We start from the raw sequence: 144,179 nt of genomic DNA, 5'->3' as shown, positions 1-144,179 counted from the left end.
CGGTTGTCTTCTAGACCTGTCCTTAAAAAACTATTCATTGAGTCACAATGTCTCATGTAAAACACAATAAAGTCAGTCAAATGAGTAGGGAAGTTACTCGATATTCAATAACACTAATTAAAGAAAAAGTAAATAAAAATAATGGTCAGATATACATGTCTGTTAAGAGAAATCTGTTCATACCCGTTCTATCCAGAAAGTTATCTTTTGGAAAAAAATAACAACTTTTCAAAAAATATGTCTATTGGGAAAGTAACGTCTTTTTGAAAAGTAACGACTTTTCTAAAAGAATAATGACTTTTCAGAACATTACCGTTACATGCAAATTAATTCTATTAGCTAACTAATTAGGTAACGTCTTGAATTAATTAATAAAAGATAAGATTAACAAGATTTATTTGATTTACAAGAATCAATTTAAATAAATTTTATCCAAAAAATTTATCAATCAATCACATCATTTGCAAAATACAAATCCGAAGTCGAAGCTGAAGCCGAGCGAGCAATGATGAAAGTGCGAGCGGGAACCTTATTCTTCGACATTTAAGAAGTAAAGTAAGTGTTTGTCAATATAAGGATAACAATTTCTCTTTCTTTTGCCGAAATGGGAGAAATGTCTTTTCATTTGCACTTGGCGAATGACTTTTCATTTTCCCTCCAAATTTGTTCCCTCACTCTTCACATTCTCTCTTTTCTTTTCCCATTCACACTTTGCTAAACCCAACAATCCCACACATGCATGAGGAATGACTATTGATAAAACATATGCATGAAAAACTAGTATGTGTTGTAGGTAAGGGTTAATCACATTTGGATAAGGGATAATGCATAAACGTGTCATTTAACTTGGCTTCAAATCACATTTAGGCCCTTCAACTTTTGATGTGCACAATAGACACTTAAACTTGTATAAAGTTGAACAAATAGACACATATGTCCTACATGTCATCCTATATGTCATTTTTTGTCCTATGTGTTGTCCTACATGTATTGTGCCATATAGGACTCATGTGTTTATTTATTTAAAAGTTAGATAGTTAAAGTGTGTGTTTGTGCATTATAAAAGTTGGAGGTCAAAGTAAATTTTGAAGTTAGGTTTAGGGTCCAATATATGTATTATGCCTTTAAATAAGTAGGTTTCCCTTTAAACTTTTCGTAGTGAACATATATCGGATATACTCAGTCAGTCAGTAGATTTGATATCTTTGAACTGTAGAGATTTTGTGTATACCTAGACAACATAAGTCGCACAATCAACCCTCTTGAACTATTCTTAGTTCTCATTGGTTTGCTCGTTTAAGCCATGAACACATCTCGAATCGTAAGTGCTTAGAGAATTGTCCTTACCAGATTCTGCTTGAAGCAGCTTACACTTCACACTCACATAATTGATTTCTAAATGTTTTATCTTGTAGATACACTATTTGATATACCCTATGTAAAACATAGAAACCATTAAAAAGTTCTTATGCCTTTATCCTAGTTACTAAACATTCTCCCATCATGAGAATGGACCATAAAATAAATTTTTACAATATTGAACCTTCATCAATGACTTTTTTTCTCCTTGAACCAAGACCTTGGGACCTCCTGTCTTCTAGGTAGAGTTCCCACCACAATGACTTGTTCTCGGTGATAGTTCCATTTCCGTCAATGATTTCTCAACTCCCTCGTTAGTTAGACGTTTTGTAACTTGACCCGACACACTATATTTTGACTTCACATAGTCAATTGTCATAGTTCCACTAGAGAGTAGTCGTCTCACAGAGTTATGTCTTCGTCTTATGTGACGAGACTTGCCGTTATACAGAACGTTTTCAGCCCTTACTATTGCAGCTTGACTATCACAATTTATGCATATAGGGGCCATCGATTTGGGCCAAAACGGAATATCTTCTATGAAATTTCAGAGTCATTCACCTTCTTCACCTGCCTTGTCTAAGGTGATGATTTCAGACTCCATTGTAGAGCGAGCTACACTTGTTCGTTTGGATGAGTTCCAATATATTGCTCCTCCACCAATAGTTAAAACGTACCCACTTGTGGATTTTGTTTTAGTTGAGCCAGTAATCCAATTTGCATCACTTTATCCTTCAAGAACCGCTGGATAGCAAACCAATGATTTTGATTGGGATTACTTGTGTATCAATTTAGTTTACTAATCACGCAAGCTTTGTCTGTTCATGTACAATTCATGGCATACATCAAATTTTCCAATACGTTGGCATAGTAATTTTGAGACTGACTTTCACCTTTAATCTTTGCAAGATGAAGGTTCATATCAATTGGAGTCTTTTCCCATTTGAAATTTAAATATTTTAATTTTTCAAGTACCTTTTGAATATAATGAGTTTTAGACAATGCTAGACCATTAGGAGTTTTGGGAATATTAATTCCCAATCTCACATAAAAACTCCTAGATCTTTCATATCAAACATATTAGCGAGCATACGCTTAGTAGCTTTTATATTGGCAATTTCCTTGCTCATTATCAACATGTCATCCACATATCGAATTGATGTAATCCTAGTCATTGGCGAGTATGTGTCAAAATAATAAAGACCTTATTTTTTTCTAAAGCCTTTGACAAGAAGTCTTGCTTTATATTTGTCAATAGATCCATCATCTTTCATCTTCCTTTTAAAGATCCATTTTGAACCCAAGGGTTTGTTTCCTGGAGGAAGATAAACCAACTCGCAAATATGATTGCTTAGGATTGATTCAATTTCACTATTGCCAGCCTCATTCCAATAAATTGAGTCGCAAGACAACATTTCTTCCTTGGATGTTTGAAGCTGGCTTTTAAGATTGGATGTTAAAAAATCAAATCCAAATGAATTATTTGTCCTTTGACCTTTACTACGCCTTGGAATCTATTCATTAGTTTCATTCTTTTTTGGTTCTTCTCGGGGTTGTTTAGGCCCCCCGCTATATGACTCAAGTCTAGTTTTATACGGATAGATATGTTCAAAAAATTTAGCAATATGTGATTCAAATACTATATTGTGATGAATATCCGAATGTTCGGACTTATGAACAAGAAATTTACATGTCTTACTGTTTGTGGCATATCCAATGATTACACAATTCACTGTCTTAGGCTAGACACCCCACACTTTGAAATATTTCAAGTTGGATTTTCTACCTTTTCATTTAGCATATGGAATAACATGTGTCTTTGAGTTAGGTACTATATTGAATATTCGATTTGCTTTAAGGATCGCTTCCCCTCTAAACATATTTCTACAAATGAAGATTCATATTCTCTGCCCCTATCACTTCTGATCATTTTGGTCTTTTTATCCAACTGATTTTCAATTTCAGTTTTATATTGGCTAAATGCATCTATTGCTTCATCCTTACCATTTAGCATATATACATAAAAATATCTAGTGGAATCGTCAATAAAAGTTATGAAATACATTTTCCCACCACGTGATGGTGTTGACTTCATGTAACAAATATTTGTGTGGATCAGTTCTAAAGGATTTGAATTCCTTTCAACAAATTTATAAGGATGCTTAGCATACATAGATTCAACGAAAATTTGACATTTTGATTTATTGCACTTAAATTTTGGCAACACATTTAAGTTAATCAGTTTGCGCAAGATTTTGTTATTAACATGTCCCAAACATTCATTCCATAAACATTTAGACTCAAGCAAGTAAGAAGAAGCAGAGGCTTTATTCATTTCAACTACAATTACATTGAGTTTGAAAAGGTCATCACTAAGGTAGCTTTTTCCTACATACATATCATTCTTACTTACTACTACTTTATTAGAAACAAATACACATTTGAATTCATTCTTAGTCTTATCTTGAATTGAAACTAAATTCTTTCTGAATTCTTGAACATACAAGACTTTGTTCAAAGTTACCACCTTGCATGATGTCATCTTTTATAGGACCTTGTCAGTTCCTTCCACCTTTGCAAAACCGGAGTTGAACATGATAAAAATAATTCTTTTTTGGCACAAACATGGAATGAGACACAAGAATCTATCCACTATTCTCTTAGATTTCCAATCAAGTTACATTCTGAAAGCAGAAATCATTGCACAGAGATAACCCATTTCTCCTTTGGATTCAGCCATGTTTTCTTCATCCTTCATTTTCTTATCCTTCTTAGGACCCCGACATTGAGTAGTCCTATGAAAAGGTTTACCACAATTGAAGCAGCTTCCATTGAATTTCTTCTTAGGAGAATTGCTTTTTGGACCAAATGCTTTCTTTCTTTTCTTTAATTTTGTGGGATCTTCTTCAACAATATTTGCTCCAAATATTGCTAAATTACCACGTGACCTCTTTTCTGCAGCCTTATTATCCTCTTCAATTCTCAACATTACTATGAGATCTTCTACAGTCATCTCCTTCTGTTTATGTTTCAAGTAGTTTTTGAAGTTCTTCCACCACGGAGGTAACTTCTCAATAATAGCAGCCACTTGAAAGACATCATTCACAATCAATCCTACATTAAAGATTATGTGAGTATTAAGGAAAGACATAATATTTCTAACATATTCATTAAATAAAGTTATACCTTCAACAAGGAGTTCATGAATTATGACCTGCAGTTCTTGAACTTGGGTGACGACGGTCTTACTGTCTATCATCTTATAGTCAGTCCAGAAACTTTGCTACAATAAACTTATTCATTCCGGCTTCCTCTTTTTTGTACTTCTTTTCTAAAGGATCCCATAGTTCATTTGAGGTTTTGACATTGTTGTACACATTGTACAGATCATTTTAGAGTCCACTAAGAATATAATTTTTACACAAAAAATTTGAGTGTGTCCATGATTATGTTACCAAAAATCGTTATTCAGGCGGAGTATCATCCGAAATAGAAGGAACATTCTCATTAATGAACCTCTGCAGACTCACCGTATTGAGATAGAAGAACACTTTTGCTTCAAACTCTTGAAGTCGACTCCAGAAAACTTTGCAGGTTTCTCAGCCGGTGCTATGACAACAATCGAACGATTTCGAGCAAACGATGTTGTTGCAGCACTTACTGTTGTAGCACTCACTGTTCGAGCATTCACTCAACTTAAAGTAGTCTTTTTTTTCCTATCACAAATGGTAGATAATTTTAGTACTTCAAATTCTAACGGTAAAGAAAAAATCTTTACACTGATTGTTTCTGATTTAACGATAAAGTTTTTATGTTCTTTTAACCGTTAATCAAATGAATTTTAAAAATTCAAATAGAGGAAAAGACCATAAAGATTTTAATCTCCAGAAACCTCAAATACAGAAACTTATTAAATTTCTTAAGCTTGCTACCAAACTGTACTTACAAGGTTAGAGAAAAAGAAACAAAAATAAGATGAAGTAGATAGAAAACAAAATAATCCGAGACCATAGAAACTATTGTGTCTCCTTAAGAAATTTAATGCCCTTATTGTACCCGAGGTTATGGATTAATTTCTCCCAAGATAAAATGGATTAATCCTATTAAAGAAATAGTGTTACCTCAAATTTGCTTAACTTTAGCAAACTTAAGAATAACAACAAGTCACACAGACTCAATCGATCAACCCTTTGATTTTGAGAGATAAAATATGCAAAGAAAAAAATTCAGTATTTGGAAAAAATGAAAAATGACTTTCTTTTATAGTCATTTTTAGCAATAAATGTGCCTGTTTAGAAAAATCTTTTAAGATCCATTTTATCCAGAAAGTTGTGTCTTTTGGAAAAATAATAACTTTTCGAAAAATGTGTATGTGGGTAAAGTAACGACTTATCAAAAAGAATAATGACTTTCAAAACATTACCGTTATACGCGAATTAATTCTTTTTATTAACTAATTAACTAACATCCTGAATTAATTTATAAGAGGTAAGATTAATAAATAATTTTTTTCTAAAAAATTTGTCAATCAATAACATCATTTGCCAAATCCAAATCTAAATGCAAATCAAAAGCCAAGGCCGAGCGAGCGACGACGACGACGCGAGGGCGCACCTTCTTCTTAGCACTTTAAGAAGTAAAAGAAGTATTTGCCAATATCTGGACAAAAATTTTCCCTTCTTTTGCCGATAATATGGGATACTAACCTTTCATTTGTACTTTGCAAATGACTTTTCATTTTCCCTCCAAATTGGTTCTCTCAGTTTTCATACTCTCTTTTATTTTCCCGTTCACACTTTGCTAAAACCAACATGGTTAAGTAGAGGACACGAGACTCAGAAACAAATGTATTGTATCTATAAGGTTTTTTACGTATTACGACAGTAGTTACATTGCCTGCTGCAGTTTCCTATATAGAATACCAATATATTTGAGTTTATAACCTTTTCCAAGTGTACGTTTCAACTATATTTGCTGAGAGAAATTTCTACACGCATTGTAGTTTTCCACCTTTATCTTGTTAGGGTGGCTGGTGGGGAGATTATTCAAGAAATAATAAGGTTAATATATTTCAAAAATTTTCTATTTAATACTAAGTCATTACCGGTAGTACTAGAGGTCTTCTGAAATGCATCAGAAGAAAAAACATACGACTCGTAGCATCATTACCACTAAAAACCATTTTCTGCATCTGCTATTCAAGATAAGACATGCACCCAACGAGTTAAAAAAAGTAATATTTTTTCAATTATGTATGTTTTGCACATCTGTTATGTTTTCAATATTTTGAAAAATTCTTATTTTCCTTTCAGTGAGTCCAGCAGCTAATAGAAAGGGACTTGAAAAAAGATCTGGAGCTTTGAGCTCATCTTTAGGATATTCTGAATCTGAGGTGGGATCTTATTACGAGAGTGATGTTTGTGCTAATCAACATATGCAAACTCCTTCTAAAAGAACAAAATCTTGTTCTACCTTCTCCTCTAGTCAAGAATTGCAACAAATGAAAAGAATTGTTCTTGATAAAGACGATATGCAGACCAATGTTTCATTGTCTCCATCTATTGATCAAGTTATGAAGAATCTCAAACAATTAAAAAGGTATGACATCTTAAATTCATATATATTACATTTCAAAATTAATTTTAATTTCTATAGTTTTTACTAATTATGCAATGTAGATTCATCTAATCCAACAAAGGTAAGTTCGAGGAAGCAACAAGTTCAAAGAAGTTGCTTCACTTGAAATTGGCCAAAAGTTGAAAGCAACCTTTTACAATAATCAAACGGTTGGAAAAAATAACAATCTATTTTCGAGGCATTTGGAAAAAACTATTTGTGATTGTAACATTTGTCCCTTAGGAGTATCATCGTGGCCTGATATTAAGCAAGAAAAGTTGAATCATATGTGGGCAGCCATTGAGGTAATAAATATACACACGATTCATATTATTTAGTGCTACCTAATATCATGTGTGATTTTCCATAGAGATAATGTTTCTTATTTTAGAAGTCTATCTACAGTAACTAGTATCGATAACAGATTAAGAATCTATAATCAAGTAGCTTAGAGTGTTTCTATAATTTGTGGAAAAAATCTTCATAATCTGAGATCAAGCTTGGAGATAATAACTCTAACTCATGTTTCAATTGTTGTAGCATACATTTGAGAGTGTTGATATGAACGATCGTCGTGATCATATATTGGGATGGATGAATGAGTTACGGAATAAATGAATGGGACACTTGCATGCAAAATATGTGAAGGACAATCCAATCAAACAGTCTCTTAGGAATGTCCAAACGGGAGTAGATAAAAAAGAATGAAAATGGTTAGTAAAGGAGCATTTTTCTTCTGAAAGTTTTCAGGTCTGCCTACTGAACTAATAGTCTACTTTGCTATTTCCTCCTTATTGTAGTTTGCTTTCCCTACTTTGCTCGTGTGCTGAACATTTTAGGAAACCACACCCGTTTTCTATCTTTATCCTGCTAGAATGAAATTATTTGTTGAAAAAATATAGGCAAGAAACTTATTGTTGAACAAATATAGGCAAGAAGCTGCACGAATGCAACAAATTGAGCTAAGTTAAAGATGCTTCATCATATTGATAAAAAGGTAATATCATAAAATTATTTTTTTTGAAATAGATTCTTATAAGAAGTTTTATTTGACATGTTTGACTTTCATATAAAGGGAGGGAAATATGCCAATCCACTAGATCTGGCGGCTATTTTCTTTGAGACTCGTAAGAAAGATAAAAAGCTTATAGAATATGAAATAATTGAAAAACATGTGTGTATAGTAAATTTAATATATTAATTACTTGAAATTGATTTGTTATGATAGAAAATGTTCTTTTATATGTTTGCTCAACTCGAAGAAATGGTTCAAGAAGATCCATCTCTACCTATTATAGAGATTGTTGAGGATACAAGCTTAGAAGATAGACTAGCTAACTCATTCTTACTTTGCTATGAATGTTATGAAAAACCTTGGATGTTATAAGTTTTTTTTGTTGATCAAGCAAAAATACTTAATCTTACATCAAGTGATGCTCACAAATTTATTGTAATCAATCGCACTCTTTATTATTTCTATCACTTTGTAACTCTTTCTATATCATCATTTGTATCCATATTTATAGTTATAATTAATTTGATATTTGTTGGTTTCTTGTGATAATAAATGGTTGTGGGATCAATGGTGATTAGTTAGAGACCATAATTATTGACGGTCTCTAAAGGTCAATCTAGGACAAATATTGTTGCTCGTCACTAAATCATAAATTATGACTAGAATTACATCTGGTCTTTAGAGCAATTTTAGGACCATGTTCTTGTAGTTACCCAAAACTACTCTAAGACCAGATTGAGGTCGCAAAAGATGTTTAACGACCTGAATATCAAGGTATCAATGGTCCCTCTTAGACTAGATATGCAGTCTTTAAAAGTATTATGCGACCAGTATTTTTTGTCGTCTCAAAATCATTCAGGGACCTGTTTTTGTATGGACTAACAAATGGCCGGAAATTGGAACAACAGGATTGATGAGCATTTGGTGCAGGTAGGTTATAGAAAATGCCCTAGTGAAGCTAATCTATACAGAAAAGGTGAAGATATTAATTTTATTGGTATTTCAGTTTATTCAAACGATCTGCTTGTTACCAAAAGCAATGATGAACTTGCTATGAAATTTAAAGAAGACATGCATTAGACTTTTGAGATGATGGATTTGGGTGAATGGTATTTTTCCTGGGAATGAAATCAAACAAGATAAAATGGAAGCGTTCATCTGTGAAAACAAGTATGCAAAGGACATTTTGAAAAGTTCAAAGGAAAAATTTGCAAAGAGACAACTACTCAAAAGTGTCAAAAGAAGAATTTGAGAAAAAAAGATGAAGCTAATGTTGAGGAAGCCGAATGTATAGAGAGTGATGGAATCACAACTACTATATCTAAAAATAGCTAATAAATAGTAAATGAGACAACAATAAAAAGAACACCAGGAATTAACGAGGTTCGGCAAATTTTGTTTTCTTTTGCCCACTCCTCGGACACAATCAACCAATATTTATTTCACTCCAAAAAAGTACAAGTGAAATACTACAAGAGAGAAAGAAGAACAAATGTCTTATGAGATGAGAAGGCAAGTGAGAAATGTGGTACAAATGAATTAGGAGTTACCTATTTATAGGAGTGAATTCTTCCTATTGATGTCATCCATGACATCAGAATACGTCAAAATGTCAAGATTTACCTTGTGAAACAAATTTATTGTTCACCTAAATTTCACCTACAAAGGTTCTACCTTTGACTTTTCTACTAATAAAGAATTATCCTCCACAGTGTTATGAATATACTGTAGAATCCATTTTATAGCCTGCCAATGATCATTTCTAGGATTGTGCATGCACCTGCTTACAACTCCAATAGCGTGTAAAATATTTGTCCTTGTGCAATCTATTGCATACATCAAGTAACCAATAATATTCGCGTGTGGTACTCTTGACATATATTCTCGTTCCACTTCATTCTTAGGTGACATAGCATCACTAAGCTTAAAATGAGGAGCAAGCAGAGTTCTAACCGACTTCGTTTTCTCATTCATACCGAATCGGTTTAGTACCCTCTTCAAGCATTCTTTCTGAGATTAATAGAGTTTCTTTGAACGTCTATCTCTTTTAATCTCCATGTCAAGAATCTTCTTTGCCTCACACAAATACTTCATCTCAAACTCCTTTTTTAGTTGAATCTTTAGCTTCTCAATTTCCTCTTGACTTTTAGAAGCTATCAACATATCATCAACATATAGGAGAAGATATATAAAGGAATTATCTTCAATTTTGCGCAAATACACACAATGATCATATTTGCTTCATATGTACCTTTGCTGCATCATAAACTTGTCAAATTGTTTGTACCATTGTCTAGAAGATTGTTTCAATCTGTACAATGATTTTTTTAGTTCGCACACCATATTTTCTTTCCCATCAACTTTGAATCCTTGTGGCTGAGTCGTGGAGATTTCCTCTTCCAAGTGTCCATGTAAAAATGCAGTTTTTACATCCAACTGAACTAGTCCAAAATTTAATTGTGATACAAAAGCAAACAAAACTCTAATGAAGGAGCATTTCAGAACTGGAGCGAAAAGCTCATTATAATCAATTCCCTCCTTTTAAGCATATCCTTTGCCCACCAATCTTGCTTTGTAGCAAACATCTTCTTGTTTAGGAAACCATTCTTTCTTTGCAAATACTCATTTGCACCGAATTTGTTTCTTGCCCTCCGGGAGATTGGCCAATATCTATGTATGATTTTGATGAAGGGACTGCATTTCTTCATCCATGGCATTCATCAACTTATCTTTTTGGGAACTTTGGATTGCGTCTTTATAAGTGGTAGGAATGTCATCAGCTGCAATTGAGTTAGCACAAGCCACCATATTTGTGAGTCGAGCAGGTTTTCTTATTGCCCTTTTTGGCTTGCTCATTTATATTGATTCAAATTGTGGTTGAGGTTCTTGAGATGGAACCTCCTCTTCGACCGACTCTCCTTCAAGAGAAAAATATTTTTTTGTTTCCTCGTTTGTTCCCTAAGTTGGGAAAATTATTTTTCCCTCAAACTCCACCTGCTTTGAAGCACCATCAATTTGTTTGACTTCTTCAATTGTTACCTTATTTTTCAAGATAGATTCATCAAAGTTAACATCCCTGCTGAAAATAATTTTTCTTGTCTCTTGACACCATAAATGGTATCCTTTGGCTCCAGAAGTAATTACCATAAATAAAGTTTTCTTTGCTCTTGGGTTCAAAGTTGATTCTTTTATATGATAATATGCAATTGATCCAAATACATATAAAGAACCATAATCTTCAGCAGGTTTTCCATAGCATTTTTCAAATGGTGTCTTCCCACCAATAGCAGTAGATGGTAGACGATTGATGAGGTGACATGCATATGTTATTGCCTCAGCCGAAAATTCTTTGCCAACGCCAGCATTGGATAACACATCTTCTCCAGCAAAGTTTGGTTCATGCATTCTGCCACTCCATTTTGTTGTGGTGTATTTTTGACAGTGAAATGTCTGACGATGTCATTTTCCTCACAAATTTTCTGAAAAAGATCATTCTTTTATTCTCCACCATTTTCTGTGCGAAGATACTTGATCTTTCTGCCACTTTGAGTTTCTATCTTCACCTTCCACTTGAGAAAAATTCCCAATACTTCATCTTTTGTTTCATTGTATACACCCAAAATCTTCCAATACTTCATCTTTTGTTTTCATCGTATACACCCAAAATCTTCGAGAAAAGTCATCAACAAAGGTTAAAAAATAGTGTTTCCCACCCAATGAGTGTGTTTTGGAAGTACCCTAAATATCTGAATTAAGATAATCCAAAATACCTTTAGAATTATGAATAGATGTTCCAAATTTAACCGTTGTTTGATTTCCCTTGAAACAGTGCTCGCAAAACTCCAAGTCACAAGTTTTCACTCCTTTTAGCAATCCTTGATTTGATAAAATTTTCAAGGATTTTTCTCCAGCATGTCCCAAGCACATATGCCACAACTTGGTCATTTCTGCCTCCTTCTCGTCATTGGATGTTGTTGTCACTATCCCAATAAATGTACTACCTTAATAGTGGTAAATGTTATTATTTCTTCGAATTGCCTTCATTACCACTAGTGCACCAGATCATATTCTCATCACGCCATTAGCGGCAATGACTTTGAACCCCTTTGCTCTAGGGCTCCAACAAGAATGGGGTTTTTCTTCAAATCTGGCACATATTGAACATCTGTTAATGTTCTGCTTTATCCATCATGGTTCTTTAATCGGATTGAACCAACACCATATGCGGTAAGAGGATTATTGTTTGCAGTGTGCATAACACTACATTCTCCTTCTTGTAAATCAAAAAACCAGTCCCGATTGGGACACACATGATAGATACAAGTTGAGTCCATCAACCATACATTATATGATTTAGATGCATCTGTCGTAATTAGTGAGTAATCGGAGTCATCACAATCAACCACCTTTGAATCCATGACAGCCTTTCGATTATTTGGTTTGGATTTGCTATTCAACTTTGGCTAGTCTTTCTTCCAGTGCCCTTTTTCTCGAAAAAAGACATATTCATCTTTGCTGAGTCTTGATCTTGACTTGGATCTCCCTTTCTTCGTTGTCATATGATTTTGCGAACTACCTCTTGCAATCAATGCTTTTGCTTCTTCACTTTTTTGTTTTTCTCTCGTTCTTTGTTCATAACTATAAAAGGCAGAACAAACTTATTTGGGAGATACTTCATCATTCCCATGTAGTAGAGTCGTTTCAAGATGCTCGAACTCATCGGGAAGTGAACTTAACAACAGTAAGGCCATATCTCCATCCGTAAAATTTACGTCCATATTTCGCAAATCTGTCGCTAACTTATTAAAGCTGGTGATATGATAATTCATTGTGCTACCAGGAATGTGAGTGAAGTGTAACAGTCTTCTTTTTATGTAAAATTCATTTTGATTGTTTTTCTTCAAGAATTTTTCCTCCAATGAATTCCATAATTCATGTGCAGATGTTTCCTTCGTGTATGGAAATTTTTGTTCTCTTGTTATCGAAAGGTACCTCAAGCAACACGGTTGATAATCTTTTAATCTTCTTGTCCTACAACGTCTGCTTTCCTTTCTTCAATTGCAGTATCTAGATCTTTTTGAAAAAGAACATCAAGGACCTCTCCTTGCCACATTCCAATATTTCCTAACCTGTCAAAAATTTCAACTGCAAATTTCGCATTTGACACTATTCTTGTCATAAGAGAAGATGTCAATAATGACGTATTATTGACACTCGATGTGCACTCATCAGTTTTTTTGTTTCCCATTTTACGACAAACACCATTTATTAGCTAACAATGCAGTGACCAAAATAAATCTTATTCTGATGTGAAAGTTCAGACTATATTGCAACCACAAAGCATACTAAGATACTACCTTGGCTCTGATACCGATTGTTGCGGAAGCTGAATATTTAGAGAGTAATGGAATCACAACTAACATATCTAAAGGTAACTAATAAATAGTAAATGAGACAACAATAAAAAGAACACCAGAGATTAACGAGGTTCGGCAAAGTTTTGTTTTCTTTTGCCTACTCCTCGAACACAACCAACCAAAATTTATTTTACTCCAAAAGAGTACAAGTGAAATACTATAAGAGAGAAAGAAGAACAAATGCCTTAGGAGATGAGAAGGCAAGTGAGAGGTGTGTTATAAATGAATTAGGAGCTACCTATTTATAGGAGTGAATTCTTCCTATTGATGTCATCCATGACATGACAATATGTCAAAATATCAAAATTTACCTTGTGAAATCAATTTATTGTTCACCTAAATTTCACCTACAAACGGTGTTATCTTGACTTTTCTACCAATGAAAAATTATCCTCCTAACTACTATATCTTCTCATTAATCAATTTTTCAAACTTGTCAAATTAAACAGCTAAAAGGAAAGAGATTTTGCACGCTCTACGGCTCCAATTGAATTCATTGCAGCAACTGCTTCTTTAAATCGAGCATTATGGCCTTAAAAGGTGCTATTCGATATGAATTAAAAGTAAGGAAAATTCATAGCATTATTTGTAGATAATTAAAAACTACTTCTCTCACAAATAATCCTATTTTTAAGGGAAAGCCAAGCATTACATATCAAAATATTATTTCTTAGAGATGCACAAAAAGAAGGATTTGTTGGGTTAAAGTATTGCTAGAGTAATCTTCACTTGACCGATACTTTTACCCAACCCTTGTCACGGAGAAGAGTAGAACTCTAAGAGAATGAGTTGGAATTTGCAGCAACTGAAACAAGGAGGAGTGTTCGTTAATTGCCTTAGTTAATGTAGTAACTACTCAAACAGAAGTTGTTGGACTTTCTCCATCCTTTTAGCTATCTTTACTAGTTTTATTTTGTTTTTTATGAAGTTAGACGTTAATTTAAGTAGTTTATTTAACTAGGAAAGATGTGCAGAGTCGTTGCTGAAATATATGCTACAACTGTTGCATTTTTCTTGTAAATATAAACACCATTTTAGTTCAATGAAGGATTATCTTTTTGGCATCATATATTTATTTTCTTCTTCTTGATTTATTATGTTTTAGAGTTGAATTTCAGCCTTAAAATCTCCAACAAACTAAAGTAGTCTTTTAACTTCTATTTTGCGACTCCGCTAGAAAGCATGTGTTGGGTTTTTATGGATTGTTGTGCATCTTCTTTTATTGGTAACATAGTTCTGGAGACCAAAAAAAGAATGTGATGTTGTCTTCTCTGGTTACATCACTTTTGTGGGCGGAGGAACACAAATAGCTAGACTAGGTAGTGTATCAAATTCCAATTGAATTGGACTTGTTTTATTTTGGCATAGAAAGAATATAGGCACACTCCACCTCCGTTTAAAAAAGAATGTCCCTATTTCCTTTTTAGTTTGTTTCAAAAAGAATGTCCTCTTTTTTTTTACAATACTTTAACTTTAACTTTCGACGTGACATGTTTAAAACCACAAGATTAAAGGATATTTTGGTATATTTGACATAACTTTATTTTTTAACCACAAGATTAAAAAGCCTTGTTTGTTTTCTTAAACTCCGTTCTAGGTCAAAGTAGGTCATCCTTTTTTAAAGAAGGGAGTATTATATATTGTCGATACCTTTGAACTTTTTTTGTATGTTCGTATGAACTTGAGAATATAAAGGGAAAGAAAAGCAAATAAAAACTAATAAAAGTTATTGAATTCTCGGAATTTAATGAACTTTAACATCCAATCACAAACATTATGTCAGTGTCAATCACTTGAACATATTATACATCATTCAGCTACTAAGTTCTTTTTAAGAACACAAACATATCCAACATTATTTTTATTTATTTGTTCTTTAATTAGTGTTATTGAATATCGAGTAACTTCCCTACTCATTTGACTGATTTTATTGTGCATTACACGAGTGATTGTGACTCAATGAATAGTCTTTTAACGACAGGTCTAGAAGACAACCTACAAAGTCAATCGACTTTGCGAGATTGGAGACCAAACAGAGTATTTGTTCCAACATACTGACATCAAACAGATATATGTATTAGGATGAGAATATATTCCGGTCCTTATTTGCATATTCTTTTGCGAAGCTACTTAATCTGGTCTAAATAACATATTAATTGGTCCGGAATTCTAATTGAAAAGTAGAGCGTCACATCCAGAAAAAAAATTGTACTAAAGTATTAAAAAAACATAATAAAAAAACTTTTGTTTTTTTACCAAAATTTAGGCGCCAATGTTTTTAGCCAAAAAGGTAAAACCCTCTGTTTTCTAAAAGTAAGAACATAAAAAGGAAAAAAAACCTTTAGCTGCTGGTGGCAGCTTCCAATAGCTCCGAACGATCGATCTTTCTTCTTGTTAACTATATACATCGTCCGATCGGGGTAAAACTTAACACCAAAATACTTTCAATCGCATCTTTTTCTTGTTCATCGTATAGTTGCTGCTCAGCTGCTCTTGAAACAGATCGTACAGGTTGTTGCTCAGCTGCTTGTGAAACAGATCGTACATGTAGTTGCTTCTTCTTCTCATCATGTTTCTATTGTTTCAAATTTCATAAACTATATTAATGGATTTTTATTGTTTTATTTAAGTCAATATTCTTCTTTTTATTCCTCTTTTCTAACATTAGATAGGTTAAAAAATTCTTAATCTGACCTGTTTTCTAATGTACAATCAGTGAATCAATTATTGGGTTGAGTTTCTAATAGTGACTCTATTTTGTTACCTGTTGTATGCGCCTGATGAAGATTCATATTTTTTATAGAGTGCGTATTTTTGTAAAGAGTGCATAATATGTCTTAGATGTTGATATTTTGCAAGCGAAAATAAGAACTAGACTTGTTACATGTAACTTTTAAAGTAAGATATGCTTACATATCGGTAATGCCCTGTTTGTTATCAACCTGTACTTATAAGGTTAGAAAAACATAAACAGAAATAAGATAAATTAGACATAAAACAAATAATCCGAGTCCACAGAAACTAGTGTGTCTCCTTAAGAAATTTAATCTCATCACTCTACCCAAGGATATAGATTATATCTCCCAAGATAAAATGGATTAATAATGAAATTTTTTTATAGGGGTCACTGGTTATTTTCGGCATTTCATTCATCACTACGCTAGTGTAGCGGGAACTTTGATTGATTTTCAATGAAAGGAGTTATTCCACTAGATAGAATTAACTCAGGAAGCTTTTGAGACACTTAAGAATAAATTGAGTCGTACACCCGTCTTAACTATTCCGGATTTCACTCAAGAGTTTTAGGTGGAAACGAATGCTTCAGGGTAAGGCATAGAGGCTTTTATGTCCCAATGGGGTCATCCCATTGCGCAATTTAGTCAAAAGTTGAGCGCTAGAATGTAGAGAGTGTCAACTTATGATCAGGAAATGTTTGTTATTATTTAGTGAGCAAATAGAGGCAATACTTTTTAGGGTGAGGATTCACCATACTCACCGATCAGCAGTCACTCAAGAATTTGATCACCCAGAATATCCAAACACATGAGCAGCAAAAATTGCTAACAAAGCTGGTAGGGTATGATTTTCGCATATTATTAAATAGGGAAAGCAAAATGAGGCGGCTAATGCTTTATCTCGCCAGCCAGATGCCAATTTTTTGGCTCTATCTGTTCAAACGTTTGCCTTGAAACATGAGCAAATGTCTTTGAATCATATCGAGACCTCATAACCATTCAACGAGCTCTCACTTCACAGTCATGTGAGTCAGCTGGATATGTTTTTTGTGAAGGACTTTTCTTTTGCCGTGGCAGATTGATTATCATGGGAAACTCTCCTTTACGCTAACGCCTGCTATATGAGTTTCACTCCACTGTTATAGGTGCATATGCTAGGATAGCTCGTACCTACCACCGTTTGGCATCAAATTTTTTTGGAAACACATGCGACAGGATGTTTAGACTTATGTAGCTTCTTGCCAAGTTTGCCAGCAAATGAAGAGCTCTCACCAGCTTCCTCCTAGTCTCATAGAGCCCCTCCCCATTCCTTAATTGGTATTTGAGGGCATCGCCATGGATTTCATCACTTGCTTGCGTAGTTCTAAAAGAAGATCCACAATGATGACAGTTTTGGCTCGTTTATTTAAGTACGGCCATGTCATTCCATTGGCGTCAACTTTTACCGCTAATACTATCGCAGAAGCTTTTGTGACTCTAATTATTTGTTTTCATGGACCTCCTCGCAGTTTTGTAACTGATAGGAATCCTCGATCTTTCCTATGGTATCTTGTATCACACCTAACTCATCTTGTTCTAGGAGTTATGATTGTCTGAAGTTAACCAAAAAGTCATACCTAACGTAACTCTCAAAATTTCAGATTTTTGTCATTTCCAATTTAATCTTTGAGAACTCGCATGCTACATCTGGTGACCTTAACACTCAAGAAAGGTTAAATTTTTTGCAAAAATATCACTCACTACGAAGGATTGTTCGAGTCTTAGTTTGAAAATTTTTCAAAAGTGTTACATTAATATCTCTCCCTTGGGATCATAAGGACTCGAATGACGACTGGATTGGATATAGAGTGAGGAGACTCTTGCTAAGGTACAAGTCTAATGGTGTGCTCTTACTATATTTAGGCTTGACTCAAATCCTTAAGTTCAGACTATATACCTCTCTATAGGGAAACTCATCCCAAGACTATTACTCCTTCCTACCACATTCAAGCTTAGTGTTTTAGCAACTCCATTACTAAAAAGAACCTCTAAAAATATATCGCTCAAACTGTTTGGAACTCATAATTACTATCTCAATCTCAAATACATGACTTGATTCCTGATCATGCCATCTCCCCCTTAGGTCTAAAGCTGCCACTTGAAAGCTATGGACTTATTCCATCATCTCTAAATGGCCTACATCTTATTTTACACAAACACATGGGAGAAGATTATCTCATGGATACTTAACTCTATAATTAGGTACTAAGACCTCTTTCTAAGCGGTTTCTCTTAAACTCTTTTGATTACATACCGTCTTGGTACACGTGTCTATGCTCTTGCTAATCCTGTGACTTAGCCACACTTTGCTATCCTTATCAGGTATAATTAGTAGCCCTTTTGAGCATGTAGTTTTTATTGGTAGCCGTATTTTTGCCTTTACTTTTTGTTGTATCCCTAGTCTTTGGACACTGCTTCCTTGAAAACTGTAGCATAGACTTATTCTAATCTTTAAATCAGAAGAAAATTGATGGTTGAGTGGAAAGTTTGATCAATGAGTGCTACAAAGTTTTTTTAAAATGCCTTTTTGAAACAATGAGATATAGAAACATAAAGAGATAAACAAAAGAAGTTATCTTGATTATGATCGTGGTCCTTCCAATAACATTGTGAACCTTAATGCATGTAAAATACTAAAGTTAAGGGATGGTATTATGATGGAAAACTTAAAAAATAGAGAAAAAAGCATATTGAAATATTCTTGAGATGATGAGAATTACTTGTCAAATAATTGTTGAAATAGAAGGTTGAAAATAAAGAGAAGAAGCGAATAGGTGAAAAAGTCTTAAAGTGCAAGTGCTTAAGGAAGTGTAAGTCACTATTATATAATTTTCCTACTTGTCCCCTAGCCTACATTAAAACCTATTAAAGTCCTACTTGATTCTATTCAAGCACATGTTTAATTAGTGGAGATGTACAAAATGGGCAACAGTGGTTCTTTGTGCATACATATGAATTTTATTGTGAATGTGAGAGTTTTTATTTGATGCTAAGTTCTTAATTTATTTGTTTTTATGAGGGCACTTGTTTCATGATAGATAGGTGATTTTATTAGCTTTCTTTGTTGAGAATAGAGGAGCAAGCTTTAATTTGATGTGTTCAAAGTCTTTCCTTGAGGTTAGGAGGTTAGTGGTTTGGTGTTTATTAGGATGTCTCGCATAATTATTGGGTGGTCTACTTGATGTTTTTAAAAATTAGATATTGCCTAATTTTTTTATTAAACAAAGTGATGACATACCTTGTATGGTTTTTTGAGAAGAGATGTAATTCTTTCTCGAGGACGAGCAAAAGTTTATGTGTGGAGTGTTGATATTAGGAGATTTTTTATATTTTTTATTATTATTATTATTTATATTTCTAAGTATTATTTGACTCCCATTTCCTACTTATTATTTTTTTCCTTTTTAACATTAATTTTATGGATTACGCAAAATAGTGTATTTTATTAGTTTGAGTAAATTGGTGTAAAGTTGAAAATGTTTGGAACTAAAACGAGTTCAAGATAGAAGATTGAATAATGGAATCTAGCAGGAAACTTAGTGGATTAAATTGGATAAATAATATATAAATAATAAGGTGCTTATTGCAAAATGCAAAAGGAAATATTGCCACGTGGAAACAAAGGAAGAAAAGAGTGCAAGTGGCGGCGGCTACGGTGTTTCAATTATAAAGGAATTCTTATTTCTCTTGGTTTTGAATTCCTAACTTTTTTTTGACTTAGTTATTTTATTTAGGGTATTATACATCTATAAATAGAACATAAAGTTAATTATTTTGGGAGATCAACAGAGGGGAAGATCAGTTAGAGGACAAAAAAGTATGAAGTTGTCAAACACTTTTTAGGGTGCTTTTCTTATTAATTTCTTAGACATTAATAGATAAAAATTCTTGTTGTAGGGTTGTAGCTACGGATTCAATGTTGATTATTTGAGGTTTATGAATAGATTCTTGGTTTTCTTCGTAAGTTACTTCTATATTCTTGTTTTAGTATTTTGTGCTTTGTCACCACAAGATAAATCTATTGTCTAATCTTAAAATCGAGAGAGAAGCGGTTAGATAAACTAGAGAATTTAGAGATCTCGATCGATCCATTTAATTGAGGTGATTTTTGTTTAGGAGTGACGCTCGGATGAACAACTTGTTTGGTTACGAAATAAAATCAAATATAAATGCTCGTCGGTTAGTCTATTTATCCCTGCTCAATGATGTGTTAGATAGTTTACTGGAGTAGGCCACCAGAGTTGTAAACCCGACTTATACAATTAACCCTGTAAACCAATAACTTGACGACTAAAATGAGTTCTTTACCTAAAATACGATACATGAGATCCCTTGCTTATTGTAGCACGCTATAATTTTCTAACCATTATTAGTTTTTTCCTCCATTTTTTTCTTTTGGCACTCTTAGTTAAATAATTAGAACTGTATAATTTAGTAAAAATAGTTAATTGACAAGTTCTTTGGATTGATAATATGGTTCTTTTAAGAGCCATTATCTTGCTTGTATGACCACGTACACTTGCGTGTGCAATTAGGAGCAACATCATGCATTACTTGTTTTTAAGACTATCATGATATCATATCTATGTTTATACATATTTAATAATACTTATTACATTTCATGTATTAATGCATAGTTGTGCCTATATTTTATGCAAATATAAGGTCCAACAATCATGTTCTCTCTTGCGTCTAAATTTGGATTTCTATTCTTGATTTGATTGGTGATTCCTCATACTCCAAGGGAAAAACCATAAAGATACTTTATTTCTCTCATTTTTTATTCTTAAGACTTTGTACGTGGTGTATGGTTTACGTCCAAACCACTCTTTTGTTGTTTTAGAATGGCTCGTCAAAACATATTTATGAATCTGTTTGTTGTTCAAATTAGTTTTGTTGAATGCCTCTCAAAGTAAAAGTATTTCCATTATATAGAGAAAAATAAATATTACAAATCCCTAAAGATCAGTCATTCCTATCCATAAAGATCAGCTATTCTATCTCTACAAATCTGCTATCAATCCCACCGAATCCGTTATTCTATCACACTATTTATTCTTTTGATTCTACAACAAATCTGTATGATCATGCTAATTTACATCACTATCTAATTACTTTAATATATACAATTATTTTTATTTTTATTATGCTATCATCCCCCCTCAAAATTGATGTCGGTATATCAAGAAACATCAATTTGCCTACTAGAAACTGATGGCATTGTCGTGCCATATATTTTGTAAATACATCAGCAATTTGAAGATCACTAGACACATGTTGAAGAGTAATGATGTCATGACCCAAGCTACCCCCGAGATGAGTACACAGAACCTAGGACCACAAGTGATCCCAAGTTAACCCTGCTGGCATGTCATGAGCATACTAAAGATAATAAACTATTGCGGAAGCTAAATCATACTTAAAATTAAAAGATGGGTAAATACCCATATGTTAAATCTGAGATATATGAAACTGATGAGTTTAATACAAAGAAAATATTAACTCATTACTAAGATAAAACTAAATATTTCTTAAAATAGCCTCTAAAGTGGACTAGAAATAGTAGGACAAACCCCAACTAATTCTAGCCAAAACTTAAACTAAAAGGCTAAATCCTTAAAGAAACTCATGACTATTGTCCTTGGAGAATGAGGACTCACCACTAAATCTGCTGAACTTAAGATCGGAAATCGATCTATGCATGATCTGGGTGCTGAGAACCTGATCTACATCATGAGAAGATGTAGCGCACGTATGCGTCAGTACTTGAAAGGTACTGGGCATGTAGGATAGAATAAAGCTGAAATAAAAGATAACTGAACAAGCATAAAAGCATGTATAATAATCTGTATATGATATATAGAATTCTGAGCTAACTGAATGCAATGACCAATTTATAACATGCTGAAAGTGAATACTTAGTATACCGACAAATGGTCAATGCAAGAGATTTTGGATGACATGTAGGAGCAACTAATAACTGAAAATAAAACCATATGGGCTAAATGTGATGTCCGATATATACGCTCTATCCAGAGGACCCAATATACCCTTCCAAAAGTATAAAGACATGATGGCGTGATCACTAAAGTGACTGCCCACATAGGAGACATACAACCTACTTGGCTAGTAGTTTTGGGACTAATGGGGTAAGATGAACCCTAGTCCAACTAGTTATTATGCCACTCCCATGGATTTATATGCTTAACTGATTATGTCTGAATTTTTTGTCAATACTGGATAGCTCAAAACTGAACATGCAAACTGAGAATGCAACATTTTATATGATAATGATGCATTGAAAACTAAGGCATGTATAACTGATTAGCCGAAATATCTGACTTAGTATGTGTAATTCAAGAACTAAAGAAATACAAAGGTAGGGTTCTGAAATTCATGCAATAATCTGAGTAATAACATAATAATCTCATTTAGAACATATTACTAATAAATTCATAAAATTCTATCATAGTTCTAGAAACCCCAAGTTTAATCATGACAAGAAAATCAAGAACTAACTGAAAACTAGGAACCCAATGGGTGAAAGGAACCCACTCGTGAAATCTCATATACCTGGTGATTAAATTCATAGAGAAATACTTAGATTTCAAGGCTGGAACAGCTGAAACCTTGTTGCGTTCTTGAACTAGGGTTCTTGACCTTTTTCTCCTTTCTTGCTTCTAATTTTCTATGTTTTGATTAATAATTTGACTTAGGGTAAGTTTTAGTTATTTTTTTAGTCTTAAATTGAATAAATACGATGACTTAGGGTCAAAACGACGTATCATAGGGTTTAAGCAATGTGGAAAAAGAACAAAAGACCCCTGGGTGAATTGTTGTCGGCTTAAATGACGACCAGGAGTAACGGTCTGTCATTCTATAAACAGTCCGTCATTTGGTCCTTCCGTTAGGCCTATTCGAAGTTCTTTACTAAAAAGGGCATAATTTTTTACTCAAGGGTCTTATTTTAGAAAAGTCGGTGGATATGGTAAGCTAATTTAATTATTTATCGGTTTTATGTCATGAGACACTAAATTTATTTTGTGCTATGAGTTATGAACATTTGAAGTTGACCAAACTATATGTCCTCCTTAACTATCTACTAATTCCCACCTACAGCCAGACCAACAGACCGTGATTTCCCCAATGGACCGTGGTAGTTATCCATGGCTCTTGTCAGAGAGTGGGTGAATGGGGTGTCGATCTATGGTTACAGACTACAGAGCGAAGTCTGAGCTATGACCGTAGGTCCGTCTGTTAATCATGAGTTGACCAAATATCCTGGATTGAGATTTTGGGGGTTTTTGATCCCATTGACGGTTGTGCAGGACGGATCGTGGGTCAGTCTACGGTCTTTCGATGGCCCAGTTGGTTGCACCTGCAGATTTTTCTGAAAAAATCTAGTTTTTGGTCTATTTTGGAAAAGAGGTGTTACATTATCTCCCCCTTGGGAACATTCGTCCTCGAATGAAGCCTAAACTAGCTAGAATAGAGGGATAGAACTGCAAATCATACTACTAAACATTGAGGACTGAGTTTCTGACTGAATTGAGTTCTAATAACATGAAAATACACAGAAAATGCAAGTACAGACAAAGGGAACAGGATTCTAAGAATGAATTCATGCATGAATGACTGGAAAACTTAAGAGGAACTATTACCTCAAGTTGGATTAGAAATAGAAGGAAATAGGTACGGATACTTGGCCTTCATGGCTGCTTCTACTTCCCAAGTAGCTCTCTCTATGCACTGACTCCTCCACAAAACCTTGACTGAAGCGGCTTCTTTATTTCTCAACCTTCTATCCTGATGGTCAAGAATCTCAATTGGTACATCCACATAAGAAAGATTATATTTCACCGCCATACCCTCTAATGGCACTATAGAGGTTGAATCACCCATGCATTTCTTCAAGAGTTAGATGTGGAAGATCGGATGAACTGCTGCTAATTCTTCTTTCAAATCTGACTCATATGCCACATTGACAACCCTTTACAAGATCTTGTGAGGGCCTATATATCTCGGACTGAGCTTCCATTTCTTTCAAAATCTCATCACCCCTTTCATAGGTGAGACTTTCAGAAATGCTCAATCATCAACTTGGAACTTTAGTTCCATTCTCCTTACATCTGCATAGAATTTCTGACGAATTTGTGTTGTCTTGAGTCTATTTCAAATGAGTTGCACTTTCTCCATAGCATAAAGGACTGAATCTGGCCCTATCAAAGTTAATTCAGCTAGTTTAAACCAACCAACAGGAGAGGTACATCTACACCCATAAAAAGCCTTATAAGGGGCTATCTGAATGCTTGGATGATAGCTATTGTTGTAGGATAACTCAATAGGAGGAAGGTGATCATTCTAACTACCTTTGAAATCGATCACACAATCCCTCAACATATCCTCTAGGATCTGAATTGTACACTCTGCCTGTTCATCCATCTGTGGATGAAATGGTGTGCTAAGGTTAACTTGAGTACAAGACCCTTCTGAAATGACGTCCAGAAATGAGAGGTAAACTGAGGAGCTCTATCTCAGATGATATGCAAAGGAACCGCACGTAACCTCACTATCTCGTTAATGTAAAGCTTGCCATAGTCCTCTTTTGAATTTGTAGTTTGTTCGCAAAAAAGCAAGAATATTTAGTCATCTTATCAACTATCACCCAAATGGAGTCATGCTCTCTACAAATACGCGTTAACCCTGTGATGAAATCCATATTGATCACTTCCCACTTCCAAGTAGGAATGCCAATCTCTTGAGTCATACCTCCAGGTTTCTGATGTTCTACCTTGACTTCCTAGCAAATGGGGCGCTTACTCACAAAATCTTCTATATCCATCTTCATGACATTCCACCTATAGACTTCCCGCAGATCGCGATACATCCTAGTTACACTTGAATGAATAGAATACCTGTAGTGGGTCTTCTTCTAGAATATGTTGTCTCAACTCGCCCACCTCAAGAACACACAATCTACCCTGGTAGTGAAGTATATAATCCCTCCCTTGTGAGAAAACTTCACTCTCTGATTGTGGACTGCATTCTTAAGCTCAAGCAAAATTGGATCACTGTCTTCTTTTCCTTAGTTTTCCACTACCAATGAAGATTCTGCCCCAGTGTGACTGTTACACCACTATATGATATGCTCATAAGACAAACTCCGAAACGAGAAAGCCTATGAACATCCTTCACTAGCTCCTTCCTTTGTTCCTCAACATGGGCTACACTACCCAGAGATAATCTACTAAGATCATTTTCTACTACATTTGCCTTACCAGGATGCTAATGCACATTAATATCATAATCCTTATGGGACTCAAGCCATCTCCTCTGGCAAAGATTCAACTCTTTCTGGGTGAACACATACTAAGCTTTTATGGTAAGCCAACACATCTACATGAACACCATACAAGTAGTGTCTCCATATCTAAAGTTCAAACACCACCGCTGCAAGCTCAAGGTCATGAGCTAGATAGTTCTTCTTATGCACCTTAAGTTGTCTAGGAGCATAAGCTATAACTTTATCTCGCTGCATAAACACACAACCTAGGCAAACTCTAGATGTATCACAATAGATAACATAACCATCTGAACCCTCTGATAGAGTCAAGACAGGAGTTGTAGTTAATCTACTTTTTAAGTCTGCGAAGCTTTTCTCATAATCATCTTACTATTGGAACTTGACCATCTTCTGAGTCAACCTAGTCAATGATGAGGCTATGGATGAGAATCCCTCCACGAAACTTCTATAATTACAATCTATACCTAAGAAACTTATGATATTTGCAGCAGAGGTAGGTCTGGGCCATTGTTTCACTACTTTTATCTCTCATGAATCAACTCGGATCCCTTTAGTAGATACAATGTGACCAAGGAAAGCAACGTATTGCAACCATAACTCACATTTGTTGATGTTAGCAAATAACTGGCGATTCTTGAGAGTCTTTAAAATAATTCTCAAATGACTATCATGTTCTTCCTCATTCCTATAGTAAAAGAGGATATCATCAATGAAGATGATAACGAACAAATCCAAGTACTGTTGGAACACTTTGTTCATCAACTCCTTGAAAGCTGCACGAGCATTGGTTAGTCCAAAAACATAACAAAAAACTCGTAATGACTATACCGAGTTATTAAGGTTGTTTTCGGAATATCACTATCTCTGACTCTAAGCTGATGATAACCTGATAAGAGGTCTATCATTTAGAAGTTAGTAGCACCCTAAAGTTTGTCATAAAGTCATCAATCCTGGGGATGGGATAATTATTTTTTATTGTGAACTTGTGAAACAATCTATAGTCAATGCACATTCTGAGAGAACCATCTTTGTCCCTTACGAACAACACTGGTGCACTCCATGGAGAAATACTAGGTCTGATGAAGCCCTTATATAGAAGGTCTTTCAACTGCTCTTTCAGTTCCTTAAGCTCTGATAAAGCCATTCTGTAAGGAGGAATAGAAATACGCTGGGTATTTGGAAGGAGATCAATTCCAAAGTCGATTTCCCTTTTAAGAGAGACTCCGAGAAGATCTTCTTGAAATACTTTTGGAACCCCACAGACTACTGGAAGTAGCTCAAGAGTTGGGGTTTCATATATAGAATCCATAACGCGAACTAGATGATAGAGATAACCCTTAGAGATCATCTTTCTTGCCTTAAGGTAAGAAATGAATCGACCCATAAGCGCTAAGCTACTACCCTCCATTTTAGGATTGGTTTGTCTGGAAACTGGAAACGAACAATATTAGGTCTACAATCGACTGAGGCATAAAAGGAATGTAACCAGTCCATGCCAAGAATTACATCAAAGTCTACCATTTATAACTCTACAAGATCTGCTGAGGTGACTTTCTGAGATACTGTGACAGGGCAATTTCTATATACCCGTCTACCTAAAACTGGGTCACCGACTAGCGTAGAGACTGAGAAAAGTTCTGAGAGAGTTTCTGGACTAACACTGAACTGAAATGCTATACTGTGTTATAAACTACAAAGTCATCTCTTTTGTCTTTCCTGTTGGTAAACCATATCTGAGTCATATCCTTAAGCTAGTAGGATGCCAGTTTCACCTATCACTACTAGTTACTTGCATCTTACCAAATATTTTCTTCACCTCATCAATGCACTTCTGTGGGTCCTCACACAACTTGGGACCCTGAAACTCAGGTGAATCTTTCTAAAGAAATGTCAAATACTAGCTGTCACTGATCCCCTATTGTTATTAGTTGGAACTCGAACCTTCTTATTGTTCCAGGTTGTCATACTCTGAGCCAATATAGAATTCATGTACTCAGCATTAGAGACTTCTTGATTTGGGACTGGAAGAGCTGCGTTTACATTCCTGGCGTTCGCATTCCTAGCACTATCTCCACAAGGAGGGATGATCTGAAACGTAGAACGTCCAATTAGAATAGAATAAGATCATATCTCATGCACGATAAGAGTAAAAAGAAAGTGATTTTTTTTCCTAAAACACTTCATAGCCTCCCCCTCATTAGATGTGGTGCATTTCACACCCATGAAAAGGACTCTACTTAGTGCGGCTTTTCAGACATCCGAAGACACTTAAACCTAGAGGTATGGTACCACATTTTGTCAATCCTTAAATACCCCTGAGACGTGGATACGGAACTTAGGACCACAAGTGATCCCAAGTTAACCGTGGTGGCGTAATCATGAGCATACTAAAGATAATAAACTATTACAGAAGCTAAATCATACTTACAATTAAAAGATCGGGGCATACCCAATGCTAAATTGGAGATATATGAAAACTGATGTGTTTAATTCAAGTAAAATATTAATTCACTACTAAGCTGAAACTATGTCAGAATATAGACTCTAAACAAGACTAGAAATACTTGGACATGCCCCAGAAAAATCTAGCAAAAACTGAAACTAAAAGACTAACTACTGAAAAGAAACTCATGACTATTGTCCTTTGGAGAATGAAGAGTCACCACTGAATGTGTTGAACTGAAGATTGGAAATTGATCAATGCATGATCTAGGTTCTGAGAACCTGTACCTACATCACCAGAACTTGTAGCGCACGTATGCGTCAGTACTTGAAAGGTACTAAGAAATGTAGGATAGAATAAAGCTTAAAAAAAATATAACTGAACAAGCACAAAAACGTGTATAATAAAATGAATATGATACATAGAATTCTGAGCTAACTGAATGCAATGACCTATTTATAACATGCTGAAACTGAATACTGAGTATACAGATAAATGGTCAATGCAAGAGAGTCTGACTACATTGTGGGAGCTACTAATAACTTGTAATAAAACCACATGATCTAAATGTGATGTCCAATGTATACGCCCCATTAAGAGGATCCAATATACCCTGCCAAAGGCATAAAGATAAGCTGGCGTGATCACTAAACTGATTGCCCACAGAGGAGACTTACAACCTACTTGGCTAGTAGTTCTGGGACTAATTGTGTATGCTAAACCCTAGTCCAACTCTGTATTATGCTACTCCCATGGATTTATATTGTTAACTGATTATGTCTAAATTTTTGTAAATATTGGATAGCTCAGAACTGAACATGCAAACTGAGAATGCAAGATTTAATCTGATAATGATGCTTTAAAAATTGAGGCATGTATAAATGAATAGTTAAAATATCTAACCTAGCATGTGTAATTCATGAACTAAAGAAAATGCAAAGCTAGGGTTCTGAAATTCATGCAATGATCTTAGTAATAACATGATAATCTTATTTGGAACATATAACTAATAAATTCATGAAAGTTCTAGAAACCCTAGGTTTAATCATGATAAGAGACTCAAGAACTGACTTAAAACTTGGGACCCAATGGGTGAACGGAAGCCACTAGTGAAATCCCACGTACCTGGTGATGAAATTCATAGAGAAATACTTAGGTTTCATGGTTGGAACTGCTAAAACCTTGTTACGTTCTTGAACCAGGGTTCTTGACTTTTTTCTCCTTTATTGGTTCTAATTTTCTTTGTTTTGATTAATTATTTGACTTAGGGTAAGTTTTAGTTATGTTTATAGGCTTAAATTAACTAAAATATGATGATTTAGGGTCAAAACAATGTATCATATGGTTTAAGCAAAGTGGTAAAAGACCAAAATACGCCTGGGTGAATTGCTGTTTGACCAAACGACGAGCAGAATTGACGGTCCGTCGTTCCATCAACGGCCCGTCATTTGGTCCGTAGGTTTGGCCTATTCGAATGTTTTACTGAAATGGGCATAACTTTTTACTCAGAGGTCTTATTTTAGCAAGGTAAGTGGATATGGAAATCTAATTCAATTATTTATCTCTGGGTATGATATGTGACACGTTATTCATTTTGTGCTAAGATTTATGAAAATTTGAAGTTAACCCAACTGCATTTTTCCGTTAATTATCTGCTAATTCCCACCTATGATCAGACCTACGGACCGTGGGTCTACCTATGGACCGTTCTGGTTATCTGCGGGTCCTATAAGAGAGTGGGTGAATGAGATATCGATTGACGATCACGAACTACAAACTGTAGTATGATCTATATATCATAGGTCCGTCCGTCGATCATGACTTAACCAAATTTTCTTGGGCTGAGATTTTGGGTTTTATGACCCCATTGACGGACGTGCAGGGCGAACCGTGGGTCAATCTACGGTTCGTCGATGGCACGTTGGTTGCACCTGCAGATTTTTCTAATAATCTGATTTTTAGTCTATTTTGGATATGGGGTTTTACAAATGACTCCTTTATCTACAGATTCTCCTATATAATGATAGCCTACTTCAATGTGTTTGGTCCTCTCATGAAAAATAGGATTAGTAGCAATCTGTATAGCACTTATATTGTCAACATGGAGAGGAGTAGGATGAGATTGAGTAAATCCAATCTCAACAAGTAATCCATGAGCCATATAACCTTAGAGCAAGCCGTAGACAAGGATCGATATTCAGTCTCAGTTGAAGATTTTGACACACGATCTATCTTTTTACTTTTCCATGATTTCAATGATTGTCCAAAAAACATGCACAAACCAGTGACTGAACAGCGAGTATCAAGACATCCCGCCTAGTCAGAATCACTAAAAGCATTAAGACGAATAGGAGAACCATTTGGAAAGAACAATCCACGAGTAGATGTTCCTATAAAATACAAAATTATGCGACGAACAGCCACCAAGTGGAGATGATGGTGAGCTTGCACAAATTGACTAACTTGTTGCACTACAAAAGAGATATCAATCTGAGTAATAGTAAGGTAATTTAGAATCCCAACTAATTGTCGCAACATAGTTGGATCGGAAGAAGACTGTCTTCCTCACGACGATACTTTACATCATTCACAATGGAGTATCTACGAAGAGGAATCTTGAAGACCAGCCAAAGAAATTTGATCCTGAGTATATTTGTTTTGGTTTAGAAACACACCTAAAGCAACATTATGAACTTCCGAACCCAAACAATATGTAAGAGTAACAAGATCTTTCATATGAAAAGAATCTTTAAGCGGCTATTAGAGGCTAGTGATTAGTGAAAAATAAGTTCTTTGATGAAAGTGTAATCTACATACACCAAAAGAAGAACACAATGTTTAGATGTTTTTTGAAGAAACAAAGATGAGTCATATTTGCTCTGCTCAAAAGAAAATTTTAGCAAAGTAGACCGGAACATATCAATCCAAGCTCTTGGAGCTTGTTTTAATCCATACAAAGACCAGTTCAACATGCATACATGCATATGATGAGAACAAACTAGGTGGAGGTTTCATATAAATCTCTTCTTTGAGATCACCATGGAAACAAGCATTTTTGACATCCATTTAATAAACAGACCAGTTTTGTGAAGCAGCAATGACAATAATAGTTCGTCCACTAGTCTTTTATTCTACTAGTGCAAAAGTCTCCTCATAATCTAACCCATACTCTTTGTTGTACCAAGACCAACCAATCGAGATTTGTACCGATCAAGAGTTCCATCAGGATGAAGTTTAATTGAATAAACCCATTTACATCCAATAGGGCAGACATTTGAAGGACATGAAACAATGTCGCATGTGTAATTTTCTTTAAGATCCAAAAGTTCCTCCTCCATTGCTTTTTGCTAACATTCAAGCTTGAAGGCTTGTGAGTAACCTGTTGGAATAGAGATGATGCATAAATTAAAAGAAAACCCATACTGTTAAGGAGTTTGAAATACTCTAGTAGATCGCCAAGGAGGCTCAAGAGGAGCAGGCCTAGAAAAAATCTCAGATTCTGGTTGTGGAGTCTCAGGTGGCGGATCTGTTTTAGGTTGGGTAAAGTTGGCCGACGTCGTTCATACACAAATCCTAGTTTGAACCTGTTAGAAGATAATGACAAATCCTCAAAAGTAAGAAGAAGAGGAGAAACAGAGATGACTCAATATGAGTAGGAAAGAAATACTGATTCTCAAAAACATTCCTAGAAAGACGAAATTGTTATAACTTGGATCATAAAAAATAAATCCTTTGTGTGAAGTACTATAGCCCATAAAAGCACATTTAGTAGACTGAACAGAGATTTTATTGCTTTGAGAAGGAGGTAGGTGCACAAAACAAACACAACAAAATGTACTAAAACTACGATAGCTAGGATACTTGTGAAAAAGACGACAATATGGAGACTCAAGGTTTAACACTTCAGATAGAAGTCTATTAATCAAATAGAAAACAGTAGACACAACTTCAACCCAATATTTAGATAGAACAGAGGACTCAATCAAATAATAAGTAGAATTCCAAAAAGAAGTCAACATATTAAAGAATTTAAGTAACAAAATATTAAAATAGAGTTACCTCTTCGTCGACTAATATATGTTGCCAACGAATACCTTCACCATTTGCATTTTTATACTCTTTTGCTATACTCCGACAAATGACTAAGACTTTAATAACCCATTCTGCTGCATATTTCTTCAACTTGCTAATTTGTAGGCACTGGTTCTCGAGCTTTTCTAGACTTGTCATTGTATTATTGTAGTATCTAGGATGTACTAATACAATATATATTTGTGACGTAAATGCTATTTAGTTTTATATAATTAGTGTTCTTTTGGTCTAATAATAAAGATGATCAAGAATGTAATAATAAAGAAACTAAACTATTTTTGTTTTTAAATTTTAAAAACGAGCAACTTCAACTAACAATAGTATAAATATTACATCAATTGAAGCAAGTTCCAAGGTGGAGAAATGATACCTATTCTTTTGTTTCCAAAAGCAAGAAACCTGCTAACATTATTAGAACATGAAGAGATGATAAACGTAGATTCAAATAGAAGTAAATCAATAAAAATGTAACAAGTTACTATAACGAAAATATTGCAAACGTATAGAATTCAAAATGGAAAAGCCCTTGGTGGACAATCTGTTTGCATGTTATGATAATAACTTTATTTTATAATACCTTGACTGGATAAAATCGTTGTCCACAAAATTACTTGTAGGAAAATATTTTATGTCCTATCAAACATACCCTGGTTAATGGCTTCATATGAATAATTGTTGACAAAATTCATTACGCTACTTGTCCTAACCAGTTGAAACAATAAAATTAAAGATTAAAAAAAGTTTGAGTTGCAGTCACTTACTCTCTTGTGATCAGAATCTTACTCTGAACTGTAGAAGAAATTTGGAGACTCGTATGCCTCTATTCTACCATGATAATTTTACATTTAGAGTAACTTTTGAAGTTTAGGATTACTTGTTATTCATTTTCTTCCAACGCTTTATGTACAGGTTTTGAACTATACCTCTAATGCTCTTATTGATATTGTCTTTTGTTAGATTCATGTACCAAATATTTCTTATTAGTTGCCTGTGTTATGTCGATCTATTCTATCTTTCACATGTACCAATTCACAGGTTACAATTTGTATAAATGAGGCTGAAAATGTTTGATTGAAACATCCATTAATTCCGTAAGAATAAGTTTAAAAATTCATATTGTAGCACAGAAAATGTAATGAGAACATTCAGTTTTCTGAAGGACTCACCACACCAAGAACCATAACCTCTATAAGGCTATAAGTTAATAATTCCACAAAAAAAGAAAGTGACTGAACTGATTCTTGTAATAGCATAACCACCAACCTTACACAGGTTATTCCACTAATCATTTCGACTCCTTAAGTTAAATAGATAACATTTTGCAATCTTTATTTTGGCAAATTGTTTCTCAAGGATAAGGAACATAAAAATTAATTCCTACAAATAGTGTACCCTATTATTCAACTTCAAGGTAATGCAGGTTGGAAGGATAAGTTCTTAAGTTTTGTGACCACCAGTAGTAAAATATTATGGTAGCAGTGAGAAATCAACCCGTCTACCCATTTTCATATAGGACCATCTAATAGTTTTCAAGTAAAATTGATCGCAATGTGTAAGAAAATTAAGGGTGTACATATATTTTCGATTAGCATCAAAACACTAAAGGTGTATATATATTTGCAATTAGCAGCAAAAGCAAAGCGTTAAGTTTAGAAAAATAGATTTACCTTAACAAAGACTCCTCGCCTATTGTCCCCTAAGGCAAAGTAAAATAACTGCCATGTTTAAAAACCACAAACAACATTTAATAAATGTGAATGATAATAGTTTATAGAAAAATAATGAACAAGATCAAAAGGAACAGAAGACGGCATAAACTCATTTTTCCTCACAAGTTATTTATATCATCATGGATAAAACTATCTACTTGAGCACTACCAAGAAACTATTGAGGATGTGGTCTTGCACAAGGCATCCTTTCATATCATCTCCAAAGTGTAATCACACCACTCATAAGTTATAAAGAGTGTCTTAATAGTTTGCTACTATCAAATATCTCCAATAATTGCCTCAATAGTTCAAATCTCAAGTCTTGGATGAAGTTTTGGTTGAATAGAAAATTCAACCGAAGTCATAAACAGAAGTGAAAAAAATTATACTTGTCTATCTGAAATACATGTATTGCAACCGCAGGCCTTGTGAAGCAATCACAACACTAAAGATTTGATATTCGTGTAAAGAAGATCAAGTTGACCCTTGCGAAAAGCTTGATGCACTATATCCCTTCAACCCTTTGAGCAAATGCAGCAAAAGAAAAGGAATTAGGAACATCCATAGACCGACCCAATCATCTCCACAGTATAGGAACTATGAGATCACCCCAAGGACGCCCTCGGCATCCGGGGATCACCGAATGTATTAGTTGTTTACTCTCAGTTTCGGTAGTGTGGGTCGGAGAAAGGCAATGAATCATTCATAAAATCTGGTCTTAATACAAAATATTTGAGTGAATAGTCAGAAGAAGTTGTCATTCATTTGATGAGAAATGAAAAATCTCAATGTCAATGTCGACCCAGCAGCCTTAGTCATCGGTTAACACCATAATCACAATGAATTCCTTTACACCTAAAGATGACAAAAAAGGTAAGACAAGGTAACTGCCTTATAAGAGAAGCTAATATAATCTTGAACTATTGGCCCTATGTAACAGACTTAAATATCTTTTTCCTTTGCTGGGATTTAAGTTTTTTATCAAAAAAATGCAAATAGATATCCTCTCGACCGCCCTAGTTACAAATTGTCATACAAATTATTAGTTTACAAGTTATAGAACTAATATACAAAATTTTATCATATATATAAAATAGTAGGAGTATTTAATTTGTTACTTGCCCCTTGAAGTTAGCATTATTAGAAAATAGAATACATGCATTTAAAAAATTGCAAAGCTAAGTAAATAAATTTGAATACTTGCTACGTTTATGAATCAAACAAGAAAAGAAATCAAATTGAAAGTTAAGAGAATATGGCATCCAACTACACCAATTCCTCTCCTCACTTCTTACAGAATGGGAATTTCAATGATAATGGTGACATGTATTGTTTGTAATAAGCCTCATCAATATACTTGTATATGTCTGCAACAAGACTAATATTTTTACTATACACTAAAAGCCTTCTCTTACTTTTACTCAAACTTGTAAAAGTAACTTACATCAGAAAGAAAATCTTCCAACTCAAAAGTGAAGAACACCACATGTGCACACAAATCTTGAAAATAAAATAAGACAGCATGGCATAGTTTATTCTAGTTAAAACGACAGATAAAAGAAGATATTTTAAAAAGATCTGCACAAAATTGAGAAATATTCTATTTTGATGACCCATAACTGACTCATAGCTTTATTTTTTATGAAAAATTCAATAAATAATTCCCTCACATAGACTAATGCTTATTATTGTAAACTTATTTTCCTTTATTCTTCACTTCTTTAGTAACTGAAACATGTACAATCTTACGCAAATTCGGTTTATTTACTTCTAAGTTGCAGAGTAGGCAATTACCTTGGATCTAAACGAAACTCCTTCGCAATACAATTGATTCCTACTCTCAAATATGTTGCAGCACCAAGATCAATTATTTTGAACGTGCGAGAAGCTGATTCAGGGAGACATTAATTACAACTTACAAGTAGGCAATCAAAATCAACCACAAATATTAAAAGGATAGTGTACCTTCAGAGAAATTTATGTTTTGATTATGCTGACAAATTGACGTGAAACCGCATGTGAAATTTAGGAACTTATGCAGGTGTTTAGGCATAGTGTTGACTGTCTATCGCTCTGTCTACTGTTCCCTAATTAAATGTACACCTTCTCTGTTTCAACTTTCCAACAATTTGTGCTGAAGTATTTGCTGTTGCATTTAGTTATTCAAACTTAATTTGTTCCAAAATATCATCAGAGTACAAACTAAAGGATTCAACATGCCTTGAGTACATTTTATACTATCAATTGCAATGCTACATCAATTAAGCACCAGCACATGAAGCAACCATTTATTGGTTGAGATTCGAGTGTCAGTGCCATTCCTTTTGCATTTTTTTTGCAAGTAACTATGATATTTTCATTGTTTACAACTTTAATGATCTGCTGATATTGTGGAGCATGCAAAACTAAAAGCTATTGAGTAAAAGTAATTGTAATGTGCGAGTTCATATCAGACCATCTAAAAGGTATCAATTAAACTCGAAATATGCTAGGAATCTAAGGGTGTACATATATTTACAATTTGCAGCAAAACATAGCAAAACCAAAGCATTAACGTCAGCAAAAGTAGATTATCCTTAACAAAGCGACCTCGCCTATTGTCCCCTACAGCAAAGTTAAACACCTGTAGTGTTTAAAAACCACAAACAACATTTAACAAAAGTGAATGATTAAAAGTAAAAAAAAGTTGAGAGAATAAAAGGAACATAAGACGGCATAAAATACAATATACGTTTTCCATCACAGGTTTGTTCATCTCATCCTGAATAAAACTTTTTACTTGAGCACTACAAAGAAACTATTGATGATGTTGGACCTTGGGATGGTTGATTATGGTGATGGAAAACAAAACATGGAACTAGACCAATCTAAGCGTTATTAGCTTTACGATCAGAATGGACTCTTTGATTTTCCTCTCCGTCGTTCATGATCACACTTCTGTTAAAAATTCACTATACCTATTATGCAACAAAAACAGAGCATGAAAAATATTTACATGTATATCATCCAGGCACAGAAAAGAGAAACAATTTAATGGACAATAACATTTGAATAGAGACATTTATACAGATAATGAAAGTAGCTTTAATTGGTTTTGGAAGAAGGATAATGAAACTTCATAACCGTTGCAAAAGAGAAGTCGAGCAACAACAATCGATCGGGCGTTTCTGAATAATTAAATTAGGGTTTTCAGCAAATTAAATTTATAATAACTAATATTTAACTAAAATATTTAATAAATTAATATATAAATGATATTGTAGGGTTAAAACGGTAAATAAACTTTGGGATTAAGAGGTTCATGCTTTTAATAATATATGATATAGAAGATATATTTATGTTTTGTAGATACACCTACTGTCCATGAAACAAAATAAAATTACATGGCAACGTTAAGTCATATACGGATGAGTGAAGGACAAAATCATTGATGCCTTACAGGCTAATTGGAAATGTGTCGTTGTCCTCACTTCAGCAGTAGAGAATGAAAAGGATGAAATATTGGGTGATAACAATTCTAACAAACCTTGTGAAAATTTTGTTTCGAGCGGAGGGAAAAATATATCGAGTAAATATAAACATGATAATATGTGTGAGGATGTTACATCTCATGAACAATCAATGATGTAATTTGTTGCTTTTGTACGAGAGGAGATACTAAGGAGAAATCAAAAGAACAAGAAAAAGAAAGGTAGACTAATTTATATTTTTTGTGTAAAATAATTTATTTTTATGAATGCTAAGCAACTGATCGGAGCAGTTAATGACGACTATACAACACCACTAGTCGACGAAGATGGCACTTCAGTTGATGTTGACGAAATCCTTGCATTAGCAATAGTCGATGAAAATCTTGTCACAATTTATGAATACTTTGCAGGAGAAGTTAATGAAGTTGTAAAAGAGATGAAGGAGTTACACTACAAAAAAACTGTTAATTAGTGGGGGTTAAATGTACAAATTGCAGGGGTTGGAAAGCTCCCTATGTTTGGTGTGTCACAATTAGATTTCAGGGTTTTTTTAATAACTGCCACAAACAATATGTAGCAGTTTTATAATTCACTGTGTGGCGTTTATAAATTCCTTCTACTTGTTACCATTTTTTTTTCACTTTCGTTTCGGGAGGCTGTAACCTCTCCACAACTTTTTAATCCAAATCTAATATTTTACTTTTTTTTTATATAATTTTACCACGACTCATATGAATTGTAATAATAATTAACGACTAACCTCATACATTCATAATAACATTAAGAACTAAAGCTTGTTCTCGACCAAAATCATAACAACAAAAACTTTAAACGACAACAATAAAACTTTTGTATTAAGAGTGTTCTCAAATCTCAACTACAATCTTCGAGACAACAGAAAGCATTAAAATGTTCAAAATTATCTTCAAAAACACCTTCTTGAAAATAAACAATAACAATAACAATAAATTATTTAAAACTTCTTCTGTTCCAAATGGAGTAAATGTTGAAACTCTATTCTTCTAAGTAGGTGATGGTATCCATTTTGACAAGCACAAGTCATCAATGAAACTCCAACAGGCTCGCAGGCACTGATACATGCAACCTTAAGTATAGCCCCGTGAGTTTTTCAAGTAACACATGTTACTCCCTGAACGAGTTACAACACCTTCATAACCTTTACCTTAGATGACACTAATAATATCAATCCTCTCATCCTTCTGAGCAATTGTAGCACCATTCACCTGGATATCCATCAAATGAGTTTTCTTCTCATATTTAAACGCATATGTGAATATATCATAACTAGATTCGACATCCACTACACATATATTCATAAAACAAATATTAATATATAAGGTCTAGAACAATATATTGAGTCTTACTAGAGATCTTCTTTTTATGCAATTTTTCAGCTTGCACATTAAACTGCAACAAAGATAAACCAACACAAAGCATCTCGATAAATATGGGAAATTTCCATCAAGATTAAGGTCACTAATAATTGAACAAAAGAAAAACAAACTAGATTAGTATAAAGTTCTTTTTCTAATTATTGGAAATGGTAACAAATCCGTTGGCATTTAAGAATGCAATATGAAAAGAAAAATCTATCAAAGGAACAATGTTTTCTTGAGTGGTTCATACAGATAAGGTATCTTATCCGTGAAGGGCATCACAAAATACTCTATGAACTTTGACTCTCTCAGACAACAATATAGACCATCAACTCTCTCCTCTTAAGCTTCTTTTCATCCGAAAGATTTCAAGACTTGAATCCAAGGTACCACACTTTTTTCCAAACTATGCATAAAAAATGTAGGGCAAACCAAGTAAGCAGATTTAACACAAGCTCCTTCATGAAAAGATTAAGTGCTTTCGGAATTCTAACTTCCAACAGGGCAACACAATAAGGTAGCTTCCGCGACATGTGGGGTATATCATCATCAAACCATCAAAAACTATTAATTACTTGATTACACTTTTACATTTAATACAAGCTCTGATACTTAGCTTATGTCGCTATAAAATTGACTTGACTTACATTTATAAAACCACATATATTTGTGTTTGCAATTAAAGTTAGTGAGGTGGAAAGACGAGGTTCTAACTTCTAATTTTGAAATTATATTATTACATGAAATGATTTGGTAATCTGATGCTATCAGATTTAGTTCGAAAAATCAGTTCATATTCTCCTACCTTTGGTAGCACACCAACCAATTTAGCTATGATTAAAAACAGAGTACATGATCAACAAATCTCATCTCGGTACCATGAAAAATGTTGTGATACTAACAAAGCAAGACACATATTCAAAATAAATAATATATATATATATATATATATATATATATAGGATGACCACAGACAAGGTTATGTGGCACCTCTCTATGGCCTCCATTTTCATTTAGTTTTTCCTTTTATAAAAAAAATAATTAATTATTATATCATTTAAAAATTACTTAAATTTATTAAAAATTAATATTTTATTAATGGAGGATCAGTTATAACAAAAACTTTTCATATTTTTTAATTTATTTTTCTCACATATAATAAAAGAAGAAACATAATTTATTTATTTTTGAATTTTTTTAATTTAAATAATTTATTGTAAAAATATATTTCTTTGTTTATATAAATTAATATTTTAGTATTGTAGGAACATTTATAGAAATACTCTCTATATTCTTTTTCTATTTGTTTATCTCACATCTAATCATGTAATCATAATAACTTTTTTATTTTACTTTTTAGGTAGTTTTATTTTTATTTTTGAATTTATTCACTTTGAGTTACTATCGATGAATTGCCCCTCTTTAATTTTTACGGTTAATAATATTCATAACTTTCATATTTTTTATGTCCATAACCTCCAAATTAAATTTAAAAGTATATGATGTCTAATGGTATTCCTTTATTTTGCCTATAAATTCATAGTTTCGTGAAGATTTACAATTATCCTTTCTTTTTTTATCATATAAGTTTGGTTTGTGACCAAAAAAAAAGGTACACGAAGGTAAGATATATTTCATTGCAAATTTTTTTTTATTTCCTCTATTTTTATCTATATAAATTCATATTTATTTTCATGAAAATTCACATACAAAGTTATAATTTCTCTTCTTCATCATACTTGTTTGTGAATTAACTAACATGTAACAAAAAAAGTAAATGAAGGTAAGATATATTTCATTCTAAAGTCTTTCTTTTTATTTTTATGTACTTAGACATGCTTTCTTAATATTTTTTTTTTTATGTTTGTATTATAATTTATCATGTATGATTAAAAAGATCTCTGTAACTCTTAACAATGTATTCTCCGTATGCAATTGGTCTTTCTAATAGTTTGTTTTTCAAATATAATATAGTTTAATTATAATATTTGTCAGATTTCAAGAAATAATTATTATTTAGTATTGTTAGTACGATTTAAAACATAATATACAAATATATTAAATATAGTTTATGTTTTGTTCTTTCTTTTGACATAATTATTTTTCTAATTGGTATATGATTTTTTTTAATTCAGTTGGCTGCATATAATGAAGAGTTTGACATATGGATCAAAACGTGATGGCAGATCTCTTTGCAAAGAAAGATGGTAGAAGGAAAAAAATAAGCATAATTATAAAAAAAAAATTCCACATTGAATTGTATTAGCAACTTAGTTACTTTTGCTATAATTAAATTTTTACTTATATAGATAATTTAGTTAAATGTATTATATTGTGAATGCTATTCATTTGCTCCTTTAGTATTCTAATTTCTCTTTGTTATGAAAAAAAGGAATATTGTTATTTCATTTTTTGTGTATGTAACAATGTGTCACTGTTCTTTTTTCATAGTCACCAATTATTATATTTTCTCTGTTCATTTTTTGTATTTTCACCCTTTATTTTTATTTATTAATTTTACAAATAAAATCAATACATAATTCATAATACATTTAATGGCTAATAAAACTATACATTTGAATTATTTATTACTATGTCTATTAATCTTATTTGTAATGTTTATATTAAATATAATTCATAACTTTATATGTTTTATTCTAGTAGGTGCTGTAAATATTTAACTTGTTTTTAAAAAATTATAATAAGAAAATGTAATAATAAAAAAATTAATTTTGTTTTGACTAAATCGGAGTTTGAATAGGACGTTATTACTCCTACAAAAGATAGAGAAAATTAAAACGTATAAAATATTTTCAAACTAATACAATATATTGTTCTTTCAACATATTATCTCTTCTTCCATTTACTTCACCATGGTGAATATTTTATTCTAATATATACATATACAAAATAAATATATATATTTTATATGCTAAAAAAAGTCTATGAGATCGCAGACGAGACGAGGAAAAATATTAATATTATTGATAAATTCGCTACTAACCTAAATATTACATATTTCATGTTATTATCTTATAAATGTTTTATATAGTCGTGCGAAGCGCGAATAGTGTAATGACCTGTTTAGTCATTTTGAGCAGCAGATTTTGTTGCCTTGGTATGAAAGAAGGCGTGATGAACTAAAATAATGAGATTGATAATGCCCTGGTAAGAAAGAAGGCTTGATGAATTGATAGAAGGAGATTTAGGGGATCAGGTGTCACGAACCGACACGTAGAATTAGGGTATCGGGTGTCATGAACCGACATGTAGAATTAGGGGATCGCGTGTCACGAACTGACACGTAGAATTAGGGGATCGAGTGTCATGAACCGACACGTAGATTTAGGGGATCGGATGTCACGAATCGACACGTAGAATTAGGGGATCGGGTGTCACGAACCGACACGTAGAATTAGGGGATCGGGTGTCACGAATCGACACGTAGATTTAGGGAATTGGGTGTCACAAACTGACACGTAGATTTAGGGGATCGGGTGTCACGAACCGACACGTAGATTTAGGGGATCGGAGTGTCACGTATCGACACAAGAGGATTAATAAATATGAGGGAGCGGAGTGTCACGTACCGACACAAGAGAAATAAAGATAATGAAATCTTGAAAGATGTTAATATACTTAATCTAACGAACATAATTTCCAAATGAGTATGGTATTGAGGCTTGAGTCCTCATGTGTGAACTTGACGGTAATTGTTAATGATATAGTACTTGTTGTTGCTACATGTTGAATATCATAGTTGCTTTTATGATATTACTTGGTATATATTGATTTCTATTTCGAGTTGGCCGATGATATGTACTCAGTACCCGTGTTTTGTACTGACCCCTACTTTTATGTTTTCTTCTTGTTTAATTGTGGAGTGCAGCAAACGTGCCGTCCTCTTCGAATCAACAATAACTCTAGCCAGTCTTCATTACTCCGGATATCAGGGTGAGCTAATGCTTCTAGCTTGGACTGGATCTTCCTCTTCATGTCTTGATGCCTTGATGTTCCGGCATGGACTAGCTTTTACTTGTTTTAGCTTTTAGAATACTCTTAATTTAGTAATTTGATCATAGATGTTCTTGTGGTGATGACTTCTAGATTTTGGGAAATAATAGTTATTGAATTGGTTTTTATTAATGAGTTTAAGTCTTCCGCAGTACTTTATGTTGATAGTACATTGAAATGTTAAGGTTTAGATTTGGTTGGTTCGCTCACACAGGAGGGTAAGTGTGGGTGCCTGTCGCGGCCCGATTTGGGTCATGACAAACTTGGTATCAGAGCATTAGGTTCGTTGGTCTCATCACACAAGAACGAGTCTAGTAGAGTCTTAAGGAACGGTAGGGGGACGCCTTTACTTTTCTTTGAGAGGCTATAAGACTTTAGGAAAAATTCCATTCTTTCTTTCTTTGTTTCGTGCTACTACTTGGATCCAGTTGGTATCTAAGTGATATAAATTGGTATCTGACCATCTTCACTCTATTTCGCAGATGGTTAGAACTAGAGCAACAACCGCGCCAACATCATCGGCAAGACAAGATACATCTGAGCCAGCCACTGGGTTGTAGCTCGAGGAAGAGCAGCGGCAAGAGGCCGTGGTAGAGGTCGTGGGAGGACGTCCTCTAGAGGAAGGGGACGAGCACCTAGCCCATCTGATACTAGGGCGGTGACTCCTCCCCCGACTGAAGAAGTAGTAATAGAAGGGGAGGATGGGGAAAATGAACAAGTACAGAATGAGGAATTACCACCCCAACCTACCCCAAAAATGATCAATCAGGTTCATGCTTATCTTAGTGGATTGTCTGATCAGGGTCAGGCACCCCCAGTGTTTCCTACACCAACACCTCCGGTTTCAGAGGTACAACATGCAGCCACTATGGCTCCTCGTATGGATGCCTCATTGGACATAGGCACGTTTCCACGTCTGACTACTGGGCCTATAATGAAAAATGATCAGCATGAACTTTTCAGTAAGTTCTTGAAATTGAAACATCCAGTCTTCAATGGTGCTGAATCTGAGGATGCTTACGATTTTCTGGTTGACTGTCATGAGCTACTAAACAAGATGGGTATAGTAGAACGGTTTGGTGTTGAGTTCGTGAGTTATCAGTTTCAAGGGAACGCCAAAAGGTTGTGGCGGTAACATGTTGAGTGCCAACAAACAGAGGCACCACCTATGACTTGGGCCTCATTCTCTAGCTTGTTTATGGAAAAGTATATCCCTCGGACTTTGAGGGAAAGGGAAAGGGATGAGTTCTTGAGCCTAGATCAAGGTAGGATGTCGGTCAATGCATATGAGGCTAAGTTCCGTGCATTATCCCGGTATGCCACCCAAATTTGTTTCAGTCCACAAGAGAGGATTCGCCGTTTTGTGAAGGGGTTGAGATCAGAGTTGCGGATTTCAGCCTTACAGGTAGCGACTACAGCGAAATCCTTTCAAGAAGTGGTAGACTTCGTGATAGAGGTGGAAGGAGTGAATCCAGATGACTTCACCATGGCATCGACATCAAATAGGGTTCGAAAGGGAGGTGAGTTTAATGGCTCTTACTCTAGAGGACAAGGTTTAGGAGGTTACTTAGTTCGACCAATTCAGTCTTCACTACAGACTGTAGTTGGGGGTCCACCTCAGACCGGTCAACACTTCTCTGAGAGACCCATGCTTGACTCCAGAGAGTGTTATGGATGTGGGGAGACTGGACATATTAGGAGGAATTGTCCAAACCAGAGTTATAGACCCCCAATAGCTAGAGGTAGAGGTGGTCATGGCAGAGGCCGTTATTCTGGGGGGACGTGGTGGCCGAGGTAATGGTGGTCACCAAAACGGCTGGGGTGACTGGCAAACTAGAGCCACTACAGCACCACATGGTAGGGGCAACGGGCAGACAGGTGATAGGGCCCATTGTTACTCTTTCCCTGGGCGGTCAGAAGCAGAGACATCACATGCTGTTATTACAGGTAATCTTTTGGTTTGTGATTATGTGGCTTCTGTATTATTTGACCCTGGCTCTACATTTTCATATGTATCTTCCGCATTTGCTAACGGTCTTGCTTTACATTATGAATTGCTTGACATGCCTATTCGTGTTTCTACTCCGGTGGGTGAGTCTGTGATAGTTGAAAAGGTGTATAGGTCTTGTCTTGTAACTTTTATGGGGAACAATACTCATGTAGACTTGGTTATCTTAGAAATGGTTGACTTCAATGTAATTTTGGGTATGACTTGGCTTTCTTCAAATTTTGCGATCTTGGATTGTAATGCTAAAACTGTGACGTTAGACAAGCCTGGGAGAGATCCGTTAGTGTGGGAGGGTGACTACACTTACGATTCGGTTCGTATCATCTCCTTTCTTCGTGCTAAGAAAATGGTTAGTAAGGGTTGTTTAACGTTCTTAGCCCATCTCAGGGATGATACTACCCAAGTACCTCTAATTGAGTCGGTCTCGATAGTTCGTGAGTTTGTAGATGTGTTTCCCGCAGGCCTTCCGGGTATGCCACCGGATAGAGATATCGACTTCTGCATCGATCTTGAACCGGGTACTCGCCCTATTTCTATACCCCCTTATAGAATGGCTCCCGCGGAGTTAAGAGAGTAAAGGCACAACTTCAGGAGTTGCTAAGCAAAGGCTTTATTAGACCAAGTGCATCTCCTTGGGGTGCTCCGGTATTATTTGTGAAGAAAAAGGATGGGAGTTTTAGGATGTGCATAGACTACAGACAGTTGAACAAGGTAATTATTAAGAACAAGTATCTCATTCCTCGCATTGGTGACTTGTTCGATCAGTTACAAGGCGCTTGTGTCTTCTCTAAGATTTACTTGAGATCCAGTTATCATCAATTGAAGATACGGGCAACGGATGTGCCAAAAACTGCTTTTCCAACTAGGTATGGGCATTACGAATTTGTAGTAATGTCTTTTGGTCTTACGAATGCCCCTGCTTCTTTCATGAGCTTGATGAACGGGATTTTTAAGCCATATCTGGATCTCTTTGTGATAGTATTCATTGATGATATATTGGTATACTCAAAGAGAAAGAAGGAACATGAAGAGCATTTGAGAATGGTATTGGAAATATTGAGGGAGAAAAAGCTTTATGCCAAATTCTCCAAGTGTGAGTTTTGGCTAGATGCAGTGTCCTTCTTGGGACATGTGGTTTCGAAGGATGGGGTGATGGTAGATCCTTCTAAGATTGAGACAGTGAAGAATTGGGTAAGACCTACTAATGTGTCAAAAATAAGGAGCTTTGTTGGTTTAGCTAGCTATTACCGCCGATTTGTCAAGGGATTCTCTTCTATTGCTTCCCAATTGACGAACTTGACTAAGCAGAATGTTCCATTTGTATGGTCAGATGAATGTGAAGAGAGCTTTCAGAAACTCAAGACTTTGTTGAGTACTGCACCAATCCTTACCCTGCCAGTGGAAGGTAAGAATTTCATTGTCTATTGTGATGCATCCTATTCGGGCTTGGGTGTCGTGCTAATGCAAGAGAAGAATGTAATTGCTTATGCTTCGAGGAAATTAAAGGTGCATGAACGTAACTATCCGACCCATGATTTGGAGTTGGTTGCGGTAGTATTTGCATTAAAGCAATGGAGACATTATCTATATGGGGTTAAGTGTGAAGTATACATGGATCATCATAGCCTACAGTATGTTTTTACTCAAAAAGATTTGAATTTGAGATAGAGGAGATGGATGGAACTACTGAAGGACTACGATATCACTATCTTGTATCATTCGGGAAAGGCTAATGTTGTGGCAGACGCCCGAAGTAGAAAGGCAGGGAGCATGGGAAGTCTAGCTCACTTGCAAGTTTCTAGACGTCCATTAGCTAGAGAGGTTCAGACTCTAGCTAACGACTTGATGAGGTTAGAAGTAAATGAGAAGGAAGGATTATTGTCTTGTGTGGAGGTATGATCTTCCTTTCTTGACAAGATCAAGGGGAAACATTTTGATGATGAGAAGCTAAGCCGAATTCGGGATAAAGTATTGCGAGGAGAGGATAAGGAAGCACAAATCGATGAGGAAGGTGTTGTGAGAATCAAGGGAAGGGTATGTGTACCCCGCATCGATGATTTGATCAACACTATTCTGACAGAGGCTTATAGTTCAAGGTATTCTATACATCCTGCTGCAACCAAGATGTATCGTGACCTAAAACAACACTTTTGGTGGAGTAGGATGAAGTGTGATATTGTTAATTTTGTTGCCAAATGTCCAAACTGTCAACAAGTAAAGTATGAACACCAAAGGCCCGGACGAACACTTCAGAGAATGCCCATTCCGGAATGGAAATGGGAGAGAATTGCAATGGACTTCGTCGTTGGTCTTCCAAAGACGATGGGTAAGTACGACTCTATTTGGGTGATTGTTGATAGGTTAACTAAGTCTGCTCATTTTATTCCGGTTAAGGTGACTTAAAATGCCGAGAAGTTCGCCAAGATCTATATCTCAGAAATCGTTCGATTGCATAGGGTTCCACTATCCATCATATCAGATAGAGGTACGCAGTTTACTTCTAAGTTTTGGAAAATATTGCATGCGGAATTGGGTACTAGGTTGGACCTTAGTACCGCGTTCCATCCTCAGACCGATGGTCAGTGTGAGCGAACGATTCAAGTGTTGGAGGATATGCTTCGTGTGTGTGTGATAGAATTTGGTGGACATTGGGATAACTTCTTACCCTTAGCAGAGTTTTCATACAATAATATCTATCACTCAAGCATTGATATGGCTCCATTCGAAGCATTATATGGTAGGAGATGTAGGTCCCCCATTGGTTGGTTTGATGCATTCGAGGTTAGACCTTGGGATATTGACCTTCTGAGGGAATCGTTAGATAAAGTGAAATCTATTCAAGAAAAGCTTCTAGCGGCGCAAAGTAGGCAAAAAGAATATGCAGATCGAAAGGTTAGAGACTTAGAGTTCATGGAGGGTGAACAAGTGTTGTTGAAAGTTTCGCCAATTAAAGGGGTGATGCGGTTTGGTAAAAGAGGCAAGCTAAGCCCAAGGTACATTGGTCCCTTTGAAGTACTTAAGCGAGTACGGGAGGTGGCTAATGAGTTTGCCTTGCCTCCAGGGCTGTCCGGAGTACATCCAGTATTCCATGTGTCGATGTTGAAAAGATACCATGGGGATGGAAACTACATCATCCGTTGGGATTCCGTTTTGCTTGATGAGAATTTGTCTTATGAGGAGGAGCTGTTGCTATTTTAGATAGAGAAATTTGCAAGTTGAGATCAAGGGAGATTGCATCCATCTAAGTTCAATGGAAGAATCGACCCGTTGAAGAAGCCACTTGGGAGAAGGAGGCAGATATGCAAGAAAGATACCCACACCTGTTTACAGATTCAGGTAGTCCTTTTCGCCCTTGTTTTTCTTCTTACGATCGTTAGAGGACGAACGATGGGTAAATTGGTATCTAATGTAACGACCTGTTTAGTCGTTTTGAGCAGCAAATTTTATTTACGGAAAAACAGGCTGAGACGATGGAACCCACGACGGACCGTCATGAGCACGACGGACCGTTGGGGGGTCTCGTTTCAAAACACTTAGAAATTCTGAAATTGGGTACTGAAAATCGACTCTCTAAATGTCGTAACGGAATGGAAGGACGGACCGTCACGGGCGTGACGGACCGTCACGGGCGTGACGGACCGTCACAGACTCTTTGGTGGAAATTGAGTCTCTGAACCTTGCGACGACCTGCAAGACGGACCGTCGCAGGCACGACGGGCCGTCACAGGTTGTGTAATCCCAGTCTGGATCGGATTTTTTTACACGTTTTAAGGAATGTTTTGGACTATTCCTACTTTAATTATAAAGTTAGTGGGTTTATGTTAATAAGTCTAATTACTTGGGGGTTAAAAGAGGTAACCTTGAGTAAATTAGTGGGTTATTATTGCCATCTTCTATTCTTAATTATATGCTAATTAGGGTAAAAGAAAGAGGGTTTGAATAGGAAAAAAAAGAACAGAAAGAGAGAGAAGCAGAATCGATAGAGAGAGACGAACGAAGAGGAAAAACAAAAGGCTTTGGGAAATTCTTGCTTGATCACTAGTCTTCGGTGGAGGTAGGTTATTGTTTCTTTTACGATATTTGTAGTAAACTCTTAATAGCGAATGATATGTATTAATAATATGGTAAACCTTGCTATGTGCTTAATTGTATGCTTGCATGAATGTAATTATATAATTGTGATTATATAAGCATGATGAAGTTATTGAATCCCAAATCTTGCAAAACCCTAATCTCTTTGTTAATGATGAGACGTTGGTATAAAAGAAGGCGTGATGAACTAAAATAATGAGATTGATGATGCCCTGGTAAGAAAGAAGGCTTGATGAATTGATAGAAGGTGATTTAGGGGATCGGGTGTCACGAACCGACACGTAGAATTAGGGTATCGGGTGTCACGAACCGACACGTAAAATTAGGGGATCGGGTGTCACGAACTAACACGTAAAATTAGGGGATCGGGTGTCACGAACCGACACGTAGATTTAGGGGATCGGGTGTCAAGAACCGACACGTAGAATTAGGGGATCGGGTGTCACAAACCGACACATAGAATTAGGGGATCGGGTGTCACGAACTGACACGTAGATTTAGGGGATCGGGTGTCACGAACCGAAACGTAGATTTAGGGGATCGGGTGTCACGAATCGACACATAGATTTAGGGAATCGGAGTGTCACGTACCGACACAAGAGGATTAATGAATATGAGGGAGCGGAGTGTCACGTACCGACACAAGAGAAATAATGATAATGAAATCTAGAAAGATGTTAATATACTCAATCTAACGAACATAATTACCAAAAGAGTATGGTATTGAGGCTTGAGTCCTCATGTGTGAACTTGACGGTAATTGTTAATGATATAGTACTTGCTGTTGCTACATGTTGAGTATCATAGTTGCTTTTATGATATTACTTGGTATATATTGATTTCTATTTCGAGTTGGCCGATGATATCTACTCAGTACCCATGTTTTGTACTGACCCCTACTTTTATGCTTTCTTCTTGTTTAATTGTGGAGTGCAGCAAATGTGCCGTCATCTTCGAATCAACAGTAACTGTAGCCAGTCTTCATTACTCCGGATATCAGGGTGAGCTAATGCTTCTAGCTTGGACTGGATCTTCCTCTTCATGTCTTGATGCCTTGAAGTTCCGGCATGGACTAGCTTTTACGTGTTTTAGCTTTTAGAATACTCATAGTTTAGTAATTTGATCACAGATGTTTTTGTGGTGATGACTTCCAGATTTTGGGAAATAATAGTTATTGGATTGGTTTTTATTAATGAGTTTAAGTCTTCCGCAGTACTTTATGTTGATAATACATTGAAATGTTAAGGTTTAGATTTGGTTGGTTCACTCACACAGGAGAGTAAGTGTGGGTGCCAGTCGCGGCCCGATTTGGGTCATGACAAATAGTTTCAATAGTTATGTAAAAGAGGCAAACTTCTTCGCTAGAATTGACGTTTAAGAAGGCCTCTACCTTAAGAATTAAGATTTTTCTAGGATGACAGATGAAACATTTTGAAAAAAAATACAACATAATTTGCATGCTAAGAGAACATAAAGAAAGTTCTTGTCCAAGTATATAATATAACTAAGAATAGCATCATACCCTCATAGAGTCAAATGAACGTGTTTTGAGTCCAGAAGGGGCTTCATTCAGATGATTCCTTCATCTTAAAATGGATATCACGAGTATAAAAATTTAATAGGCAATTACATATGATTTATGAGTATGAATATTTAAAACAAAAAAAGTGTGTCTCTCTAATTTGAAGATTTGCACCCTTTTAAATAATATATTTTCTTTATTTATCATGAAGGATAATTTTTTATCAAGATAAATTACATTATTTATAAGAGGAGTTACGAAAAAAGTTACGAGGAGAAGATAAATTGACTAATCGTGTTGTTGTTGTTGTTGTTTTTGTTGCTGTTGTTTTTGTTGTTGTTGTTGTTGTTTTTCCTGTTGTCGCTGTTGTTGTTGTCGTTGCTGTTGTCATTGTTGTTGTTATTATTATTCTTGTTGTTGTTGTTATTGTTGTTGTTGTCGTTATTGTTGTTATTGTTGTTGTCGTTGTTGTTGTTGTTGTTGTTGTGGTTGCTCTTGTTGATGTTGCTACTGTTTTTGCTGTTGCTGTTGCTACTATTGTTGTCGTTGTTGTTAATTTTTTGATGTGTTGCTGTTGTTGTTGTTATTTTTATTGTTGTTGTTATTGTTGTTGTTGTTGTTGTTGTTGTTTTTATCTTTATTGTTGTTGTCGTTATTATTGTTATCATCGTCATTGTTGTTGTTATTTTTGTCATTGTTGTGGTCGTTATTGTTGTCGTCGTTTTTATTGTCGTTGTTGTTGTCATTGTTATTGTTATAGTTGTCATTGTTGTTGTTGTTGTTTTCATCGTTGTTGTCGTTGTTGTTGTTGCTGTTATTGTTGTCGTAGTTGTTGTTGTTGTTATCACTGTTGTTGTTGTTGTCGTAATTTTTGTTGTTGTTGTAGTTGTCCTTGTTGTTGTTCTTATTGATGTTGTCGTTGCCGTTGTCGTTGTCGTTATCGGTGTCATTGTTATTGTCATTGTCGTCGTTGTCATTGTTGTTGTTGTCATTGTTTTTGTTGTTGTCATTTTAGTTGTTGTTGTCGTCGTCATTGTTGTTGTTGTTTTTGTTATTGGTCGTTGTTGTACTGTTGTTGTTGTTATTGTTGTTGTCATCGTTGTTGTTGTACTGTTGTTGTTGTTGTTGTTTTTGTCATTATTGTCGTTGTATTCGTTGTTGTTGTCATTGTTGTTATTATTGTCGTTGTTGTTGTCGTCATCGTTGTTATTGTCGTTGTTGTTGTTGTCGTTGTTGTTATTATTGTTGTTATTATTATTTTTGTTTTTATTATTGTTGTTGTTGTTATTGTTGTTATCGTTATTGTCATTTTCGTTGTTGTCATTATTGTTGTCGTTGTTATTATTGTTATTGTTGTTATTTCGTAATTATTGTAGTTGTTGTTGTTATCGTTGTTGTTGTTGTTGTTGTTATAAATGTCATTGTTGTTGTTGTTGTTATTGTTGTTGTTGTTGTTGTTGTTGTCATTGTTGTTGTTGTCGTTGTCATTGTTGTTGTTGTCGTTGTTGTCATTGTTATGGTTGTTGTCGCTGATGTTGTTATTGTCATGATTGTTGTTGTTGTTTTTATTGTTGCTGCTGTTGTTATCATTGTCGTTATTGTTGTCGTTGTTATTATTGTTGTTGTTGTTGTCATTGTTATTGTTGTTGTTGTGTTGTTGTTGTCATTGTTGTTGTTGTCGTTGTTTTTATTATCGCTGTTATCAAAGTTATTTTTATGGTTGTTGTTGTGTAGTCATTATTGTTGTTTTTTTTGTTGTCGTTGTTTTTGTTGTTGTCATTGTCGTTGTTATTGTTGTTTTTATCGTTGTACTTGATGGTGTTGTCATTGTTGTTGTTATCATTATTGTTGTTGTCGTTGTTTTTGTTGTTGTTGTTGTTGTTATTATTGTTGTTGTTGTCATTGTCGTTCTTGTTGTTGTTTTCATTGTTATCGTTGTCATTGTTATTGTCATTGTTGTTGTTGTCGTCATTGTTGTTTTCATTGTTGTTATTATTGTTGTAGTCATCATTGTTGTTGTCGTCTTTATTGTTGTTGTTGTTGTTGTGGTTATTGTTGTTGTCTTTGTTGTTTTTGTTGTTGTTGTTGTCATCATTGTCATTGTCATTGTTGTTATTGTCATTGTTGTTGTCGTTGTTGTTTTCATTATTGTTGTTGTCGTTGTTTTTGTTGTTGTTGCTATTATTGTTGTTGCTGTCGTCGTCGTCATTATTTTTATGGTTGATATCGTTGTTATTGTCTTTGTTGTTGTTGTTGTTGTTGTCATTGCCGTTCTTATCGTTGTTTTCATTGTTATCGGTGTCATTGTTGTTATCATTGTTGTTGTTGTTGTCGTTGTTTTTGTCGTAGTTGTTATTATTGTTGTAGTCATCGTTGTTGTTGTCGTCTTGTTGTTGTTGTTGTTGTTGTGGTTATGGTTGTTGTCTTTGTTGTTGTTGTTATTGTCATCATTGTCGTTGTCGTCATTGTTATTGTCATTGTTGTTGTTGTCGTTATTATTGTTATCATTGTCGTTGTTATCGTTGTCGTCATTGTCGATGATGTCGTTGTCGTTGTTGTCATCGTTGTCGTTGTTGTTGTAGTTTTTGTTGTATTTATTGATATCGTCATTTTTATCATTGTTGTTATTGTTGCTTTCATCGTTGTTGTCGTTGTTGTTATTGTCGTTATTGATTTTGTTGTTGTTATTTTTGTTATTATTGTTGTTGTTGTAGTTGTAATCGTTATTGTCGTTGTTGTCATTGTTGTGATTGTTGTTGTTGTTCTAGTTGTTGTCGATGTTGTTGTTGTAGCTGTCTTTGTTATTGTTGTTATCGTTGTTGTTATTGTTGTTATTATTGTCGTTGTCGTCGTTATTGCTGTTGTTGTAGTTGTCATTGTTGTTGTTGTCGTCGTTGTTGTTGTTGTCGTTGTTGTTGTTGTTGTCGTTGTCGTTGTTGTTGTTGTTGTTAATGTTGTCGTCGTTGTTGTTGTTGTCATTGTTATTGTTATTATCGTTGTCGTTGTTGTTATTGTTGTTGTTATTGTCATTGTTGTTATTGTTGTTGTTCTTGTTGTTATTTTATTGTTGTTATCGTCGTTGTTGTTGTTGTTGCTGTTGTTGTCATCATTGTTGTTGTTGTTGTCATTGTTGTTGTTGTAGTAGTTGTTGTTGTATTCGTTGTTATTTTTGTCACTGTGTTGTTGTTGTTGTTGGTTTTTTTATTATTTTTGGTGTCGTTGTTGTTGTTTTTGTGATTGTTGTTGTCGTTGTTGTTGGTATTGTTGTTTTTGTTGTTGTTCTTGTTGATATTGTCATTGTTGTTGTTGTCATTATTGTTGTTGTCGTTTTTTTTGTTGTTGTTATTATTGTTGTTGTTGTCGTTGTTGTTGTCGTTGTTGTTGTTAATGTCGTTGTTGTTGTCTTTGTTGTTGTTGTTGTTGTCATTGTCGTTCTAGTCATTGTTTTCATTGTTATCGCTGTCATTGTTGTTGTCAATGTTGTTGTTGTTGTCGTTGTTTTTGTCGTTGTTGTTATTATTATTGTAGTCATCATTGTTGTTGTCGTCTTTATTGTTATTGTTTTTGTGGTTATGGTTGTTGTCTTTGTTGTTGTTGTCGTTGTTGTTGTCATCATTGTCGTTGTCGTCGTTGTTATTGTCATTGTTGTTGTTGTTGTTGTCGTTATTGTTATTGTCGTTGTCGTTGTTTTCGTTGTCGTCATTGTCGATGTTGCTGTTGTCAGTGTTGTCATTGTTGTCACAGTTTTTATTGTATTCGTTGATGTCGTCGTTGTTGTCATTGTTGTTGTTGTTGTAATTATTGTTTTTGTTATTGTTATTTTTTTATTATTGTTGTTGTTGTTGTTGTCGTTATTGTCGTTGTTGTCATTATTTTTGTTGTTGTCGTTGTTGTGATTGTTGTTGTCATTGTTGTTGTTGTTGTAGTTGTTGTCGATATTCTTGTTGTTGTAGTCTTTGTTATTGTTGTTATCGTTGTTGTTATTGATGGTATTATTGTCGTTGTCATTGTTATTGTTGTTGTTGTAGTTGTCGTCGTTATTATTGTTGTCGTTGTTGTTGTTATTGATGTTGTCGTCGTTGTTGTTGTTGTCGTTGTTGTTGTTATTATAGTTGTCGTTGTTGTTGTTGTTGTTGTTGTCGTTGTTGTTATTGTTGTTGTTTTTGTTGTTATTTTGTTGTTGTTGTTGTCATTGTTGTTGTTGTTGCTGTTGTTGTTGTCATCGTTGTTGTTGTTGTTGTCATTATTATTATTGTTTTTGTATTCGTTGTTGTTGTTATTGTCACTGTTGTTGTTGTTGTTGTTGTTGTCGTTGTTGTTATTGTCGATGTTGTTGTTATCATGGTTTTTATTATCGTTGTTGTTATTGTTGTCGTTATTGTTGTTGTTGTTATCGTCATTGTCATTGTTGTTGTTGCCGTTGTTTTTGTTGTTTTTGATGTTATTGTTTGTGCTGTTGTTGTTTCTTTTTTTGATGTTGTTGTTGTTGTTATTGTTATTGTTGTTGATGTTATTGTTGTTGCTGTTGTTGTTATTGTTATTGTTATTAATATTGTTGTTGTTGTTGCTGTTGTCATTGTTGTTGTTATTGTGGTTTTTATTATCGTTGTTTTCGTTGTTGTTGTTATTGTCGTTATTATTGTTGTCGTTGTTATTGGTTTTGTTTTTATCGTCGTTGTCATTGTTGCTGTTGCTATTGTTCAAGTTGTTGTTTTTGTCGTTATTGTTTGTGTGGTTGTTGTTTGTTTTGTTCATGTTGTTGTTGTTGTTATTGTCATTGGTGTTGTTGCTGTTGTTGTTATTGTTGTTGTTGTTGTTTTTGTTGCCGTTGTTGTTGCTGTTGTTGTTGCTGTTATTGTTGTTGTTGTTGTTGTTGCTGTTGCTTCTGTTGATGCTGCTATTGTTGTCATTATTATTGTTGTTGTTGTTATCGTCATTGTCATTGTTGTTGTTGGTGTTGTTTTTGTTGCTGTTTTGGTTGTTATTATTTAAACTATTGTTGTTGCTTTTCTTGATGTTGTTGTTATTGTTGTTGTTATTGTTATTGTTGTTGTTGTTGTTGTTGTTGTTGTTATTATTGTTGTCGTTGTTATTGTTGTTGCTGTTGTTATTATAGTTATTGTTGTTGTTGTTGCTTTTGCTCTGCTTTTGCAACTGTTATTGTTGTTGTTGTTTCTTCTTCTATTGTTGATGTTGTTGTTGTTATTGTTGTTGCTGTTGTTATTGGTACTGCTGTTGAAGTTGATTCTATTATTCTTGTTGTTGTTGTTGTTGTTGTTGTTATTGTTGATTTTATTGGAGTTGTTGGTGGTGGTGGTGGTGGTGGTGGTGGTTGGTGTTACTGTTGTTGTTATTGATTTGTCGTTGTTGTTGCGGTTATTTTTGTTGTTGTTATTGTTGTTCTTGTTACAGTTGTTGATGTTGATGTTTTTGTTGCTGCTGTTGAAGCTGTTGTTGCTGTTGTTGTAGCTGTTGTTGTTATTATTGTTGCTGTTGTTGTTGTTGTTGTAGCTATTATTGTTGATGTTGTTGTTGTTGTTGTTATTGTTGTTATTGTTGTTGTTATTGTTGTTGTTATTGTTGTCGTTGTTATTGTTGTTGTCGTTGTTATCATTGTCGTTGGAGTAATTATTGTTGTTTTTGTCGTTGGAGTAATTGTTGTCGTTATTATTATTGTTGTTGTCGTTGTTGTTATTGTTGTCGTTGTTATAGTTGTTATTGTTTTTGTGGTTATTATTGTTGTTGTTGTTTTTGTTTTTGTTGTTGTCGTTGTTGTTGTTGTTGTCGTTGTTATCGTCGTTGTTATTGTTGTTGTCATCATTGTTGTTATTGTTGTTCTTGTCCTTAATTTTGTTGTTGTTGTTGTTTTTGTTCTTGTTATTGTTGTTGTTGTTGTTGCTTTTGTTGTTGCTGGTGTTGTTTCTCTTGTTGTTGTTGTTGTTATTGTTGTTGTTGTTGTGTTATCATTGTTGTTGTGTTATCATTGTTGTTGTTGTTGTTGTTGTCTTTGTCGTTCTTCTCATTGTCGTTGTTGTTTTTGTTGTTGATTTTGTTATAGTTGTCGTTATTATCGTTATTGTTATTATCTTTGTCATTGTCATTATTGTCATTGTTATTGTTGTCGTGGTTATTGTCGTTGTTGTTATTGTTGTTCCTGTTGTCGTTGTTGTTGTTATCATTGTTGTTGTTTTTATTGTTATTATTATTATTATTGTTGTTGTTGTTGTTATTGTTGTTGTTGTTGCTATCGTCGTTGTTGTTATTGTATTCGTGGTCATTATTGTCACTGTTGTGGTTTTTGTGGTTGTTGTCATTATTGTTGTTGTCCTTGTCGTTGTTGTTTTCATTGTTGTTGTTATTGTTTTTATTGTTGTTGTCGTTGTTGTGGTTGATGTAGTTGTCGTTGTTGTTGTTGTCCTTATCGTTGTTGTTTTCGTTGTTTTTCTTGTTGTTGTTATTTTTGATGTTGTTGTCATTGTGGTTGTTGTCGTTGTTGTTATTGTTGTTACTGTTATTGTTGTTGTTGTTGTTGTTGTCATTGTTATTAACATTGTTGTTGTTGTTCTTGTTGTTTTTATTGTTGTTATTGTTGTTGTTATTGTTGTTGTCGTTGTTGTTGTTGTTATAATTCTTGTTGTTGTTATTGTTGTTATTGTTATTGTTGTTGTTGTTGTTGTTGTTGTTGTCGTTGTTATTATCGTCGTTGTTGTTGTCGTTGTTGTTATTTTTATTGTTAATGTCATTATCGTCGTCGTTGTTGTTGTTGTGTTGTCGGTATTGTTGGTATTGTCTTTGTCGTTGTTTTTTTCGTTGTTGCCGTTGTCGTTATTGTTGTTGTTGTCGTCGTTGTTGTTGTTGTTGTCGTTGTCGTTGTTATAGTTTTTATTATCGTCATTGTTTTTTTGTCATTGTTGTTGTTGTTGTCGTTGTTGTTGTTGTTATTGTTATTGTTTTTGTCATTGTCATTGTTGTTGTTGTTGTTGTTTTTGGTGTTGTCATTATCGTTGTTGTGGTTGTTTTAATTGTCGTTGTTATTGTTGTTGTTGTTGTTGTTGATTTTTGTCATTGTTGTTGTTATTGTTGTCGTTGTTATTGTCGTTATTATCGTTGTCATCGTTGTTGTTGTTGTTTTTTTTGTTGTAGTCATTTTTGTTGATGTTGTCGTTGTCGGTGTTGTTGTTGTCGTTGTTGTTGTAGTCGTTGATGTTGTTATTGTTGTCGTTATCGTTGTTATTGTTATTGTTATCATTGTTTTTACTGTTGTTGTTATTTTTTTTTTGTTGTTGTTGTCGTTGTTGCTTGTGTTGGTATTGTCGTTGTTGTTGTAATCATCGTTGTCATTCTTGTAATTGTTGTTGTCGTTGTTGTTGTTGTCGTTGTTGTTGTTATCAGTGTTTTTGTTATCATTGTTGTCGTTGTTGTTGTCATTCTTGTTATTGTCGTTATTGTTGTTATAATTTTTTTGTTATCGTTGTTGTCGTTGTTGTTTTTATTATTACTGTTGTCATTGTTGTTGTTGTCGTTGTTGTTGTCATTGTTGTTGTTATTGTTATTCTTGTTGTTATTGTTGTTGTTATTATTGTTGTTGTTGTCGTCGTCATTGTTGTTATTGTCGTTGTTGTTGTCGTTATTGTTGTCGTTGCTAATGTTATTGTTGTTGTTGTTGTCGTCGTCGTCATTGTTGTTGTTGTTGTCGTTGTTGTTGTCGTTATTGTTGTCGTTGTTGTTGTTATTGTTGTTATTGTTGTTGTTGTTGTTGTTGCTAATGCTTCTGCTGCTGCTGTTGTTGTTGATGTTGTTGCTGCTGTTATTGTTGTTGTTTTGCTGTTGTTGTTGCTGTTGTTGCTGCTACTATTGTTGTTCATGTTGATGTTGCTTTTTTGTTGGTGCTATTTTTGTTGTTGTTGTTGTTGCTGCTGTTGTTGCTATTGTTGCTGCTGTTGCTGTCGTTGTTATTGTTGGTGGTGGTGGTGGTGATGGTGTTGTTATTGTTGTTTGGTGTTGTTGTTACTGTTGTTGTTTTTACTGTTATTATTGTTGTTGTTGTTGTTGTTATTGTTATTTTTGCCGTTATTGTTGCTGTTGACATTGTTGTTGTTGTTTTGCTTTTGCTGTTGTTGTTCTTGTTGTTGTTTCTGTTGTTGTTGTTGCAGTTGCTGTTGTTGTTTTTGCTGTTGCTACTGCTATTGGTGTCGATGTTGCTTCTATTATTCTTGTTGCTGTTGTTGTTTCTTTTATTGGTGTTGTTATTGTGGTTGTTGTTGTTCTTGGTTGTGGTGGTAGTTGTATTGTTGTTGTTGTTGGATTTTTGTGTTGTTGTTACTGTTGTTGTTGTTGATGTGTTGGTTTTGTTGCGGTTATTGTTGTTGTTGTTGTTGTTGTTGCTGCTGTTGCTGTTGTTGTTACAGTTGTTGATGTTGATGTTTTTGTTGTTGCTGTTGCAGTTGCTGTTGTTGTTGTTATTGTTATAGCTGTTGTTGCTGTTATTATTGTTGTTGTTGTTTTTGTAGCTATTATTGTTGATGTTGTTGTTGTTGTTGTTTCTGTTGTTGTTGTGATTGTTGTTGTCGTTGTTGTTGTTATTGTTGTTGTTGTTGTTGTTGTTTTTGTTGTTGTCGTTGTTATCATTGTCGTCTGTGTGGTTGTTGTTGTTGTTGTTGTCATTATTATTGTTGTTGTCGTTGTTGTAGTTATTATTTTTATCGTTGTTGCTGTTGCTATTGTTGTTGTGGTTATTGTTGTTGTCGTTGTTGTTGTCGTCGTTGATGTTGTTGTTATTGTTGTTGTCGTTGTTGTTGTCTTTCATCATTGTTATTGTCGTCGTTTTTGGTTTTGTTGTTTATGGTGTCATCATTGTTGTTGTTGTTGTTATTATTGTCGTTATTGATGTTGTTGTTATCGTTGTTGTTGTCGTTGTTTTTGTTGTCGTTGTTTGTGTTGTTGTTGTCGTTATTATCGTTGTTGTTGATGTTGTTGTTGTTTTTTTCATTGTTGTTATTGTTGTTGTTGTTGTCTCTTGCTGTTGTTGTTGTTGTTGCTTTTGTTGTTGGTGTTTGTGTTGGTGTTTGTTGTTGTTGATGTTGTTGATGATGTTGTTGTTGCTGTTACTGTTGTTGTTGTTGTTGTTGTTTTTATTGTTGTTGTTGTTGCTGTTGATGTTGTTGTTGTTGCTGTTATTATTATTATTATTATTTTTATTAGCTACTAAAAAACATGGTCATACTTCGCGCGAGGAAAAAATTATTAGATTCATATTTTTTTTAAAAATAACATTTTAGTTTCAATCTTCAAATAAATTAAAGACTAAATTCTAACACTTTTTGATAAAATCTTATAATGTACACCTTACGTAATACAAATAAAATATATTCTTATGACATGCCATTATGTGATGCAAATGCAATTAGTGATTTTGCGGGAGAAAAATATATTAAAAAAATACACAATTACAAGCCTCGAAACCTCTTCTGTAGAGAAACTATTTGAAATAAAAGAAACATATTAACATCTTACACTTAAGAATTTCTTAACAATATTTTTCAATTCTTCTTCAATTATTTTTATAATACGCCTCTTAATTATTCTTGTTATAGTTAATTAGTAAGAATGTAATAAAATAAAAGATAATAAAAAAGCTATAATTAAAAAGCCCTAGTCAATATGTGTATAAACTTTACTTAAGTGTTATTTATCATGAAGGATTTGTAATACGAAATTTTAAAAATTTTAATCTTAAAGGTATAAAATAAATTCTACAGAAACAATAGTTAAGTAAAGGACAGAGAATTTTGAAATAGGTGAATATGAAATCATGAATTATGACATAAGATATATCTCACTTTACTTCTCTTTTCTTCTCTCTCTTTATATATATATATATAAGGCTACTAAAAATATCAAAAAAAAGATATTATACAATAAATCTTTTAATTGATGTCTTCTCCCAAATTTTACAGTAAAAGGAAAGTTAAATAGCACATACATCAATTTTAAAGTATATCAATTTTTTAAAATTAGCTTATCAATTAAAAAATTGAAATCTAAATAAAATAATATTGAAGAGAAGTAAACATATATTGAAAAACAAGATATCGAGCAAAATTATGTATGAATAATCATTAACTAAAACTACTAAAATCTCAAATAGGAATTACGAATGGGTTATTCCATCAATAACCATCAATTTTTGTAATGAAAATAGTAGAAGAAATTTGACCCATCAATTGAGAAATTAAAATTAAAATTTAAGTAAAAAATAACGTTAGAGTAGAAATAAACACAAGAATAAAGCAATATGGCAACATGGTAAAATACAATATACAAATAAAAGATTTTAGATAAATTCAATAATTTACAAAACAACAAATCATTTGAAAAAATAGTCATTAAAGTGATAATGATAAAAGTAGAATACAAAATATCATTATTAAAATTTTATATAATATTATCATTTTCAAACAAAAACAAATAAAATAAGCTGGTACCTAAAAGTTGCCAAAATAATCTCATGAAAATGAAGCAATTGGTGAACAAAAAATATGCCTCAATTAGTTGGAGATTTATAGGAATTATGAAAGGAGACAATAACTTTACCTCTACAATTGATTCTGAGATAGAAAAGATGTTTAATATCATAACTTATAAATGAGTACAATTAATAATTAAAATAGAAGATGAAAAGTTGACGAATTTGTATAAAAAGATTTGATGAAATAGTCATAATATTAGACGTGGGGAGTGGGAGGGTTATTTTTTAATCAATTTAATATAATTTCATTTAACAATATATATATATATATATATATATATATATATATATATATATATATATATATATATATATATATATTACACACACACACATGCCCGCCCGCCCGCCCGTTTGCTCGCCCGCCCGTCTGCACGCACGCACACGCACACGCACACGCACACACACGCGCGCGCGCGCACACACACATATATAACTAGTTAAATATAAAAAAAATTGTATATACATAAACAAATTTTATATACAAATGTAAATAAATTGAATATTGAAATATACAAAAAAAATTGTATATGTCTAAACAAATTTATATACGAATGTTGATAAATTGAATATAAATTGTTTCATTGGTAGTCAATTAATTATTATATACACATATAAGTAATTGTATATGTATAAATAAAATTGTTAGTGTAGTACTTGTATACACACAAATCCCTCAAGCAATTTTGTAAATAATAACTTAAAATACAAAAAAAAAATTGTGATTTAAAACAAATTATTATACAAATAGTTGTATCATTTTTTAAAATTAATTACTTATATACATATACAACTAGTTGAATATACAAAAAAACATAAAGTATGAATATAACAATACAAAATACCTTGACAGTTTGTATATAATAAGGCATTGTACAAACAACTAAATGCATAACATTCAAACAGGTAATTCTTACACATTGAGATGAATCTTTAATTCTGATTTTCAACAAATTGTAATATGATGAAAACTAAAGATTTTTTTAAAAAATAATATGAAAAACTAAGAAGCATAATATATATACAATTTTTGATGAAGGAAAAATATAAATATAGATTCATGGGTTACTTGCGAAATTGAGAGCAGGACGGAAGGAAGTACCTGAAATCTTATGAAATTTGACATTCAAAATAGAGTGGAGGAGTGAATTTAGGAGAAAAATATGTAATGGGGAAAGGAGAGATAAAATTGATTTTATATAAAATTGTATATAAAATCATAAATAAGTCTTTTACAATTGGTATACAAATAAGTGGTGGGTCTCATTAATTATGACAAAAAATGAAACTATAATCATTGAGAGTAAATAAATTAAATTATATCCTTATTACTTATTTAGTATATTTTGTCATCCCATGTAATTTTTCCGATGACCCAACTCGTGTTTTCTCAGGCTAAAGCCCAAATACTTCATTAATAGAATTTCAGAATGAGTCCTTTGGAAGATCAAAGTCCAATATCTAAACTTTGCAAGAACTGGTGTCCCATAAAATTATGAGCAACTAACAAAAATAACTATATTTATAGGGTTAATGAATACCAATAGCTATAAATATGTTATTTACAATAAATGACTACAATTTATATCATTTTTAGCTGTAATTTTGTATAGTTTTTATTTTTTATTGATACATTAATACATCTTTAAGTAAAACAAACTAAAAAAAAGAATTGACTCTAAATATAACACACTATCCTTATATTAAGTCGATGCAATGAACAATTTTCCATAATTAACTTTATAACTAAATATTACTTATTTAAAGACATATGAGATCCTATTCTTTATCAGATTAACAAAAATTGTGATACATCATACTCAATTTTCTTGTAGACACCATATTTCTTATTTTATCGATATAAAGGTATTTTTATTTTTTTTTGTTAATTTATCTTATTGTTGTAAGCAAATTGTTGAATTTGGAAATGAAGGTTAAGTATTTCGATATTGAATAGATGAAATACATGTCAATAGATACACTAGTTGTTAAACAAAAAATGAATACACCTATATAGAAAACAATAAATACATTGTTATTAAACACAAAAATGAATATGTTGGATGCAATTATACTTGTATTTCAGAATTAACTTTTTATCTTAGATATACTACGTATATATCAAGATATAATTGTCTTCGTAAATCAATATTTTAAATGTGCTTATATAATACTACAAGTATCTATGTATATGAAAATGGATACATTCAACATTGTTGTTAAGCAAAAATATGGATACCTTATACAAACGAGCAAAAAAGATACACGTCAAACAGTACAAGTATGGATACATTAGACAAACAAGAAAAAAAATACAATTTAGGTATCAAATTGTATAAGTACGAGATAAATATGTAATAAAAAAGTACTTGATGGATACAAAATAAATGAATTTGGGTTTGGGGGGGGGGACATAAAATATGTGATGTATGAATATTGATAAAAGAAAAAAATTTGATGATGGTAAAGATGGAAAAAGATCACTAATATGTCTGCCATAATTATTTAGGCATTCAATTATAGTAAGTTTCCTATTTAATATTTATTTATTATGTTAAATGTATATGAAAAATATTTATTTACATAGAATTGACTTTGCTATTTATAGTCTAATTATATCATATAACATGAAAAAAAATAAAGAATAGCTATTTTTTAAAAATATATATGGATGTTTACCATATTCTGAAGTTTTTCCTAAAATTATAGTCCAAATAGATAAAGAGTTTACAATTCAAACAGAGTTTGAATGATGTTTTAGTTATCCGATTAGGCCTTCCATACTTCTCTATTTATCGTGTGAAAAAATTAACATACAATGGTATCAAAGAGTGCGATGAAAGTGATCAATGAAGTGGGTGAAAAATTATTATGTTTCAGGTTCAAATATTAACAGAGATAAAAACACTCGTTGATTTCTTTCTCATCTCTTTTATCCTTGGTAAGGGGAGTTACGTGATATATATTACTAGTAGAAAATGACTGTATTCCTTGGAATTAGTCGGAGTATACATGAAATTTTTGGTATACAAGAGTAGATACAATTTTAAATAAAGCATTAAACTACATATTTGGGTTTGAAGGGACCCAAATCTGATCAGAACAAGGATGGCAATCAGATGGAAAATGTGCATAATATCAAACAATGTCACTCAATTTGCATACAAACTCTTTCAAAGGAAAATACTAAGAAATATATACCTTCAATTCCTCCGTAGCATTCTGAATTTTGATCGAAGAATCAGTATAATTTTGAGATGAAACAATATTATTTCCGTCTCTTGAAATTGGAGAGTTGCTTTCAATACTAACTGTTATATTTAGCTGCAAAATTAGTAACAAAAGAAGTAGTTTTAAGATACATATGAAAAATGCAAAACTAGACAATTAAAACCACGATATGACTGTATGAAAACTAATGTCAAAGAGCTTCTTGTGGTACAAATTTCCTACATAATACAAAAATTATAGTACAAAGTTTTATGTTGGTTACATAATCATCATACACCACCTAGACGTATTATCGTTGGAATCAATGCATTTACTTCACACCATGATGTTTAGTATTTCAATATTGTCTCTTACTTTCTCAAGAAGTCTTTTAGAATATTGTAATACATGTATCTAGTAATTTGTGATACATATATCTAGTTAATTGTGCAAGACTTTTTGTTTTTCATTTTGAATAGTATAAATAGTGATGTAGTTGACGATTGCACTCATGTCAAGTGTCCTTAAGTAGCCTATAATAACTTGAGCATTCTCTAAAGATACTATTTTTCTTCAATATTTCCTACAAATTGGTACCAGAGCAGATTTTTGTTCTTAATATGGGGTTAGGTGAAGAAAACAATATGACATCCAAAACAAATGAAGGTGATGATTCTTCAGTTGTTCTTATTCCATTTTTTATGTTTTTTTTGGTAGTGGGAGACAAAGAACAACAGGAGGAAAAGATGGCAAAGAAAGAAGAGGCGAAATCGGAAGAGAACAAAGAATAAAAATAAGAGCAGAAGTTGGAAGAAAAGAAATAAGAAGAAAATGAAGAGGAGAAAATCGAAGAGAACAATGAAGAAGAAAAAGAAGAGGAGAAGTTGAAAGAAAAGAAAGAAGAAAAAAAAAAAGATCCGGAGAAGCGGAAAGAAAGTGTAGAGGAAATCTTGCCTACTAATATAGCAGAAGAGGGAAAAGGAGACAATGATGAAAATACACTGGACGTGATGAATATTGTTATGAACATCAATGTGATGAGTAAGACATTTGTAATTATTGGTATCTTAAGACAATTCTGAACTTGATTTTAGACAATTGTTTTTTGGTAGTTGATTATTAAGACAATTGGTTTTTGACATACTTGGTTTTTGAAGTGGCTTTTAAGACAATTAGTTGTTGAAGTAGTTGATATTTGAAGATATATATTAAGACTGTTGGATTATGTAAATTTTATCTTTGTTTTACTAGATATTGTTATCAATTATCTTTAAATTGTATGTATAATGCGTAGTCTTACTATACGAGAAGGACATCATTTTATTAACAGATTGTACCACTACATGAGTAAAAGATATGAAATTGTACTAATGCATACGCGTTACACATTTTCAAAAAGCAACCACTAGCAACAAAACATTCAATATTGTTTTTACACATTTCTCTTTTTTTCAGTCAATATTAACCTTTTTTTTAGTTTATTCCTATCTATTTCAGTGTCTTTTAGCAATCCTTCAAAGTGATCCCTCTGCTCTGGAACTTCTTTGGATGAAATCAATAACAAATCTTTATTTTCGTCTGAGTTGCAAAAACATTATGATATTTGAAATTCGATAACGCCTTGAAAATTTGATGTCTCGAGTCCCACCCTTAATTTTGATGGGTTGATCGTTGATTTCAAGAAATTTTTTTTAAAAAAAGAGCATACCGCAATTACACAGTTAAAGAATTGTCGACCTGGGTTTGTATCGTGTGTGACTTCCTCAATATAATTGAATCACCACAACCACAAACGTAAGACTTTTTTGCATTAGATGTTTGAAATGCTTGAGAAATAATTTTATAAAAAGATATTTAAGTATTCTAAATAGAACAAGATGAAATAGTTCATGAATCCCTTTTTTACACACTGAAAGAAAAAAAAAATTTACCGTTGAAAAAGTATAAGTTTGTACTTTTACCGTTGTAAAATTTTGATAATTGACTATTGTTACTGTTGGTAAGAATACATAGATAATTAAGACAATCAATACCTTTTCATGGTCTTGGTTTAGATTGTAACAATGACATCTACACTTCAACACTCATAGGGTATATACGGATGATATCATGATCCAAAAATAATCATACTGCACCTACCAGAATATGATTCTTATATATAAACCGTAGTTAGATAATTTAAAAGAAAGATTTATTATTTAATAATAAATTATTTTGTTCAAATTTATTAAATTAGATAAGTATAAGCAAGTCATGTCAGGGTCCACCTACATTGCAGTGGTGATAAATCATGTATGTGAAAGAATTGTAGTTATACAATCAACATGTTCAATGTAATGTGTTAGAAATCAAAAGTATGATACACAAGCCATTTATGATAATGAGGAAACCATTAAATAGGTTTTATCTTTAGTCATACATGACCATTAATAAACAAGATTACTAACACATCTAATATAATTTCTATTTTATTTTAGTTTGACTTTCGCTTTAAAATCATGTATGTGAAAGAATTGTAGTTATACAATAAACATGTTCAATGTAATGTGTGAGAAAGCAAAAGTATGATACACAAGACATTTATGATAATGAGGAAAACATTAAATATGTTTTCTCTGTAGTCATACCTGACCATTAATAAACATGATTACTTACACATTGAATATAATGTCTATTTTATTTTGGTTTGACTTTCGCTTTAAATTTTTTAATTTTTTCATAGAGAAGCCACTATAAATACACACAACCCCCCCCCCCCCCCCACATTATTTCATCGACCAAAGTTTCATGTTCTTTCTTTTGTTTTCTTAACTCCATGGAGTTTGTAGGTCAGGATCATAATTTTTCATTTATTTTCTTAATTCCATGGAGTTTGTAGGACATGATTTTCAATATCAAAGTGAAATATCATGTGATTTTATGATCCAACTCATAAAACCGAAGAAAAATATAGTTGTGCTAGTGAAAACAATAAAAAATAAATGTTACGTGTTTCTTCTAGTAATTAACTATATGTTACTTTTTATAGGTTACTTTTTATTGGTTCGATTTCATCATCTCTACTATCAAAATTTTAATCACAAAGGTAATAGTCGTTCGGTTCAACTTGCTTCCAATCTGGTGGACTCCCTATTGTCCTTCACCCCATTTATTCACTTTTTTATATCTTCAAAATAAACTCATAGAAAACCATTTACAAATTTCATTCCAAAAAAATCTTGTTACTTTCTATTATACTCCAGTCCTTGTCTAATTTCTTTGTTCATTTAAGTTTTGGTATTGTTGCACAAGTAAAAAGGAAGTTGATAATTGCGACAATAGTGCTCATCAAGAAGATGTGCTTCTACAAGCATCCATGAACCTTATATCATTAATCAAGTTCAGTGGCCAAGAGGCAAGATTCCCATTATATGGTAAATATATGTTTTGTTCAACTTACAGAATGCTGCCATATCAACAATTCAAACGAGATGTAAAAATCCCAAAACTACAATCTCAAGTTTAATTTGGGTGTATTACTAATTTAGAGGATCAATGATTTCAAACAAATACTTATAAGACATTATTATTCTCAGTATAGAATCCTCCTGTGTTTTCCACCATGTAACCCTCTTGATGACGCAAATGATCGTCTAAACATGTTAGATGGATCACTTGTATATATGACAAACTCTCCAATTTTTCATATTTGCCCTTAAAATACTATTAAATATATATTTTGTAGAACATACAGAAAGCTGACATATAAACAATTCTAACATGATGTCAAAATCGCAAAAGTTACAATCTTAAGTGTTCATTTAAAACAGAATGATCATCCTATTATTCCAGATTCGGCTACGAGGCGCATACAGAAGCTTGTGGAGCCTATCTGATAGAAAATTTCTGCACATTTTGCTTGGGAGTACTCCTATATACTAAAGGTACATAACAATAAGTTTTTTTCTTTAAAATCATTTCGTTATTCTACAAATAATAAACAGTTTTTAAATATGCAGTTTGTACTAAAGAAGTAGCTTATTGACATTTCTTTAACAAAGGGATTTAGTTTCACAGTTACAGGTAACCATATAAACTATTAGGTTTTATATACTTACAATATTAAAGATTTTCACGCCATCAGTTAAACTTAACTGACTACTGATAGGTTATTACTCTATTTTCCTTATCATAGATTTGGTGTGCTATGTTTATTTATCTTTAACTTTACATTTATTTATTTAATTCAAAAGATGTTAATGAACTTTAAGGATCACATTCTTGGGACTAATGGCATCATATAAGTAATCAATACCAACAAGTTTAATGTCAGTATGCTTGATCAAATATTCTGCTCCGTCTGAGGTGAATGCTTCTTAACCAAGAGTTTAACTTGGATGTCTTAGCAATTCATTTGATTGATGGTTTCAAGCAAATACTTATAAGACCTTATTATTCTCATTATAGAATCCTCCTCTTTTCCCACTATGTAAGCCTCTTTATGACATTCGAAAGATCTTCTAATAATAGGACAAATTTCTCCAATTTTGCAAGGATCATCTTTGTTGATAATCTTCTAGATCTATACTTAAAGACTATTCATTTAACCGCAATCACTCACGTAAAGCACAATAAATGTAGAAAAATAAGTAGACAAGTTACTCAATATTCAATAGACAAATTAAGGAAATAATAAATAAAAACAATATGGATATGTTTGAGTTTTTGGAAAGAACTTAGAAACTAATGTTGAATATTGATTTAAACGTGTTTAGAAGTTTCTATTTAGTAAGGAAAGGATCAAAATAATCCCTCTTCTTTGGGCTAAGACTCAAAGTTATCCTTGAGTTTTCATATAAAGCACTAATAGTCCCTCTTGTTTGCTATATTGGTACATTTTTAGTCCTTCTTCAAAATTTTACCTTTTTTTTGTATTGATTGTATCCATAACCTATGTATGAGATGTTCAATTGTCATTTTATATATTTAGTAGAATAGAAAAGACATAAAGTCAACACTCAAGTCATCCCGAATATTCGAAAAGACACCTTAAATTTGCAACCGTCTTATTACCCACTAAACAATTTTGATTATATATAACTATATCATTTTTTTCCCAACTGACATAGAGAGTGGTGAAGTAAATGGGAGTAGGGCTCAATTTGACATGGGGTGTACGAGGTGAAGGAAAAAAAGAAAATAGAGGAATGAGTCACTTGAAAGTGGGAGGTGAGAGATGAATTAAAATTTAGAATCAAAAAGAAATAAAGTTAAAAAAATAAAGGAAAAACTTAAGATAAAAAAAATACATTTTTAATTAAATTAACATGTGTCATATAATGATTGGTGTGTGAAGATTCTTGCTTCTTAAAACTTGGGGCTGATTGAAAAATAGTATAATAATATATTTTCAAAATTGTTTAGTGAGGTAATAGGACAGTTGCAAAGTCAAGGTGTCTTTTTGCAAATCCGAGACAACATCAGTGGTAACTTTATGTCTTTTCTCTTAGTAGAAATAAAAACTCTATATCAAAGAATGTGAGAAGAAAAACACTTTATTTTGTTTAGTAGAAATTGTAGAGTAGGTAAAGTCGAGAGGTTCATCACGATAATTTCACGTGCAATAATACAATTTTTTCTTTTCCTGCAAATTCATATGTTAAAATGTTCTTAGTTTAGTAACGGTAATATTTCTCGTGAACAGAAAAAGGTGTTTTTCTTATCATTTCTCTCCGAAAAAGTTATTATTTCTATTAAATATATTAAAAGATGAATTGACATTCCTTATATAAAATTTTGGACGAAATAAATGTTAAACAATAGATGAAATTTTACGAGAGGACCAAAAGTGCACCAATTTTGTAAACATGAGGGACTATTAGTGCTCTTTGTGAAAATTCAAGGATCACTTTGAATCTTAACCCAAAGATGAGGGACTCTTTTTGTTCCTTTCCTCCTATTTAGTTGGCTAAGTAACATGTTTGTTAGGGCTCCTAGTTGAGCCAAAGCATATCTTTTGTTAGTTGATAATATTTAGCCTAGTGGATAAGGTTGTGGTTAATTTACTCGGTCATGTTTCTCTTAGATGGTTGAGTTCTAATTCCTATTTAAAGTGTCCTATGTACTTGATTTAAAAAATTGGTATGAAGAGTCAGGTTAGGTGAAACTAAGAGAAAATCAATACCAAGAAGAAAGTGACAATTGAGTGCAAACAATTGCTCCCAATGGACCATTTACCACAACTCAACAACTAATTTCCATCTTTAAGGGGGATAATACGAATTTTGGAGCATAAAGATGAAGACTTTCTTCAAGTCTCAGGAACTGCGGGATTTGGTGGAGAAGGGCTATGCTGAGAAAGATGAAGCACAAAGGTTGCAGGAGAACAATAAAGAGGACTCGACGACACAATTTTGCATCCAGCAAGCAGTGCATGACTCAATTTTTCCAATATTTCTATTGCAGAAACCTCAAAGAAGGCATGGCATATCGGGAAAAAGAATTTCACAGCTTAATAAATGTAATGATTGTTAAAATCACTCCGAAGTGATTTAAGAAATTCATCCATACAAAGTAGTGAATCTGTGTAAGACTACTTATCTAGGGTGTGTCCAATTGTTAATAATATGAAGGCATATCCTTACAAAATTACTGTGAAACTATAATTTCTAAAGTATTGAGAAGTCTTAATAAACGATTCGATCATGTTGTAGCTTCTATTGAGGAGTTCCATGATTTATCTAATTATGGTTTTGATGAATTGATGAGTTCACTTGAAGCTCATGTGAATAAATTCAATGCTTATCAACAAAAGGGTGAAAAGAAGGCATTTCAGATCAAGGGGAGTCTTCTTTCAAAGGCAAATTAGATGTTTCAAAAGCCAGAGGATATCGAGGCAGAACTAGTTTCCATGAATGAGGTCATGGAAGAAGACGAGCTCAATTTGGTGGTGAGCATCGGCAGTTCAAGAGAAATATTCAATACCGCTATTATAGAAAAATGGGGTACAAGGGAGTTTATTGTTGAACTAAATAGAAGGATGAACAACCCATGCCAATTTCACTGAGAAACAACAATAGGAGGGTAATTTGTTCGTGACTCGCTCCTCAATAGATGTTGGTTCAGATGCCATATAGATCATTGATAGTGGTTTCTCCAACAACTTGCGGCGCAGAATTCTAATGTTCAAAGAACTCGATGAATTAGAGAAGTAAGAAGTCCATCTTACAAATGACAAGGTAATGACAGTCGATGGAAAAGGCTCAATCGCTCTAAAAAATTCTCATCTTAGTGTCAATGTTACGACCCGATTTCGAAAACTAAAGGATTTCGAAGCCGATTTCGCAACTTTGGCCAAGTTTGGAAAATGATTAATTTTAGGAAGTCGCCACTTAATCTTTTAGGAAAAATCAAGAAAACCAAATAAATAAATAAATAAAAGAAGGTTAATAGAAATTGGGTAAGGGTTCAAATAATTCTCTAAGGAAGGGTTTAGGCACCTTAGAAAATCCGCTAACACGCGGTTGACCGACGAAATTCAAAGTTTGCTAATTTTACGAAAAAAAACATGTGAATACTTAAAAAATCTTATTTATTTATTTCAAACTACTCAAAAAAAATTTTTGTTGAAAACTTAGATAATAATATCTTGATATTATGCAAGATCTCAAAATAATCCTAAGACTTAAAACTTTTATCCATAGTCATATTTTGAATCATACAAATAATTCAACACATAAACATGGATTACAAGACTTTGTGCAACAACTATGAAAGGATATTAAAGATCCTCAAGTCATTCATACCAAGTTATAAGTTAAATTAAATACTAATTTAGTTTAAGAAACTTAACAATTTTATCCTATTCAAAAATTTGAACTAAATAGTTAGTTCACACTCGTAAACATGGATTCAAAGCTTTTTAACAACTATGAAAGAACATAAAAAAAAAGTTCTCAAGATATTCTAATAAGCTTAAGCTATTTAACAAAAAAAATAAGTTTCGAAAATTTAAAGTAGTCAATTAACGAAATAGAATAACCATTTGAAAACCTCCAAAGGATTCATCTAATTTAATAACAATTAACAAACACAACACACAATAATAAGAGATAAAGAGAAACTAAACCAAATAACACGATAATAAACAAGATGAGGGAAAACTAGGATTTTCGCCCTAACTTTTAGCCTTTATTTGGCTGCTGCAAATTGTTGTTACTAGTGCAATTTCCGAACATTTAAGCCAAAAAAGTGCAATTTTCAGCCCTTAGGGGACTGCTGAAACTGCTGCAAAAATGGACCCAATTTTGCTCTCCGTTTTAGCTCTTTGGAAGTGTTGTTGCTGCTGATTTTTGAGTGTTTAACCCAATAACATGACTCCCTTTCACAATTCCGAAGATGATTGACTCAAGAAGCGGAATAATGAAAGAGAAGGGAGTCCGGATGGACTCAGTTAAGACAGAGGTATATGCACAGAATGAAATAAAATTAGCAACTGATTGAAGAATTTTCTGAAATATTCAAATCATCTAGCTTAGTGACAATAGTATGTCAAATCTCATAGTTGAACCACTTCAAATGGGCATGGAATTTTTCAAAGGAAGATAAACATGGATATACCAAACCCCACAACTTTAACCACACGTATCAAATAGACACATAATAATCTAAAATTCAATCACAGAGCTTAAATCCACTCCTAAGTTAATAGACAAATTGCTATGCATTATGTTAAATATCTTAAGATATGCACTACGGAAGTGTATTATAGCAGAGAATTGATAAGTAACAATACAAATATGTATTCTCAATAAAAGAGCAACTAGTAATTTTAAAGGTACATGAACATTAACAAATGACCATCCTCATTAATACGAAATGATAAAGCATTAGCAGCAATACTAACACGATTTATACAAAAAGGGGACAATTCCTATGTTCAAGGCTATAATCAGATATATGTATATAAAGAAAAACTAGCTCAATAAATCCTAATTTATTACTAACTAGAAAGCCTACATTTTAGTCAAGAAACACATAAGTGAAACATGACGAAACAAAGACATGAAATTGGAAGATTATTGGAAAAACATCCCATAAAATAACTAAAATAGTAGTTACAAAATAAACATTATAAACTACTAAAAGATCAAACTAAAGTCTAACACATGACTACTAAAACAACGCTAAGCATATGTAATAAACAAAAAAGCATAAAAGATCTAGAAATTAAATAAAACAAGGCTAAGAAAAAATTTACCTGGTTCTGGGCAGCGAACCGGAACTACGAGTTTGAACGAGACGACTCCACCTCCTCAACTCGAAAAACCACAAAACAGTTTGAAAATTTTTAACTATAGGAATCAAGAATTCTCTAAATTTTATGAGTATTCTTTGTCTTCCCTCCCCCTCCCCTAAAATATTGAATGAAGTGGGTTTATATAGAGACCCAAAAATCCTCAAAAGGGATAAAATGCCGATGTGGGACTATTGAAAATTGAAAATTGTTTGAGAAATGATGTGGGAAAGATAGATTTTTTTTAATTTTTATTTTATAGATAAAATCAATTATTTTCATTTGTTTAAGATCTAAGAAGCTTATGAAATTTAATCAAATCGTGGAGGGTCAAAATTGAGTGTCAACAGCTGCCCCTCGTTTGACTCAGACTGATGAAAGAAATCCTAGGCAAATGAAATTGACATATCCAAATTTTGACCAACCACATTTTCACCTTTCAGAAAAAGAGCTTTTGGTACGGACTTAAGAAATTGTGGTCGAGCCCCGGAAGTGGGTTTCCTACATATCTCAGGCTATATGAGAATTCAGGCCACTTGTAGTTCGATACGCTTGATTTGACGCAGGGTTTTCAAAGAAATGCAAAAGCTATTTCGGTGTCGAAGTATGGAGAAATCGAAAAGCTTGAGAACAAAGTAATGACAAAATAATTGGAGTACAGTCGAGTTTTTAACATTGAGCCGTCCTACATATCCCTAAATTTAGGGAATTAGACTGCTTGTAGTTCGACTCAATCGGTTGAAAAGGAAATCTCTTATGTGGATTTAACCTTTAGCTTAAGGATAAGTGACAAAATAATTGAGCTTGGAAAAGAGGCTTGCAACCATCTCAACTGTGAATGCGGGGCCCTTCTCACCCATAGGTAAGAATTTCCATGGACATAATTTCCGAATCTCTTGGTGTATTATTACCCTAATTTGAAAAATTGCCTTGGGTGAGAGTTCAAATTTTCACTGGAGGCGAAACTGAAACTAATAAACCCAAGAAAATATCGACATGCCTTAGGATAGGGGTATGGTTTGATTGTGGTGGAAGTTGTTCCTCAACTCGCGTCCTAAGATTTTGATATTCCTCTTTGGACTATGCCCTAGTTCACTGCTAAGAAAAAGTTCCACGTTGTGCAGCGTCCTGGTATAACATGTCACACTGAAGGAGATGACGATCCAATTTTCAGGTGTAATTCTCTTAAAGGAGTTGACAGTTAAATATAGTATGTCCGTTTGAACTATGTGGTGATTCAATAATATTATATAATGTGTCGCGTTGAAGGAAGTGACTCTCCAATAATAATTAATGTGTCACCTTGAAGGAAGTGGCGCTCCAATAATAATTTAACGTGTCACGTTGAAGGAAGTGACTCTCCAATATTAATTTAACATGTCACGTTGAAGAAAGTGACGCTCCAATAGTAATTTAACATGTCACGTTGAAGGAAGTGACGCTCCAATAGTAATTTAACATGTCTTATTGAAGCAAGTGACGCTCCAATAGTAATTTAACATGTCACGTTGAAGGAAGTGACGCTCCAATAATGAATTAACGTGTCACGTTGAAGAAAGTGACGCTCCAATAATAATTAATGTGTCACGTTGAAGGAAGTGACTCTCCAATAATAATTTAACGTGTCACGTTGAAGGAAGTGACTCTCCAATAATAATTGAACATGTCACGTTGAAGGAAGTGACTCTCCAATAATAATTTTATGTGTCACGTTGAAGGAAGTGACGCTCCAATAATAAATAATGTGTCACGTTGAAGGAAGTGACGCTCCAATAATAAATAATGTGTCACGTTGAAGAAAGTGACGCTCCAAAATAAGAGAATCAAGTTGTAACAGAGTAATCTGAGCGGCTTTTGTAGTTTGTGAAGTTGGTAATTTCTTTAGATGTGATTACAGCTCTGTCGTCACTGCGCTCATGAAAATTTTGTTAGACAAGAACAGGAAAATTAATAAATGTCAGGACTTCTGAAGGAGTCACGATAATCTGTCATCCATAGAGAATGCGAGATTCTGGAAGAACAAATCGATAACTTTTAACTTTTGAAAGGATACTTTAAAGACAAACTAGGGATCTCATGCAAGACGTGTCCCTACTTTGAATCTGGAAATTCATGTAAAGAGAAGATAGGGTTGATAAAGGTCACCTTTGAAACTTGAAGTTGAACGAAAATTTGGATAATTTCGAACTATTTCAAAAGTTGCCTCTGTTTCCAGTCCAAGGGTACTTAATTGAAATAAATTGTAAGACACCAGAATGACTAAATCAAAAACATGCCCTAGTTTTCTCTGGGGACTGTAATTTCAAACATTAGGAAGACCGAATCCTTATATAAGATTGCCTACGTATCTTGCTGGAACAAGAAATCAGGTCTAACGTAGTTCGAACCTAAAACTTAAAGGAATTTTTTTAAAAGAATGAAAATAAAATTGCCGACGAGAGATTTTAAAATCAAGAAAGAAAACTCTTCAGATAAAATAGAGGATAAAATCAGTTTGGATTGGTTCCTTGGTGTCAGGAATCCTTCATAATAAAATTCTTGGATAAGGACTAGTGTGTGTCCTTTGTCTGGTGAATGTTTGGGCAGATCATTTATAAATTGAAAGGATCTCTTGAAATTTCGACTCAACTTTGACGACTCCTGCAAAGCTCAGATGTAATTAGTAGCAAAAATTATCAAAGTAAAAGATAAGTTCTCAAATGAAGTTTTTTCAGCTTATATTGGTTTGAATAACGCTTTATGATCATCACCCTTGCGCCAAGCTTCCCATCTGGTAAAAATATAAAATGTGTAAGTCACAGTGAATTGAAATGAAAATTTTAAAAGATGAGCAAGAGTATAAATCATCTGAGTCATGATGAGGCCACTGTGGGTCTAATGTTGTGTTGTAACTTTATAATTCCTGCATCCAAAGAAAAATTCTTAGTTTCGAGAGACTAATTCGTGTTGGCTTTGTCTTGCCATCCTGATGCTCTTTTGCCTTCTGGATTACAAATTTGTTTGGTCTTGAAATGTCGCTTGATTGAATTTTTGAGGACCCTCCTCAAAAATTCTGCCCCAGTATAAAACATAATCATAAATTTTGAAATTTCTGTAGTTTTCAGTTGAATTATTGAGTGAATCTCAAAATTTTTGCCCCAGTTGCAACTCTGAAGTGATCCTTGATTCTGGACTAAATAAACTTCTCTTCTTGATGAATTTTTAGATCCTCTCAAAATTTGCCCCAGTTTTTATTATAAAGAGAAATGAAAAACTTACAAGGAACATGACCGAGCCGGTGCGGCGCCTACGTATCCCGTTGAGCAGGAATCAGGTCAAACATAGTTCGAACTCTAGAGGATTAACAAGACTAGAAGAAATTTAACCAAGAAAATGACCGAGGCCAACATAGGCCGCCTACGTATCTCATTCTTGAGAATTCAGGTCAAACGTAGTTCAAATAATAAGAGAACACTTAAAGGGATAAAGGGGTGACCGAAGCCGACATAGGCCGCCTACGTATCTCATTCTTGAGAATTCAGGTCAGACGTAGTTCATAAAATTACAAGTGAAAGATGATTAAAAGGGAAAATCTAAAACAAACAAACGATTACAAAGTAATAAAGCGATGAAAGTGCGATCACAGAGAAATAAAATAACAAACTCTAAATACAAGACTGAAAGCTGCCAAAAGTGCGACCTTCAAGAAAGTTGCTTCTTCTTTGCAACTGGTCATGTCAACCATTGCTCCTTATGCTTGGGTAACAGATTGGTATTCACATTCGATGGAGCTTGAGCGAGTTTTACCACCTCATTGTCAATTAGATCTTTAATTTTGTGTTTGAGAGTGATACATTTTTCGGTATCATGACCAACAACCCCTGAATGATAAGCACAACGCTTACTTGGGTCATACCACTCGGCTGAAGTATTCATAGTCTTGGCTTCCACTGGATGAAGTATTCCCGCCTCTTTCAATCTCTCAAAAAGTTGACTCCTTGTCTCGCTTAATTGAGTGAAGACTCTAGCAGGTTTTTTCTCAAAATTAGGATGAGGTGCATTATTTCGGGGATTTTGCATTGGTCGTGGAGAACGAAATGTTGCTTGATTATTGCAAACATAGTATTGTGAATTAGGATAGCCTTGAGGTGGTTGATGGTTATATGATGCAGCTCCTCGGGTCGTTATCATCATAACTTCTTTATCCTTTTTCTTTCCAAAAGAACCAGTTTGATAGGTTCTATTAGCAAATTGAGATGAGGCGTAACTCCTTATTCTTCCAGTTTTGAGACCGTCTTCGATCATTTCTCCAGCCTTAATAACTTCAGCAAATGTCTTTCCACCCATAGTGACCATTCGCTCATAGTATTCTGATTCTTGAGCTTGAATGAAGTAAGTGATCATTTCTGATTTCTCCATACGTGGGTGCACCCTGGCAGCTTCTTCTCTCCAACGAATGGCATATTCTCGAAAGCATTCAGTCGACTTGGGTTTCAGCTTTGTAATAGAAATTCTATCGGGAGCAATTTCAACATGAAACTTGTAATGATCCACAAAAGCATTGGCCAGATCATCCCAAGTACGCCATTTGGTTACATCTTGCTTAGAGTACCACTCCAATGCTTTTCCAGTTAGGCTTTGATTGAATAACTTGATTCTTATCCCTTCGTTGTTTCCAACGCCAATCAACTTTTCACAGTAAATTTTCAAGTGAAAGCATGGATTTCCTGATCCAGTAAACTTCTCAAACTTTGGAATCTTGTAACCAGGTGGCAACTCAACCTCAGGAAATGTGCACAATTCTTCGTATCTAACACTCTGGCCACTATCGAACCCACGAATACCTCTCAAAGCATCCTCCAAACTTTTCATCTTCTTATTCATCATTTCAGCATCTATTGATTTTCCGTCCCCCTCAATTTCAATATAGTGATTAACATCTGGGCGATGAAACTCTGGAGCCTTGGTAACGGGTGGAGCAGTGACATAAATGTACACTGGCAGAGTGTGATGTGTTACCGTTGGAGCTTTTGGGGGAGAAAATGTGTATACAAGAGGAGTATCCTAAGTTGAATTAGTGGGTGATGCACTTTGAGTTTGTTGAAAGGTGGCAAAGTGATCTCCTTGATGAAACTCACTCGAAGTAGGATATACGGGTGGCATGGGCCCCCTTTTACGAGCATCAAATGGTTGATTCAGAGAAGCAGTTTGGTATTGAGCTACCAGGAGATTCAGCGTGCCAATTTGTCGCTCTAGACTAGCAATGACCTCCGTAGGTGATTCTGCTGCTACCGAGGCACTAGGATCGGCCGCGATCGATGGAGTAGGGATCATTTCGGACGAAGCAAAAGTGTGAATAGTGGGATCCATTTTTGAACGAGCCCTTTTAGTAGTCCAAGTAAGAAGTGAAGAGTCTGTAGAGATTCCCTTGACCTTAGACCGTGTAAAATATGAATGTTCTGCCAGCGGATACTTTGGTGAAGTGAGCAAGTTTATTACCAACACAAATCAGTCTCTCTTTCTGGTTCAACTCAAAAGTAAGAAAGGTAGTCCATTAATCATAATAATCAACCAAAGTAGCCCATAAAAAAAAAATAACATGTGTTTTGTTTTAAACAAACTAGTCCAAAATTCGATGAAGATGAGTTTCAAGAAATGATCAAATGGAAATATTTAGTAACGCCGGCTAGTAGGTGTGGAAAATAATTTTCAAGAAATAACGAGGTCAATGTGAATTTGAATGATGACCTAATAATTTTTTTAAAATTCTGGAGTAATTTTGAACATATTTTTGTAATGGAGTTATAGTATTTTGGAAGGTTTGAAAATTGGATTAATGTTCTAAAACATTGGAATAGAATAATGGACCAATTATGCTTAAAGTAAAACATATGTATATAAACACATATGTCAAACAAGCACAAATGAAACAAAATTTGTAACAATTAACACAAACAATATATAACGCCTCCTAACATACATGTGACCTTTTAAGCCAAAGGTAAGCCTAACGTTTGAAGGATATGTATATCATTTGTAAATTGTTCCATTGCCCAAAACTTATAAATAAAATAAATAGGGATGCACAATAGTGGAAAGAGAAATAAATATGAGTCCCCCGTAGGGGTACAATGATAACGAATCCCGAACTTCTTGATGCTTTTGAATTACTTCTTGATGATGAGTATCTTCATCTGAATTAAACCAAGAAACTACCTAATAAAACAAAATTAAAAAAAAAACCGACCCAAAAGGACAATGGTACTTACAAATCAACATACATATCCTTCAAATTTAACAAATTATCGGATGATCGCCTTAGTTGACCGCAGGTCAATTAGACTCAAGGTGGTCTTCTAATGGATTCAATACGCCTTGGGTATTGAATCGTCTTAGGTTAATGCAGCTAAAAGGGTCTTGGTTGAGCTCTAACTTAGTTAACTAAAAGTGACTTTTGAAGGACCGGGACCTAAGCGGACAACTTAGGTTGAAATTCACGATAACCATTGGACGCATGACGAACCAATAAATCATCGATCATTCCGAAAAAGGTTGAGTATAAAAAGTCTGGCTGCTGTTCCGCAAACCATTCTTTAATATACTAACATATAATATCAGAAGATGCCATGAATGCAAAATAACAGTTAATAATCAAAATTTAAATACATAATCGCATCAAATAACAATTAATTCAATAATAACTAGCCAAACAATAAAATACTTTTGGTTAGAACCTAGATGAATCCCCAGCGGAGTCGCCATTTCTTTTACGACCCGATTTCGAAAACTAAAGGATTTCGAAGCCGATTTCGCAACTTTGGCCAATTTTGGAAAATGTTTAATTTTAGGAAGTCGCCACTTAATCTTTTAGGAAAAATTAAAAAAACCAAATAAATTAAAAAAAAAGAAGGTTAATAGAAATTGGCTAAGCGTTCAAATAATTCTCTAAGGAAGGGTTTAGGCACCTTAGAAAATGTGCTAACATGCGGTTGACCGACGAATTTCAAAGTTTGCTAATTTTAAGAAAAAAACATGTGAATACTTAAAAAATCTTATTTATTTATTTCAAACTACTCAAAAAAATTCTTGTTGAAAACTTAGATAATAATCTCTTATATTATGCAAGATCTCAAAATAATCCTAAGACTTAAAACTTTTATCCATAGTCATATTTTGAATCATACAAATAATTCAACACATAAACATGGATTACAAGACTTTGTGCAACAACTATGAAAGGAAATTAAAGATCCTCAAGTCATTCATACCAAGTTATAAGTTAAATTAAATACTAATTTAGTTTAAGAAACTTAACAATTTTATCCTATTCAAAAATTTGAACTAAATAGTTAGTTCACACTCGTAAACATGGATTCAAAGCTTTTTAACAACTATAAAAGAACATAAAAAAAAAGTTCTCAAGATATTCTAATAAGCTTAAGCTATTTAACAAAAAAAATAAGTTTCGAAAATTTAAAGTAGACAATTAACGAAATAGAATAACCATTTGAAAACCTCCAAAGGATTCATCTAAGTTAATAACAATAAATAAACAATTAACAAACACAACACACAATAATAAGAGATAAAGAGAAACAAAACTAAACAAAACGATAATAAACAAGATGAGGGAAAACTAGGATTTTCGCCCAAACTTTTAGCCTTTATTTGGCTGCTGCAAATTATTGTTACTGGTGCAATTTCTGAACTTTTAAGCCAAAAAAGTGCAATTTTCAGGCCTTAGAAGACTGCTGAAACTGCTGCAAAAATGGACCCAATTTTGCTTTCCGTTTTAGCTCTTTGGAAATGTTGTTGCTATTGATTTTTGAGTGTTTAACCCAATAACATGACTCCCTTTCACAACTCCGAAGAAGATTGACTCAAGAAGCGGAATAATGAAAGAGAAGGGAGTCCGGATGGACTCAATTAAGACAGAGGTACATGCACAGAATGAAATAAAAATTAGCAACTGATTGAAGAATTTTCTGAAATATTCAAATCATCTAGCTTAGTGACAATAGTATGTCAAATCTCATAGTTGAACCACTTCAAATGGGCATGGAATTTTTCAAAGGAAGATAAACATGGATATACCAAACCCCACAACTTTAGCCACACGTATCAAATAGACACATAATAATCTAAAATTCAATCACAGAGCTTAAATCCACTCCTAAAATAATAGACAAATTGCTATGCATTAAGTTAAATATCTTAAGATATGCACTACGGAAGTGTATTATAGCAGAGAATTGATAAGTAACAATACAAATATGTATTCTCAATAAAAGAGCAACTAGTAATTTTAAAGGTACATGAACATTAACAAATGGCCATCCTCATTAATACGAAATGATAAAGCATTAGCAGCAATACTAACACGATTTATACAAAAAGGGGACAATTCCTATGTTCAAGGCTATAATCAGATACATGTATATAAGAAAAACTAGCTCAATAAATCCTAATTTATTACTAACTAGAAAGCCTACATTTTAGTCAATAAACACATAAGTGAAACATGAAGAAACAAAGACATGAAATTGGAAGATTATTGGAAAAACATCTCGGAAAATAAGTAAAACAGTAGTTACAAAATAAACATTATTAACTACTAAAAGATCAAACCAAAGTCTAACACATGACTACTAAAACAAAGCTAAGCATATATAATAAACAAAAAAGCATAAAAGAGCTAGGAAATAAATAAAACAAGGCTAAGAAAAAATTTACCTCGTTCTGGGCAGCGAACCGGAACATTAAATATGTTTTCTCTTTAGTCATACCTGACCAATAATAAACATGATTACTAACACATCGAATATAATGTCTATTTTATTTTGGTTTGACTTTTGCTTTAAATTTTTTAATTTTTTCATAGAGAAGCCACTATAAATACACACAACCCCCCCCCCCCCCACATTATTTCATCGACCAAAGTTTCATGTTCTTTCTTTTGTTTTCTTAATTCCATGGAGTTTGTAGGTCAGGATCATATTTTTTCATTTATTTTCTTAATTCCATGGAGTTTGTAGGACATGATTTTCAATATCAAAGTGAAATATCAAGTGATTTTATGATCCAAATCATAAAACCGAAGAAAAATATAGTTGTGCTAGTGAAAACAATAAAAAATAAACGTTACGTGTTTCTTCTAGTAATTAACTATATGTTACTTTCCTTCACCCCATTTATTCACTTTTTTATATCTTCAAAATAAACTCATAGAAAACCATTTACCAATTTCATTCCAAAAAATCTTGTTACTTTCTATTATACTCCAGTCCTTGTCTAATTTCTTTGTGCATTTAAGTTTTGGTATTGTTGCACAAGTAAAAAGGAAGTTGATAATTGCGACAATAGTGCTCATCAAGAAGATGTGCTTCTACAAGCATCCATGAACCTTATATGATTAATCAAGTTCAGTGGCCAAGAGGCAAGATTCCCATTATATAGTAAATATATGTTTTGTTCAACTTACAGAATGCGGCTATATCAACAATTCAAACGAGATGTAAAAATCCCAAAACTACAATCTCAAGTTTAATTTGGGTGTATTAGTAATTTAGAGGATCAATGGTTTCAAACAAATACTTATAAGACATTATTATTCTAAGCATAGAATCCTCCTGTGTTTTCCACCATGTAAGCCTATTGATGATGCAAATGATCGTCTAAACATGTTAGATGGATCACTTGTATATATGACAAACTCTCCAATTTTTCATATTTGTCCTTAAAAGACTATTAAATATATATTTTGTAGAACATACAGAAAGCTGACATATAAACAATTCTAACATGATGTCAAAATCGCAAAAGTTACAATCTTAAGTGTTCATGTAAAACAGAATGATCATCCTATTATTCCAGATTCGACTACGAGGCGCATACAGAAGCTTGTGGAGCCTATCTGATAGAAAATTTCTGCACATTTTGCTTGGGAGTACTCCTATATAATAAAGGCACATAACAATAAGTTTTTTTCTTTAAAATCATTTCATTATTCTACAAATAATAAACAGTTTTTAAATATGCAGTTTGTACTAAAGAAGTAGCTTATTGACATTTCTTTAACAAAGGGATTTAGTTTCAGAGTTACAGGTAACCATATAAACTATTAGGTTTTATATACTTACAATATAAAAGATTTTCACGCCATCAGTTAAACTTAACTGACTACTGATAGGTTATTACTCTATTTTCCTTATCATAGATTTGGTGTGCTATGTTTATTTATCTTTAACTTTACATTTATTTATTTAATTCAAAAGATGTTAATGAACTTTAAGGATCTCATTCTTGGGACTAATGGCATCATATAAGTAATCAATACCAACAAGTTTAATGTCAGTATGCTGGATCAAATATTATGCTCCGTCTGAGGTGAATGCTTCTTAACCAAGAGTTTAACTTGGATGTCTTAGCAATACTTATAAGACCTTATTATTCTTATTATAGAATCCTCCTCTTTTCCCACTATGTAAGCCTCTTTATGACATTCGAAAGATCTTCTAATAATAGGACAAATTTCTCCAATTTAGCAAGGATCATCTTTGTTGATAATCTTCTAGGTCTATACTTAAAGACTATTCATTTAACCGCAATCACTCACGTAAAGCACAATAAATGTAGAAAAATAAGTAGACAAGTTACTCAATATTCAATAGACTAATTAAGGAAAAAATAAATAAAAACAATATGGATATGTTTGAGTTTTTGGAAAGAACTTAGAAACTAATGTTGAATATTGATTTAAACGTGTTTAGAGGTTTCTATTTAGTAAGGAAAGGATCAAAATAATCCCTCTTCTTTGGGATAAGACTCAAAGTTATCCTTGAGTTTTCATATAAAGCACTAATAGTCCCTCTTGTTTGCTATATTGGTACATAGTTAGTCCTTCTTCAAAATTTTACCTTTTTTTTGCATTGATTGTATCCATAACCTATGTATGAGATGTTCAATTGTCATTTTATATATTTAGTAGAATAGAAAAGACATAAAGTCAACACTCAAGTCGTCCCGAATATTCGAAAAGACACCTTAAATTTGCAACCGTCTTATTACCCACTAAACAATTTTGATTATATATAACTATATCATTTGTTTTCCAACTGACATAGAGAGTGGTGCGCACTCTCTCAAAGAGAGTGAGCAATCTATAATAAATGATATAATTTTATTTTTCATAAGTACTTTATTATAAAATATATTTTCTTATTTTTCTTGCAATTTTAACTTTTTTTCCTTATTATTTTTTCTTTTTCTTTCTTCTTTCTTCTTTCTTCTTTAGAAATTCATTCTCATCTCCATCTATTAAAGTTTCTTACATTCAATGTCATCATTCTTACCAAAACTTCACCTTCCATTTTTATTACTATTAATTTTACTCTCTTTAATTTTAAACTTTTATCTAAATATATTCTTAAATTTCGAACAATTTGATAAACTCATTATATTTCAAGATGATCAGGAAGTTTCATATAGATTTTTTATCCGATTTAAATTAAGTTCTTTCAATTTTTGGGAATTAATTGATTCTTTTGAAATTATCATTTCTAATTTTGAATTTATATGAAAATGAGTAATTTATGATACTTTCTAAATTTTCTTACAAAAATAATTAATTTTGCTATCAATAATTCAATAAAGTCTAAAAAAATAATATGAATTCCATAAAGATTTTGACCAGAAGAAGAAGAAAAACATTGGGAGTAGGGCTCAATTTGACATGGGGTGTACGAGGTGAAGGAAAAAAAGAAAGTAGAGGTATGAATCACTTGAAAGTGGGAGGTGAGAGATGAATTAAAATTTAGAATAAATCAAAATTAAAACTCAAAAAGTATGAGAGAGAAATAAAGTTAAAAAAATTAACGGAAAAACTTAAGATAAAAAAAACACATTTTAAATTAAATTAACATGTGTCATATAATGATTGGTGTGTGAAGATACTTGCTTCTTAAAACTTGGGGCTGATCGAAAAATAGTATAATAATATATTTTCAAAATTGTTTAGTGAGGTAATAGGACAGTTGCAAAGTCATGGTGTCTTTTTGCAAATCCGAGACAACATCAGTGGTAACTTTATGTCTTTTCTCTTACTAGAAATAAAAACTCTTTATCAAAGAATGTGAGAAGAAAAACACTTTATTTTCTTTAGTAAAAATTGTATAGTATGTAAAGTCGAGAGGTTCATCACGATCATTTCACGTGCAATAATACAATTTTTTCTTTTCCTGCAAATTCATATGTTAAAATGTTCTTAGTTTAGTAACGGTAATATTTCTCGTGAACAGAAAAAGGTGTTTTTCTTATCGTTTCTCTCCGAAAAAGTTATTATTTCTATTAAATATATTAAAAGATGAATTGACATTCCTTATATAAAATTTTGGACGAAATAAATGTTAAAAAATAGACAAAATTTTACGAGAGGACCAAAAGTGCACCAATATTGTAAACATGAGGGACTATTAGTGCTCTTTGTGAAAATTCAAGGATCACTTTGAATCTTAACCCAAAGATGAGGGACTCTTTTGTTCCTTTCCTCCTATTTAGTTGGCAGAATAACATGTTTGTTAGGGCTCCTAGTTGAGCCAAAGCATATCTTTTGTTAGTTGATAATATTTAGCCTAGTGGATAAGGTTGTGGTTAAGTTACTCGGTCATGTTTCTCTTAGATGGTTGAGTTCTAATTCCTATTTAAAGTGTCCTATGTACTTGATTTAAAAAATCTGTATGAAGAGTCAGGTTAGGTGAAACTAAGAGAAGATCAATACCAAGAAGAAAGTGACAATTGAGTGCAAACAATTGCTTCCAATGGACCATTTACCACAACTCAACAACTAATTTCCATCTTTAAAGGGGATAATACGAATTTTGGAGCATAAAGGTGAAGACTTTCTTCAAGTCTCAGGAACTGCGGGATTTGGTGGAGAAGGGCTATGCTGAGGAAGATGAAGCACAAAGGTTGCAGGAGAACAATAAAGAGGACTCGACGACACAATTTTGCATCCAGCAAGCATTGCATGACTCAATTTTTCCAATATTTCTATTGCAGAAACCTCAAAGAAGGCATGGCATATCGGGAAAAAGAATTTCACAGCTTAATAAATGTAATGATTGTTAAAATCACTCCGAAGTGATTTAAGAAATTCATCCATGCAAAGTAGTGAATTTGTGTAAGACTACTTATCTAGGGTGTGACCAATTGTTAATAATATGAAAGCATATCCTTACAAAATTACTGTGAGACTATAATTTCTAAAGTATTGAGAAGTCTTAATAAACGATTCGACCATGTTGTAGCTTCTATTGAGGAGTTCCATGATTTATCTAATTATGGTTTTGATGAATTGATGAGTTCACTGGAAGCTCATGTGAATAAATTCAATGCTTATCAACAAAAGGGTGAAAAGAAGGCATTTCAGATCAAGGGGAGTCTTCTTTCAAAGGCAAATTAGATGTTTCAAAAGCCAGAGGATATCGAGGCAGAGCTAGTTTCCATGAATGAGGTCATGGAAGAAGACGAGCTCAATTTGGTGGTGAGCACCGACAGTTCAAGAGAAATATTCAATACCGCTATTATAGAAAAATGGGGTACAAGGGAGTTTATTGTTGAACTAAATAGAAGGATGAACAACCCATGCAAATTTCACTGAGCAACAACAATAGGAGGGTACTTTGTTCGTGGCTCGCTCCTCAATAGATGTTGGTTCAGATGACATATAGATCATTTATAGTGGTTTCTCCAACAACTTGCGGGGCAGAATTCTAATGTTCAAAGAACTCGATGAAATAGAGAAGTAAGAAGTCCATCTTAGAAATGACAAGGTAATGATAGTCGATGGAAAAGGCTCAATCGCTCTAAAAAATTCTCATCTTAGTGTCAATGTTACGACCCGATTTCGAAAACTCAAGGGTTTCGAAGCCGATTTCGCAACTTTGGCCAATTTTGGAAAATGTTTAATTTTAGGAAGTCGCCACTTAATCTTTTAGGAAAAATTAAGAAAACCAAATAAATAAATAAAAAAAAAAGGTTAATAGAAATTGGTAAGGGTTCAAATAATTCTCTAAGGAAGGGTTTAGGCACCTTAGAAAATCTGCTATCACGCGGTTGACCGACGAATTTCAAAGTTGGCTAATTTTACGAAAAAAAACATGTGAATACTTAAAAAATCTTATTTATTTATTTCAAACTACTCAAAAAAAATTCTTGTTGAAAACTTAGATAATAATCTCTTGATATTATGCAAAATCTCAAAATAATCCTAAGACTTAAAACTTTTATCCATAGTCATATTTTGAATCATACAAATAATTCAACACATAAACATGGATTACAAGACTTTGTGCAACAACTATGAAAGGATATTAAAGATCCTCAAGTCATTCATACCAAGTTATAAGTTAAATTAAATACTAATTTAGTTTAAGAAACTTAACAATTTTATCCTATTCAAAAATTTGAACTAAATAGTTAGTTCACACTCGTAAACATGGATTCAAAGCTTTTTAACAACTATGAAAGAACATAAAAAAAAAAGTTCTCAAGATATTCTAATAAGCTTAAGCTATTTAACAAAAAAAATAAGTTTCGAAAATTTAAAGTAGTCAATTAACGAAATAGAATAACCATTTGAAAACCTCCAAAGGATTCATCTAAGTTAATAACAATAAATAAACAATTAACAAACACAACACACAATAATAAGAGATAAAAAGAAACTAAACTAAACAACACGATAATAAAAAAGATGAGGGAAAACTAGGATTTTCGCCCAAACTTTTAGCCTTTATTTGGCTGCTGCAAATTGCTGTTACTGGTGCAATTTCCGAACATTTAAGCAAAAAAAGTGCAATTTTCAGCCCTTAGGGGACTGCTGAAACTGCTGCAAAAATGGACCCAATTTTGCTCTCCGTTTTAGCTCTTTGGAAATGTTGTTGCTGCTGATTTTTGAGTGTTTAACACAATAACATGACTCCCTTTCACAATTCCGAAGAAGATTGACTCAAGAAGAGGAATAATGAAAGAGAAGGGAGTCCGGATGGACTCAGTTAAGACAGAGGTACATGTACAGAATGAAATAAAAATTAGCAACTGATTGAAGAATTTTCTGAAATATTCAAATTATCTAGCTTAGTGACAATAGTATGTCAAATCTCATAGTTGAACCACTTCAAATGGGCATGAAATTTTTCAAAGGAAGATAAACATGGATATACCAAACCCCACAACTTTAACCACACGTATCAAATAGACACATAATAATCTAAAATTCAATCACAGAGCTTAAATCCACTCCTAAGATAATAGACAAATTGCTATGCATTAAGTTAAATATCTTAAGATATGCACTACGGAAGTGTATTATAGCAGAGAATTGATAAGTAACAATACAAATATGTATTCTCAATAAAAGAGCAACTAGTAATTTTAAAGGTACATGAACATTAACAAATGACCATCCTCATTAATACGAAATGATAAAGCATTAGTAGCAATACTAACACGATTTATACAAAAAGGGGACAATTCCTATGTTCAAGGCTATAATCAGATATATGTATATAAAGAAAAACTAGCTCAATAAATCCTAATTTATTACTAACTAGAAAGCCTACATCTTAGTCAAGAAACACATAAGTGAAACATGAAGAAACAAAGACATGAAATTGGAAGATTATTGGAAAAACATCTCGGAAAATAAGTAAAATAGTAGTTACAAAATAAACATTATTAACTACTAAAAGATCAAACGAAAGTCTAACACATGACTACTAAAACAACGCTAAGAATATGTAATAAACAAAAAAGCATAAAAGAGCTAGAAATTAAATAAAACAAGGCTAAGAAAAAATTTACCTGGTTCTGGGCAGCGAACCGGAACTACGAGTTTGAACGAGACGACTCCACCTCCTCAACTCGAAAAACCACAAAACACTTTGAAAATTTTTAACTATGGGAATCAAGAATTCTCTAAATTTTATGAGTATTCTTTGTCTTCCCTCCCCCTCCCCTAAAATATTGAATGAAGTGGGTTTATATAGAGACCCAAAAATCCTCAAAAGGGATAAAATGCCGATGTGGGACTATTGAAAATTGAAAATTGTTTGAGAAATGATGTGGGAAAGGTAGCTTTTTTTTTTTAATTTTTATTTTATAGATAAAATCAATTATTTTCATTTGTTTAAGATCTAAGAAGCTTATGAAATTTAATCAAATCGTGGAGGGTCAAAATTGGGTGTCAACAGTCAAACTTCTCCATGATGTGCAGTACGTTCCTTTTTGTCCCATAACTCGTTGAGTGTTTGGAAACTGAATACTTGTGGATACACTATTTTTTTAATGACAATTCCTATAGAATTTGAGATAAAATTTCAGAACACAAAATTGGTGACATTCAAATGTCTCAAAATATAATGTTTTCTTTTAGAGTTTTTGATGTTAAAAGTTTTGCATTAATTACCAAATGCAATACAGAAGCTAATTTGTGAAATTTGTTCAGATGAATGTTCAGGGATTACCGTAATAAGGTCGTAAAAATATTTTTCTTGGTTTAGCAAGCATTGATGCTCTTGAATTTTGTGAAGGATGTGTGCATGGGAAGCAAAATAGAAATTCATTACCTGTAGGTATGTCTTGGAGGGATTTTGTTTGTCTTAAAGTGGTTGGTCCATGATAACCTATGTGGTCCTATCAGTGCTGATTCCATAGGTGAAAGTCGATATTTTCTGCTTTTTACGAATGATTATTGTCGAATTAGTTGGGTATTTTGTTGAAATTCATGTCTGGAACATTTGAGAATTTCAAGAAATATAAGTCTTTTGTTGAGAGGGAAATTAAAGTGGTTATAGATTAATCAAGACTCTTCAAACAGACAGAGGTGGTGAATTTATGTTAAATGAATTCAACACCAATTTTGAGGAAAATAGCATCCAGAGACAGGTCACCACACCATATACTCCGGAGCAGAGTTGTGTCGCCGAACGAAAGAATCAGACATTCATTGAAATAGGTAGAAGCATGATTCATGCTAGAGGTGTACCAAAATATTTCTGGGCTGAAGCTGTTGCTACTGATGTCAACATGCTAAATATCTCACCGACCAAGGCCGTTCTTAATTAAACAGCATATGAAGCATGGAGAGGTAACAAGCCGAAGGTAAGCCACTTACGTGTCTTCCGGTGTTTATCTTATTGTTTGGTGAATTCCTAAGCAAGATATAAGTTTGATGAAAAATGAAAGAAACGTATCTGTGTTGGGTATAACACATAATCCAAAGCTTATAACCTATACAATCCAATAAGTGGAAAAATTGTGATCAGTAGAAATGTTATGTTGAATGAGGACGCTAGCTGGAACTTTGATTCTGAGAGTATAAGTTCGAATACTAATTTGTGGCGTAGTGATAAAGTTTCTGAGCAAGAAGCTGCTGTAGTTTCCTTTCCAAGGAACCCATCCAGTTCATCTCAAACAAGTAGCAAGAACCTCTACTCCAGCAAATGATTACAACTTAACCTCACAAAGAAGTGGCAGCAGTTCTTCTTCAAGAGATTTCTAAGAATTGTCTTTTGCTTTGTATGTTACTGTGCCCAGTTCCTTCAAGGAAGTTTTAGAGAGTCAAGAATGGAAAACTGTAATGATATAAGTGATGCTATATATTGAGCAGAATCAGACATGGGATTGGCGAATCTAGTTTAAGGAAAACAACTCATTGGACACAAATGAGTGTTCAATATCAAGCATAACATCAAAATATTGATTATGATGAGATATTTTCACCCGTGGCTCGCTTTGAAATGGTAAGAGTACTCTTATCTTTGGCTTCAAAGCTGGGCTTGCCCGTTTGTCAATTTTTATGTTAAATATGCATTTTTAAATGGGAATTTGTAAGAGGAAGTTTATGGTTTCCAAGTTGAGGGTTATGTTGTTAGTTACAATGAGAGCAATGTATAAAAGCTCAAGAAGGTTATTTATGGGCTAAAACAAGCGTCATGGGCATGGTGCAACAAAATTGACTCGTACTTCCTGAGTAATGGATTAGAGAGGAGTGAGAAAGAGCCTACAATGTATGTAAAAAAACAAGGCATGAGTGATTTTTTGGTAGTTTGTTTCTACGTGAATGACATGATTCATATGGGGTCATGTGAAACTTAAGTTTCTGAATTTTACTTTTTCGTGACGAAGGGGTTTGAAATGTCAGATTTAGATATTTTGCAATACTTTTTGGTCTTCAAGGGAAACAGCTATAAGATGAAATTTTTGTTTCTCAAATGAAGTATAAAAAAGACATCCTGTTCAAGTTCAATATAAATAATTGTAAAGTGGCTGCCGCACCCATGAATGCAAATGAAAAATCGTAGATTGAAGATTGCATAGATATTTTTGATCCTAGTCACTATAGAAGCTTGATTGGAGGTACCTAACACATACTCCTCCTGATTTTATGTTTACTATTAATATGTTGTATAGGTATATGTGTAGTCCTAACAAACAACATCTTGGTGCTACCAAAAGAGTATTGCCTTATGTTCCTGGGAGAGTTGCCTGCGCGATTTATAATTTTATATCAAGGCGGAGGTTTGAATATTGATTCAAACGTAATTATGGGTTGAAATTGCAGATGTTCTCACCAAGGCACTCCCACAAGCCATGCATGATCCCAACCTATAGAAACATGCAATTTATAATTTTATATCAAAGCGGAGGTTTGAATATTGAAACATAATTAGAGGTTCAAATTGCAGATGTTCTCACCAAGGCACTCCCACAAGCCAAGCATAATCCCTTCCCGCAGAAACTTGCAATTTATAATTGTATATGAAGGCGGAGGTTTAAATATTGATTCAAATGTAATTAGAGGTTCCTAATTTGTTGGCAGAGTAACGCGTTTGTTAGGATTCCTAGTTGAGTAAAAGCATATATTTTGTTAGTTGCCAATATTTATCTTAGTGGATAAGGTTGCGGTTTAGTTAGTGAGTCATATTTCTCTTTGGTGGTTGAGTCCTGATTCCTATTTAAAGTGTCCTATGTAATTGCTCTAAAAATATGAAAGTTCCCTGCAATTCTTCTTTTTCTTCTTCATATACCTTGTTTCTTCTTTCTTTATTCTCCAAGAGCTGAAATAATGTCTAATATGTTCGAGTGATTGACACTGACATAATGTATATTTCCTATTTTATTCGGGATGTTAAAGTTCATTATATTTGGAGAATTTAACAAATTGTATTTTTTTTTTGCTTTAAATTAATTGGTTTATACTTGAAACTTACAAAAAAAGGTCAAAGGTAGAGACAATATATAATACGAAAAGGGCCTAAAATATCTTCGAAGTACTGAAAATGTTACAAAACTATCCTCCATCAACCTATTGGCTCAAAAATGCCATTTTCACCCACGTATTCATTCCAAAATACGCTTGACATCCACCTTTGGGTTAAAACTTGACCATTTATTTAACGGTTTCCAATTAAAACTTTTCTTTAACCCAACAAATCCTTCTGTCTGCGCATATCTAAAAATAATAATTTGATATTGAAATGCTTGGTTTTCCCTTGAAAAATAGGATTATGTGACTCAGGAATAGCTCCAAAAACACCTCTATGAACTTTGCTTTCTTTAAATTCATATTATATAACACTTTTCTAAGACATAACGATTGATTTGCAGCAACAGTTGCTGCAATTAATTCAGTTACATCCGTAGAGTGTACAACAATTTCTTATTTGTCAGAACACCAAGGAAATACCCCTTAATAAAGATTAAAACAATATCCAGAAGTGATCTTCATGTAATCGGAAGAGTCACCCCAGTCAGTCGGTATATCCCTTTAACACATACTTCTTATTTGAGAGAAATGTTCCCTTAACATATTTAGTCACCCTTTAAGCTGATCTAAAATGAGTGAGACTTGCTAAATTACTGAATCTGGATATAGGACGTACAACATAAATTGTCTAGTCTAGTTGATGTAGGATATACAGGCATCCAACTAAACACTAGTAAAGAGTCTCATCAACTTTGTCTTCTCCATCAATTCTTCTCTACTTCCCCTTTCGACACATTGGAGTTATTTTCTCTTTGCAGTTTTCAATTCTGAGCCTTTTCAATTAAGTTCTGCATACTTCTTCTAACGGATGAATGCTTCATTTTCTTTCCTCGCTTGATTTCCGTTCCTAGAAAATACACCATTTCTTTAAAATCCATTATCTCAAAAGTCTGTTGCATATCTTCCTTAAATTTCATAACACATTCATCATTGCTTATGGTAACAAACAGATCAACTATATACAGTTATCAATACAAATACTTTCATCACCTTTAATATAGAGATTAGCTTCACTAAGACATTTTCTGAAACCCAGCTGCACCAAATGCTCATTAATCCTGTTGTACCAAGCTCTGGCCCCTGCGTTAGTCCATACAAAGATTCTTTGAGCTGATAAAATTCATCCTTATGCCCTCCTACAGGTTTATCAAAAAAAATTTCCTTCTCCAGAAAGCCATTCAAGAATGCATTTTAGTGTCCAGTTGTAACAATTTCCAAAACTTTTATGCCGCTATATCCAGCAATAATAGGGTGATTTCTAATCTAGCAACATGAAAAAATGTATCATGAAAATCAATATAAAAAATTTGAGTATACCCCTTTAACAAGTCTGACTTTGTGCTATTGATAGAGCCATTTGCATGCCACTTGGTTCTGAAAATATACTTTACTCCTAGGACTTTCTTTTCTTCAGGTCTTTTCACAAGTTTCTAGGTTTGATTAATCTCCATAATGGTGAGTTCCACCTTCATTTTGGCTCTCTTTATGCTTCCCAAAAGTATATTGGATCAAGGACAACCATATTGCATCTTTGATAGATTTCAAAGAGAGATCTTGTGCCTCTTATTGGGACATCATCTTTCAGCTGGAGCATTTTATTTTTATCTGGAATGAATATTGTTCTACTTCTTTCCAGTTTTATTGTTCATTTTCCATAAGATGCACATCTCTACATATAATGATATTTTTTCTGTGAGGTTGAGAAACGTTGTAAGCCTTGGAAAAAGAGCTATAACCCACAAATATTCCATCTTCTGCCTTTTAATCCAACGTATCTCTTTAATTTTGTGACGCATAAGTAAAGCACAAGCATCCAAACACTGAGATTTTTCAAACTATTTTTCCTCTCAATAACTCTATTTTTGTGGAGTATATGTAGTAGTGAGCTGGTGTAGAATCCCGACATCTTCACGAAATATATTGAACTAATAAGATGTGTACTCCATGTCATTATCGGACCTTAAAAATGGATCTTAAAGGCTCTTTGACTTTCAATACTCTTCTTGAATTTCAAGAAGATAGAGAAAATCTCTGAACCGAACTTGAGAAATGAAATCCAAAACATTCTTATATAGTCATCAACGGAAACTAAATAATACCTACTCATTTTGATTGTGTAAAACCTAGGAAATTGGGAAAGGAAAAGAGTTAATTTATGGCTACTGGTTGAGTCATATGAAGCCCACATATGGTTCGTGGAAGCCTCTACAGTTCGTGAGTGGCACTCGTATGGAGTGGGTTGAGCTTTTTGGAATTCTAGTTCAAAGTAATTTGACCTACGACTAACAAGGACATGTAGTAGGATTGTCTATGAGCAGTAGTATGGCCTACGAGCCATAGAATGTGTCTGCAAGGTTGGGGCCTACATATGGGTATACGATGTTGATCTGTAGACAATGTTTCATGGTACGTGGGGTAAAATTTGAGTCCCAGTAACTCGACATATGGTAAACCACTAAGGTCCGTGGGAACTTCTACAGTCTGTAAGTCGGATTTGTAGGTCACTCTAGCAGTTTTTAATTAAAGATAATTTGGTCTTTTCCTACCAACCCAACCCCCCTACTATGTGTTTTTGACCATTTGAGTATCCTTATGATTGAATTTATTCTTGAAAACCTATATCATTCCCTCCCATACACTAAAATTTACAAATTATCTCAAAGGGTTCTTATCCAAAAATTCACCCAAGGATCCTGATGAAAAAGTTAGGGTTTCATCATTTGTAAAAGTTTTTCTTACATATGTATGCATCAAGATTTAAAGGAGCTACTCTTATACAAATATATGATTTGGATACGTATAGAAGATTATGGATTTTCCTAATGTTATGCATTAATAATGAATGTACTATTTCGTTGGGACATAACATAACACCAAGAGAACTTTGAGGTCGAGACTCAAATAGGGTTGTCTTTAGTAGGATTCTCTAGTTCCAAACTACATGTCTATGTAGAATTATCTTAAGACCTAGCTATTGGATCCACATCACATTAATTATATGATACAGATTTCTACCTTGACAAATAGACTCTCCCTTTTAAATGTGAGAGTTACATCGTATTCCATGTTGCAGCTCACATGTTCTATTGTCAGTTACAGATAATATCCCACAAAAGAACGATGATTTTCCCACTATGCGTGACCTTGTCCTATGATTCACGACTATGGTTTAAAAGATTTATGATATGTTTTACTAAGTCAAGCAATATTTGTTTTTAAGCCTATATTTCTATCATGTCTGTTGATATGCATATTTCCTCATGCTTAGAAGATTTTGATATGTATTTGTTATTGGATTGGTAAGTACTCATACTCCGAGGGAAAACCATTAAGATCTTTTATTTCTTTCGTAGTTTATTCTTGAGAATTTTTATGTGGTATGTAGGTTACATCCTAAGATTCTTTAGATGTTTTAGAATGTCTTGTCAAGACATAGTTATTATTACACATTCATTTTTAGATATGCCTTTATGATATAAGAAATCTTACTTAAATTTTCATTTTGTATATTCTATCATGTTCTATGTATGTCAAGTGGCTAGTGTAGGGCCTCTCAAGGACCTATGCACCATTGCACGTCACATTAGATTTTGACAAACTTTTTATCAGAGCATCAAATTCTTATAAATAGTTTTAGGATATTTGACAACTCATGTTGAGTAGTGTCTTGTTCATGAGTCAGAAGCGCACCACATTTATGAATAGATGATTACATAAAATTTTTGAAACTTCTCTTCTTTCACTGCTATAAAGTTATGCCATATAGTTTATCTCTATAAAGAACTTTTATCTAAGACTTGTCTAGTGCTTTTCATAATATGGCTCCTTGAAAAACATATATTAGAAGAAATGTTGCTAATGATGTGGAGCCCACAGTTCCTCAAGCCTCATTTGATCTTTTTGTTGAACAAGTGACTCATGCCAATTTAGAGCCCCTTTCCTAGTATTTGCTCAATCAGATGGGCCAAGGAAATAGAGAGGACATTAGTTTCATGAACCTAAATGTGGGTGCAATAGTGATAAGGGTAAGAAACTTCACTATAATGAATCCTATAGAGTTTCATGGGTCAAAGGTCGATGAGAATCCTAAAGAAATCCTTAATGAGATGTATAAGACAGTGAAAATGATGAAAGTTTCAATGGTGGAAAAGGTGTAATAGATTTCTTATCAACTTAAGGGTGTTTCTCAAGTTTGGTTCAAATAATGCAAGGAAAAGAGGGGTATTGATGTGGGTCCTCTTGATTGGAAGAAATTTAACAGTGCTTTTCTTGGTTGTTTATTTCATCTTTATATTAGAGAGACAAAGTTGCTTGAGTTCATTAATCTTTATCAAGGGAGCATGAATGTGAAATAGTTTGCTCTGAAGTTCACTAAATTGTCTAAGTATGCTCTGACTATAGTTGTTGACTTTAAGGCACTGATGAGAAAGTTTGTTTTGAGTGTGTGTTAAATATTTTTCAAGGAGTGTCATACCACCATGTTGATAAAAAAGATGTATATCTCTCATTTGATGACACATGCTCAAAAAATAGAAGAGGAGAAGTTAAGAGATAAATCTAGTGAGTCAAAGAGGGCAAGGACCTGTCATGGCTACTTTTCTCATTCTAGGTGTGGTGGACATGTACATTGTCAATTATTAAATAATTTCTCCGGTCAAGGTTCTTGAAAGTCTCAAGCTCCTAAGTTCAACAAAGATAGGGTGTCTAACCCTAAGTCTCAAGGAAGTGGTGGAAATTGATATTTTATTCCTACTTTCCAAACTCAAGAAAGTCTTGGGACGGTACATATAATTTCTTTGGTTGTGAGGAGAGTGGTCACAAACTCAAGGATTGTCTTTTGGAAACTTGCAAAGGAATATATTTTAGGTAAGCTCAGCCTAGTTATTATAGTTAGGGTGATCCTCATCATAATATTTTTTATGCTCTTCAGACTTGTCACATCATGAGGATTCTCTTGCTAGTGTAATTGGTATGTTGGAAGTCTTTCATTTTAATGTGTGTACTTTGCTTGACCCGGATGCTACATTGTCTCATGTTACTTTTTAAGTGGCTATGAGATTTGAGTTAGTGTCCTAAAATCCTTTCTAGTCCCTTTTATTTCTCTGTCTGTTGGTGATTCCATTGTTGCTAAATGTGTCTATAGGAATAGCCCATTTTTTTATTTTTCATAGAGTCACTCATGTTGAACTTTTAGAGCTTGGTATGTTAGACTTTGATGTTATTCTTAGGTTTAATTGATTTAATTTTTGTTATACTTCCATGGATTATAGGACTTGATTGGTCATAGTCAAGGTTCTGAATGAACCTATCTTACATTGAAAAGGGGGAAATCATGCTCTTAAGAGTTATCTCAATTGTATCATAAAGCCTAGGAAAATTATTTCTAAGGGTTGAATATATAATTTTGTTTTGGTTAGGGATATGGATTCTAAAGCCCTACTCTTGAGGTAGTTTCGATTGTAAATGAGTTTCCGGAAGTGTTTTACGATGATCTTCTCGATATACCTACAAAAAGAGAAATAGAATTCGGTATTGACCTTCTCCTAGATATGCAACCTATATTTTTTCATCCTTAACTTATGGTTTTAACAATCATTAGGGAATTAAAAGATCAACTGAAATATTTGTTAGGTAAGTTATTTATTATGATGATTATCTCTCTATGGGGTGCTTAGATGTTATTTGTTAAAACGAAGGATGGTTCCATACAGATTGGCTATAAACAATTGAAAATGTTACCAAAAAAATATGTGTCATATTCCAAGGATTGATGACTTGTTTTACTAACTCTAAGGAGTGATTTACTTTGCTACGATTGATCTTCGGTAGGGTTATCACAAATAAGAGGGTAAAGGAGAGTGATATCGCGTAGGTGTATTTTTAAACTCGATATGACCATTATGAGTTCTTGGTAATGTCGTTTGGTTTGACTAATGCACCAAAGATATTTATGGATTTGATGAATAGTATCTTTATGAAATTTGTTGACATGTTCGTATTTGTATTTATTGATGATATTTTGATTTACTCACCAAGTTAGGATGAGTATGTTGAAAATTTAGGATTGCGTTGCAACTTCTCAAGCATTGAAAATTATATTCTAATTTTAGAAAGTGTGATTTTTTATTAAGGTTTGATACTCTCCTTGTCCATATGGTCTCAGGTGAAGGTATTTAAGTTGTAGTAAGAAGATTAAGGCGGTAAAGAATTGTCCTAGACCCTTGTTTGTTTCATGTATTAAGAGTTTCTTAGGATTGGCTGCTTAATATAGAAGATTTGTGGAACAATTTTCTTCAATTGCTTCAAACTTGATGATATTGACTCAAAAGAAGGTGAAATTCTAATGGTCAGAAGCTTGTGAGATAAATTTACGAGATTGAATGATACACTCACTTCTACCCCTATATTGTCATTACCAGATTTATCGAATGGTTTTGTGATATATTGTGATACTTCACAAATTGATGTTGGTTGTGATTAAATGCAACATGGGAAAATCCTTGCTTATGCCTCAATGTAATTGTAGGTCTATGTAAAAAATTATCTGACTCATGATTTAGAGTTAGCGGTGGTAGTATTTCCTATAAATATTTACAGGCATTACATACACGCTGTTCACGTGGATGTGTTCACCGATTACAAGAGCCTAGAATATGTAATTATCCAAAAGACTTAAATCTTATCTAAAGGAGATGACTAGAGTTATTGATAGACCACAACATTAGTGTCCTTTATTATCTCCGTAAAGTAAATGTGGTGGCGGATGTTGTTTGTCAACTATTGATGGGTGGTATTGCTTATGTCGAAGATAGTAAGAAAAAGTTAGTTCATGATATTCATAGATTGGCCTTATTACGTTTTGTTTATTGTAACGAAAGTGGTGTGATATTTTAGAATAGTTTGGAGTCATTTCTTGCATTAGATGTAAAGTCTAAGCAAGATATTTATCCGATTATGGTTGATTTGAAAAGAAATAATGGCTCTCCCACGGGGGGTGATGTCTTCGAAACCAAGGTCAGTTTTCTGTTCTAAATAGTTATGAATTAAATAATCAGAGTTCTCGATATTATATTCACCGAGAGCCATAAAGATGTAACGTGACTTGTGGGAGGTTTATTGTTTAAATGGGATAAAGAGGGATATTTCAGAATTTACTAAATTTCCAACTTTTCAACAAATGAAAGTTGAGCATAGACAAACCCAGTGTTTTATTTTAAGATATTAGCATTCCTATTTGAATGTTGGAAGATTTGAATATGTATTTCATTACGGGTTCACCTCGTACCCATCGTCAGTTTAACTTGACAACTCATTTCCTTCCTATAAAGACTTCATTTCCATCCAAGCAGTATGCCAAACTTTATATTTGGGAAATGGTGAGATTACATAGAGTGCCCTAATCTATTATCTCCGATTATTGTAGTAAGCTGACATCTCAGTTTTGCTTTTGATTTTGGAAGGGTCTTGGTACTCAGGTGAGCCTTAACACACCTTTTCATCCACAGATCGATGGTCAAGCTGAGCATACTATCCAGACATGAAAGATATGTTGATAGCTTGCGATATTGACTTCAAGGGTAATTGGAAGACCATTTTCCTTAATTAGGTTTGCTTATAATAATAACAACTATAGTTCTAGTATAGTTATGGATACCCTCGGGGCCCTCTATTATAGGATGTTTAGGTTTCGTACTGGTTGTTTTGAAGTTCTTTTGGTCTCTTCGATAGGGCATGCATTTGTGCATGAGGCTATGGAAAAGATTTGACTTATCCTAAGAGTTTCAAAATGAATCAAAGTCAAAAAAATTCATATGTTCATGTTAGAATAGGAGAGATTGAATTTGATATTAATGATTGGGTTTACTTGAAAATCTCACCCTTGAAGGATGTGATGAGATTTTAAAAAAAAGGAACCTTAGTCCTCGGTATGTGGGTCCATATCAAAATTTTGAGACATATTTAGCAAGTTTCTTGTGAATTAGATTTACCTAATCATTTAGCATCGGTACATAATGTTTTCCATGTCTATATCTTTGTTGAAAAGTCTGTTGGAGATCTGGTGTCTACTGTGGCACTGTAAAGTTTAATAGATAAGGAAAGTCTTTCATCTGAAGTACTTCTAGTTGAAATTTTAGACAGTCGAGTTCAGAAGTTTAGAAATAAAAAAGTTGTTTTCGTGAAAGTTCTTTGGAAGAATCCATTGGTTAAGGGTTCTACTTAGCAAGTCAAAGACGACATGATGTCCACGTATTCTCATCTCTTTCACTCTGCTTATATTCTATTTTTAGGTATTAAGTTCCTCGTGGTTCATTCTTTCGGATTTATGTGTCTTAGTCATTCTCATATTTTCATATGCATGTGTCTTCGTGAAAAACCCAATTTTAAAGTTATGATTTAACTTGGAGTGATTTATCCTTATTTATGTGCACTTTAATGAGAGTTGCATTCATGTTTGTTAGTGTCTCTCCTACTATAGGCATGCTAGCTTGAGTCCCATTTTAGGTTGAATGCTACCAAGAGGAAGATAATGTAACACCTCATAAATCAGAAAAGGAAAGTAGTTTATTTATTGGTTGAGTCCTATGAGTCCTATATAAGGTTCGTAGAATCATCTTTGGGACTTAGGTGGAACTCATATTGAATGGGTTGAAGATTTGGTAATTCAAGTCCCAATAATGTGACCTACGACTAGCCCGGATGGGCCATAGGATGGTCTACAAGACATAGTAAGTGTCTGTAGGGTTTGTCTAAACTACATAAAATTTTGCGCTAAAAGTTGTGGTGTACGAATGGGGGTTACAAACCTTACAAAGGTCGACGATTTGTAGAAAGTAATTCATGGTAAGTGGGGGTGAATTTTGACTCCCAGTAACTAGACCTATGGTTGACCAGTACGACTCGTAGGAAGTTCAACAGTTTGTAAGATGGGATTTTTTAATTAAGGATATATTGGTCTTTTTCTGCCTTTTAAACTCCTATACTATGTCGTTTTGATTCTATAACTACCACTATAACTGAATTTTCTCTTCAAAAACTAAGCCATTCACTAAAATTCACAAACTCTCTTGAATGGTTTTACTCCAGAAGTTTCTTAAGGATATTCAAGGGAAAGTTAGGGTCTCATCAATCTTCAAGGTTTCTTCTCCAAATTCTTAGGTCTTTGATTGCCATGATATATGGTAATTAACCTATAGATTCCTTTCATTCATTGGGTCCCAAAAGAACTTCAATCTCAAATTCGATTTCTCCCAATTCAATTAGGGTTTATGTATATCTTTATGGGTACTTTTTTATTATCATTCAAATATTTGATTTTGATCTTATTATGCATGATTTGATTTTACATGATTTACAATGAATTTCATTTGGACACATATTTTTACTTGATTATTATGATGAATTTATAAAGAAAGATTATAAGATTATGAATTGTGATTTATGAAGGTATGCTTGCTTTATGAATATTACGTTTACGAGCTTAGGAATCTTATGACATAGGTATCAAGGAATTGTAAAATATTTTCTCACATATTATGTAATCATGGAAGTAAAAAATTCCCTTGCATATGCATGAGTAATTATTTAAAGGAGTTACTCTTATACAATTTTGTGATTTGGATTGGTATCTTGATAATAATCTTTCCTAATGCTATGCATTGATAATTTATTTTATTTGTTTCGTTGAGATTTTACTTAGCATCGAGAAAACATTGAGGTAATTCTCAAACATGGTAGTCTCTAGTAGCAATCTCTATTTCTAAATTACGTGTCTTTGTGGAATTCTCTTAAATAACCTAGCTAGTGGATCAACGTAACACTATGATATATGATAATGAGTTCTACCTTCACAAATAGACTCTTCCTGTTTTATGTGGGACTCACTTCGGATTTCATTTGTAGTGCACATGATCTATCCTCAGTTAAATATAATATCTTACAAAAAAAACTATGATTTTCCCTTAAAGATTTCATTATGTCTGTTCTTATTAATGCTTGACCTTGTCCTATGATTCATGACATCGGTTTAAAAGCTTTATGATGTGTTTTACTTAATTTTAGTAGATAATTTCCCACAAAACAAGACATGCATTACTTGTTTTTAAACCTATCATGATATCATGTCGATGTTTATGCATATTTACCCATGCTTAATACTTTTATGTACTAATACATACTACTTCCTATATTGTCTCTAAATATAGGGTCCGACATTCCTCCTCCTGCTTGTGACTAAACTTTATTTGATTTATGAGTCCTCATACTCTTAGGTTAAAACCTTGAAAACTTTTTATTGCATTCATTGCTTCTTCTTGAAACTTTGTACATGGTGTATGGATTAAGTCCCTTCAATTCTTTTGATTATTAAAATGGCTTCTCAAGACATAGTTATGATTCAATATTATTGTTTGAACTTCGTGTTTATTAGTGATTTATTACTTAAACTCTCTTATTCTATATACTATTACGTAGTATGCATTCAAGTTGATATTGTTAGGCCTATCGGGGTCTTATACGTCATGTCACATCTAGGGTATACTTTGGGTCATGACAAAGTTCTTTGAGGACCAACAATATTTGTGTGGATTAACTTTCATTTTTCAGTAGCTCTCCAAGTTGTTTTATTGAAATCGAGCCTTGTTTGCTTGCCAAATTTACAAGTTTTGCAATCTAGTATTGTAGCTTCAAGGTTAGACAACTCTCGAACAAGATATTTTGTCTATAGTGTCACTTGCATGGATTATCAGTCATATTTTGTCAATACTACCAATCAAGGGTAGTAGATTCAAGAAATCATATCTAGATTACTGTAACATACTTCATATTAGGAATTCATGGAGGTTAGATTTACATATGTTAATACTATTCAAACTATCATGCATTAATCTACATTAGATCCACTACATATTATTCATAATCATATTACATCATAGGCAGTAGCTAATCATAATTTTAACGTAATTGAATCTCATAATAAGCATGCTAGAATCATCAATCTAGAGGCTAAAACATGTAGGTCAATGTTACCAAGTTTCCTTTGATTCGACCACTAAGGATTCATGCCCACAATTTATTATAATATCCACTTAATATAGTAGCTACAATGATCTTTACCCAATCAAAATCTCATAAAAATTACCATGAATCCGAACTTACAATGAACACATAGAACTTAGTCTAGTTTTGTTAAAATCTTTATACATGGATTCACATGGATAATTCATCAATGATCCACCATCAATATACATACTAGAAAGTAGACATAAGCATATCAACATAATTGAATCACAAATCGATATGTATAAGATCAAGATCATAAATCCATGCATAGGCAAAAATTGAGTTTGTGAAAGAGCATGAGTTCATCATGCAATATGATTGAAAATCACGTCCAAATTAGTATATAATCATTTGAAATCAATTTAATAAAGAACCCATGGCTAGATTGAAGAAGGAGAACTTTGATCATGCAAACTCTTTTGAAAACATTGAGATTAACTCTCTAGATGGAAGGATAACTAGAGATGAAGTATCACCATACCTTTATATATTTGAAAAACTCTAAAAATTCGTGATTCATACATGTAAATCCAAGCTCCAAGTTGTTACTAAGCTTCACCAACAATGGTGGTTTCTAGGGAGAATATTTTGGAGGGAAAATATTTAATTCGTGGGGGAAGATTTCGAATGGGTTCTTCACGTGTTAGATGACTTATATACACCCAAAAGTAGATAAATAAACCTATTAGAATCAGTTTACGAAGTAAGGTGAAATTCCCATTCACCCCTTAAATGAAAAAGATGCAGGCACCAGTTTACAGGCTACTATCGATGGAGCAATCGACTAGCCGTAGGTCAGTCTACGGACGTCCTTGGGCTTCCTTCAATTGGTCCTTAGCCAAATTTTTAATTGAAACCTGCCAAAGACAAGTACCAATCTACAGACCTCATCTACGGTCCGTTGGTTGACCAACAAGTCGTCGTTAGGTCCGTCGATTAACACTGCCAAGGTAGTGTCTCGACCAGCCTTGGGTCATTCTTATGGGGCCTTTTGCGGGGCCCTTTAGAAGTCGAACCCAAACGTTTACAATGTAAATACAACCCTTAAAAAGTTTTATACATTCAACATAAGTTCCAACCAAGACAAACACCGGCAACTCATCGAAACGGCTAGGCCCCATCAAGGCACAAATGAGCGTCTTAAGGGTTATCTTTCGAACGCCTGGACGTTCTCGGTCGTTTGACCTACAAACTTCTCAAAACTCTATATACCATCTTTAATAATCATCATAACTCATTTTGATATTTATATGATCATTATAAAGAGTCTATAACACGCATGGACACATGAGGCACATAGGCGATTAGTCGTCGAACGTTTTGGTCATCCCTTGACGTTCGACTTCCAAATCACTTCAATCTTTACACACTGTCTCTAAACCATATTATTAGACATTTTAGGACCTTATAACCTTAATAAAAACATGTTAGGATCTAGAATCCCTATATCATTTTGGGGTTTTACATGTAGGTTTCAATATCATCCCCCTACATGTGTTCCAGAACTTTTTCTCTTGTTAAGGCCTTAGTAAGAGAATCTGTAACATTATCACAAGATTTGACATAATCAACATTAATGTGGCCATTTGTCAAATACGATCTTACATTACTGTGTTTCCTCCTTATAGGTTTGGATTTACTGTTGTAATAATGCTTTTGAACTCTACCAATTGCAGCAGTGGTATCATAATGAATTAAAATAGGAGGAATTGGTTTTTAAAAATAAGGAATTTGAAACAATAAATCTTTTAACCAATTCGCTTCCTCACTAGCTAAAGTTAAAGCAATTAGTTCAGCCTCCATGGTAGAGTTAGCAATTATAGTTTGCTTTTTTATCTCCAACAAGAAGCACCACCACATAAAGTAAAGACATATCTAGTAGTCGAACATGAATCACCTGATAAAGTGTTCAAATCTGCATTACAAAAACCTTCAAGTATAGCAGGAAATTTATTATTGAACAAACCATAATTTTCTGTTCCAATAAAATATCTCATAACTCTTGTTACAGCATGCATATGTTCATTACCTGACTTGCTAGTAAACCTGCCAAGTACTCCTACTACATATGTGTTAGACCCGTAAACTACTTGATCTAACTACGTGCAGACATTTCAAGGACTTGGGTGTTGGTCTTTACATGAATGGGTGCAAAACAGTGCAACACAGGTTCAAGGTGCTTGGGTGTTGGCAAGGCAACTTTAACATGCAAGGATTACGTGCGGGCTAGAGTCATCGTCAAGGAAGCGTGTTGGCTTGACAAGGCAAAGATGTGAAGACTTAATGATGTCAAAAACAAAGGAATTTCACGTGAATTGCTGAAATAAAACTAATTGTTGGAGGGAAGCTAAAATATTCTAAATATTGGAAGCTGACAAAAATATTCTAATTGTTAGAATATTAATATTTCGTGTGGATAATGATGTAATTTGAATTAGATACTATCAGTCAGAAATATAGTTGTTGGAAACTTAGTTTGAATCCTGTGATGAAAAGTGTCATTTATAACTACCACATGTAACTGCCATGTGCAGAAATTTTATAAGGGTGGAAATATTGTTTAAGGCTATGGAGTGTGTTTTTTGCTTTAGACAAATTTGTGAAGCCTTTCTTTTGTATTAATTATAAGATTAATAAGGTTGGAACGAGTTCTTGTACATTCTGTTTGTTGTTTAACTTTTCTTCTTAAGTATTTCTATACTTAGTCAAATCTACGTGAGTAAGATAGGCTGAGTGCTGCAGACATTTGCAAGGCTGCCTGGGGTGGTATTCGATAAAAATAAATCAACTCTCTTTTAATTGGTATTAGAGCACAGTTGAACGATGGTGAAAAACGCAGAACTTTGAGAACATGTACGAATAATTGAAGCATTCGTTGGGTTTACAGATGAGACTCTGTGAGATCCTTCATTTGTGGATATGTTGACACAAATCATTGATTTGAGACTTAACGTTGAGAAAGTTGAAGGGGAAATTGGTGCATATCAACAGAATGTTGATAAACACATCACTGAAATCTCGAATTTCGTAATAAAACTAAATATCAAATTGAAGGATTGTAGAAGGAAAATGAAAACCTTCGTGCAGAGATCGTTGTATTGTGTCGGGCTGTGGCTACATTGAGTTCAAATCGGGTAGAATCATCTAAGGTTAAAATTCTACAACCTAAAGCCTTTAGTGGTACAAAAAGTGCTAAAAATAGGAAAATTTCAGTTGGGACATGGATTAGTATTTTACTACTGCTAGGGTGCCTGACGCTGACAAGTTAAACATTACCACAATATACCTGACGGGTGATGCTAAACTTTGGTGGAGAAATCGAAATGAAGATTATGTAAGTGTTGGTTGTCCTAGAATTGATACATTAGATAAGTTAATAAAATAAATGCGCGATCAATTTCTTCCTAGCAATGCCTCTTGGCTTGGAAGGAATAAGTTGAAGAGGCTAAGGCAGACGGGTTCAGTGAGGGAATGCATTAAAGAATTCACCTCTGTGATGTTAGACATTCAAAACATGTCTGATGAGTATAAGTTACACAACTTCATTTCGGGTATGCAAGCTTGGGCTCAAAACAAACTTTGGAGGCAGAATGTTAAAGATCTGTCTGGGGCAATTGCTGCAGCAGATTCATTGGTTGATTTCTAGACAACTTGTCATTTGACGGATGTTACCTCTACTTTAAAAACTAAGAAAAAGAATGATAATAAAGGGGAATGGAAAAAGGATAGTCCTAAGGACTGTACAAACGACAAAGGAAAGGCACAAATGAAGGATGGTAAAGACAAACCAAAGAACAAAGATGGTAATTCTATGGGTTGTTGGACATGTGGTAGTCCTCATTTGTCCATGTCTTGTCCAAACCAGGAAAAAGTAAATGTTTTGCTTGCTGGAAATATGAATCAAAGGGAGGAAGATGAGGAAATTGTGGTTGCAATGGCAAATCCATTGGGATTGTCCTTCAATTACATTACGTGGGTTAATAATGTTGGAGAAACGTCTAGTACTTAGAATCCTCATTCTTCCCTAATTCATATAGAAATGATAGTTAAAGAACAACGTGTGATGGCAATGGTTGATACATGAGCCACTCATACGTTTGTAGATTTGAAAATTTCTACAAAATTTGGGGTGAAGTTGTCTAAAAGTCCTTCCTACGTCAAAACATTCTATGCTAAGGCACATACCATTGTAGGTATGACTTATGGTGTGTCTATGTCGACTGAAGTTTGGGTTGGAAAACATATTTTCAATGTGATTCCTCTTGGTGCATTTGAGATGATAATTGGGATTGATTTTCTAAGGAAATACCAGTTTGTTCCGTTTCCTCACTTAGGTGGAGTGATGGTCATGAATGAAAGCAATGCTGGATTTCTTAAAGGATTTTATCCACTTGGGAACGTTAATAAAGTTGCAAAGAATAAAGACAAGGGAATGTTCTTGTTGCTATGTCAATTGACAAAGGGCTGAAGAAGGGTGATTACACTATACATGCTGCCTTAGTTGATGTGAAACGTGATGTTAAGATGGAAGTGCCTAATTGTGTTGTCGATTGTCTTAAACATTATGGTGATGTTATGCCGCATGAATTACGAATGAATTTACCACCAAGGAGGGATATAGATAATAAAATTGAGTTGCTTCCTGGTACGGTTGCTTTTGCACAAGCTCTTTATCGTATGGCGCCTAAGAAATTGGTTGAATTGCGTAAACAATTGAATGAGTTGTTGGATGCTGGATTGATTCAGCCATCTAAGGCTCCATATGGTGCCCCTGTTTTATTTCAAAATAAATAGGACGGGATGATGTGATTGTGTGTACATTATAGGGGACTAAACAAGGATACTGTAAAGAATAAGTATACGGTTCCATTGGTGCAGGATTTGATGGACAGGTTGAATAAAGTATGCTGGTTCACAAAACTTGATCTCAGGGCAGGCAAATGGCAGTTTAGGAACGTGTGTAACTACATATGGTTCATATGAATTTCTTGTAATGTCATTTGGGCTAACTAGTGCTCCGACAACATTTTGCAACTTAATGAATAATGATCTGTTTGACTATCTTAATGACTTTGTTGTTGTCTATGTAGATGATATTGTCATTTATAGTCGAACATTGGAAGAACATGTTAATCACCTAAGTTTGGTTCCGTCTCAATTGAAAAAATACACACTTTATGTTAATATGGAAAAATGTGAGTTTACTCAACAAGAGATAAAACTTTTGGGGCATCTCGTTAGTAAAAACCAAGTTCGAATGGGTCTTAAGAAAGTGCAAGCCATTGTTGATTGACAGGCACCTCGTCATGTGAAGGATTTGAGGTTGTTTATTTTATTGGATAACTATTAAAGAAAATTCATTGCTGTTACTCAAAAAGGGCAGCGGCTTTGACAGACTTGTTGAAGAAAGATACAAAGTGGGTTTGGTATGAATGATGCGATGAAGCATTTTAGAATTTGAAGAAAGCTATTGCATGTGAACCAATACTCAGATTGCCTGATTTTGAGTTACCATTTCAACTCCACACTGATGCGTCAGACAAAGCAATTGGTAGCGTATTAGTGCAGGAAGGTCATCAGTGGCCTTTGAAAGTAGAAAATTGAATGATGCTGAACAAAGATACTCAACACATAAAAAACAGATGGTTGCGGTGGTACACTGTCTGAAGGTTTGGAGAGTTTATCTCCAAGGTACTCGATTTGTAGTACGAACCGATAATGTAGCAAATACATTTTTCAAGACACAAAAAAAGTTGAGTGCTAAACAAACATGGTGGCAAGAATTTCTGGCAGAATATGATTTTATGTGGGAAGATAAACCAGGAAAACAAAACTAGGTTGCTAATGCACTAAGTAGAAAAGAAGTGTTTGTTGCTGTATATTCAATTTCAAAAGTCGAAACAGATTTCTATGATACAATCAGAATGTGTGGTGCAAATGATTCATTGTATGTTAAGTGGATAGGTCAAGTGCAACATGGCACAATAAGACGGTATTGGATCGAGGAAGATCTACTCTAATTAAAAGGGGGAGGATCGTTGTACCAAATCATGGTGGATTGCGCAAAGACTTAATGAAAGAGGCGCATAATTCTTCTTGGGCTGGACATCCAGGTGTTGAAAGGATGTATGCCTTACAGTATCATGTTTATTTTTGGCCAAAAATGGAAGACGATATAGAGGCATTTGTCAAGACTTGTCATGTTTGTCAAATTGTCAAGACTAAATGTAAGAACGAAGCTAGTTTGTTGCAACCTTTGCCTGTTCCTGAAGGTCCATGGCTATCAGTAAGCATGGATTTCATTTTTGGATTCCTTAAGGTAGATGGAAAAACATCTATCATGGTGGTAGTTGACAGGTTTTCAAAATATTCTATTTTTTTACTGCACCTGAACTTTGGGCATCAGAAGTTGCCGCTGATTTGTTCAACAAATATGTGGTTAAGTATTTTGGTGTTTCGACTGACATCGTGAGTGATAGAGATACAAGGTTCACTGGTAGGTTTTTGGACAACTTTGTTCAATATGATAGGAATTGAGTTAAAATTTTGTACTGCAAATCATCCACAAACAGATGGGCATACGGAAAGAAATAATCACTTGTTGGAAGAATACTTGACGCACTTTGTGACAGCAAGTCAACGAAATTGGGTGACATTGTTAGACACTGCGCAGTTCAGCTATAATCTGCACAAGTCTTCTGCAACAGAAATGAGCCCTTTTGAAATTGTTTTAGGCAAGCAGCCTATAACGCAACTAGATGTTGGCAAAACTAAAAATCAGAGAAAGTGTCCAGCAGCATACAGGGTTGCAAGGTACAAACTTGAAATATTATCTGAAGCACAGGAAAGCTTGCACAAGGCTCAACGGCGCATGAAGAAGTATGATGATCAAAATCGTTGCTCAGTTGAGTTCAATATGGGTAACAAAGTGTTACTGAAACTTACTCCACAAATCTGGTCCATTCGAAGTGGTGAAATGAGTGGGCGAAGTTGCTTATAGATTAAAGTTGACAGAAAGGTTGAATATTCATCCCACCTTCCATGTGAGTTTCTTGAAACCTTACTTTGCAGATGCAGATGATCCAGACAAAAACAGGTCAAAGAGGGCTCCTCCATCAGTACCTACACAGTATGATGCTGAAATTGAGAAGATCCTTGATCACTGGGTTTTAGGCATAAGTAAGAAGAATTCTAAGACAGAATTCTTCGTTCACTGGAAAGTCAAGAGTGCAGTTGATGCAGTTTTGGAGAAGGCGAAAGACTTATGGAAGTTTGATTCTCAAATCGACGACTATCTCAAAACAATCTTGATGAGGACATCGAGTTCAAGTGGTGTGGGTGGTCTGTTAGACTCATAAGCTACTTGATCTAATTACGTGCAGACATCTAAAGGACTTTGGAATTTGTCTTGACATGAATGGGGGCAAAAAAGTGCAACACAAGTTCAAGGTGCATGGGTGTTGGCAAGGCAACTTGAACATGCAAGGCTTACGTGCGGGCTAGAGTCATCGGCAAGGCAGTGTGTTGGCTTGACAAGGCAAGGTTGTGAAAACTTGACGATGGCAAAAACAAAGGCATTTCACGTGAATTGCTGAAATAAAACTAAGTGTTAGAGGGCACCTAAAATATTCTACATATTGGAAGCTAGCTGAAATATTCAAAGTGTTAAAATATTAATATTTCGTGTGGATAAGGATGCAATTTGAATGAGAGTCTATCTGTTAGAAATATAGTTGTTGGAAACTTAGTTTGAATCCTGTGATTACAAGTGCCAGACAAGTGTCATTTATAACTGCCGCATGTAACTGCCATGTGCAGAAATTTTATAAGGGTGGAAATTTTGTTTAAGGCTATGGAGTGTGTTTCTGGCCTTAGACAAATTCGTGAAGCCTTCCCTTTGTATTAATTATAAGATTAATAAAGGTTGGGACAAGTTCTTGTACATCTTGTTTGTTGTTAAACTTTGCTGCTTAAGTATTCCTATACTTAGTCAAATCTGTGTGAGTAAGATAGGCTGAGTGCTGCAGACGTTTTCAAGGCTGCCTAGGGTGGTGTTCGGTAAAAATAAATCGACCCTCTTTCAATATGCAATATCAGGCTAGTGCAATCAGTCACATATACCAAACTTCCGTTTATGCTAGCATATTCCTTTTGATTTATTACATTATTTTCACTTTCAACAGGGAATAAGTGAACAATTAAATCAAAAGTACTAGCAACATGCTTGTAATAGCAAAGTTATATATTTTCAAAAAAATTTCAACATAATGTGACTGGTCAAGGAAAATTTCCTCATATGCTCTTCTTATTTTTATTCCACGAATAAAGTTTGCCTCACCAAGATCTTTCATATCAAAATGGCTTCTAAGAACATTTTTAGTTTCATCAATAACATTCATGTTAGAAACAAAGATCAACAAATCATCAAATATATCGGCAAATAATCACAAGTGAATTATTCCAAAACGTGTGATATATGCACTTATCACACTCTTTTGTTTTAAAACCATTTTCAATCATGTTGTAATCAAAATTTTCATGTCATTGCTTAGGTGCCTATTTCAAACTATATAGGGATTTAGTAAGTTTACATACTTTTCTTTCTTAGCCTACTTTAACAAAATACTTGGGTTAATCCATATAAATTTACTCATTTAGGTCTCCATTTAGAAAATTAGTTTTTACATCCATTTGATGAATTTGCAAATCAAAAGTTCTAGCCATAACAATTAAAAGTCTTATGATGTAATTTTTGTTATACGAGAAAAAGTATCAAAAAATTCTAGGCCTTCTCGTTGTTTAACACTTTTTGCAACTAGTCTAGCCTTTTATTTATCAATAGAACCATCCGATTTCAACTTTTTTTCCTTAACATCCATTTTCAACCCATTGTGTTACAACTTGGTGGTAAATCAACTAACTTCCATGTTTTATAAGAAACTGGAGGTTCCATTTCATCATTTACTGCCTCTTTCCAAAAAAAAATTATGTGAAGATAATGCTTCTTTTAAAGTTAGAGGGTCATTTTCAACATTAAACACATAAAAATCAGGACAAGAATATTTTTCTATCTAGCTCTTTCACTTCTTCTTAACTAAACATCATTAACTTCTTTATTATTTAAAGTGGATGTAGAAGAACTAGGTAGTGCCAAAATATTTTGTTCAATCCTTTGACTCCACTATTTTTAAAATAAAAAGGAAACTTATTTTCACGAAAAATAGCATCACCAAATTCTATCACAATATTATCTTCAAGATTTAAAAATCTATACGCTGTACTATTTGAAGCATTACCAAGAAAACCACAAGTAGTAACTTTCTTACCCAACTTTGTTATCTTGGGATCCATTAGCCTCACAAAGGCTAGACAACCCCAAACTCTTAGATATCTCAAAGTTGGCTTTTAACCTTTTCACAATTCAAAAGATGTCAGTTTTGACTTTTTATGAGTCACACGATTCAACACATAACAAGCAGTTAAAATAGCTTCACCCCAAGCATTTAAAGGAAGCATAGCATTAGTCAATTCAACCAAAGTTCTATTTATCCTTTCTTCTACTCCATTAGATGAAGGAGAGTAAGGAGGAATAGTTCATGAATTATTTCTAATGAAAGAATTAAACTCATTTGATTCATATTCACGACATCTATCACTTCAATTCTTTTTATTTTTCTTCCAAACTGATTTCAAACCTCATGTAGATAAGCTTTGAAATTTTCAAAAGCATCACTTTTATTTTTCATCAAGTGAACATATATAAACTTAGAAAAATCACCAATGAAAGTGATAAAATATCTATTACCTCCAAGAGTTAGAATTCCACAAAGTTCAGAAATATCAGTATGAACTAATTCTAACAAATAAGTTTTTCTTTCAACTAGAAAATGAGGTCTTTCAGTGATTTTAGCTTTACTACAAGCCTCATATTTTTCAAAATTCTTTTTAACCATTGGGATTAATACTAAAATACTCATGATTTCAACATAACGATCATTAATATGACACAAACGAGCATGTCAAAAATTGGTAGAAGAAAGCATATAAACAGAAGTAGAAGTTTTATTCATTTCAACATTAAACTTAAACATCCCATCACATGCATACCCCTTCCCCATAAAAATACCCTTCTTCACTACTACATATTGATCATATTCAATAATATGTTTTAACCTTCCTTTATTAAAAGAAATCTAGACATCAAATTTTTTCTAATGGAAGGAGTATAAAGTACATCTTTTAAAGTTAATACTCTTCCAGAAGTAAAACACAATTCAACATATCCCTTTCAAAGCAATTGAGTAGTGTGAGCATCACCAAGCATGATGGTTTTGGACTTCTCAAAATGAGTATATTTTTTAAATCAGTCTTTGTCATAACAGACATGACGGTTTGCACCAGAATTAGTCCACCATCCATCAACATTCTCAACCATGTTTATGTAGGTAATCACCGCCACAAAAAGGTTCTTCGGTAACGTTTGCCTGAGGGTTAGGACCATATTTCTAAAATCTGCTAAATCGAGCAATATGCTTACTCATGCCACAAACAAAACATGGTCCCTTTTCTTGAATTTGTTGATTTTATGCTTTGTGATTTTCTCCATTATTTTTCTTGGGAGGTCTACCATTATTTTTTCTTGAATTTTTTCTTCTTAGTCTTCAAAGAAGTATTTTTGTGAGTTTCAAGCGTATCATTATTTGTAATTAAATTTACCTTCGTTGTGATGTTGTTCTCTTCTGTTTGAAAAAGTGTATCTTGGCCCCTTGCTTCTTTTTCCATGCGGATTTTCATTATTAAGGTAGCAAGAGAAGTTTCCTTTTGTTTGTGACACATAGTTTTTTAAAATTCCTTCCAAGAATGTAGAAGTTTATCTATTATGTCATAAACAATAAGGTTATCTCCAGTTGTAACCTCTTTGGAACTAAGCTCTCCAACAATCATGATGATGTCTTGAGCTTGATCTACCACCATTTGAAAACGACAAAATCTACTAGCCGCATATTATTTTGCTCTCGCCTCTTCGCTATCATACTTATTATAAAATGTTTTCAAAATTTTCTTTGCACTAGAGTATGTTCTATCATAATAATCATAAAAATTATCAGATAGAAAATTAAGAATATAATACCAACACTTATAGGAATCACCATCGTACTTTTCCACTTTCTCTAGATGAGAAATAGTTTCATCATCATTCATAGAGGTGATGTCTTTTTTATTTGGATTCTTCTCGGTTAATAAAAAAGAAACATTGAAAAGACTAAAGTAGAAAAGTACTTTACCCTTCCATCTCTTTAAATGGTTACCTTGAAATGAAATTTCTTGTTAAGGTCTCCTAACTTGAAATCCGCGGTTTTTTCAATTTTAGTCATGATGAATCTACTTAAAATTGCTAGTGAAAAAACTTACAAGATAAATAAAATTGCAAGATTACAATTCAAAATAAAATGAAGAAACAAATCTTTTCAGGCTGATGAGCGGATATCTTACTCTCCTTAAGGATATTCAAGCTCACTGCAACAAATATTTTCACTGGTCCAGCAGTACTCCTCTTTGAATTTTCCCCTCCAAGATACAAAAACATTCACAAAGAATAACTCAACAACTCTGAACAAGAGTTGAGTTCGAAGCTCCACAAAAAAGAACAAATTCCTTCAACTAATAATAACTCTCTTTTTAACTAAGTCTTTCACTCTATATTTTTCTTGTGTGTATTGTGTCTACAAACCAAAGGAAGACAACCACTACTTATACTACAACAAGTCTTCCTAGCAATGTATAGGAAGATAATGGTGTAGTAAATAGCGACGATAATGGCCTTAGGAGTTACATAGGTTACAAATATTAATGGGGAATAATGTGTGAAACAAAGTAGGCAACTAAAGGTCACCATGCAAGACAACCTAACGAACAATGGAAAGATGATGCACAAAGACCATAACTTCCAACGTTTCCTACTATATTTATCACTAATGAAGAATGACAATAAATACTAACAATAATAGGCATTACATGACCATTACACCACTGATCCAAAGGTGGCACCAACATTTAAAGAAATTAAGAGACCTTAAGATATAAAATATAACATGAAGAGATACTAATATAATAATATTAAAATATTCTTAATAACCAACAATACATGAATATTTCCTTTAACTTGGACTCAAATCACATTTATACCCTACAACTTTGGGTGTCCACAAGTAGACACTTAAAATTTTAAAAGTTAAACTAATAGACACACATGTCCTACATGGCATCCTACATGTCATTTTTTGTTGTACGTGGTTTCCTACATATATTGTGCCACACAGGGCTCATGTGTCTATTAGTTCAAGTTTATACAAGTATAAGTGTCTGTTTGTGCATACCCAAAATTGAAGATTATAAATGTGAAATGAGGTCAAGTTAAAGGGCACATTATGTATTATGTGAAAAAATAATTTTAGTTAATTATAAATGGGCCAGGTCTTAAATTTATTTAATACCATACACTATTTGGATCATATTTAGCAATAAATTAATAAAATTAAGTAATTTTAGGTACATTATTATTTTATTTTTAAAAGAATGAGAGAAAAGAAGAAGTATCAAAAGCTTGTGCAGACTCCGAAGAGTACTGACTACTTCAGGTACAACTTCAACAAGTTCTCTAGTTATCCCATGTATATTGATGATTGAGAGACGATTTATTTTATTATATTAATATGTGATATAAGAATTAAAAGTTGGTACGTATTTGGTTGAGAAGAGATTTGGGTGAAAAGTGTTAACAACATAATGGTTAATGATTGTTTATCGATAGCCATTAATTTAAAAGTATTATCTATTATATAGGTTTGACTTGGAGAAAAATAATTTACCTTTGTTTTTGAGATTGCTTACTCTAGGTTTAGTGACCAATGGCTTTGAGAGACATGTCACATGCAATGAAATATATTGTTATTCGAGGGAATATTCTATTATTGAGGGATATGTTTTACTCTATAATGGTAACTATAATCGAGAGTCATGTCCCATGCCACAAAATATGTGTGGACATATATGGCCCCATAAGTCTCGTAATGAGATACTATATGTCTATATTGTTAGGTCATATATGTATCACTATACTTGATATTACATTTTATTTCATTGCATATCTTTATCATTTGTAAATATGTAAGTTCCTGTATGTAGACTTTTAATTTGATATGGTTTAACTATGCACTATGCATATTGTGAACTATTAGGTTGGAATGGTTTTTATGCGTGTTGTAGTTTTGGAAGTTTGATTGGGGTGTAACGGTTACTTGTATTTTATACCCTTAGCTCAGTGTTTTGGAGTTTTACAGCTCATTATCTTGTTATTTGGTTCTCACAACTTGATTCTAGATTTCTTTAGGTTACTAGCCTGAATCTTCATATACTCTTTATTTTGTTCTTGTCTGAGGCTTCATGTGGAAATTGGTGAGGTTTGTGTTACCTTACAAATCTAAGCAAGACTGAACAAGAAGAAAAACAAGTTGACCATGTTGGGGTCCATGGGCCTTGAATACGGCCATGACTCCTCACCCTCATCAAGGTTCACACCCTACAAAAATGTGGATGCGAACAGACTCCTACATAGGACGTGCATGTCCACATAATCCGTTACGTTGGCCGCGAAAACTAACAGAACCACCCAAGGTTCTTGTGAGGAACCACAAATAGCTAGACGGTCTCTCAAACCTCACACGTATCGTTAGGTTTCCGGTGAAGAACGATGGAGTACCACCTCAACTTTTGTGAGGAACTAGCATTGCCCATACGACCCCTGGTGCTTCACTGGGCCTTGGAATGAGCTCGTGGAATAGGTTTGTCCGCTTTCAAGTTAGGGTCATATTGTTTTTTCCCCTAGGATTTTGGAACTTAAACTACATTTTCTGATGCCTAAATTACACCGTTTAACTAAGTTCAAGCCAAATAATCTAGTTAGAAACAACCTAGATTTCTCATACTCCTAAAATCAACAAACTTAGAACAAAAAAAGAGAAAAGGTGCCAAATTCTTCTAAGAACAAACAAAGATGTTCTTGGAAGTTCAGCCCCATAATTCAAAGGATTTATCGGTAGTTTTTGTTATCAAGAATTTGAGATTTCACTAGTGGGTCCCTTTCTCGCCATTAGGTTTCTCGTATTCAATCAGTTCTTCCTTTCTCATAAACTTTTCAAACCTAAATTTCCAGATTGGGAAGATTTATTGTGATTTTTAGATGTTATAGTACCCCATGATAAAAATAATATGATCCTTGGTGATTTATTGTTATTTTCATGTATAGAATTGAGAACACTAGATTTTATAAACTATAAACTGATGAATTATACATGTTAGGAAGATCAACTAGAAAATAATGCTTTAGAATGTGAATTCCATATATCTCACTATATTTTGATTGTATTCTCAAATACCATGCCAGTATTTTTAGCTACGTAGTATTTCAGTTGCATTTTAGCTATATTTATACAGTTGGGAATAGACTTACCACCGAAATACACTAGGGTTAAACGTACCCTCAGAGTCCAACAACTATTTGCCAACGAAGGTTCAGAAGTTCCCTCTATTAGGAATCAACTTTAAAGATCATGCCAGAGTCATGCCTTTACACCCCTGGCAAGGTATATTAGTCCCTCTCATTGGAGCGTGTAAATCGGACTCCACATTTCTCTAATGTGGTTTAGGTTGCTTAATAATATCTCCAATAGTCCTACTCTTATTGCATTGACCATGTTATCAACATTTACTTTAATATTGAATTCAACAAGTTATCTTCATGATTAGTACTTGAACATTACATCTAGGTTAGATTTTAGTGGTACTTTAGTTTAATATATTTTCATGCTTAGTCTTTATCTCCAATTTTTTATTATTTTAATTATATTATTGATTTTAGGAGATAAGGAAGGTCGTTCGTATGAGGTAGTTCTAGTTGATATTTTAGACAGTCAAGTTCAGAAGTTGAGAAATAAAAAAGTTGTTTTTGTGAATGTTCTTTGGAGGAATCCATTGGTTAAGGTGTCTACATAGGAAGTCGAAGCAGACATGATGTCCAAGTATTCTCATCTCTTTCACTCTGTATTTATTCTATCTTCATGTATTAAGTTCCTCGCGGTTCATACTTTCTGATTCATGTGTTTTATTCATTCTCATGTTTTCATATGCATGTGCCTTCATGATAAACATAATTTTAATGTGATGATTTAGCTTGGAGTGATTTAAACGTATTTATGAGCACTTTAATGAGAGTTGCATTCATGTTGGATGCTAGTTTCTCTCCTACTATAGACATGCTAGCTTGAGTCCCATTTGAGGTTAAATGCTACCAATGGGAAGATAATGTAACACCTCACAAATCAGAAAAGGAAAATAGTTTATTAATTGCTATTGGTTGAGTCCTACAAGTAGATTCATAGAATCATCTTCGGGTCGTAGGTGACACTCATATTGAGTTGGTTGAAGTTTTGGTAATTCATGTCCCAGTAAGTTGACCTACAACTAGATAAAATGGGGCATAAGATGGTCTACGGGACATAGTAAGTCTCGGTAGGGTCTTTCTTGACTACATAAATTTTGCGCTCAAAGTTGTGGTCTACAAATGGGGTTTAGAAACCGTACAAAGGTCGACGGTATGTAGGAACTAATTCATGGTAAGTGCAGTGAATTTTGAGTCCAAGAAATTAGATATATGGTTGACCAGTAGGAAGTTCTATAGTTTGTAGGATAGGAGTTTTTAATTAAGGATATGTCGGTCTTTTTCTACCCACCCAACTCATATATTATGTCGTTTTGATTATATAACTACCACTATGACTGAATTTTATCTTCAAAACCTAACCCATTCATTAAAATTCACAAATTCTCTTGAAGGGTTTTTCTCAAGAAGATTCATAAGGATCTTCAAGGAAAGGTTAGGGTTTCATCAAGCATGAATGTTTCTTCTCCAAGTTCTTATGTCTTTGATAGCCAAGATATATGGGGATTAACCTCTAGATCCCTTTTATCCATTGGGTCCCAAAAGAACTTCAATCTCAAATTCGATTTCACACAATTCAATTAGGGTTTATGTAAATCTTTGTGGGTCCTTGTATTATTATCATTCAATTATTTGATTGTCATCTTATTATGCCTGGTTTGATTGAATTACCAGATTTAGAATTAATTTCAAATGGACCTATATTTTTACTTTATTATGATGATGAATTTATAAAGAAATCTTATAAGCTTATGAATTATGATTTATGAAGCTATGCTTGTTTTATGAATATGATGTTTACGAGCTTAGGAATCTTTTGAGATAGGTATCAAGAAATTGTAAAATATTTTCTCACATATTATGTAATCATGGAAGCAAAAGGTTCCCTTAAATATGCATGAATAATGATTTAAAGGAGCTACTCTTGTACAACTTTATGATTTGGATTGGGATTTTGATAATTGTCTTTGCTAATGCTATGCATTGATAATTTTTTTTATTTATTCCGTCGAGATTTTATTTAGCACCGAGAAAACATTGAGGTGGACTGTCAAATAGGGTAGTCTATAGTAGCAATCTCTAGTTATAATTTACGGGTCTTTGTGGAATTGTCTTAAATGACCTAGCTAGTGGATCGACATAACATTATGATATATGATACAAAGTTCTACCTTGACAAATAGACTCTTCCTTCTCATTGTAGGAGTTACATCGGATTTCATTTGTAGCTCACATGATCTATAGTCTGCTAAAGATAATATCTCACAAAAGAACTATGATTTTGCCTCAAAGCTTTCATTATGTCTCTTTTTATTAATTCTTGACCTTATCCTTCGATTCACGGATTTGGTTTAAAAGCTTTATGATGTGTTTTACCTTTTTTTAAAAGATAATATCCCACAAAACAAGACACTCATTACTTGTTTTTGAACCTATCATGATATCATGTCGATGGTAATGCATATTTTCCCATACTTAGTACGTTTTATATACTAATGCATACTTGTGCTTATATTGTCTCTAAATATAGGGTCCGACATTCCTCCTCCTGCCTATGACTAAATTTGTATTGTTATTCCCTCTTAGATTGCTGAGTTATCATATTGTGGGGGTAAAACCTTGAAATTTTTTTATTACTTTCATTGCTTATTCTTGAGACTTTGTACATGGTGTAAGGATTACATCCCCTACATTCTTTGATAATTAAGAATGGCTTCTCAAGGCATAGTTATGATTCGATATTACTGTTTGAACTTCCTTTTATATTAGTGATGCCTTACTTAAACTCTCTTATTGTATATTCTATCACGTAGTATGTATTCATGTGGATATTGTAAGGTCTATCGGTGTCCTATGTGTCATGTCACATCTAGGATATACCTTGGGTCATGACAAAGTTCTTTGAGGACCAACAATATTTGTACGGATTAAGTTTCATTTTCAGTAGCTCTCCAAGTTGCTTTGTTGAAAGAAAGCCTCGTTTGCTTGCCAAAATAGACAAGTTTTGCTATCTTGTATTTTAGCTTCAAGGTTAGACAAACCTCAAACGAGATATTTCTTCTATAGGGTCATTACAACATCATAGTTGAAATGTCCGAGCCTTTTGTGCGAAACTTTTGTATTGATCTTAGTTGCACAATTAGATGTTTGATCATACACTAAAGGATCAAATGTATGCTGTTTCCCTTCATCATTACATTGAATAATTTTTTTTCCATCTTCACCCTTTATTTGAAATTGATTTATTTCAACGAAAAATTTGAAACCATTCTCAAGTATCTTATGGACACTTAAAAATATATGACTTATATTAGGTACAAAATACATGTCTTCATTAGTTTTACACATAAAGCAATTCAATTTTAACATTATTTACCATTAGCAAGAGTATTCTCTCCACCTCCAACTTGTAATTTTAAAACTAATTAATTGTCAACCTCCTTGTAAAGATCGTGATCAAATTTCATATGGTTTGTGAAACCACTGTCAAAGACTAATTTGTCGCTTGAGCTGCTAGTTAAAAAAATAAGTTGTTACCTTAGCTACCATTGCAAAATTATTTGTTTGAGTGTTTTTCTTGCAAATTTTTTAGTGATGTCCCATCTAATAATATTTTTCACATTGCTGGTGTGGTCTTCTCCAGAATTTAAATCGTGAATAACCCTTCTTTCCACAATGCTTGCAAGTATGAAAATCGTGTTTTGTTCCCCTATTGTTCCAGTAAAAATGAGAACCAACAATTTCCTTCCCATTAAACTTCTTCTTACCTTTGTCTCCCTGATTTGATTGAACTTTTTCATATAGTGCACCCTCAATAGACCCTTCAAACCTCATTAGTCTTCTTCGTTCTTATGCCTGCAAAGAATTTTGTAGATCTGCAAAACTAATTTGTGAGAATCCTTCAACTTTTTTAGAAAAGAAATAGTTTCGTCAAATCTTTAAAGGTCTGTTACAAAAATCATTTGTACCTATCTAGACTGAGGAAATCGAATGTCAAGGAATCTTAAGTAATACACTTTGGTGGATATCTCTAAATCGTTTATCTTTTTATGTTCATATTCTCTTATCTGGTTGAGAATTCAAAGTCCTTTGATCCGATCATCTCCTTCATATTCTTTCTCTAGAAAATTCTAGAGCTAAAACTCTGATTTAATTGTCATACTCCTAACAAAGATTTCAGATGAGAAAACAACATATAACGTTGCTATAGCCTTTAATTTCTTATTTTCTTTTCTCATACTTCCTTATTTGCTCCGTGGTTTGATTTACTGGGAAAGGAGGAACATTATAGTTCTCCTAAGCAACTTCCTACAAATCATTTGCCTCCATTCTTGATGCCCATACGTGATAGCCTTCACCTTTGAAGACCGGTGGCGCTAGTGCAGTTATAGAAGTTTCTGAACTCATATATGAAAAAAATGAATAAGGAAAATATTTCTTTTGCTTCATTTAAATTGTATTTTGCTTTGTAATATTATTCCTTAAATGCACAAGTGTATTCTTCTATATAACACATTTTACATATAGCTAATTTTGTCATAAGTTACCTATTTATTATTTTTTCTCTGTTTTGTTCTCTTAAATCTGTGGTCATATCTCCAAATTGATTTTCCCTCAATTACATATTTCTCAAAAGAAAGATCAAATACCATCTTTATTGGAATTTTAAATCTGAACTCAAGTCTAAAAATAGAAAAGAAGACAAAAAGTAAAAGAGAAATATTTGTTGTTGGAAAAAAAATAATCTTTTATTGAACTGAAAATGGTTTTTACATACAAGAAAAATGCAACGACTGTATCCTATATTTTAGAAACTACAGTGCATAACTCTCCATGTTGAATAAACAACTTAAAGTAACAGCTTCTACAAAACAACAAAAAAAAAACTACTAAAGACAGCTAAACTACGGGAAGCAGTCCATCAACTTTGGTTTGACTTGTTATTGTTGTAATTGACGCAATGAATCAACATTCCTTTATTCCTTAGATGGTGTAGCCCCGTCATGATTTTTGTTAATTCTTTTCCTATTGCACTTACAACCTGTTTCTAGGAAGTCTTCCACCTCAATCTTTGACCTAAATTGACTCTTGGATATCGGTTCAATATAGAATTTATCTACTATCCCTATTGTGGCTCTAATGGTACGAACATCGTTTCAAACTTCCAATTCTGTGGCAACCACACTGGCCTATCTAGATTCACCTGATGTGTACGCGTAATCTTCCTCCTGATTTGCTACTTACTTCGAGGTACATCGGAATGCTTTCCTTCATCAGGTACATCACCTTTGTTTGGTGTGGTGGTCTCTGCCCTAGCATCAAACTCAACATCTATGTATATTCCTAGCGGCAACTACTGGTACGAATATATTCCATCATTGATACAATCATCGCTGGTACCAATTGCCGGATGGATAAAGGAGTCAGCAGTGTCGACTTTAGTCATTGGAGAAAATTTTGAAAGAGGCAATGTGGAGAAAAAGTCAATTCAATAATAATGCATCCATTGACAATATACTTCTATTTATAGTCTGTTTCCTAGTTTATTATTTAGAAAAAATCTTAATTTTTTTATGAGTTCAATACATTTGAAAAATTAATAAATCATATTCTAGTTTCTGTGGAAAATTAATAAATCATATTCTACTCTCTGTGGAAAATTAACAAATTGTATCTCTTGTTCATTATATTTGTGAAGCTAATAAATTCTATTCCTAATTAACAATGGTAATCTCATAAATTTTGGTAATAATTCATGTGAAAATTAAATAAGTTGCATTCCAAATTTTTTTGCGGGATCAAATTTTTTGACTATATTAGATATACATAGAGATGACCTACCTGATTTATTGGAATCAGATTAATTGATATGGATATCCTCTAACAGTTTCTAGAAACACTGCCCTGTTAATATATATGTTAAAAAACAAATAATAAATTTTGAAGACCCTCTAGGTAATTTTAGCTTTGTTGTGTTCACTTTTTGTGTTTAGTGCTTTCTTATAGCAACTCCAAGTAATTTATGTACTGTAGGGGATGAAAGTTCAATCACCTTATCGTCTGTTTGGTCTTTTTGGAAGTTTTTACATTTTTAACTTGTTGAAACTTGAATGGTTGACTTCGGTCAAAACTTCAAGTAGACCTCATAATGTATTATGTTATCTTTGGAATGTCAATTTTTCTCTAGATGAACTTTTGGTGCAGACGCAGAGGTTTTTAGATTAATTCTGAACAATACTGTAGATTTTGGTTTAAAATATAGTTTAGGTGGGTCTAACTTTTTATCGAGACGACCATAATTGAAAGTTTTAATATCTATTTTGAGTACGGCATAAATTTTTTACGGGAGCATATTTCATTTGGGTGAACTACGCTCCGAATGAATTCGAGCATCTAGAAAAAAGAATTTTGAAACTTGTTGAATAAGTTTGTGCAACACTGTTTCTTCTTTGAATTCGCTCATCTCCAACCGCATTTGTGGTAGTAGTAATTTCGGTCTCCTTATTTATGAGCATAGTGTCACGTCATGGAGATCAATAGGTTTTGTCATGGAAATTTTGAGCCTTACAATGTATTTACAAAGGTAAGGAGGTTGACCTTTTGTGTAGGCAGCGTCCGTGTCACATATGAAGGTTTAAGGGAGCCCAAACTCTTGCGTTCGCGGACTTATTCCCCGTGTTTGCAAAAGTAATTTATTGCTCTTTTAATTAAGATTATTCCCATTTTCACTTCATTTTGAATTGTTGTGAAGTTGACATCTTTAGTTATAGAACTCTGTTTTAGACGATTTTAAGTTGATGATTGCTTAAAATTGGCAAGGCCACATGTGCGATCATAGGGAATGTGCGAGCTCATATCAAAGATAGTTTTTGTCATGAGATACCTTGGTTACCACTTTAATAGTGTATTTTTATGATATTGTTGCATATGTGTTTTTTTTGTTTTGTAAGCTAGGATTATGCACATTTTCTATGCACAAGTTCCTTGAGTTTGATGGAATCAATTGACAGAGTCGATTTTTTTGATTTTTAGTACGATACCTATAATTTTTTTGACCTGATTTTGGGCTTGTCTTTAGTTGTTGCGATATTGGTTTTAAAACGTCTATTTTGATTTTGTGATAGTGTATTTGGTAGTTCGGTAGCAATCAAAGACCATTTAGAGGGGCAAAACTCCAAAATAGTGGTTTTGGAGTGCTCACGGTTATATTTCAGGTAGTCTACAAATTACCTTACTATAGATTGAACTTATTTTTATGAACCTTTGTTGATTAGCTAGTTTTGGGATGAGTTTCAGTTTGGTTATACTTTATGCCTTAGCCATATTTAGGGTAGATTTCTGAGGAGTCGAGCAGGCCTACTCTCATTTTATCATCCCTTGTTGTATCTTTTTTGTCGGTTACATTATGCTAGTAGATTTTCCTTGTCCTTAGCCTAGGTGTAGGCTAGTGATTGCCTTAGACTCACATTTTGGAGTTGATAGGCCTTAAAGATCTCCAACGTTGATTTAGACAACGTAGGTCCTAATAGAGAGATATAACACACTTGAGTTTGATAATGTGAATCCTTAGCTCGGTGAACACTAAGCTCCTTTGACAATCTATCCATAATTTCCCTTGTCTTTCAACAAAAATATATTCTTTAGCAATATCGAGCTTTATATGCTATATTGGATCGGTTCTTGTGTTTTGATGTTAGGGTGGGTCCCTGGTGACTCTAAAGATGGTTTTTGTAATGACGCATTAGGTCATTTTGAGAAATAACCATCTCTCCTACATAAAGACTCATTCCATAAAATGTTAAATGTTAATTTTGAAGTACTCATTTGAACTATGATTATTTATTTTGTGAGTATACATTAAATTATTAAGGCATAATACATAAATATGCTCTTTAACTTGGATTCAAATCACATTTATATCATTCAACTTTGGTGTGCACAAGTAGACACTTACACCATTATAAAGTTAAACTAATAGGCATACATGTCTTACATGACATCCTACATGTAAATTTTTACGTACATGGTTTCCTACGTGTTTTGTGCCAACATAGGGTATGTGTCTATTTTTCAAGTTTATACAAGCTTAACTGCCTACTTGTGCATACCCAAAATTGAAAGGCATAAATGTGAAATGAGGTCAAGTTAAAGGGCACATTTATTTATTATGCCAACAACTAATTTTAGTTAATTATAAATGAGCCAGGTCTTAAACTTATTTAATACAATACACCATTTGTCCAATATTTAGATATAAAATTAATAAAACTCTGTATTTTTGGTACAAAATTATTTTATTTAGAAAAAAAAAGAGAGAAAAGAAGAACTATCAAAAGCTTGTGCAAGCTCCAAAGATTACCAACTCCTTTAGGTAAAACTTATACAAGTTTTCTAATAATCCCATGTATATTGATGATTGAGAGATGATTTATATTATTCTATTAATATGTGATAAGAATTGAAAGTTGGTACATATTTGGTTGAGAAGAGATTTGGGTGGAAAATTTCCTCCTAGCATGGTGGATGTTAACAATTTGACGGATAATGGTTGTTAATCAATAGAAAATACTTTAAAAGTATTATATATTATATACGTTTGACTTCGAGAAAAAAAAATTACCTTTGTTTTTGAGATAGGTTACCCTAGGTTTAGTGACCACTCACTTAAAAAGAAATAGTTTCTTCAAATCTTTAAAGTATTGTTACAAAAATCATTTGAACATATCTAGACTGACGAAATTGAATGTCAAGGAATCTTACATAATACACTTTGTTTGATGTCTCTAAATCGTTCATCTTTTTATGTTCACATTCTCTTATTTGGTTGAGAATTTAAAGTCCTTTGATCCGATCATCTCCTTCATATTCTTTCTCTAGAAAATTCTAGATCTAAAACTCAGATTAAATTGTCATAGTCCTATAAAAGATGTTAGATGAGAAAGCAACATATAACGTCGCTATAGCATTTAATTTCTTCATTTCTTCTCCTCATAATTCCTTATTTGGTCCATGGTTGGACTTACAGGCAAGGGAGGAACTTTATAGTACTCCTCAACAACTTCCTACAAATCATTTGCCTCCATTCTTAATGCCCATGCATGATAGCCTTCATCTTTGAAGACCGGTGGCGCTAGTGCAGTTAAAGAAGTTTCTCAACCCATATATAATAAAAATCAATAAGGAAAAAGAGTTTCCCTCAATTACGTGTCTCTCAAAAGAAAGCTCACATAGCATTTTCGTTGGAATTTTAAGGCTGAACTTCAAATCTAAAAATAGCAAACAAGACAAAAAGTAGATGAGAAATATTTGTTGTTTGAAAAATAAGTTTTCATTGAACTGAGATGGTGTTTAAATACAAGAGAAATGCAACAACTGTAGCCTATATTTTAGAAACTACATTGCATGAATCTCCATTTTGAATAAATAACTTAAAGCAACAGCTCCAACAAAATAAAAAAATAAACTATTAAAGGTGGCTAAATAGCGGGAAAAAGTCCATGAATTTCTGTTTGACTAGTTATTGCAATAATTGACGCAATTAATCAACATTTTTTTCCTCAAATGCTGCAGCATTATCATGATTATGGTAAATTATTTTTCTCTTGCGCTTGCAACTTGTTTCCAGGAATTCTTCAACCTCAATCTTTGACCTAAATTGACTCTTTGATATTGGTTCAATATAGAATTTATCTACTCTTGCTACTGTGGATTCAATGGTACGAACTTGTGTTTCAAATTTACAGTTATGAGGCAACCACACCGGCCTATCTAGATTCACCTAATGTGTAGGGTTATTCTTCCTCCTAATCTTCAACTTACTTTGAGGTACATCTGAAAGCTTTCCTTCATCAGATACATCACCTTTTTTTGGTGTGGTGGTCTCTTCCCTAGCATCCAACTCAACATCTATGTAGGTTTCTGGTGACAGCAACGGGTCCGAATATATTCCATCATTGATACACTCGTTGTTGGTATCAATTGCTGGTTGGATGAAGGAGTCAGCAGCGTCAACTTTAGTCATTGGATAAAATTTGGAAAGTGACAATGTGAAGAAAAAGTTAATTGAATAATAAGACATCCATTGACAGTATACTTCTATTTATAGTCTGATTCCTAGTCCATTATTTAGAATAAAACTTAATATTTTATTAGTTAATTATATTTGGAAAATTAATAAATCATATTCCTAGTTTCTATGGAAAATTGATATGTTGTTGTCTCTTGTTCATTATATTTGGGAAGCTAATAAAGTAAATTCCTAATTTACAATGGTAATCTCATAAATTTTTGTAATAATTCATGTGAATCAGATTAATTGATATGAATATCCTCTAAAAGTTTTTAGTAACATTGCCATGTTATATTTTAAAAAACAAATAATAATTTTTCAAGATCTTATTGGAAAATTTTCGCTTTAGTGTGTTATTACTTGTGTTTAGAGCTTTCCTATATCCACTCAAAGTAATTTATGTCTTGTATGGGCTGACAGCTCAATAACCTAATCGGGCGATTGGTAATTGTGGAAGTTTTTGCGTTTCGAACTTGTTGAAACTTGAATGGTTTACTTCGGTCAAAACATCAAATTGACCTCATAATGTATTATGTTATCTTTGGAATGTCAATTTTTTTCTTGAAGGACTTTTGGTGCATATGTAGAGGTTTTTAGGTTCATTTTGAAGAATATTGTAGATTTTGGTTTAAAATATAGTTTAGGCGGGTCCAACTTTTTATCGAGATGACCTTGATTGAATGTTTTAACATTTATATTGAGTACGAATTACAATTTTTTTACGGAAGCATATTTCGTTTGGGTGAACTATGCTCCGAATGAATACGAGCACCTCAAAAAAAGTATTTTGAAACTATTTGTATAAATTTGTGCAACACCATTTCTTCTTCGAATTCGCACACCTCATGCCACATTTGTGGTAGTCGTAATTTCGATCTCCTTATTCGTGAGCACAGTATCACATCATGGAGATCAATAGGTTTTGTCATGGAAATTGTGAGCCTTACTATGTATTTACAAAGGAAAAGAGGTTGACTCTTTGTGTAGGCGGCCTGCGTGACACATATGCAGGTGTAAGGGGGCCCAAACTCTTGCGTTCGCAGACTTATTCCCCATGTTCACTAAAGTAATGTTGTTGGTCTTTTTATTAAGACTATTCCCTTTTTCATTTTATTTCAAATTGTTGGGATGTTGACATCTTGAGTTATAGAACTCTGTTTTAGACGATTTTAAGTTGATGATTGCTGAGAATTTGCAAGGCTACATGTGGGATCATTGGGAAGGTGCGAGGAGCTCATATCAGAGATAATTTTTTGTCATGAGAGACCTTGATTACCTCTTTAATAGAATGTGTATTTTTATGAGATTGTTACAAATGTGTTTTTTTTTGTAAGCTAGGGTTATGCACATTTTCAATGCACAAGTTCCTTGACTTCGATGGAACCAATTGGCGGAGTCAATTTTTGGATTTCTAGTACGACACCTATAATTATTTTGACTCTATTTTGGGCTTGTCTTAAGTTATTGCGATATTGGTTTTAAAACGTCTATATTGATGTTGTGATAGTGTATTTGGTAGTGTGGTACCAATTGAATAACATTCGGAGGGTAAATACTCCAAAATAATGGTTTTGGAGTGCTCACAGTTAGATATGAGGTAGGCTCCAACTTACTTGAGTATAGATTGAGCTTATTCCTAAGAACTTTTATTGATTATCTAGTTTTGGGATGAGTTTCAGTTTGTTTATACTTTATTCTTTAGCTGTATTTAGGGTACATTTCTGAGGAGTCGAGCATGATTACTCTATTTCCATTCGTTTTATCATCCCTTGTTGTATCTATTTTGTCGGTTACATTATGGTAGTAGGTTTTTCTTGTAATAAGCCTAGGTTTAGGCTAGTGATTGCCTTAGACTCACATTTTTGAGTTGATAGGCCTTAAAGATACTCCAACGTTGCTTTAGACGACTTAGGTCCTAATTTTGTGAATCCATAGCTCAGCGAAAACTAAGCTCTGATGAAAATCTATCTATAATTTCCCTTGTCTTTCAACCAAAATATATTGTTTAGAAATATCGAACTTTATAGACTATATTGGATCGGTTCATGTGTTTTGAAGTTAGGGTGGGTCCCTGGTGACTCTGAAGATGGTTTCTGTAATGACCCATTAGGTCATTTCGAGAAATAATAATCTCTCTTACATAAAGAGTGTTTCCTTAAAATGTTAAATGATAATTTTGAAGTATTCATTTGAACTATGATTATTTATTTGGTGAGTATACATTAAATAATTAAGGCATAATACATAAATGTTCCCTTTAACTTGGATTCAAATCACATTTATACACATCAACCTTGGGTGTGCACAAGTAGACACTTAAACCATTATACAGTTGAACTAATTGACACACATGTCCTATATGGTATCCTACATGTCATTTTTTTCCGTATGTGGTTTCCTACGTGTTTTGTGCCACATAGGGCTCATGTGTCTATTTTTTATAGTCCATGCAAGTTTAAGTGCCTGCTTTTGCATTCCAAAAATTCAAGAGCATAAATGTGAAATAAATTAAAGTAAAAGGGCATATTTATGTATCATGCCAACAACTAATTTCAGTTAATTATAAATGGGCCAGGTCTTAAATTTATTTAATACCATAATTTGGCCCATATTTTGAAATAAAATCAATCAAACTCATTTATTTAGTACATAATTATTTCATCTAGAAAAGAAAGAGGGAAAAGAAGAACTATCAAAAGCTTGTGCAAACTCCAAAGAGTACCCACTGCTTTAGGTAAAACTTCAGCAAGTTTTCTAATAATCTCATGGATATTGATGAGTGAAAGATGATACGTATTATTATATTAATATGTGATATAAGAGTTGAAAGTTGGTACGTATTTGGTTGAGAAGAGATTTGGGTGGAAAATTTCCTCCTAGCTTGGTGGATATTAACAATTTAATGGGTAATGATTGTTATTCAACAGATAATAATTTTAAAAGTATTATATATTATATAGGTTCGACTTTGAGAAAAAAAATTACCTTTGTTATTGAGAATTCTCACTCTAGGTTTAGTGACCACTGGCTTAGAAAATAAATAGTTTCGTCAAACATTTAAAGGACTGTCACAAAAATTATTTGTACCTATCTAGACTGAGGAAATCGAATGTCAAGGAATCTTACATATTACACTCTGGTGGATGTCTCTAAATAGTTCATCTTTTTATGTTCATATTCTCTTATCTGGTTGAGAATTCAAATTCCAATGATCCAATCATCTCCTTCATATTTTTTCTCTAGAAAATTCTTGAGCTAAAACTCTGATTTAATTGTCATAGTCCTAGAAAAGATTTCAGATGATCAAGCAACATATAACGTCGCTATAGACTTTCATTTCTTCTTTTCTTATCCTCATAATTCCTTATTTGCTCAGTTGTTTGATTTACAAGCAAGGGAGGAACTTTATTGTCCTCCTCAACAACTTCCTACAAATAATTTGCCTCTATTCTTGATGCCCATACATGATAGCCTTCACTTTTGAAGACCGGTGGCTCTAGTGCAGATAAAGAAGTTTCTAAACCCATACATGAAAAAATTGAATAAGGAAAACGAGTTTCCCTCAATTACAGGTCTCTCTAAAAGAAAGCTCAGATACCATTTCTGTTGGAATTTTAAGGATGAACTTCTAAGTCTAAAAATAGAAAAAAAGACAAAAAGTAGACTAGAAATATTTGTTGTGGGAAAAATAATCTTTCATTGAACTGAAATGGTGTTTAAATATAAGAAAAATGCAACAAATGTAGCCTATATTTTAGAAACTACATTGCATAACTTTCCATGTTAAATAAACAACTTAAAGTAACAGCTCCTAAAAAACAACAACAGAAATAAATCTATTAAAGACGGCTAAACTGCGGGAAGAAGTCCATCAACTTCTGTTTGACTAGTTATTGTAGTTACTGCCCCAATTAATCAACATTCCTTTTTTCCACATATTATGTAGCACCGTCATGATTATGGCAATATTTTTTCCTCGTGCGCTTGCAACCTGTTTTAAGGAATTCTTCTACCTCAAGCTTTGACCTAAATTTGCTCTTGAATATCGGTTCAATATATAATTTATCTACTCTCCCTACTGTGGCTCCAATGGTACGAACTTTTGTTTCAAACTTCCAATCTTGCGACAACCACAATGGCCTATCTAGATTCACATGATGTATAGGCGCAATCTTCCTCCTTATTTTCAACTTACTTCGAGGTACAAAGGAAAGATTTCCTTCATAAGGTACATCACCTTTGTTTGGTGTGATGGTATCTTCCCTTGCATCCAACTCAACATCTATGTAAGTTCCTGGCGGCAACAATAGGTCAGAATATATTCCATCATTGATAAAGTCGTCGCTTGTATCAATTTTTGGTTGGATAAAGGAGTCAGCAGCGTCGACTTTAGTCATTCGAGAAAATTTTGAAAGAGACAATGTGGAGAAAAGGTCAATTGAATAATAATAAATCCATTGACAGTACACTACTATTTATAGTCTGTTTCCTAGTTCATTATTCAGAAAAAAACTTAATTTTTTTATGAGTTAATTATATTTGGAAAATTAGTAAATCATATTCCTAGTTTCTATGGAAAATTAATAAATTGTGTCTCTTGTTCATTATATTTGGGAAGCTAATAAATTATATTCATAATTTACAATGGTAATTTTATCAATTTTGCTAATAATTCATGTGAAAATTCAATAAGTTGCGTTCATAATTTTTTTGGGGGATCAAATCTTTTGACCATATGAGATATACATACAGATGGCATACAAGATTTATTGAAATCAGATTAAATTATATGAATATCCTCTAAAAGCTTGTAGTAACACTTCCATGTTAATATATATTTTAAAAAACAAATAAAAAATTTTCAAGACCAACCAGGCAATTTTCGCTTTATTATGTTATTTTTTGTGGCTGACAGTTCAATCACCTAATCGTCTGTTTTGGTATTTTTTGAAGTTTTGCATTTTGAATTTGTGGAAACATGAATGGTTGACTTCGGTCAAAACTTCATGTAAACCTCATAACATATTATTTTATCTTTGGAATGTCAATTTTTCTCTAGAAGGACTTTTGGTGCATATGCAGAGGTTTTTAGACTCATTCTGAACAATATTGTTTGGTTTAAATATAGTTTAGGTGGGTCTAAATTTTAATCGAGACGACCTTGATTGAAAGTTTTAACGTCAATATCGAGTACGGAATACAAATTTTGTACGGAAGCATATAGTGTTTGGGTGAACGAGGCTCCAAATGAATTTGAGCACCTCGAAAAAGTATTTTAAAACTTGATGAATAAGTTGGTGCAATACCATTGCTTCTTTGAATTCACACAACTCAGGTTACATTTGTGGTAGTAGTAATTTCGGTCTCCTTATGCGTGATATTAGTGCCATGTTCATGGAGATCAATAGGTTTGGTCATGGCAATTGTGATACTTACAATGTGTATACAAAAGTAAGGAGGTTGACCCTTTGTGCAGGCGGCCTCCGTGTCACATTCACAGGTTTAAGGGGGCCCGAACTCTTGCGTTCACAAACTTATTCCCCGTGTTTGCCAAAATAATTTTGTTGGTCTTTTAATTAAGACTATTACCTTTTTCACTTCATTTTGAATTGTTCGGAAGTTTACATTTTGAGTTATAGAACTCTGTTTTAGATGATATAAGTTGATGATTGTTAGGATTTGCAAAGCTACATGTGGGATCATAGAGAAGGTGCGAGGAGATCATATCAAAGATAATTTTTTGACATGTGGCATGTGAATAACGATGGAGTACCACCCTAACTTTTGTGAGGAACTAGCGTTGCCCATAGAACATGTGGTGCTTCACAGGGCCTATGAATGCGTTCGTGGAAGACGTTTGTCAGCTTTTGTGTTAGGGGTCATTTTTTCTCATATGAGTTGGGAACTTAAACTACTCCTAAAATCATCCAACCTCGAACTAAAAAGGGAAAAGGTGCCAAATTCTGCCAAGAACAAATAAAGGTATTCTTCAAAGTTCAGCCCCATAATCTAGTGCATTTATGGTAGGTTTTGTCATCAAGCATGTGAGATTTCACTAGTGGGTCCCTTTTCCGTCATTAAGTTTCTCATATTCGGTCAGTTTTTCCTTTCTCGTAAACTTTTCAAACCTTAGTTTCCGGATTGTGAAGATTTATTGTGATTTTAGATGTTATAGTACCCCATGATCAAAATAATATGATCCTTGGTAATTTAGAGTAATTTCCATATATGTAATTCAGAACCTTGCTGTTATCAACTATCAACTGATGAATTATTCATGCTAAACATATAAACTAGAAAATAATGCTTTAGAATCTAAATTCGATATATCTCATTATATTTAGATTGTATTGTCAAATACCATGTCAGTATTTTTAGCTATTCAATAATTCAGTTGCATTTTCGCTATATTTATATTTAGTTAGGAATAGACATACCACCGAGATAGACTAGCGTTTCAATGTACCCTTAATCCCAGAACTATATGCCAACGTAGGTTCAGATGTTCCCTCTATTAGGCATCAGCTTTAATGATCACGCCAGAAGTCGTGCCTTTACACCCCTGGCAAGGTATATTAGGCCCTCTCATTGGAGTGTATACATCGGACTCCACATATCTCTAATGTGGTATCGGTTTGTTAATAGTATCTCCCATAATACTACTCTTATTGCATTGACCATGTTATAAACATTTACTTTAGTATTCAGTTCAACATGTTATCTTTGTGATTAGTACTTGGACATTACATCTATGTTAATTTTTAGTGATACTTTAGTATAATATTTTTCCATGCTCAGTCTTTATTTGCAGTATTTTATTTTTTTAATTATATAATTCAGCTTAGCATATCGATATCCTACATGCTCAATACATTTAAAGTACCAATGCATACATTTGCGCTACATCGTTTGATGATGTAGGTTCAAGAGCTAAGCATCCAGATCATGCTTTGTTCGATTCCATGTCCGAGTTCAACAACTTAAGTGGTGATTCATTATACTTCAAGGACCATAAACATGTTTTACTTTCCAATCTATACTTTTAATTTTCAATCTTCTTAGATCTAGCTAGTGGAATGTCCTTTCAACTTAACTTAGTCAGAGGCTTTTCATGTATAGTAGTAGATTCAACTGGAGTTGTTAAGTCTTTTTTTAGTAATCACTTAACTCTTTTTTTAAGTTATATATTTAGACTACTTGTATTTCTTTCCCTTTTAAGATGTTCATTATTTTTAGCTTCCACATAGTATGTAATTTAATTAGTTAGATTTCAGCATGCTGTGATATGCCTGATTTAGGGTTAACTTAGATCAATTGGGATAAGTCTCATATAATTTTCTAGGGTTAGTCTTAGGGCGTGAAAAACATGGTATAAGATAATCATATTTAAGATTCCTTATGTGTTTGAATGCAAAACTAAGTAGAGTCTATGTAATAAGTATGATTTGCACCACACCTATGTGAGGGAGAATACAAATTTTTCTAATACAAACTTCAATTCTTTATCTATTTTTATCATGCGTGAGTTGTGAGTCATCTTCTTCATTCTAATATATTGTTATGTATTTGAAATCATGCCTTCTCACAGAGCCACTCCTGACCCCAACCATGAGGTTAGGAATGTGGAGTTCCATAATGCGATCTAGATTTTTTATCAGACCATAGCCAACCATCCCATAAGCAGGACCAGCTTATGTAAACACCACTGGTGGATCAACTGCAACTAGGTTTCAGACTTTTTTCATATCAATATGCCATAGTTTTTAGGGTTGAGGGCTGGTAAGGACCCATGGAACTTCATTGATAAGGTCAAGGATATTCTTGAGTTAATACAAGTGACTGGTATTGATACAGTTGAGATATCATCCTATAAACTTAAGGATGTGGCGCATATATATTTCACACAATACAAAGACAATAAGAGTGCAGATGCAACTCTTGTGACTTCAGATTATTTTACTGCAATTTTTCTGTATAGGTTCTTTATAAGAAAGTTGAGGGAGGCTATTGTTGGGTTTTAAAAGGTGTAAATGTAAAACGAAGAGTTGTGACTTTTATGAAGAGTTGTGAGTTTTATGAAACGTTACAAATTTTATGAAAAGTTATGACTTTTATGAGAAGTTGTGACTTTTATGAGAAGTTGTGACTTTTATGAAAAGTGACGACCTTTCCAAAAGATTGTGGCTTTTCGAAAGGTTTGTGACCTTTCCGATAAGGCACAATAAAAATCTTTTCACACTAACCTTTGTTTTCTATAAATTGAGGGATTTCCTCAAATTTAAATGTAGAATTTATGGACTTCTTCTTCTACTAATAAATCTAATATTGTAAGTGTACTTTACTGTCGTTGAGTGGCTCGCTAACACCAACATTTTGGGTATCAACACATTGGTGTTTGAGATAATTTTAGCCTTGGAGGACATATTAAAAATAAAACCTCGGATACAAGAGGGGAATAATTTCCTTAAGGGGAACTGTGCATTTAGTGGACTTGATCTTCTTTCTGTTTTTCCAGATTCTGGTATGTGCTACTAATTTTAGATTTTTGAATTAATTTCATTTCTTCTATTCTTTTCTTCTTCCCTGGTTCATTAAACATACGTAACTTTGTGTTTCTGCAAAGTTTCTTGGAAAGATTCTTTAGACACATATTAACAACAATTCTTTTTTTAGAAAAATGTTTCATATATTTTTTGTAATATATTTGTGATTCTAGTCTCGCTACTAATTTTAATTTTCTAGTTGTGAAAATGTTGTTAAACTTTGTTGTGTTACAAAGTTCTTCAAAGTTTTGTTTTAAGTATGTTAGGAATACAAGATGAATAACATTGTTAAGAAAATAATTATACTGTTAGTATTTTTTTGTGCACTACTGTTTCAAACAATTTGATCATGGAAATGGAATACATGCATTACTTCTCAATAATTTGTTGCTTTGTTTAGCAAGGTTGAAGTGACAATGTACCAGAAAAAATTTGTGGTATTCCAATTAAAGATTACAACCGGTAACCTTCTTATTGTTTATCTAAGGAGGAAAATAGTTTCTAAAAGTTAAAAAATATTAATATTTATCTCGTCTTTATTTTGAAAAAGTTCTGCAAATCGTATATTTTTTAAATAATTTTCTTTGCAAATAGTGTTGCCTTTAAAATTTACTAGTTTGCAGAATGAGATATTCATATTTTTGTTTGATAATCAGTATGTTAAAATGTTATAGTTAAAAGACTAGTAGAAAATAAAAACATTTCTATGTGATGGTCTAAGAATATATGTTATTCTGTTCGAAGAAAAACAAAACTTTTGTAGTTTTGTACTCCATGAGATATGTTAGTGTATCTGATTTTTGTAACTAAAAACTTTTATGGTTTTCTACTGTGGATAAATTGGACTATGCAATTGGTATGAAGAATATGAAAAATTCACATAATAAGTCATTGTTTTACTTTTGATTTTCTATAAACTTCAATGTTATATAGAAATAAATTATACATTTTTTTCCCTTAATGTTAGTATTTACAATTCTAAGTGTATGTCTGTTTTTTATAGAGGAAAAATATCAGTGACTTAGAGTTTGTGATTTTGTGCCTCTATGGAATAAACTTTGACATTGTGTAAATATTGTAAAAGAGAATTGAAGGAATATAATTCTTTTGTATAATAATATTTACGAAAGACATTTCACATTGTCAATGACATTTTTAAAGTCTAGGAAAGTGTCACGACCCAAAACCGGGCCGCGACTGCCACCCACACTTACCCTCCTATGTGAGCGAACCAACCAATCTAAACTCTAGCATTTCAATGTAATATCAACAGAAAATAATGCGGAAAACTTAAACTCAAAATTAAAAACCAATTAAATAACTTCTAAAATTCAACATCTATTATTCCCCAAAATCTGGAAGTCATCACCACAAGAACATCTATGATCAAATGACTAAACTAAAAGTATTCTAAAAGCTAAAACAAGTAAAAGCAAGTCCATGCCGGAACTTCAAGGCATCAAGACAGGAGGAAGAAAGTCCAGTCCAAGCTAGAAGCGTTAGCTCACCTTGAAGATCCGATGTGACGAAGACTGGCTAGAATTGCGATTGAGTTGAAGACGACGGCATGTTTGCTGCACCCAACAAATAACAAGAAGAAAACATAAAAGTAGGGGTTAGTACAAAACACGGGTACTGAGTAGATATCATCGGCCAACTCAAAATAGAAGACAGTATATACAAAATAATATCATAAAATCAATTATGATACTCAACATGTAGCAACAACAAGTACTATATCACTAAAATTACCGTCAAGTTCACACATGAGGACTCAAGCCTCAATACCATACTTATTTGGGAATTAGATTCATTAGATTGAGTATATTAACATCTTTCAAGATTCATTATCTTTATTCCTCTTATGTCAGTACGTTGCACTCTGTTCCCTCATTATCTTTATTCATCCTGTGTCGGTACGTGACACTCCGATCCCCTACTACTATGTGTCAGAACGTGACACTCCGATCGCCTAATTCTACGTGTCAGTTCATGACACCTGATCCCCTAAATCTATGTGTCGGTTCGTGACACCCGATCCCCTAAATCTACGTGTCGGTTCGTGACACCTGATCCCCTAAATCTATGTGTCGATTCGTAAAATCCAATTCCCTAAATCTACGTGTCGGTTCGTGACACCCGATCCCCTAATCTCATTCTATCAATTCATCAAGCCTTCTCTTATACCAAGGCATCATCAATCTCATTACTTTAGTTCATCAAGACTTCTTTTGTACCAAGGCATCATCAATCTCATTATTTAGTTCATCAAGCCTTCTTTTATACCAAGGCATCATCATTAACAAGAGATTGTGTTTTTATCAATATTTGGGATTCAATAGCTTCATCATGCTTATTTCATCACAATCATATAATCACATTCATGCATGCATACAATTAAGCACATAGAAGGGTTTACAATACTACCCAATACATATCATTCGCTATTAAGAGTTTACTATGAAAGCATAAAAACCATAACCTACCTCCACCGAAGAATTGTGATCAAGCAAGCTAATCCTCAAGATCTTGGCTTTCCTCTTTGTTTCTCTCTCTCGATCCCTCTCTTTCTGTTCTCTTCTTTTTGTTATTCCAACCCTCTTTCTTTTACCCTAATTAGCATATAATTAAGTATAAAAGATGGTGAAATAACCCATTAATTAATTCAAGGTTATCTCTTTTAACCCTCAAGTAGTTAAAATATTAACATTAACCCACTAAATTTATAATTATAGAAGGGATACTCCAAAACGTCCCTTAAAACATTTAAAGAGATCCTACCCCGCTGGGGATTACGCAGCCTGTGAAGGGCCGTCGTGCCTGCGACGGTCCGTCCTGCTGCTCCGTCAGAGAGTTCAGAGACTCAATTCCCTGAAGAGTCTGTGACGGTCCGTCACGCCTATGATGGTCCGTCCTGCCATTCCGTTACGAAGTTCAGAGAGTCGATTTTAGTACCCAATTTTCAAAATTTCTAAGTGTTTTGAAACAAAATAACCTCAACGGTCCGTCGTGCCTACGAAGGTCTGTCTTGGGGCCCGTTGTCTCTGCCAGTTTTTCCAGAATCAAAGTATGCTGCTCAAAACGACTAAACAGGTCGTTACAATAGATACCAATTTACCCATCGTTCGTCCTCCAACGATCATGAGAAGAAAAACAAGGGTGCAAGGAAGTACCTGAATCTGTAAACAGGTGTGGATATCTTTCCTGCATGTCAGCCTCTTTCTCCCAAGTGGCTTCTTCGACTGGTCGATTCTTCCATTGAACTTTGATGGATGCAATCTCCCTTGACCTCAACCTGCGGACTTCTCTATCTAGAATAGCAACAGGTTCCTCCTTATAAGACAAATTCTCATCAAGCAAAACTTAATCCCAACGGATAATGTAGTTTCCATCCCCATGGTATCTTTTCAACATAGACACATGGAATACCGGATGCACTCCGGACAGCCGTGGAGGTAAGGCTAACTCATAAGACACCTTTCGTACTCGCTTAAGTACTTCAAAGGGACCAATATACCTTGGGCTTAGTTACCTCTTTTACCAAACCGCATTACCCCTTTCATGGGCGAAACCTTCAGCAAGACTTGCTCACCCTCCATGAACTCCAAGTCTCTAACCTTCCTATCTGCATATTCCTTTTGCCTACTTCGCGCCGCTAACAGCTTTTCTTGAATAGATTTCACCTTATCTAACGATTCTCTCAGAAGATCAGTAACCCAAGGTATAACCTCAAATGCATCAAACCACCCAATGGGAGACCTACATCTTCTCCCATATAGTGCCTCAAATAGGGCCATATCAATGCTTGAGTGATAGCTATTGTTGTAGGAGAACTCTACTAAGGGTAAGAAGCTATCCCAATGACCACCAAATTCTATCACATATGCACGAAGCATTTCCTCAAACACTTGAATCGTTCGCTCAGACTGACCATCGGTCTGAGGATGGAACGCAGTACTAAGGTCCAACCTAGTACCCAATTCCGCATGCAATGTTTTCCAAAACATAGAAGTAAACTGCGTATTTTAAACCTCTATCTGATATGATGGAGAGTGGAACCCCATGCAGCCGAACAATTTCTGAGATATATATTTTGGCTAACTTCTCTGCATTGTATGTCACCTTGACCGGAATGAAATGAGCAGACTTAGTTAACCTATCAACAATCACCCAAATAGAGTCATACTTACCCATTGTCTTTGGAAGACCAACCAAGAAATCCATTGCAATTCTCTCCCATTTCCATTCAGGAATGGGCATTCTTTGAAATGCTCCTCCAGGCCTCTGGTGTTCATATTTTACTTGCTGACAATTTGGACATTTGGCAATAAAATTAACAATATCACTCTTCATCCTACTCCACCAAAAGTGTTGCTTTAGGTCACCGTACATCATGGTTGCACCAGGATGTATAGAATACCTTGAACTATGAGCCTCTGTCAGAATAGTGTTGATCAAATCATCAACTCCGGGTAAACATACCCTTCCCTTGATTCTCAAAACACCTTCCTCATCTATTTGTGCTTCCTTAGCCTCTCCTCGCAATACCTTATCTTGGATTCTGCTTAGTTTCTCATCATCAAACACCATTTTCCCTTAATCTTATCAAGAAAAGAAGATCTTGCCTCCACACAAGCAAACAATCCTCCCTTCTTATTTACTTCTAACCTCATAAAGTTGTTATCCACAATCTGAACCTCTCTAGCCAATGGACGTCTAGAAACTTGCATGTGGGCTAGACTTCCCATGCTCCCTGCCTTCCTACTTAAGGCATCTGCCACAACATTAGCCTTTCCCGGATGATACACGATAGTGATATCGTAGTCCTTCAGTAGTTCCATCCATCTCCTCTGTCTCAAATTCAAATCTTTTTAAGTAAAGACATACTGTAGGCTACGATGATCCGTATAGACCTCACACTTAACCCCATATAAATAGTGTCTCCATTGCTTTAATGCAAACACTACCGCAGCCAATTCATAATCATGGGTCGGATAGTTACGTTCATACACCTTTAATTGCCTCGAAGCATAAGCAATTACATTCTTCTCTTGCATTAGCACTGCACCCAAACCAGAATAGGATGCATCACAATAAACAATGAAGTTCTTACCTTCAACGGGCAGGGTGAGAATTGGTGTAGTAGTCAACAGAATCTTGAGCTTCTAAAAGCTTTCTTCACACTCGTCCGACCATACAAATGGAACATTCTGCTTAGTCAAGTTCGTCAATTGGGAAGCAATGGAAGAGAATCCCTTGACAAATCGACGGTAATAGCTAGCTAAACCAACAAAGCTCCTTATTTTTGACACATTAGTAGGTCTTACCCAATTTTTCACTGTCTCAATCTTAGAAGGATCCATCATCACTCCATCCTTAGACACCACGTGCCCCAAGAAAGACACTGAATCTAGCCAGAACTCACACTTGGAGAATTTGGCATAAAGCTTTTTCTCCCTCAACATTTCCAATACCATTCTAAAATGCTCCTCATGTTCTTTCTTTCTCTTTGAGTATATCAGTATGTCATCAATAAATACGATCACAAAGAGATCCAGGTATGGCTTAAAAATCTCGTTCATCAAGCTCATGAAACCAGCAGGGGCATTCCTAAGACCAAAAGACATCACTATGAATTCGTAATGCCCATATCTGGTTCGAAAAGAAGTCTTTGGCACATCCGTTGTTCGTATTTTCAATTGATGATAACTGGATCTCAACTCAATCTTAGAGAAGATACAAGCACCCTGTAACTGATCGAACAAGTCATCAATGCGAGGAATGGGATACTTGTTCTTAATGGTTACCTTGTTCAACTGCCGGTAGTCTATGCACATTCGAAAACTCCCATCCTTCTTCTTCACAAATAACACCGGAGCACCCCAAGGAGATGTACTTGGTCTAATGAAGCCTTTACTCAACAACTCTTGTAGTTGGGCCTTTAACTATCTTAACTCCGCAGGAGACATTCTATAAGGGGGTATAGAAATGGGGCGAGTGCCCGGTTCAAGATCAATGCAGAAGTCAATATCCCTATCTGGTGGCATACCAGGAAGATCTACAGGGAACACATCCAAAAACTCGCGGACTATCGAAACCGACTCAATTGGAGGTACTTGGGTAGTATCATCCCTGAGATGTGCCAAGAATGCCAAACAACCCTTACTAACCATTTTCTTAGCACGAAGGAAGGAGATGATACGAACCGGATTAGAAGTGTAGTCACCCTCCCACACTAACGGATCTGTCCTAGGCTTGGCTAACGTCACTGTTTTAGCATTACAATCGAACATCGCAAAATTCGGAGAAAGACAAGTCATACCAAGAATTACATCAAAATCAACAATTTCTAAGATAACCAAGTCTACATAAGTATTGCTCCCCAAAAAAGTCACCAAACAAGACCTATATACTTTTTCAACTATCACAAACTCACCCACCGGAGTAGAAACACGAATAGGCATGTCAAGCAATTCACAAGGTAAATTAAGACCATTAGCAAATGAGGAAGATACATAAGAAAATGTGGATCCAGGATCAAACAAAACAGAAGCCATGCAATCGCAAATCGAAAGATTACATGTGATGACAGCATTTGATGTCTTCACCTCAGATCGCCCAGGGAAAGCGTAACAATGGGCCCTATTACTTGTCTGTCTGTTTCCCCTACCATGTTGTGTTGTAGTGGCTCCAGTTTGCCCATCACCCCGGCCATTTTGGTGACCACCATTACCTCGGTTACCACGTCCTCCAGAATAACGGCCTCTACCATGACCACCTCTACCTCTAGCTATTGGGGGTCTATAACTCTGTTTTTGACAATTACTCCTAATATGTCCAGTATCCCCACATCCATAACACTCCCTGTAGTCAAGCATAGGTCTCTCAGAGAAGTGTTGACCGGACTGAGGTGGACCCCCAACTACAGTCTGTAGTGAAGACTGAATTGGTCGAACTGAGTGACCTCCTAAACCCTGTCCTCTCGAGTAAGAACCATTAAACGCACCTCTCTTTCGAAACCTTTTTGATGTTGATGCCATGGTGAAGTCATCTGGCTTCACTCCCTCTACCTCTATCACGAAGTCTACCACTTCTTGAAAAGATTTCGCTGTAGCCGCTACCTGTAAGGCTGAAATCCGTAATTTTGACCTCAACCCCTTCACAAAACGGTGAATCCGCTCTTTTGGACTGAAACAAAGCTAAGTGGCATATCTGGAAAGTGCACGAAACTTAGCCTCATATGTAGTAACCGACATCCTACCTTGCTCTAGGCTCAAGAATTCATCTCTTTTCCTATCCCTCAAAGTCCGGGGAATATACTTCTCTATAAACAAGCTAGAGAATGATGCCCAAGTGAGAAGTGGTGCCTCTATTGGTTGACACTCAACATGTGACCGCCACCACATTTTGGCGTTCCCTTGAAACTGATAAGTCACAAACTCAACACCAAACTGTTTTACT

At 33.7% G+C, this 144,179-nt stretch overlaps 3 protein-coding genes and 1 long non-coding RNA gene across 6 annotated transcripts; 2 read left to right on the top strand and 2 right to left on the bottom strand.

Annotated features, from left to right (window-relative positions):
• Positions 1 to 38,026: 38,026 nt before the first annotated feature.
• On the bottom strand, positions 38,027 to 60,978 carry LOC104649653 (uncharacterized). Of its 2 annotated transcripts, XM_069290337.1 has the most exons (3): positions 50,234 to 60,978; positions 38,586 to 38,628; positions 38,027 to 38,444 (listed from the first exon to the last, which is right to left on the bottom strand). In XM_069290337.1, exon 1 carries the CDS (start codon positions 59,040 to 59,042, stop codon positions 58,095 to 58,097), a length of 948 nt encoding a protein of 315 aa, XP_069146438.1. In that variant the 5' UTR covers positions 59,043 to 60,978; the 3' UTR covers positions 38,027 to 38,444; positions 38,586 to 38,628; positions 50,234 to 58,094. The 2 variants fall into 2 exon arrangements, with proteins under 2 accessions (XP_069146438.1, XP_069146439.1); XM_069290338.1 differs by lacking the exon at positions 38,586 to 38,628.
• LOC138338867 (uncharacterized) lies at positions 55,248 to 57,430 on the top strand. The gene is made up of 4 exons (XM_069289951.1): positions 55,248 to 55,255; positions 55,350 to 55,564; positions 56,292 to 56,773; positions 57,377 to 57,430. The coding sequence occupies exons 1-4, from the start codon at positions 55,248 to 55,250 to the stop codon at positions 57,428 to 57,430; spliced, it is 759 nt and encodes a 252-aa protein (XP_069146052.1).
• A 5,768-nt stretch (positions 60,979 to 66,746) lies between the features above and the next one.
• LOC104649654 (uncharacterized) lies at positions 66,747 to 72,040 on the top strand. The gene is made up of 3 exons (XR_002028698.3): positions 66,747 to 67,384; positions 67,803 to 67,894; positions 67,970 to 72,040. It is a non-coding gene; the product is annotated as an uncharacterized lncRNA (long non-coding RNA).
• A 2,647-nt stretch (positions 72,041 to 74,687) lies between these two features.
• LOC104649655 (uncharacterized) lies at positions 74,688 to 89,242 on the bottom strand. Of its 2 annotated transcripts, XM_026027890.2 has the most exons (3): positions 89,086 to 89,242; positions 81,958 to 82,010; positions 74,688 to 81,145 (listed from the first exon to the last, which is right to left on the bottom strand). In XM_026027890.2, exon 3 carries the CDS (start codon positions 78,109 to 78,111, stop codon positions 76,957 to 76,959), a length of 1,155 nt encoding a protein of 384 aa, XP_025883675.1. In that variant the 5' UTR covers positions 78,112 to 81,145; positions 81,958 to 82,010; positions 89,086 to 89,242; the 3' UTR covers positions 74,688 to 76,956. The 2 variants fall into 2 exon arrangements, with proteins under 2 accessions (XP_025883675.1, XP_069146446.1); XM_069290345.1 differs by having other exon boundaries at positions 74,688 to 82,010.
• Positions 89,243 to 144,179: the final 54,937 nt, after the last annotated feature.

This window comes from Solanum lycopersicum, chromosome 10, assembly GCF_036512215.1.
Source record: "Solanum lycopersicum chromosome 10, SLM_r2.1".
Lineage (NCBI taxonomy): Eukaryota > Viridiplantae > Streptophyta > Magnoliopsida > Solanales > Solanaceae > Solanum > Solanum lycopersicum.
This window is presented reverse-complemented; position numbering and strand designations above follow the sequence as displayed.

Coding starts and splice junctions, on each gene's coding strand:
- LOC104649655 (XM_069290345.1), bottom strand. CDS start 78,111: ATGATGAATAAGAAGATGAAAAGTTTGGAGGATGCTTTGAGAGGTATT.
- LOC104649653 (XM_069290337.1), bottom strand. CDS start 59,042: ATGATGAAAGACAACAACAACGACAACAACAATAACAACAACATCAAC.
- LOC138338867 (XM_069289951.1), top strand. Junction 55,565..56,291: donor TGGTGGTGGTGGTGGTGGTG/GTTGGTGTTACT, acceptor ATTTTGTTATAG/TTGTCGTTATTATCGTTATT. Junction 56,774..57,376: donor TTGTTGTTGTTGTTGTCATT/GTTATTAACATT, acceptor TTTTTGTTGTAG/TCATTTTTGTTGATGTTGTC.